This window comes from Natator depressus, chromosome 13 (genome assembly GCF_965152275.1).
Source record: "Natator depressus isolate rNatDep1 chromosome 13, rNatDep2.hap1, whole genome shotgun sequence".
Taxonomy (NCBI): domain Eukaryota; kingdom Metazoa; phylum Chordata; order Testudines; family Cheloniidae; genus Natator; species Natator depressus.
Window position 1 is genome coordinate 4,524,236 of NC_134246.1, and position 116,598 is coordinate 4,640,833.

At 44.9% G+C, this 116,598-nt stretch overlaps 3 protein-coding genes and 1 non-coding gene across 6 annotated transcripts; 3 read left to right on the forward strand and 1 right to left on the reverse strand.

The window, feature by feature from the left end:
* Positions 1-7,110: 7,110 nt before the first annotated feature.
* On the forward strand, positions 7,111-7,182 carry TRNAE-CUC (transfer RNA glutamic acid (anticodon CUC)). Its single transcript has one exon. It is a non-coding gene; the product is annotated as a tRNA-Glu (tRNA).
* Positions 7,183-7,869: 687 nt separating this feature from the next.
* Positions 7,870-70,704, forward strand: DNAJC5 (DnaJ heat shock protein family (Hsp40) member C5). 3 transcript variants are annotated; one of them, XM_074969295.1, is made up of 7 exons: positions 7,922-8,011; positions 20,451-20,497; positions 34,568-34,636; positions 57,890-58,007; positions 59,471-59,684; positions 62,008-62,179; positions 63,212-70,704. In XM_074969295.1, exons 4-7 carry the CDS (start codon positions 57,901-57,903, stop codon positions 63,313-63,315), a joined length of 597 nt encoding a protein of 198 aa, XP_074825396.1. In that variant the 5' UTR covers positions 7,922-8,011; positions 20,451-20,497; positions 34,568-34,636; positions 57,890-57,900; the 3' UTR covers positions 63,316-70,704. The 3 variants fall into 3 exon arrangements, with proteins under 3 accessions (XP_074825398.1, XP_074825396.1, XP_074825397.1); XM_074969296.1 differs by lacking the exon at positions 34,568-34,636 and having other exon boundaries at positions 7,925-8,011; XM_074969297.1 differs by lacking the exons at positions 20,451-20,497; positions 34,568-34,636 and having other exon boundaries at positions 7,870-8,011.
* Positions 70,705-72,633: 1,929 nt separating this feature from the next.
* LOC141997648 (tripartite motif-containing protein 54-like) lies at positions 72,634-86,593 on the forward strand. The gene is made up of 11 exons (XM_074970073.1): positions 72,634-72,786; positions 74,557-74,705; positions 75,883-76,054; positions 77,035-77,130; positions 78,410-78,643; positions 79,453-79,475; positions 79,571-79,695; positions 80,707-81,020; positions 81,655-81,987; positions 85,674-85,769; positions 86,465-86,593. The coding sequence occupies exons 1-10, from the start codon at positions 72,634-72,636 to the stop codon at positions 85,749-85,751; spliced, it is 1,677 nt and encodes a 558-aa protein (XP_074826174.1). The 3' UTR covers positions 85,752-85,769; positions 86,465-86,593.
* Positions 86,594-87,856: 1,263 nt separating this feature from the next.
* Positions 87,857-88,889, reverse strand: LOC141997423 (UI-like). Its single transcript, XM_074969789.1, has 2 exons — positions 88,818-88,889; positions 87,857-88,313 (listed from the first exon to the last, which is right to left on the reverse strand). The coding sequence occupies exon 2, from the start codon at positions 88,286-88,288 to the stop codon at positions 87,857-87,859; it is 432 nt and encodes a 143-aa protein (XP_074825890.1). The 5' UTR covers positions 88,289-88,313; positions 88,818-88,889.
* Positions 88,890-116,598: the final 27,709 nt, after the last annotated feature.

Genomic DNA, 116,598 nt, shown 5'->3' on the forward strand with positions numbered 1-116,598 from the left:
CAGGAAGAGAACTTGTCAGTCCCTGGCACATCTCCTTGCAGGCTGAGCAATAAGGGAAGAATGTTTGCTTTTCCACAGCTGTTAACTCAAGGATTACAGTTGAAGACATTTTATGGCAAGGCTGGACTGTCAGAGTGAGGGCAGGAGGCAGGTTCCAAGCAGAAAGTACAGACCCCCAGACAGCTGCTGTAGGTGCTAGCACTGATGGGAGAAGAGATTTGTGTTTGTAAATACCTCTATCAAAGGATCTTAAAGTGCTTTACAAACACTAATAAACTGTCTGATTACAGCTGTCATTAGGAAATTTGTCCTCCTTTTGCAGAAGAGGAAATGGGAATGAGGGCCACATCTTTAAAGGTGTTTAGGCACCTGACTCCCATTGATTTCAATATGAGTTATGCACCTTATTACCTTTTAAAACTCTGGCCCTGAACGGTTAAGTACAATACCCAAGACCACATACATATACCCTGTTACCATTACAGTGCTAGCTGCATCTTTGCCCCCTTTCTGGTCGGTGTGCACCCCCCAGTCAGTTGGCAGGCCTCAAATCTAAATGCCCTGGGGTGGAAATCTGCATTTCTCCTACTTTTAGACCAGGCCCTCGGCTACCATACCCTGTGTACTAACTTTGCTTTCCTAGTAGGTCTGACTGGGTGTGGTACCTGTAGTTCTTTCTTGTGCCAGTCTGTGACCAGTGGTATTCAGTGACAAAACAGTCGTCTTAAAGCCAAAATACTGTTTTAACAGTAGGAACAAAGCATTTAGAGAGAGGATTTTAGAACACAAACTACACACGTCTATCTTACATTATGGCATGTCACCCACTGATAGCAGCCAAGACGTCCTGCCCCCGCAAGGACCTGTCTGTCAGTCTGGTCTGACAACTCTCTGCTCTCTCCCTTTTAATCCAGCCAGAGCTCCTTTGTTCTTGTGACTTCCCGGGGGTTGGCCCCAGTCACCCAAACCAGTTCTGTAAATTAGCTGGAACTAGGCAGTAGAATCTTCAAATCTAATTCAGGCCTTTGTCTCTTATCAACCATCAACCATTTTCTGAGGAGTGGCTTATTTTGAGCCATTGTTCCCTTTTCCCTCCCTGACAACTCCTTTATTAATCTAAATCAATATATTCATACAGCAAACATCCCAATAATCAGGTCACCATACAGTATTCATAAACTATTACAGAGCATCATCACTTCTTTCAGAATCTCCTCATTCCCATTCCTTTTTTTTTTTTTTAAACCTGATTATTTTTCCTTGTTGCTCTGAATTTATAAGATCTGTATTCCCAGCACTGCTTGTCAGACTCTGGGGCTAATGTTACCAGGTTCGATGCCTTTTACTTAACATTGACATTTCCTCCTACACTGGTGCTGTTGACTGTGCAGCAGTTAGCCTGCATCTTGGACCCCCTTCCACTGCCGTTGGTAAATTTTTTTCATTGCATCACTTCACTGTTGCAAGGAAGATGTTGTTCATGATGCAAAACTCTGGGACCCAACCTAATGCGTAGTATTTCTGAAGCACCTACCATTGGGGCATTAATGCAGTGGTATCTATTTACTGTGTGCCCCTGGTCAGGAGTCATGATCTTGGGCCTCCATCAGTGCCGCTGTGAAGATCAACCACTCACATAACAAAGATGGATCAAAGATTCATCTCAACCAGGAGAAGTAGGTACTTCATAAAAATAATAATACAGTTGCAGTGTCTGAACGGAGCTTTCGTAGAGAAGTAACTCAGGAGAGCAAGGTTTGGCTTCTTCCCTGTGCCAGTATGAAAATTCATAATGTCAAAATGCAGATTCCTAGAACCAGGAATTACAACACGCATCCACCAAGGGCTGCAGAGATGGGAAACGGAAAAGTGAACAATCAAACTAGGGTATGGCGGGATTTCAATGGGGCTGATTTGTAACTTCAGGTTTTTATCCGTTTTCAATAAATCCATCCCACCCTGAAAGTATTTGTAGTAACTGAAACACAGGGACATTAGTAATTTATAAATAAACGCCACCAAATATTGCAACGGTCCCAATTAAGCAAAACGCAGATCAAGAGATCTGATTTTTTCTTTTAATTTTCAAGTGTGAAGTCTTCTGCAGTCATAAGAGATGATAAAAGGTATCTAGGCCCTTACTCTCAACGTGTGTTCAGTTTTGAAGGACCAGAGAGAGGCACAAAAAATGATTTGGAGACGTCAATGAGAAATGTCTATTAAAGGGTGGAAAATAAATAAATAACCCTTACTAGTCTGGCTAGGTGAGTAAAGGGGGATATGACTGTTGTATATAAAATAGTGAAGGTTACAAAGGCAGTGCTTCTCCTGTTTGTCTGATCCCAGGTGCTGAAATTAAAAGGCAACAAATTCCAAGCAGCTGAAAGGAACTACTTTTTACATACACAACATGCAATTAAGTTGTGGAATTTACTACTCCATGTTAGTGTTAAAGCAAATATTGTTTGAAAAAATAATTTGATATAAATAATAGCAACTCTATTTTAGACTAGGGAGAACAAAATTACAAAGGCTTCACTCTGAAAAATGAATCAACAATTGGGAGCAAGGATGAAATTAAAACTTTTAGAGCGTAAGCAATTTGGAGTAGGATCATATCTTTGTTTGTACAGGTTTTGTTTTCCCGAATGCACTGGGGACCTGATTCTGTCGGAGACTCTGGATGCTATAGGAACAGAAACGTTATTGAATAATAATGAAGTATCTTCCATTCAGGAGCAGGTCACAGTTGGAGACAGGATGGACCATGTATCTGTCCCAGCATGTGATCAATTCAAGGAATACTAATGAGTATGTATATGTCTTTCTTCACCTGTTTGGAGCACTATAAGGTGACAAAGTAGCTCAATTTTGCTTGGTGGCTCTTCAGTGCATACCAAGATAATGGGCATGTGCCCATTGATGTATTGAATGAATGGCACTACTGCAGTATAACAGGATTCAGCCTGATTATTCTGTTAGTAAATGCATTATAATTTATTCCTTTAAAAATGTGGGTCAGAGTAGTCAAATGGGAAAAGGCCTGTTAGAACTGTGAAAGGCCAGAAGCTGTGCTAATGCATATAATGTGGAGATGTCACAAGGCCCAGATATCAGAGAATCAAAGATATATAGAATTTGAAGGGACCTCAAGAGGTCACCTTGTCAAGACCCGTGCGCTGGGCAGGACCAAGTAAACCTAGACCATTCCTGACAGTTATTTGTCCAACGTGTTCTTAAAAATCACTGGTGGGGGGACGCCACGAGCTACCTGGAAGCCCATTCCAGAGCCTAACTATCCTTATAGTTAGAAAGTTTTCCCCTATTTCTAACTATGGCGCACAGAACTGGACACAGGACTCCAGCAGAGGCTTAATGTCTAGTAGAGTGGGACAGGTACCTGCCATGTCTTACATACAGCCCTCCTTTAAAACATGCCAGAATGATATTAGCCTTTTTAGCAACTGCATTACAGTGTTGGGCTCATGTTCAATTTGTGCTCTCCTACAGCCCCATCTCCTTTTCAGCAGTATGGCTGCCTAGCCAATTATTCCCCAGTTTGTGTTTGTGCATTTGATTTTTCCTTCCTAACTGTAGTATTTTGCACCTGTGCACTTGTCTTAATTGACCTCTTAAGGGGTAATAAAGGGCAAACTGGAACTGAATGTGAAAGGTGTTGGTGCAAGTGAAACCCTTTGATCCTTAGGTTTTGAAAGATTACTCAACTCTGCAGGGCTTTTGTTTGAGAGCTGGTGCTGTAACCCAGCTATACAGTGCTTAATGAAACATTGGAAAGGTTATCCAGGGCTCCCTGCTTAAACAATGGTGGACTCATGTCATAAATATAAAGGGAAGGGTAAACACCTTTAAAATCCCTCCTGGCCAGAGGAAAAACCCTTTCACCTGTAAAGGGTTAAGAAGCTAGGATAACCTCGCTGGCACCTGACCAAAATGATCAACGAGGAGACAAGATACTTTCAAAGCTGGAGGGGGGGGAGAAACAAAGGGTCTGTCTGTCTGTGTGATGCTTTTGCCAGGAACAGAAAAGAAATGGAGTCTTAGAACTTAGTAAGTAATCTAGCTAGATATGTGTTAGATTCTGTTTTAATTGGCTGATAAAATAAGGTTTCAGAGTAGCAGCCGTGTTAGTCTGTATTTGCAAAAAGAAAAGGAGTACTTGTGGCACCTTAGAGACTAACAAATTTATTTGAGCATAAGCTTTCGTCCGATGAAGTGAGCTGTAGCTCACGAAAGCTTCTGCTCAAATAAATTTGTTAGTCTTCGCTAAGATGCCACAAGTACTCCTTTTCTTTTTTTGATAAAATAAGCTGTGCTGAATGGAATGTATATTCCTATTTTTGTGTCTTTTTTGTAACGTAAGGGTTTGCCTAGAGGGCTTCTCTATGTTTTGAATCTGATTACCCTGTAAGGTATTTACCATCCTGATTTTACAGAGGTGATTTTTTTACTTCAATTAAAATTCTTCTTTTAAGAACCTGATAGCTTTTTCATTGTTCTTAAGATCCAAGGGTTTGGGTCTTTGTTCATCGATGCAAATTGGTGAGGATTTTTATCAAGCCTTCCCCAGGAAAGGGGGTGTAGGGTTTGGGAGGATTTTGGGGGGAAAGACGTTTCCAAGCAGGCTCTTTCCTTGTTAGACGCTTGGTGGTGGCAGCAATAAAGTCTAAGGGCAAAAGGTAAAATAGTTTGTACCTTGGGGAAGTTTTAACCTAAGCTGGTAAAAATAAGCTGAGGGGGTTTTCATGCAGGTTCCCACATCTGTACCCTAGAGATCAGTGGGGAAGGAACCTTGACAACTCATATTTCCAAATGCATAAGCTTGAAGGGAGTTCACAAGTTCAGCATACTACATGGACAATGATATCACCACCAGGAGAATAAACAGAAGAATCCTGGAAATTTAAGCTACTGGGAAAAACACCCAGACTTTGAGCCTCGGGGGGGGGGGGGGGGAGAGAGAGAGAGAGAGAGAGTGTGTGTGTGTGTGTGTGTGTGTGGGAAAAAAAATGAAAGTAATGCACTACTGTGCTATAGCTGCCATCTTTTCATCTTACCATTCCAGTAATTTTAAATAAAATACATACCACAAATTGACAGTCATGATTAAAGGTTGGTTACAGTAAAAAAAGATGCTTTTAAAGATACCTTAAAATATGGCTTAGAATTAGCTGCATTTATTTTTGTGCGCTAAATGCTCCCCAGCTCCCACCAGCATGTCCCTGCAGCTCCTAGGCCAGGGATGGGCAAACTATGGCCCGCGGCCCACATCTGGCCTGTCAGACCATTTAATCTGGCCCTCAGCTCCAGCGGGGAGCAGGGTCGGGAGCTTGCCCCACTCCATGTGGCTCCCAGGAAGAAGACAGCATGACCCCCCTTCCGGCTCCTACGTAGTACACGGAGGTGTGGCCAGTCAGCTCACTGCGCTGTCCTGTCCGCAGGCACTGCCCCTGCGGCTACCATTGGTCACGATTCCCAGCCAATGGGAGCTGCAGGGGTGGTGCCTGTGGACCAGGAAGGGCCGCAGAGCCACCTGGCTGTGCCTCGAAGCTGGAGCAGGGATATGCTTCCGGGAGCTGCCTGTGCTAAGCGCCGCCAGGAGCCTGCACCCCTGAGGCCCCCTCCCGCACCCCAATCCCCTCCTGCCCTCCAAACCCCTCGATCCCAGCCCAGAGCTCCCTCTTGTACCCCAAGCCCCTCATCCCCAGCCCACCACAGAGCCCGTACTCCCGCACCCCAACCCGGAGCCCCCTCCCGCACCCTGAACTCATTTTTGGCCCAACCCCAGAGCCCGCACCCCCAGCCAGAGCCCTCAACCCCTCCTGCATCCTTACCCCCAATTTCGTGAGCATTCATGGCTTCCATACCCCAATGTGGCCCTCAGGCCAAAAAGTTTTCCCACCCCTGTCCTAGGCAGAGGGGCCATGGGTCTCTATGCGCCTGCCTGTGCCTGCAGGCCCCACTCCCACAGCAGGGTGAGTGCAGAATGAGGGGGAGGGGATGTGATGCAGGGACAGAAGAGGCTGGAGTGGGGGACATGGGACAAAATGCAGGCAGAGGTTGAAAAAGGACAGGGCAGAATGGGGAACAAGGGAGACAGCTCCAAACTCCTGCTGCCCCATCAATCTCACCCTGGCCTGCCCACGCAGGGTGATGCCCCCTGGCTTTACCTCCCAGCAAATCCTACCCTCTTTCTGCCAGGCACTGACTCCCTTCTGTGCCTGGCTGTCCCAGCACCACAGCTGCTCCTGATTGCATCTTAGCCCCACTTGCTTCTGGGGAGGTGTCAGAGGAAAGGCTCCTGCCATCCCTCTCACCTTCTGTTTGGCTGGGGATGATGGCGTTGGTGACTTTTTCATTGCTGAGAAATGTCATGCATGGAACTGTGGAGACATAGATCAAATGACTACTATCAGTAACATGCTGGGCATTTTTAATATGTAAGTCTGAGGCTGGAGGATCCGACAATGGTTGAAAGAAAGGTGCTGCTCTTTGGAGCACTCAGTGTATCATAATACATTTCACTTATTTAAAAATACTGCATTGACATATTTCAGAGTAGCAGCCGTGTTAGTCTGTATTCGCAAAAAGAAGAGGAGGACTTGTGGCACCTTAGAGACTAACCAATTTATTTGAGCATAAGCTTTCGGGAGCTACAGCTCACTTCATCAGATGAATGCATCCGATGAAGTGAGCTGTAGCTCCCGAAAGCTTATGCTCAAATAAATTGGTTAGTCTCTAAGGTGCCACAAGTCCTCCTCTTCTTTTTGCATTGATATAGGAGATTAAATGCAGGCTAAGCATTCACTTTGCTATATTGTACTGCAGTTAGACCCAGTTATTACAGAGAGGAGGTGGGTGAGGTCATATCTTTTATTTGCCCAACTTCTGTTGGTGCAAGAGAGAAGCTTTGGGGCTTACACAGAGCCTTCCTTCAGGGCCTGCTCCAAAGCTTGTCTCTCTCACCAACAGACGCTGCACCAGTCAAAGATATGACCTCACCCACTTTCTCGCTAATGGTGTATTGACTATGAAAATGAAAGTGAAACACTGGTAGGAAGTTAAGGCTGTGTGAAGGGCCCTGCACAAGCCTCCCTGGTGGTCTAGTGGTTAGGATTCGGCGCTCTCACCGCCGCGGCCCGGGTTCGATTCCCGGTCAGGGAACGTGCCTTTTTTTTAAGGGTCCCCTCTATGCTTCCTCATTCAAAAAACCCCCATCGGCCGCGCTTTCAGGGGGCGCAGCGATGCGCTGATTTGCCTCCTTGCCCCACGCAGCTTTTCCCTGGCCGTTAGCTTCCGCGGCAGCGCTTCCCAGGGGCGGCTCCGGCCTTCCCTACCAGCCGGGCGGGACGCGGGCTCACGGGAGCGATTGGCAGGGACGGGACGGGCCAGAGGCGAAACCAGCTCCCCGGAGCCGCACGCCGCCGGGAGGAACCCCAGCCCCGCGCAAAGCGGCCCCGCGGGAAGAGCAGCCGCCCGCCCCCGCGCTGGTCCCGGTCCCGGGGTGTTTCCCCGCAGGGACACGCCGCCCCACAGAGCGGAGACCGCCCCTCGCGCGGCGTGGCAGCGCTCGTGCACGGCACGGCACGGCACGGCGCGGCGCCGGCGCCGGCGCCGGCGCCCGCGCCCGCGCCCCCGCCCCCGCCCCCAGGCGAACAACCGCCCCCTCGCCTTTTCTCTGGCCCGCTGGGACGTGGCGCGCTCGTCCCCGCGGAACTGGGAGGGCGCGCGCGTGTGTGTGAGCGCGCACGCAGCCTCCCTCTGCCCTGCTCCTCCCCCCCTCCCCCTTCGCGCCGTGTCGCCGGGTCCCGCTCGCTTGTGTCGCTTGGCGGCGGCTGGGGCTGCTGAGGAGACGCCGCCGGAGCCCGGGCCGGCCTGTGAGGAGGAGCCGCCGCCCCGCACCTGCGGGAGAGTCGAGAGTCGCCCCTCCCCCCGCCCGGCGACACCCCCTCCCTGGAGCTGCGCACCCACCGGCCCGCTGCGGAGGGCGCAGGTAAATGAGGGGGGAGCAGGGTCGGCGAAGGCGGGGGGGGCTGGTCCGTTCGCCCCGCCGCCCCCCCCCCCCCCAACCGGTCTGTGGCGCCTCAGAGCCTCGTACGCACCCAGGGCCGGCTGGGCGGCTGGAGGCCAAGATGGAGCTGATGCTGCTGAGGGGGAGGGTCTGACGCTGCAGCACATCGGGGGGCGGGGGGGGGCGTGAGGAGAGCGGCGGGGGGAGAGGGAATGGGGGGGCGGGGGAGATGGGCAGGGGGAGAGGGAATGGGGGGGCGGGGGGGAGAGGGAGAGGGAATGGGGGGGCGGGGGGGAGAGGGGCAGGGAATGGGGGAGAGGGAATGGCGGGGCGGGGGAGATAGAATAGGGGATCTCATCAGAAAGTGGAATATCCCTCATCCCACCCCCAATTGCCACCCCCTTTGCTTTCTGGTGGGTTTTGGATCATGAAACAGAGACTGTTAAACATTAGCTGTCTTTGTACTGGGGTGGGGGGGGATTAGCTGTTGAGGGGCAGTATGTGTGTATGGGGACAAGGGATTATCTCAATTTGTCATAAATGCCACATAGCTACAGAACCTGTTCATAATAAGGTATAAAAAATTATGAACATTGTGTTTTCCCTGGGAACCTCTTGCTGGGGGAGGGGGCGGGGGATGAAGAAAGCCCAGCTTCCCCTTCCCTCCTCCCACTCTTGCATACCTGGTACCAGGGGGACTTGCAGTGTTTTTGTGTGCTTGTGTCCTCTGTCTTTGGACTTCAAAATGACAATAAAAAGTCCTCAAAGATGATATAAATAATAACTTTGGATTTAGGGCTTGTGTTAACTGAGACTCCTAATGACAAATGACAGCTCGGGATTTCAGATGTTGTCTCCCCCTATGTTGCTGCTTGGGATTTTTATAATTAGTGGCTGCTCAGAGTATTACACACTTGAGTTTTGTTAAATGATGCGTTTAGAACCAATGGGAAACCTAGTTTTTGAAACAGGAATTTGGAGAGAAGGGAGAACTGATTTATTTTGTGCTGCTTTTTGTGCTGCTTTAATGAAGACAATTTGACTCCAATGGTATTCTGTCTGGATGTAACAATGTGGATGGGGTAGTCAGTTTACTAACATACTTCGGTTTTTTGCTTATGCTTTATCTAGATCTTGCAATTGTATGCATAGTAACACAAGGCAGTTGGTTTATTGCTGGCGTATAAAATAGAGACGGAGCCATTTCTCCCTCAGAGAGAAAGGTGAAAGCCATCCATGCATGATGCTGCTGCTGTGTGACACACAAGGAGATTTTCAGCTTTTGCTTGCATTTGATTCAGTGAAGCATCAGTCTGCAGAGTGTGCAGAAAGTCATTGCTATGGGTTTGTCTGTTTGTATTTAATGCTCTCTCTGAGGTTGTAATCTGTAATAAAATGTGTATGTAAGTGTGCATGACAAATTCAAAAGATCTTCTTGGAGAAATACAAAGATGAGCCTGAATTTATAGCATATATCTGTCTCTTCAGTCGATGGTGTTTTATTACGACAGTTTCTTTTGGGAAAAGAAAATGAAATTATAGTATATCTGACATTATTATAATCTGCTACCATTGAAGCAAAAACTTGTAGGTTGAAGCCAACTTAGTGGTTGGCTTTGGCAACATTTTAGCCATCTCACTGGGTATATTAAGCTATGATAAGTGTGCAAATCTAAAAAGAGCAAAGGGTTTTTTATTTCATGTGAAGTGCACTGAGGCAGGTCAAATGGCTGTCGGATATTGTCAGTTGTGCATAAGAAGCATTTGTTTTAGATTTGTTAAGCAACGGAGAAATTCAGTTAAACTGTAAGAACAAGCTCATGTTTTAATATCCACCATTCAAACTGCCCAGGGTCATTGTGTACATATATTTTGTTGTTAGAAGTGGCCTGGTCTTAGACAGAGTAGCTAGTGCTGGGGGATAGATACCGGTGATGCTGATGAGCGGGTTCTGTAAGAATTATAACTGTGCTGCTTTTCTTAATGCAAAGCTGGATCTGGGAAGAAATCATAACTAAGACACAGAAGGTAGAATTAACTTTAAGAAAGCAGTGTAGGCAAACTTGTGCTACCGATGTCCATCGTGTATTTGTTCTGTGGATAAGTCGGTCTTTGGGCTTCAGGATTGTTGATCTAGCTCCTTTTTATGAGCACTAAGTAAATAAATATCCTCCCCTTCCTTGCGTATTTCATCTTACTGTTAAAGGTAAGCACAATCTGAGCAAAAGACTGTTTATGGTCGTGGTGATGAAGAGAATAAAACTACATGTTGTAGATGAGTCACTTTAGTCTGACACCATTTATTTTCTGCTCCATGTTTTTGATACATCATATTGGCAAGTCCTAGGTAATAGTGTCTAAGTACCTTGATGCCCCACAAAGGGGTGACCTAAATGCATGGTGTATGTATGCTCTGTAGTTTAATATGTGTGTTTTATCAATGTGTGCTTGAAAGAAACAGCAAGAGACAAAACACACTTTACTAGGTCATTAACACATGCCTTGGCTGTGCAGGGGTCGGGAGGCCTTTCAAAAGAATATGACTAATCAGTGCATCTCCTGCGGTCTTTCATAGTCAAAATACCAAGAAACCTATATTTTGATAAGTTAATGCACTTGAGCTACAAAAATAAAGTACAGTAATTGGGGTAATTTCCCTGAGTTTGTAAATGAGATGGTGAGGCTGTCATACCAGAGCAGTCACTGAGGATTCATCACCCAAAGATGATTAGCAGCCAGTCAGATAGTTGCTCTGGACAACTGATAATCAGAGAGAGAATGAAATTACTTATTGAATGGGGCCCAGATTTTATTCCTGTATCTGTATTTAAAGCATTTATAAAGTCATCAGTGGGAGCTATCGAGTGCTTAGTACTTTGGAAAATTAGGGAGGTACCAAAAATATGATTTTGGGGATCCTAGCTTAAGGGTTCTAGTTTTGAAAATCTTGACCTAGTTGAATTATTGCAGTTTAACCTGTTCGGCAGATAGTATTTCTGATTATTGATGCTTGTGCCTTTGATCATCATACTTGCTTTCTTTGTAAACTTCAAATATAGGTAATAAAAATCGTAGCATCATAGAAACGTAGGGCCGGTCATGTAACGAGAGGTCATCTAATCCAGACCTGTGCGCTGAGGCAGGACCAAGTAAACCTAGACCATCCCTGACAGTTGTTTGTCCAACCTGTTCTTAAAACCCTCCAGTAACAGGGATTCCACAATCTCCCTTGCAAGTCTATTCCAGTGCATAACTGTCCTTATAGTTAGAAAGTTTTTCCTGATATCTAATTTAAATCTCCCTTGCTGTGGATTAAACCATTACTTCTTGTCCTGCATTCAGTGCACAAGGAGAACAGTTGATCCCCATTCTCTTTATAATATCCTTTAACATATTTGAAGACTCTAATCAGGTGCCCCCTCTGTCTTCTTTTATCAAGACGGAACCTGCCCAATTTTTTAAAAACTTTCCTCATTGGTCAGGTTTTCTAAACTTTTATCATTTTTATTTCTCTCCTCTGGACTTCCCAGTTTGTCCACATCTTTCCAAAAGTGTGGCACGCACAGTGGGACACAGTACTCCAGCTGAAGCCTCACCTATGCTAAACAGGGTGGGACAGTTATTTCCTGTGTCTTACGTACCACACCCTGGTTAATACATCCCAGAATGATATTAAACTTTTTTGCAACTGCGTGAACATTGACTCATATAATTTGTGATCCACTATAACCCCCTCATTTTGTTCAGCAGTATTACTGCCTAGCCAGTGATTCCCCATTTTGTATTTGTGCATTTGTTTTTTTCCTGTCTGAATGTTGTACTTTGCATGTGTCTTGATTGAATTTCATCTTGTTAATTTGAGACCAATTCCACAATTTGTTGAGGTTGTTTTGAATTCTAATCCTGTCATTCAAAGTGCTTGTGACCCCTCCTAACTTGGTGTCATTTTTCAGATTTTATAAGCATACTCTTCACTCCATCATCCAAGCCATTAATGAAAATATTCAATAGTACTGGACCCCTGCATGATCCCACTAGATATGTCCTCGGTTTGACAGCGAACCATCGATAACTGCTTTTTGAGTATGGTCTTTCAACCAGTTACACACCCACCATATAGTAATTTCATATAGACCACATTTCCCTAGTTTGCTTGTGAGACTGTCAAAAGCTGTATTAAATAAAAATATATCATGTTTACAGCCCCCCCCCCCCCCGGAGCAGTAACAGTAACAAAGAAGGATATTAGGTTGGTTTGGCATGATTTGTTCTTGACAAGTCCTGCTGGCTATTTCTCATAACGCTGTTATCCTCTAGGTCAGTGGTGCCCAAACTTGCCTGTCGTAGAATCTGATTCTATGCTTTCTTTCACATATAGTGCCACTCCCACACCAGCACAACCTGTTCTGTCCTTCCGATATATTCTGTACCCTGGTATTACTGTGTCCCATTGATTATCCTCATTCCACCAAGTTTCTGTGATGCCTATTATATTAATATCCTCATTTAATACAAAGCACTCTGGTTCGCCCATCTTATTATTTAGATGTCTAGCACTGATATGTAAGCACTTTAAAAACTTGTCACTTTTTAGCTGTCCGCCATTACATGATGTAATTGAATGGGACTCTTTCTTTTTCTTTTGACTGTTTCTCATCAGATCCTACCTGTATTTTATCATCTTCCATCCTCTGTCTCCTCCTTATTAGGATATAGGGAATCTCCATTTATAGATCCTCCCCTATGGGATGTCTGAACCTCCTCTGCACCTGTTGGCTTTCCTCCAGCCCTTAGTTTAAAAATGACGACGGGTGTTTTCTGAGTTCTGGGCAATTTATTAAATAATTTGTTCGTTTAATTGTGTGCATAATATTTTAAGTTTTATAGTAACGGTTTGTTAAGAACCCAAAGATTAGAATCATAATCTAAATCATAATTTAAATAATCATAATAAACTAAGGTTTCAGAGTAGTAGCCGTGTTAGTCTGTATCGGTAAAAAGAAAAGGAATACTTGTGGCACCTTAGAGACTAACAAATTTATTAGAGCATAAGCTTTCCTGAGCTATAGCTCACTTCATCGGATGCATACAGTGGAAAATATAGTGGGGAACACAGAGAACATGAAACAGTGGGTGTTACCATACAGACTGTAACAAGAGTGATCAGGAAAGGTGAGCTATTACCAGCAGGAGAGCGGGGGGAGGGGAACCTTTTTGTCGTGATAATCAAGGTGGGCCATTTCCAGCAGTTGACAAGAACAGTAGGAGGGGAAATAACAAGGGGAAATAGTTTTACTTTGTGTAATGACACATCCACTCCTAGTCTCTCTTCAAGCCTAAGTTAATTGTATCCAGTTTGCAAATTAATTCCAATTCAGCAGTCTCTTGTTGGAGTCTGGTTTTTAAGTTTTTTTGTTGAAGTATTGCAACTTTTAGGTCTGTAATCAAGTGACCAGAGAGATTGAAGTGTTCTCCAACTGGTTTTTGAATGTTATAATTCTTGACGTCTGATTTGTGTCCATTTATTCTTTTACGTAGAGACTGTCCAGTTTGACCAATGTACATGGCAGAGGGGCATTGCTGGCACATGATGGCATATATCACATTGGTAGATGTTCAGGTGAACGAGCCTCTGATATTGTGGCTGAAGTGATTAGGCCCTACGATGGTGTCCCCTGAATGGATATGTGGACACAGTTGGCAACGGGCTTTGTTGCAAGGATAGGTTCCTGGGTTAGTGGTTCTGTTGTGTGGTGTGTGGTTGCTGGTGAGTATATGCTTCAGGTTGGGGGGCTGTCTGTAAGCAAGGACTGGCCTGTCTCCCAAGATCTGTGAGAGTGATGGGTCATCCTTCAGAATAGGTTGTAGATCCTTGATGATGCGTTCGAGAGGTTTTAGTTGGGGGCTGAAGGTGGTGGGTAATGGCCTTATGTTATTTTCTTTGTTGGGCCTGTCCTGTAGTAGGTGACTTCTGGCTACTCTTCTGGCTCTGTCAATCTGTTTCTTCACTTCAGCATTTGGGTATTGTAATTTTAAGAATGCTTGATAGAGATCTTGTAGGTGTTTGTCTCTGTCTGAGGGGTTGGAGCAAATGCGGTTGTATCGTAGAGCTTGGCTGTAGACAATGGATCGTGTGGTGTCTCCTGGATGGAAGCTGGAGGCATGTAGGTAAGTATAGCGGTCAGTAGGTTTCCGGTATAGGGTGGTGTTTATGTGACCATCGTTCATTAGCACCGTAGCGTCCAGGAAATGGACCACTTGTGTGGCCTGGTCCAGGCTGAGGTTGATGGTGGGATGGAAATTGTTGAAATCATGGTGGAATTCCTCAAGGGCTTCTTTTCCTGCACATCTACCAATGTCATATATGCCATCATGTGCCAGCAATGCCCCTCTGCCATGTACATTGGCCAAACTGGACAGTCTCTACGTAAAAGAAAAAATGGACACAAATCAGACGTCAAGAATTATTCCCCTTGTTTATTTCCCCTCCTACTGTTCTTGTACAGTGCTGGAAATGGCCCATCTTGATTATCACTACAAAAGGTTCCCCACCGCTCCCCGGCTCTCCTGCTGGTAATAGCTCACCTTTCCTGATCACTCTTATTACAGTTTGTATGGTAACGCCCATTGTTTCATCTTCTCTGTGTATATAAAATCTCCCCACTATATTTTCCACTGTATGCATCCGATGAACTGAAGCTCAGGAAAGCTTATGCTCTAATAAATTTGTTAATCTCTAAGGTGCCACAAGTACTCCTTTTCTTTTCACAGAATAAACTAATTGGATTTAATCTGAAACTTGATTTGGGCCACAAGTGACTGTTCCTTTATGTTTTGCTTAACCATTAATATCTTTACAGGGTTGCACCATTATGTTTTTGGGGTCAGTATAAAGGCAGCTTCAGATAAGCCTAAAGGATTGTACTTCTATCCAGAAAATCGAAACACATGGACCTCTCCATATTAGTCAGTGTTCCTTTGGGAGCTGTCCAACACAGAATAATGAAGGGACAGCTGGGTTTTTTTCTCCTAGATTGTCACTAATTGTCTTCATCCTTTTCACTTTCACCTGTCTCCTCTTCAGCTGGCTGAACAGGTGAGTGAGTAGCACGAGGAAGGGGAATCTATTTGTAGGGGACAGCTGCTACTGTCTCCCTCCTGGATGCTCCAGCTTTGCTGGTCTGAGGAATGAAGGTTTCAAAAACTGGTTGGGTCTTCTGTTTGGCAAGGTGTTTTCACTGTTTGAACCCAAAGTTGTTAACTTTAACAGTAGGAAGGCACAGAGGACCAAGATTCACCAGTATTGATCTTGTATAGTCACAGGAGAGAGCTATGTATCCACCTACGCATAACACTAGACTGACTTGTCATGTTACTAATGCGTAGGGGATTGGATGAGAACCTGCTCGATTCTGATGAGGAAGGCAAAATGTTCCATTCTTGCCAACATGGTCTGGTGGAAAAACCCCTTTCTCACCCCAAATGTAGCAATGAGCTTAATTATGAACATGTTAAAAAGAATCACCATAATTAATATTGCTTATTTTTGAATTCTCCAGATTAAGTGTCTTGGTTGTATAGCCAATGTACAGTGGCTAATAGAGATCTCTTGTAAATAAACTGTCTGAGCATCTTGGTCTGGTGAGATGCAGAAAGTCTCTGAGTCTGCAAAACAAAACATTTTAAGAACAAAGCTGGCTGGGAGGATGTGGTGTATGAGAGGGTCTCTCCTGCATTAATTCATAGCATGGAGAAGGTTGGTGAACCTTTACGGTAAGGGATAGGATTTTAGGAATTTAATATGCACTTTGATATAGTACTAAAACTAGTAAGAATAGCAACGAATGATAGCTATAGGTAGCCAGTAAAATGAACACTAGACATATTTAACTTTTTTTAATTTTACCAAACTGCATTCTGGAATATATCAGAATAGATTACCAGCATATGGTATCAGATATTCACCAACATCACTTTTCTTTCCAATATAGTAATTCTTGCCAATTTATTCAATGTATTTTTCTGCTCATGTTTTTGCTATTGTTTTGTTAAAAAATATGAAAGTCAGACTTGATGGTGTGTGATTGACTAACCAGCATGTTTTCCTTTATCTTAAGTGGTGGCAAGAGGTTTGAGTCTGACTGTACTTTGAGATTGCTAGATTACTATGTTTAATTTAGGATTTCACTTTGATTTTTCAGATTTCTTTAAAAATATGTGGAGAGCTCTGATTAGAAAGGATACATCTTTCATTACCTTGTGAAATATTTTATACTTCATTTGCATGAAGGAAAACTAGATAAACTGCTGTATCCTGTGTGTAGCTACATCCCAAATAAATACTGCACCAAGGATTGATTGTGCGCTTTTAATGAAGAGATGATAGTAATTTCCATTATGTTTTTTGGTAGCTGTTTCTAGAACCTTTAAAAATGTAGTATAAGTTTTTGAGAGCTTGACCCATTTTTCTCACTTCAGTGTCTCTGAATTGGCTTTTGTCCTGGATTAGAGTACATGAGGCTGCTTGTGAATGTTGAAGTACACATAGTGGCACATCCTCCGTGTCAGTTACTGCTAATTGTACTTGCCAGAAATACATTTTACATTCAAACGAGCATTTCTGAAGTCCCTGCTGGTTTTTACAATAGTGCTGAAACATCTCTGATACCAGCATGGTGGACGGTCCAATACCTCATCACAGATCTGTTTTCTTCTAGGTTTAATGCTTGGAAGAAACAATTTTAAACATTATGTATACTGAATTAGTGTTAAGTGTGTGCTGGAAAGTGTGAACTTTCAGAATGCTGCACCCGAATAAAATAGGTTCTCCTTGCTATCAAAATGCCTGTATTGAGTTTCTTAAAGAAAATTTGCAGGGTAATTGGTACGCCACTGTTCCTTCAGTTGTTGGAATTAGGTCAAGACAGGGTGTGGAGAACCTCATAATTCAATGTTCCTTGGCTATGATCATGTATTTCAAAGAGTTTAGAAGTGCTGAAAGCTTTTTCTATTCATTAAGTATATGTAAGTAGTAAATTGTAATAAAGTTGCATTGATGAACCACTTGGATAACACATTGCAGATACTTTCACTTCCTGTTTACTGTGATCATGACAAACTAGCATTCAACCTGATTGTATCCCTGATCATTAATACCACTGCTACAAGAAGCAGTAAGACTAATTTTATTTCCCACAGTGTATGTCTTTCTCTTGATGCTGGTTTTAAGCCTTCATCTTAAAGGGTCCTTAGCAATTTGAAAACTAGTCATTTCAAAAGTTTACAGTAATTTCAGGTAATACCCCTGTGTGTGAGTCCCCCTGCTAACTTTTGTTACAATTACACTTCTCAGTTGTCCTAAAATACTCTTTTCTCACGTTTTTCTGGATAAAAATCCCACAAAAACAGGGGAAGTGATATAGGCTATATCAAGCAAAGAACTTAAGCATGTGCTTAACTTCAAGCAAGTGAGTAGTCACATTGAGGTCAGTTGGACGACTTGTGCACTTAAAGTTAACCACAAACCTACTTTACTGGATTGGAGTAATAGTGAAACATGATACGAAGTGATGTCCAGTGCACAAAGGAAACAAATTGTAAAAAAGTGTGGTTTTGCTCCTTTCATTTATAATATCCGTAACTAATTTGTGTAGCAATAACAGGTAATTTTCAGACTGAAGTTTGATTTTTAAGCAGTGTCCCTTTAAATATTTCTTGCTTTCAGCAAAGTTCCAATGTGGCACAGTTGCAGTACTTCAGAGTAGACACTCACTTGGGTGGTGGGAGGGATTCTCCCATCCGTGTAGTTAATCCAGCTCCCCAAGAGGCACTAGGTAGGTCGATGGAAGAATTCTTTTGTTGACCTTGTGCGTCTACATCAGGAGTTCGGTCGTCTTAACTATGTCGCTCAGGAGTGTGGATTTTTCACACTCCTGAGCAACGTAGCTGGGTCTAATTAATTTTTGAGCGTAGACCTGGCCTTATTGTTCCTATTTTAACAAGAAAGGAACAGATATCTGTAAATTTTGCTTGACTTACTTTTTACCTTGATGATGATCATCTATTGACACCTGTCTGTAACCCGTATTTCACGTGAGCTCTTGAGATTTAAAAGTCAGTTCCTGAGGGCTAATTGACATTTAAAACTTACATTGGCATAGCGGCCTTTCTCAGGGGCATGAAAAATACACATCTCTGAGAGACATAGCTATTCCAACCTAATCCTCGGTTTAGACAGTGCTAGGTGGGTGGAAGAATTCTTCCAGTGACCTAGCTAACGCTTTTTTGGGAGATGGATTACCTATAGTAATGGCAGAATCTCTCCCATCACTGTAGTGAGTGTCTGCACTGAAGTGCTACAGTGTTTTAAGTGCAGACCTACCTTGCGTCTGTATGCCTGGGTGGATCTCATGCAAAGACATGTCGTGTATAATTTCCTCAAATCAGATTAGGAAGGAATTTGTAGGAAAACTAGCTTGTACCCTTCCAGGTTTCTTGGTTTTCTGTTGCCCAAGCCTCACTTTGAGAAGTTAGGTGCCACTCCTTGTATAGGCCCATTATGTCAAATCTCCACTGGATGAGTGAGCTGCATAAATAATTTAGTTCTGCTCCTTCTTTTATTCTAAACAAGGTTATTGCATGTTTCAAAAACAACTTTGGTTTCCTTAGTTGCTTCAGAAATACTAAGCTGTACTGATTTATTTTTTTGTGTCTTACCAAAGGACACTGCAAGCACGAATCAGATAAGGATGGAATTGAAAGAAATTCTGTTATCAGAAGTAATCTATTACAAGAAAATACCCAAAAAACAGAATTCTAAATAAATTTTGTATTTGAAATGTGTCAGTAAAAATAAAATTTATGATGAAGTTCATATTATTCTCAAGATGTTTGGTTTTATTAATATAATCACTGACAAAAGCACAGTCTGTTTTATTTTTTAAAAGTTACCAGAAGTTCCAGGTAATGTTTAGTATCAGGTGACAAGACCACGTGACTCTGTAGTATCATAGCTTCCATGAGTCACTGGCAGTATGGAGCTTCTGCAGGAAAGCCAAACTTTTCACAGTCCATTGTTCTTATCGATGGGCCCTCCGCCATGTCTGGCTTTTCCATTGTTGTACCTGAAGTGTTAGCAGTGGGCGTCACCTAAAGTAGCATAGTTGAAATACAGATACATAGTGAATATTCCTAACTCCAGGTACAGAAATGATACAGGTGTACAAATAGGATAATCACATTCAGTAAATCATAACCTTTCCAATGATATCTCACATGCGCTGTCTTGCATGAAGTATATCTCAGTTATGTTATGTTCCTATCATAAGCATATTTTCATAAAGAATATGGAATGACACATCACATTTGCAACAAAATATTCCTTTACTCTCCATTTTTCATATTGTAACACGAAGCCAAATGCTATTTTCTGTCTTAAGCTTTTTTTTTTACTGTTCTTAATTGATATCTTGTAACAATATTTCTCTTGGCTTTGAAATATTAAACATTTGACCCCTACTCTATAATATATTTGAGCTTTTGCACAGATTGTTACACTCATCAAAAGATTTTTTGCTTTCAAATCAGTTGATAATGCCATAAGAAGAAACTAAGCTGTAGGTAAAAAGGAAAAGTTGGTGTTCATTTTTGCTTTTTAACCATTGAATCAGCTGTTTGCAGGAAAAAATGCTGACATACAAAAATTGCTAAGGGCAGTAAGTAGAGAGAGGAGTGTATGTAACTATCTAGAAATGTGTCAGGTACAGGAAATTCATACTGCTAGTACTTAATAGCCTCAAGTGCTTCCAGTGAGATGCTTTTATAAATAAAAATTACAGCTATCATAGCTAAAAGGGACCATTGTGATCATCTAGTCTCACCCCTTATATAAGGCAGGACACTGAACTTTCCCAAAATAATTCTTACATCTTTTTAAAAAAACACAGTATTTAAGGTACTATGAAGAGTTAAAGCAAATCTTTATAAGGGTAGGGGGGGGAAAGCATGTTGGAGGATTTTAGTCCTTTTCCTCCTCCATAGTCATGGATTCAGTGTAATTTTGCTTGGTTCTCAGTTCTGATAGAAACATGGGAGAAGTGCTGTCAGCAGACAAAGTGAACATGTAAGATCTTCCTCAAATATTGTATTGGAGAGTGGCAGTCTACTTCCTATGGGGAAGGCATGTGATGATCAAGAGATCTGAGGGGAAAACAAAAATAGCTAAATGTTCACGTGTCTGTGAAAGCCTGCAAGGAGCTGTTGTAGTCAATGTAAAATCACCATCCACATTGCCTTCCGGTATCCTAGCCCTTTGTAAACTGTAAGAAAATGTCCCCTCCCTAATTACTAACAAACTAGATTTCTCATTTCATTTCCTTATACCTGATCTACTATGCTTTATTCCTTCTGTCTTATCCCATAGAACTCCTGATTTCCATTCTCTTGTTGGGAAGAGTTCCTGTTATACTTGTAAGTACCATTTTGCTACAACACTTAGTTCATGATTTTAACTTGCAAACTCTGAGTAGGCAGGTGGATTTTTGTCAGCCATTGCTTGAAGAATAATATGTTTACAGTTGTACAACACATAAAGTGTAGTTGCATTAGGGATTCTGGTAACAATATAAACTGAGAGCAAAGTTAACTTGTTTTGTTCCTGTCACCGTATCTCTGAGAGAATTGTAACATTAATTTGTGTACATTTGAAATGATAAAAATCCAACTTCTCTCCTTCCCTTAATCTCTTGCTGTCATCTCATGTGCACCTCCCCACCCTAGCCTCCTGTGTCCTTTCTTATTTTAAACCACGTTCCTTTCCTTACGTTGTGTTCTTGGCACCCTTTACTATAGTACCTTAGCTGTCCCCCTTGAGTGTTTTTTTTAAACAAATCCTGCAAAAGAGATTTCACTCTTCCTTCCTTGCTGTCATGCGGCAGGGTTTGTTAAAAATAAATAAATAAATAAAATGTCAGGGTGTGTAAAGATACTGTTGGAAGAGGAGTAGTGGGGGAAAGTGGGTTGTGAATTGTATTTTTCCCTCAATATGTTTGATCTATATCATTTTCCCTCCTTCCCTAGTTTGACCGTTTGAATTCAATAATACTTCTGTGGCACCTTTCATTTGGGGATCTCAAAACATTGTATAAACAATAAATTGACGGAGATTCTCTGGAGGTACTACTCTTCTCAGGGGGATTAGCAGTAGGTTAATATATTGGGGTGATGCTTGCATTCTGTGGAAAGCGTTATGGCATGAGGAATAATAGGATGCTTTTTATGTTCTAGTGTTGGTCAACACCAGAAAAGTAGATCCAAAATTTTGCTCTCACTCAAACTAGTCTCAGACCAGTCATCATTTTGGCAGTGTGATCTCTTATTTTCTTTAGGGAAATAAAAGTTTACATTTAATAACTTGATACCTTACAGTACTAAAACCAATATACATTGAGAATGGGAGTGACTTGTAATGATGCAGTAGAGTAATATAAGTGCTTGTATTATAAACCCCTGAAGATTATTTTAAGTGTGGTTCTGCTCTGGAAACTGTGTTTATAAAAGTGGAATTTAAGGTTTCTCCATCTTACTGTCCCAATGATTTCTATATCAGTTTTGCTCATTTCAGATGCAGAATATTTTTTCTAACTACCCAGCTTGCAGGCTGAAACTGGGATCTGAAATTCAAGCTGTGCTATTTCTTAATTATCACCAGTAATAAAGATTCTCAGCTACACCATTGTTTTTAATTTGTGCTCTTTGTTACACTGTGAAACGCAGTTGCCTTCATTTGGAGCTTTTTCTCCTAACGCAGTATCCCCCGGTCTCTGCACTTGTCAGGCGGGTCTTCCGTGACCTAGCCCTCCGGCCGAGTCACACTCTGTCCATGTGTGAAACAAACTAACTCCTTCCGGGGTATAGAGTCTAAAATGTCCTGCAGCCCTCCCTGGGCTCAGTCTTTAACCCATCACAGTACCCTCAGTTGGTCCAGCTAGGTTGCAAGGTTCCTCCTCTAGTACTGAACAGCATCCCTGGGGACTCCTTGTCTCTCCTTGGGGCCTCAGTGAGCCCGGCATTCCTGCTGAGCCACCCTGCTTGGACTCAGTTTGCTAACCACAGCTCCCCGCTAAGTCAGTCCCAGTAGTGTGGTTCCCTTCTGTGGAGTGCCACAGTTCTAATTCCCTTCCTTAGGGTGTAGCTACTTCTGCCCAGTGGTTGGTGGGAAGGGGGCCTGTCCCACCCATTGCTCCGGGTCCCAACACAGGGACCCTTTAAGTATAGCAGCCTCATACTGTGTCCCTTTAGTAATTGCTGCTCTGTTTCCCTGAGCTACTTTGCATGAGAAATTCAAGTCCGGTCTTTTCTGGAAGTCTCTCTAGTGCCTAGAGATATGGTGAAATTGTGACATTACAAAAGCTGGGAGAGTGAAAATTGAGAGGAGGATGGGTTTTTAGACATACTGCTCAAAACTTAGATTTTTGGTATTCGTTAACACTGGTTAAGTTGAGCAATTAAAATTTTGGAGAAAGAAACGCTTCAACATTCATACCCCTTCATATAAGGTGTGAGAATTAAATATACATCCTCTGAGACCTTGGGGAAGACCAGATTTGATTTACCAGGTATTTCTGAGGTAAAAGAAAGTGGGGGGAAACCCAAACAAAAACAAAAAACCAAACCCACACTTTTAATTCCCTCTATTAATCATGAAGAAGCAAAACTGAAAATAAGCCATATTTTAAAATAATCCTTTTGCAGACCATCTTTAAGATTGTTGAAAATGCAACTGTTCAGAAAAATTGACTTAGTTCTACCATCCAGGAATCATTTTTGACCGTTGCCTTTTTACAACACAAACGGTTTAATACTAGTTATGAAATAGGAAGTGTTCGTGTGGGAGAGGGAGGGCGGGGGCAAACTCATGGTCTGTGCATGAATAGTTGCAGTAGATTCCTGGTGACTTCTTAAAGACACTTAAGCTATTCTGTTTCTGGAGCTGGTTTCTATGGGACCAAGTTACCAGACAGAGAAGGGTTGGACGGTGAGTAGCTTTTCCTGAGTCCAAGGGTTGTCTCTCTCTTCGAACTTGATGTATCAAGGGAGGATCACTACAGCATATCATTTCATGAGGTGGGGAGACCTTTTCTAGGTCAGCATTAGGGGACGGGGATGTAATTGCTTGCATTGCTTATGCTTAAAATTGGCTCTGTTGCTCTGAACATAAGAACATCAGAATGGACATACTGGGTCAGACCAATGGTTCATCTAGCCCGGTACCCTGTCTTCTGACAGTGGCCGGTGTCAGATGCTTCAGAGCCAGTGAACAGAACAGGGCAATTTACTGAGTGATCCATCCCCTGTTGTCCAGTCCCAGCTTCTGGCAGTCAAATGTTTAGGGACTCCCAGAGCATAGGGTTGTGCCCCTGACCATCTTGGCTCATAGCCATTGATGGACCTATCCTCCTTGAATTTATTTTTGAACCCCATTATAGTTTTGGCCTTCAAATCATCCCCTGGCAATGAGTTCCACAGGTTGACTGTGCATTGTGTGAAGAAGTACTTTGTTTTAAACCTGCTGCCTGTTAATTTCATTAGGTGACCCCAGGTTCTTGTGTTCTGTGAAGGGGTAACAGCACTTCCTTATTCACTTTCTCCACACCATTCTTGATTTCATAGACCCCATCACATCCCCCCTCAGTTGTCTTTTCCAAGCTGAACATTCCCAGTCTTTCTAATATCTTCTCATGTGCAAGCTGTTCCACACCCACAATCATTTTTATTGTCCTTCTCTGTACTTTCTCCAATTCTAATACCTTTCTTGAGATGGGGTGACCAGAATTACATGCAGCATTCTTTGATAATGCATTGAACTGCTCAAGAAGGGACATCAGTATCCCAAAAGGTTCTGATGGATCTTTTTCTTGCTTTCTTGGATGTCAGAGTAGACTCATCATGAGTAAGGATGTGTGCTCACATGGCTGAAGGGAAGTGCAGAACTGAATGTTAGAGAAAAGAAACTGAACACAAACAAAGCTAATTCTTCACAAAGAGGCTTTCTTTTTTGAACAGTCATGGTCTTGACTAACCTCCTTACATCTATTACCAATAAGATCTTGGGTAGATACAGCTGAGAATTTGAATATTTGTATTTTTACTGTTTAGTATGATTTAATTTCTTCCTTTCCTCTCAGCTTGATCGATTAAAATAGTCTAGTCAGTTTTGCTTTCAGGTTCTCTTGTACTAGTTCTGCAATGCTCAGATTGAAATGGTGCAAGGCAATGTTTGTTGGGTGGAGAGGGGGAACTAAAAGCCTGTTTCAATTGGAATTAGTAACTAAATCATGGAAACATTTCTTTTGGGTTTAAGTTTTGTAAAGAGAAGCTTTTACATAAAAATCTAATTTTGGGGCCAAAAGTGAGTTGACAGGATCCCTTTGTTTATGTTTATAAAGGCCATTTAGCATTATTTGGGTTTTTTTTGTAAATCTACTTTTTCAGTCATTCTCTGTTAATTTATAGTATCTGCAATAATTATTTATGAATGCAACAATTATTTATGAAGACAGATAAAACATTTGTCTCCTTTTTCTGTTCTCCACTGTTATAGGAGGTAGATAGGGAGGGGAATTTCCAGTAAATCTGTGCCTTTCCTGGTGAAGTAATTGCTTTTACTTGGCAGACTAACATTAATTAAAGTATGTGTTAATATCCTGGACTATTATGATGACATTATTTTTTTTTAGTCCATTCTGGTGGTGGTGGTTTTTCTTTAGGTTTTCTCTACAACACTAATTTTAATTTGCTTATAACTTGTTTGCAATTATTTTTGATTACTCAAAACTGGTTCTGGGGAAAGAAGCTTGTTGGACTAACCTCTCTTCTTCCCAGATAACTCAGTTCATCTAGTATAGCCATAATTTGACACATGCAGTTTGTTAAATGGAAAGATCCAGATGCTTACACAGTCTTTGTTTTTCTTCTAGATTTTTATATGGCACCCTCCACTGAAGCATGTCCCAAAACATGCAATAGTCTGTCTCCTCCAGTCAATAGAGACTGGGCTTTTTGTTTGGTCTGATGTTGTTATTTTGGGAAGGCTAGGTTGGGATGGATTTTCTGTTTTGCTTTTTTGCATATTGGATGTTGCGTTCCATCTAACTCAGGGGTGGGCAAACTTTTTGGCCTGAGGGCCACATTGGCATTACGAAACTGTATGGAGGGCCAGGTAGGGAAGTCTGTGCCTCCCCAAACAGCCTGGCCCCTGCCCGCTATCCAACCTCCCCTGACAGCCCCCCCGGGACTCCCATGCCTATCCAACCCCCCCCGTCCCCTGACTGCCCACGGGACCTTGTGCCCCTTATCCAGCCCCCCAACCCCCTTCTCTGCCCCGTTACCATGCTGCTCAGAACAGCAGGAGCTCGCAGCCCAGCCAGAGCCAGCCACGCTGCGAGCAGCGGGCCAGAGCACTGGCGGCGGGCTGAGGTGAGTCTGCGGGGAAGGGAGGACAGCGGGGGCTAGCCTCCCTGACCAGGTGCGCCCCCAATCGATCGTCTTGCGCACCCCACTTTGGAGACCACTGCTGTAAACCATGGATCGTGTGGTGTGGTCTGGATGAAAGCTGGAGGCATGTAAGTAAGTATAGCGGTCAGTAGGTTTCCGGTATAGGGTGGTGTTTATGTGACCATCGCTTATTAGCACTGTAGTATCCAGGAAGTGGATCTCTTGTGTGGACTGGTCCAGGCTGAGGTTGATGGTGGGATGGAAGTTGTTAAAATCATGGTGGAATTTCTCAAGGGCTTCTTTTCCATGGGTCCAGATGATGTCATCTATATAGTGCAAGTAGAGTAGGGGCGTTAGGGGACGAGAGCTGAAGAAGCGTTGTTCTAAGTCAGCCATAAAAATGTTGGCATACAGTGGGGCCATGCGGGTACCAATAGCAGTGCCGCTGACTTGAAGGTATACATTGTCCCCAAATGTGAAATAGTTATGGGTGAGGACAAAGTCACAAAGTTCAGCCACCTGGTTTGCCGAGACATTATCGAGGATACTGTTCCTAACACCTTGTAGTCCATCTTTGTGTGGAATGTTGGTGTAGAAGGCTTCTACATTTGTAGTGGCCAGGATGATGTTTTCTGGAAGATCACCAATGCATTGTATAGATCACCAATGGATTGTACAAGGTCACAAGTCTTTATAACAAGTTGGTCAATCAGCCTTAAATGGCTAAATTTTAATCCGCTAAGCTTATTATGGAGATGGCATTTGTACTGCTGTAGTTAAGATTCAACATAGCCCCTGTTTTACGGGTTCATGTCTATAAAAATCAATCCAGACTTTAAATTTAATCAGAGGAGCTGTGTTTATCCTGGGCCTTGTTTTTAGTGTTGTGGTTTTTTATTTATTTATTTATTTAGTCGTTTGCATTGCAAACACTTTTGTAACTCATACTACTTCAGAGAAGTGGTTTAGTATTTAGAACAATAGTCTTTCACTGTTGGAGGCCTAGGTTCTATTCCAAGTGAAAAATGAGTTTGGTCTCATCATGGTCCCTCTATTTTCGTCACAAAATTTGACACAGTGAGACTGTGTTGAGAAGTTCATGACCAGAATAGTAAGGTTGTTGTAGATCAGGATTTAAGTGGAGGATTTCTGTTGCAGCCATGTCTGGCTCAGTCACTGGCATTTATTTTTCACTTTCTATAACACAAAAATAGTCTACACATTAATTTTTAAAACACAAACTTCAGTTCAAACTTACACTTAGGTCAGTTAGTGGCTTGAAGCACAATGCTTCAAATTACTAGTGTCCCTTTGGTTAAAAAGGAAAAATGGTTCTCTACCAGGTGGCTTGGAGGGCGGGTGGCCTAGTGGTTGGCATGCTTAGCTTTCTGCTCCCTGTTTGGTTGAGGATCCTAAGTCTTTTAGGCAGCAGTGGCTGGGGGAACCAGGCCCTCCCTCTCCACTGGGTCCCAGCCCAGGGCCCTGTGTGTGTCGACCCCTGAACCTTGTGGGGTCCTCCTAGTAGGGAGTCTAAATCCACTGCCTTGGGCTACTTCCTACCACTTTCTGTTCAGTTTGTGGTGTGGCCCCTCTAGTCCAATTTGCTGAGTGTCTTGTCTCCCATAGCACCCTTTCATGGATCTTGGGCAGTGCCCTGCCGTGGTCCCTGGCTCCTTTGGGCGGGGCAGCTGCAAGTTGGTCAGGCCAAACCCCACAATGTCTCTGGGCTTTTCTCACTTAGTTACCTTAGATGCCAGAGTCTCCTAGGTCTCCTTTGCAGTCTCCCTTGTCTGAGGAGACAGTAGTTACTTCCATATGGCTACCTTGGCTGGCAGGCTAGCATCTCTTCCCCTCAGGTAGGGAAGAGTAGCTCCTGCCTCTTCTCCACGCAGCCCCAAGGTGACCCAGGTTCTCTCCTTCTCTCCCCACTCCAGACCTGGTGTTGGCTGCAGTTATAGTGGGGTGGGGCTAGCTGGGCTCTCTTTAAGCCGTGCTGTGTTGGCTGGCAGTTTGTTTGCTTCATCAGTTTCCTCTTGTGTATATAGTTAAGATCTATCCTCTTTAACCCACAGGAACATAGTACTTAGAGCTGGAAGAACCTAATAGACATTGCATCCTCCTGCGAGGGCAGCATCTGTTCCTCGATAAAGGTCATATCAGATAGCAGACTGAACACTAGATCTTAGCCAAAAGACTTTGTATTGTGATTTGGAAAAGGACACTGCTATGGGAAGTTATAAGTAGGACTGCAGAAGAGCATGTGGAAGTACTGCACTTTGAAGTTGCAATGAACCAAGCCATCTTCTCCATCTGTTTATCAGTATACTTGCAGTTACTATTTTAAGACAGATAAAACAGTCTGTATCTAGAGTGTTTTAACAGTAAGCCTTCCTGTGCATGGTGGTTAGCTTTTAGCAATTTGTTTCATCTGTAGTCTATTTCATCTGACAATACTAATCCTTTTTACACTTCATTAGTCAACCTTTTTAATCTTTTCATCAAACTTTTGACATTTACAGATGTCACCTCAGAACAATATCTAGTTACAGTAATAGTTTTAGCTAATCAAATTTGTGAGCATATCATGCTTGCTGGTATAGACTGATCATCGGTGCAATGTTATATGAAAAGTTTTCCCCCCCAAATCCGTGTTTATGGTTTGGAGTTTCCCTGTATGACAACTCTTAGAATTATTTAAATAGTTAATACAGTCACCTTATTTGCACTGATTCTTTGAATCCTTGTGAATTTATCCATTTCTCATTGTGCTGATATATCACATCACAGGGTAAGATATTTTAATGATACATAAACAAAAAGTGAGGATCAGGGTTTGGACTCAGATGACAATATTTTATTGAAAGGAGAAATTACTTAAAAAACCCCTCTTCCTGTGTGTGGGAGGAGAGTGGCGCAAGTGTCAGAAATAGGCATACTTTTTCTTTCACAAGGAAGTGGAAATACTAAAGAGAATCAGAAACATGGCAGGAAAACTGATGGAGTTAGGAATCTGTAGAAAAACTGGGAACATATGGCTTGCTTGATTTTCTTCAAAGAAGAGATGCTGAAAAAACTAATTGGGGCAAAGCATAGAGGGGAAGCAGAGAAAATTATCTTTTAATATGCGATAGTTTGCATTGATTCAAAGAATTAGAGCAAATGAGGCAGGCAGAAATTTTTTGAATACATAATACACACAGTTAACAGGACAAGGATACTCCCCAACCAAAATTCATGTAGACTTTAAAAAACTTTTTACATTAATATTAGTATATTATTGAATTTTGCTTTGCTATTTTGTACTCTTGCTTTCAGTTGCAACCTGCTTGGCTCTGGCATTCTTTAATCTTTTTGTTTGATTTATATACCTGTTCATCTATCACATGCCTTTCAAGCACTTGTTTATCCTCACTGGCCTTTCTTGCTCCTCCTATGTCTTTAAATGGGACAGACAACCCTGGAGCATATCTAATTTTGTCTTTGAACATTTTCTGTTTCGTTTCGGGGTTCCTTCCTTCTGTTTCAGCCCCATTTGTTTTTATTCTGAACACAATGTAATAATGAGAGAAGGTATTTACAAGTGATTACAGGCTGGGTATTATGTAGATCTCTGGGTTAGTGGATCTGGCCTGTTGAATAATGAATAATTGGATTGTACATGTGGATCAAAACGTTCCTGAATCACTAAATTAGAGTTGCTAGTTGCAAGAGAAACCAAGCGAGTAAAATCCCAGAAATCTGTACTGCAGATGGCCCCTGAACTGAACAGTGAATGCTATGAATAAGTGAGAATGGATTGTTTGTGAGAATGCTGTGAATAAGTGAGACTGTACCCTGTGATATGATTTCTGGAAAGAGAAGATTGTAAGGAATATCCGGGACAGGGATTGTTCATATGTTTGTATTTTAACAGAATTAAGTTTTAGTAATTTACTATGTTGGTTTTGATAAGTAGTTTCCAGCTGCAAATTATTTTTTCTGCTGCTAAAGAATTTTTCTTGATGTAGATAGAATTGATGCTAGCAAACAAGCTCCATAGCTAATTCTTGAAGAAAAGAAAGACCATGAAAATCTTTTTTCTCTTTCACGCATTTTTTCTCTTTGTTTTTTCCCCAGCTAGCTTTTTTTTGTATGTTTTATTTCTGAAAAATGTTTCCTGTTGCCAGCATGTGGGCAGCTCTGTGCTGGTATCTTGTACTTGCCTTGCTTAGTACTCTTCTCCACTTGTCATTGACAGTCAAACACTGCATGCACTCTCGTATGTGGTGAAACTTTCGTCAAAGGCAGAAGAGTGAAAACAACCCTTATAGACATCAGTTTGACACATCTAGCTTGGCTTGTTCATAGATTTTTTTCAACTGTGTATTAGTGCTGTACTGCAGTTTTACCTGATCTCCTAAATTCACCAAACTTAAGTTTCAGGTTGAAACAGATTTACTAATTACAATACTTGTGGGAGCAGGGCTTGGAAAAACCTTAAGATACACCTAGCTAGAGGCTGGTACGATAGATTTGGGGTATACCATATACAAGGTCCAGGCCCAGAGGCCTAATGAGAAGCCCATCCCAGTTCCTAAAGATCCCGGGAACCCCAACCCTAATTGACAACATTATCAAGTTTCATTAATCTTTGCAAATTTCTGAATAGCAGCTGTGAAACATCCATCTTATCAATTCACTGTTTTGCTGGAGGAAACTGAACAGAGGCACTAGAACTGCTGGCAGGTTAAAGGAGACACTATGTCCACTTGTATTTGGAAGGTTATCTTTGGCCATGTCTGCACTACAGGTGCTACAATGGCACTGCTCTGGCACCATAGTTAAGCTGCTATAGTCTGTAGTGTAGATGCTTTCTACAGTAATGGAAGGGGTTTTTCTGTTGCTGTAGGTAATCCATCTCCCTGAGCGATGGTAGCCTGGTTGATAGAAGTGTGCTTCCTTTGACTTAATCACATCTACACCAGAGTTTAGGTCAGCATAGCTATGTTGCACAGGGGGTGTGTTTCACATCTTTGAGTGCTGTAGCTATGTCGACCTAACTTTTGAGTGTAAACCAGGGCTTTGCAACAATAAAGGCTAGAAACTCTTTCTAAAGGAAAGTTTTATTCTGCTGATAGTGGTGGCTTAAACTCCCCCATGTCCCAGAGAGAGTTTCCGACCCACAACTATCAGGTGAGCAAGGGGATTTATCAAGACCAGGATGGATGTTTACTAGGGTTCTTCGTTCTTCCCTTAGTATGGGGGTGCTACTGAGTTTAATTAGCATCAGTTTTCCTCATTAACCGTAGTCAGTGTTTGTGAAAGATTGACACCCATAGAGAAATTGTCTTCTGTTGTACAGTAGAATAGATGCTGCATGCCCATCAGTGATGTAAGCTTCTTTCTGTTGTTTGACTAATAAACTCCAAGTTTGAAGTAGAGAGCCCACCTCTAGGGCGAGTAGGTAGTTCACACTCAAGCTCTTTCAATTTTTGGTTTCTTGGTGTCTGTCAACAAGAATTTTTGGTTTTGAATAACTCAGATGTATACTCTTGCCTGTTGGAAATTGGACTGAGACCCCCACCTTTCAGTCATTTAACTAAAACTACTATACAGTTTTCGGACGGCAACAACTTTCAGTCACTATTGACTTGGACTAGATTTGCCCCTAGAAAAGGCCTCTTGTTCAAAAAAAAACTCTGTATCCTATTTTTATTTTCCTGAGTCATTGTCACATTATGTAGCACCCTGCAGCTTCTCACATCCATTCACTGTAGCTGGTGCTTGACTTTTCTCTTCTTTATCACTTATGTGTGACCAGTAACGAGCAGCAATCTTCGCACCTTTCTCCTAGAACACTGAGAGGGGAGCAGCTTATGTTGCTGACCCACATTTTTTCTTCTTGTATGCTAAAGCACGAGTTACTGAGAGCTTGTCTACACTTAGGGTGTGTCTACACTATGAAATCAGGTTGATTTTATAGAAGTGCTCCTGAGGTTGATCAGGGCGCGTGGACAGACATGGCTATCTTCCTCGTAGAGCACCGAATGGGAGTGACTCCAGGTCATTCTCTTCTTTAAGTTTCATCTCATGGAGATTCAGTCCTGCCTGGAATATCGTGCGAGCTGGAGGCTTCTGCCTCAGGCTGCTCTCCCAGCCGGCAACACCCTGCGGTTGCGCTTGCCCCAGCCTGCCCCTTGCTCCCATGGCTCATGAAGCCTGGAGAGTAGTAAGGAGCAGTTCAACTTGTGGAATGACAAATCGAGAACGAAGGATTGCACTGTATGGGCCACGTTAAGATTATTTCAGAGTCCTAGATAGCGTTTAGTCCCTATAAAAGGCTTTATGAAAAATTTTCCCCACCCCTAACAAAAATGTTAATTTATCAGAGCAGCTGAAAGGGTAAGGAACCCGGGATTGTAATTTAGAGAGAGCTTCCATATTATTTAACTCATAATTGATATAATTCAAAGTAAAATTTCACAGCGCGGTCTGTTTTAAGACTAAAAATGCAGGAGGGAAGTCAGAAAAAGGAACCTGTTTCGAACACCTTTTGCGTGTTAGGTGAAAGTGGAAACCACTACACTACGGAAACCCAACTTGAATGTATCCCTCGTGTGGTCCCTGTTATACTTTATGTAACATGTGGTTGTGTATTATGAATAGTTTGGTGTGTCACGGGGCTTCTTTTTTTTTTGCCACAGACTTTGCCGAATTCACAGGAATGTTTTCTCTAGCCACAGAAGCTATCTAATGCAATGTCTATATCTATGGCCTTCCTGCTCACAAAGTGGTCATGCCTCTGCCCAAGGCTGACACAGCGCGGAGTGCATGTGACACAGCGACCTGGCTCGGGCAGGATCGCTAGCAAGGCATGATACTTTTGCTGTTAAGCAAACACGGCAATTCTTTCCTGGCGTCTGCCACTGAATGCCTCCATCCATTAAGATGCGCTCTATCAGTGCGGGAGGACTGCATGAGCTCGGAAAACATGGCATCGCGAGTGCAGTTTTTTTCGCCTTCTAATCTGCGATAACCTCAGGGACGGAGATGATAGGGGGAGCGTAGAAACATTCTGTGGGGACTGCATGGTCACCTGTGCTGCTGAGTTTGCCACGCTGGCCAAACAGGAAATGAAATTCAAAAGTTCCCGGGACTTTCCCTGTGTACCTGGCTAGTGCATCTGAGTTCAAAGTGCTGTCCAGAGTGGTTACAATGGAGTACTCTGGGATAGCTCCCAGAGGCCAATACCGTCGAATTGCATCCACACTACCCCAAATTCGACCCGGCGATGAAAATTTCAGCGCTAATCCCCTCGTCAGGGAGGAGTACAGAAATCGATTTTAAAAGCCCGTTAAGTCGACAAAAATGGCTTCATTATGTGGATGGATGCAGGGTTAAATCGATCTAATGCTGCTAAATTTGACCTAAACTCGTAGTGTAGACCAGGGCTTAGAGTGCTGCAATGGTACAGCTGCAGCGCTTAGTGAAGATGCTACCTATGCCGAAGGGAGAGCTTCTCCTGTCACTGTAGGTATTCCACCTCCCCGAGAAGCAGTAGCTATGTCGATGAGAAAAGTCCCCCTGTTGACGTAGTGCTGTCTGCACTGGGGGTTAGGTTGGTATAACTACATGACTTGGGTGTAGAAAATTCTCACCCTGAGCGACCTACTTATACTGACATAAGTTTGTAGTGTGGACCAAGGCTGCGACTGGTTCACTTTTCGCTATATGTAATCTGCTCCAGGAATTATGTTAATAGAAGCCCTGTCTAAATGAAGGAAATTTGCACTGGCATAACTACATTGTGGTGGAGTCAGTGTGGTCTCCACGGCATGAAGCTACAAACTTCTTGTTACTAATGCCATGTAAAATGGCATTAAAATTGGCATATTGAAATTCAGTTACTCCATGCATTTGCATGAGTCCCTTTAATTTCAATCGGACAATGTTGTACATAAACTGCCAAAAAAGGGGTGATACCACAAGTAAAATATAGCTTTTACTATGGATGGAATTTAAAAATTAAAGTTCACTTATTTCTAACAGGTCATACCATATGTCATAAAATTTTGTTTTCATTTTTTAAAACAAATTTCTTTACCTTCTTTCTAAAAACATTTCAGACTATTAAAAAGGCATCATCAACTTAAAAATCATACTACTTGAAAGTTTTTAGCTACTGGTGTTACAAATAACACCTTAAATGATAATTATGGAAAGATTAGAAAATGTTTTCCTTTGTGCATTCCAAACATTTTGCGTCTAGTCAGTTTTATTGTGGTTTCCGTGTGTGTGTGTGCGTGCGCGCATGCAGGCCTTTTATGTAGCAACTGGCTAGAAAAAAACCTTTTTTTTTTTTTTTAAAGAAAAATGTAATTTTTTTTTTTAAACTACAGATATTGACAGGGGGCTGAGTTAAAGGTATTTGCAGATACCTCTCTCTGACTTTCTAAAAAGTTAAGTTTTTCTTTAAAATGTTTGGTTTTTTTTAATTTTTTTTTTTTCACCATTTGCTGCCATTAACTTGCGCTTCACTAAGCTTGGACAATGAAAATAAGTTAATCTGTTCACTTTTCTTTTTTTATGGCCTGCCACAGTGAGGTAGTGTTTAGATCAAAGCATAATGGGAATGTTTAAATGGAAACTAATTCATTTTAATAAACATGCAGATACAGTATCTTGGGTTTTGTAAACCATTTTTACGCAAAACCTAACATTTGTGTTTAAATGCTCTGATAATGTCCCTTTTAATCAGTCACTTATTTGCTACTGACTTTAAGTAGTTGTACGTCCAGTAAGCATATACCGAGATAGTGATTTCAATTGTTATCCTATTTAAACAGTCAGAAGAAAAATATTTCTTTTCAAAAGTGAAGTATAAAATCCTCTTTTGGCATTTCACTTAAATCTGTTGTCTCTAGTATAGCACAAAGGGTAACTGTAACAAGGTGACGGTGATATTTTTTATTAAAGGTTTCAGGGATTTAAAAAAAACCACAGGAACAAAACAGTATTGTAGCATCATGCTAATACACAAATGGTTTGCTTGTGTTCTTCCCTTAGGAGGATTCAGTTTAATTTATGTGGAAACGGGTATTAGACACCTAGGATCTAGTTTGACCATTTATTAAGGTAAGTAATGTCTTTTTGATTTCTTGCAGAGTTTGAACATCTCATTTAATTGGCAAATACTACAGAAGGAGCAGAAGGTTCACATTTCATGGGTAGAGAAATTTCCCAACATCTTGATGGGTGTGGAAGGAGAAACCAAAGTTTAGAACTCCTTCCAAACACTGTAAATCATGCTACAGTCTGGTACATGTGGGTTTTTTCTTTAGAAAATATACATGAATTTAGTTCCCTAGAAAGATGCCAGATCATGATAACTGCTCTTAATTAGCATGAAGCAGATGGACTGGATGTGGAGGCTAGTAGCTGTATTACACGTATGGTATGTATCAATATTTACTAATACGTGTGCTGATCGTTCGGGGTTTTATGCAGTCTTTTACCGGTAAATATCGGTTGAAACAGAACACTTAATTGAAAGTGTTAGTTTTCAACTACATAATCTGCTGCACTGGAAAACTTGAGATTTCACTTTCTTTTTCATTTGGAAAGTTTACTTTTTTTAATATGTAATTGACATTTAGATTTTACCAGGACAGAGGCAGTCAGCTGCCAGGATTCAGTTGTGGGATAAAAAACCCTCCCCAAAAATCTAGAGCATCACTAAATTATTTTGCAAAAAGCACCCACTTGAGGTACTGTTTGTAATAGCTGGTAAAATCCCAGCCCCAGATCAGTCTCCATGCTCATCTGCTAAAGCAGCCTTCCAGGACAGTGTATCTGGGATAGCTTCTTCATTTTCATGATGATCATTGTAAAGGATGGCAAGTAGATTTTTTTTTTTTTGTGAGGGCTGATACTTTCATGACAGTTTTACAAGCTGTGCTAAAAGTTCCCATAGGATAGCACTTTTTTATTTTACTCTCTGTTATTGGGATGATTTTCTACCATTTGCATCAGATCGTTTATCATAGTATCTGTTAATCTTGCCAATGGGATTCTTTTTCTTTAAGTGGAGGAAAAGATAAGAATTCTTGGACTCAGTTCTAGAAGATGGATAGTTGATATTGATGCTAAGATCCTTGACATATAAAAGGCTGAGGGTGCTTAATTTTCAACCCCTTCTCTGTTTTGAGTAGTTAAAACTCTCTCCTGGCCTTTCTTACACAATGAGTGTGCCCATCTCCAGACAAACCCAAGAAAGGCAAGAAGTGTACTCTCTTTAGCCTTGTCTTAAACTATGTCCTTTCTGCTAGCAGAGTTCAATAAATATTATCCAGAGTGGTTGTATTGCCATTTTTACAAGAACTACCTAGGTTCCTCTTTCATGGCTCAACTGCAAATCCACCTGAGCAGCAGCCTGGTGGTAAGATGCTCCCTTCAGCATCTGTGTCTGAACTCTCCTACTCCAGAAACTGATGATGACCTCAGCACCTGTAAATGACTTCTTTTCTCTTCTTCTCCGCTGGTGGTTTGATTGGTGTCTGGATCCTCTTCTTGTACTCTTGGAGGCAATTGAGTGGAGGTTCTTCACTGAGAAGGGAAGCTGTCATAGTTAAGTCCTTAGGGCTTCAGGGCTCCTCATTTGGCCTAACTGTCTTGCAGGGGGAAGAGCTGCTGTCTGACCCAGAAGAAGGAGAGGTATCCAGCCTATTGTTTTGATAGAGCTCTTCTTTATTCCTTTCCCCGCTTCTTCTTTCTATGAATCAGCTGCAGAGAGCATAGTCTTATAAAGGCTAGGATGAGAAGCTCTTTTAAAAAATAAAAAATTCTTCTAAATTCATTGACTGTTTTCCCCCTGAAGGTGAGAGAGAAGTTATTAAAGGACTCCCTCTTTCCACAGTAGTTTGAAGGATCTGCACAAGTCACTTACCTAGTACCATGAAAAACCTAGTAAGGACAGAATATGAATTCCTCTAATAAAGTCTGTCAGCAAGCAAGCAATGAGTTCTAGAGGATTTCTGAGAGAAATGTTTTTGCTTTTCAGCTTCATATGCTGGATATGTTGTTTATCCACGCTCACCAAGGAGATGTTTGCCTCCAAGAGACTTGTTTTTCTCAAAGAACCTTTCAGGTTTTTTGTAATTAGATTCTGTTGAGGTTGAAAGTAATTGAGCTGGTTAGGTGGAAGGGCCTTTAGTTCCAAAAGGCTTAGAGACTGAGTGAGATGCATGGATTCTGTCAATTTTTACTTCTGTCAATGATTCAGATGCTTCCATGGCATGCTAATCCTACAGTGTGGATCCGCTGAGGCACAAATTTTGAATTCCTAGTTTCTGGTATGTAAATATCCTTTACAGGATTATTTTTCATTTCTCACAACTCTTTGAAGCTTATGCAGTTCCAGATAACATAGGGCTTGGCTACACTTGCGAGTTAGAGTGCATTAAAGCAGCCCTGGGCGCCCTAGCTCACTACCCGTCCACATTGGCAAGGCATGTAGAGCGCTCTGACCTCACGGCTAGAGCACTGCTGGTACTCCACCTTGGCGAGAAGATTAACGCTTGGTGCGCCTAGGCTGAAACACCTGGGCGTCAATGTGAACAAGGTGTTGCATTACTGCGCTCTGATCAGCCTCTGGAAACGTCCCATAATCCCCGTAAGTCAAGTGGCCACTCTTGTCATTTTTTTAGAATCACTGCAGGAATGCAGATATGCCCTTTGAAAGCTCCGTTTCTGACAGCTGGCTGCTTATCTGCTCCGAGACAAAGCAACTGTTAGTATGGAATGCTGTGGGGGGGGGGGGAGGGAGAGGGAGAGGGGTCTGCTGCCGTCTGAACTTACCAGACGGCATGCTGACATGCTCTCAGCCCCCCAAAAACCCAGTCTCTCTCTCTCCCTCCACATACACACAAAATACTCCCCGTCACACTCCACCCCAGCCCCCCACCCCCATTTGAAAAGCACTTTGCAGTCTCTTGCATGCTGGGATAGCTGCCCATAATGCACCACTCCCAGTGCCGCTAATGTGGCCACGCCAGTGTGCTTGAAGTTGTCAGTGTGCACAGACTGCAGCGCTTTCCCTACTGCGCTCTCCGAAGGCTGGTTTAACTCAAAGTGCTCTACATCTGCAAGTGTAGCCATGCCCATAGAGTCCAATAGATCTACAACCCAGCATAAACTTTTTAGGCCTTAGAATAGTTTATTACATATCTTTAAAATACCTTATTGCATGGTGGTGGTAGACAACATTATGTCTGTAGCCTAGCTGAAAAAGCAGTGGCACTAGAAATATTCAAGTGTTTAAGGAAGACATGCAAAGGAAGTTGCTTGAAAATGTCATCTTGATCCAAACAATGTACATTAAATTAGTTCTTAATACCAAGGCAGGTTGGTTAAGCGGGACAGTCTTTGATTGTGGGGAAAAAGTCCCTTTATGCAGACTTAATTGTGAAGAACAGTTGTCTATCTTTGATAGACATTTTTGTGACCTAGATGTATAGGACATTGAACAACTAAATGCTTATTAGAGGTTTCTTCCTCATTGAAAGCTTATGCTAACTGCTCTTTTCCCTGTTGGACCCTTGATCTGAGTTATTTATGCAGAGCTGTGGGAGAGTTTAATTGCCCCACATAACATTGGTTGATAGGTAAGATGTGTTTCAGCCTCACGAGAGGAATTGGCTGTCTGCAGATATATGGCTTATCTTACATATTCATCCATATTCCACATCCCTTTTTGATTTGTTCAGTGATGTCAGTCCAGTGTTTGTGACATCATGGTTCTTCTTTGAAATGATTCTGAATTTCTTTACTCAACAAATCATGCAGGAGGAGCAGATTGATCAGAAAGGAGAGAGCTTCAATTTATATAAGTATCATAGTAATCACAATTGGCGATGTTAAGAAAAGATGTATAAGCCAAGTGTGGTGGTTCAGTGTTTCTGTTTAATTTGTATGCCTAGAAAATTACTCCTAAAATATCTTATCACTAACAATACACCACCATTTTTATTTGCAAAAACTGCACAGTGTGAGCTAAGCACAAAATTTTAAAATTTGGGAGGCAGAAGTTTTCAGAGGTGCTGAGCATCCTCAGTTCCATTTGACTCTCTTTGAATGTGCTATAAAGCAGTATCTCATCTGGGGAATTGGACTAAAGCAGTCATCCATTGGTTATTCTGCTCTGGACCCTTGCTAATTCAAATTAGTTTTGTATTTCTTTTCATCTTTAAAGTGTGTAAAGTAATATTAGAGGCAAGTTTGTGCTCTCCAGTTTGAAAATATTTCACTAATAAATATTTAATGTCTAAGTCTGGAAGCTAAAGGAAAAGCTACCGTTGTTAGAATGTGCATTCAAGTTTAATGGTCTAGTGACACATGGACTATGCTGTCCATTGAGTTAGCAATGAACTGATGCAGAGCTTCAAGGCTGTTTGTTTCTAGCCATGATCTGGCTCTCATGAGTCCTATATTGTTACATATATGTATTTTAAAATGCTGTGTAACTAGGATGAGACAGAAGAAAAAACAACAACCCTAAAACCACTGAAAGTGTGAGTTTCCAGCTGGCTGTCTGCTTCCGTTCTGAGGAGAGGATTTTTTATTCATTTTAGCTTAGGATGACAAGGTAGGTTTCAGCTGGGACTGAGAGCATTTGGATTCTATCAAAGAGCATAGCTAAACTGGTTGGAGCATATGTCAGCAGGCTCTTTATTTCAAGCAAAATGAGTGCTATTTGCATTACCCACACTATATTACATGTATAGTGTTCTTGCTGGTTTGTAATATTAATAATTTTGACAATAGCTCTTCCATAAATAAAATTAGGTCAGGCCTTTCTTTCCCAATAGGGACACCTATGGTAATACAAAGAATTATTTTGATTTGATTTTGTAGCAGTTCTAGTCTTTCAAAGTTTTTGAAATTGAAAATATTATTCGGAGCTTGTCCACAACTTGCATAGCCTCTTCCAGGTACAGCATCAGTTCTCAGGTCCTTGATTCTTACGGTCAGGTGTGAGTAATTCTTGAGGATAATGTTTCCAGCGCTTCCTTTGATAGAGCACACAATGTTTTGGAGATGGTTTAATTTAGTACTGTATGACTACTTCACAAAGCTGTCATTCTCTGTGGCCTTCAAAATGAGATCTGTCACTTGATACAGAACAGGATGGTGGCTTTGGTGTTTCCTGAGAAGCTAGAATGTTTGCTTTTGAAGTTCTGTTCACAAAATTTACAGAGACTATCTAAAATGAACCGCAAAAATCCTGGTTTTAACAAAAAATCAAGGTGCATGCGCACACAACTACTTTTAATCATTTATTATTTATTTGTATTACTGGAGTGCCTAGGGGTCCTAATCATGTACCAGGACCCCATTGTTCTGTGTTTGTATAGCACTTGGCAGAAAAACAGTCTTTGTCCCAAGGAGCTTACAATCTAAATGCATCTCTCTCTAGAAGATTGCAAACTTTTGTTTCTGGTGTGGATCTTACCACCATAATTCACATATTTGGGAATAGTAAACATATTTTTTGTAGAGGGAAACCATGCCTCACCAATCTACTGAAATTATTTGAGGGGGTCAACAAGCATGTGGACAAAGGGGATCCAGTGGATATAATGTACTTAGATTTTCAGAAAGCCTTGACAAGGTCCCTCACCAAAGGCTATTAAGCAAAGTAAGCAGTCATAGGATAAGAGGGAAGGTCCTCTCATGGATTGGTAACTGGTTAAAAGATAGGAAACAATAGGAATAAATGATCAGTTTTCAGAATGGAGAGAGGTAAATAGTGGTGTCCCCCAGGGGTCTGAAATGGGTCCAGTCCTATTCAACATATTCATAAATGATCTGGAAAAAGGGATAAACAGTGAGGTGGCAAAATTTGCAGATGATACAAAACTACTCAAGATAGTCCAGTCCCAGGCAGACTGCGGAGAGCTATAAAAGAATCTCTCAAAACTGGGTAACAAAATGGCAGATGAAATTCAATGTTGATAAATGCAAAGTAATACACACTGGAAAACATAATCCCAACTATACATATAAAATGATGGGGTCTAAATTAGCTGTTACCACTCAAGAAAGAGATCTTGGAGTCATTGTGGATAGTTCTCTGAAAACATCCACGCAATGTGCAGCGGCAGTCAAAAGAGAGAACAGAATGTTGGGAATCATTAAGAAAGGGATAGATAATAAGACAGAAAATATCATATTGCCTCTCTATAAATCTATGGTACACCCACATCTTGAATACTGCGTGCAGATATGGTCACCCTGTCTGAAAAAAGATATATTGGAAAAGGTTCAGAAAAGGGCAACAAAAATGGTTCGGGGCATGGAGCATCTACCATATGAGGAGAGATTAATAAGACTGGGACTTTTCAGCTTGGAAAAGAAACGGCTAAGGGAGGATATGATTGAGGTCTATAAAATCATGACCAGTGTGGAGAAAGTAAATAAGGAAGTGTTATTTACTCCTTCTCATAACACATGAACTAGGGGTCACCAAATGAAATTAATAGGTAGCAGGTTTAAAACAAACAAAAGGAAGTATTTTTTTCACACAACGCACCATCAATCTGTGGAACTCTTTGCCAGAGGATGTTGTGAAGGCCAAGACTATAACAGGATTCAAAAAAGAACTAGATAAATTCCTGGAGGATAGGTCCATCAATGGCTATTAGCCAGGCTGGGCAGGGATGGTGTCCCTAGCCCAGGGGTGGGCAAACTATGGGCCGGATCTGGCCTGCCAGCCGTATTAAGTCGGCCCTCCAGCTCCCCCTGGTGTTCAGGGTCTGTGGCTTGCCCCACTCCAACTGGGGAGCAGGGTCGGGGGCCGCTCTATGCTGCTTCTGGAAGCAGCGGCATGACCCTGCTCTGACTCCTATGTGAAGAGGCAGCCAGGGGGCTCCGCTCTGCGTGCTGCACCAAGCGCTGCCTCCATAGCTCCCATTGGCTGGGAACTGCAGCCAATGGGAGCTGCAGGGGAAGCACCTGTGGACGGGGCAGCGCAGAGAGCCGTCTGACCGCAGCTCTGTATAGGAGCCGGAGTGGGGACATGGCTGCTGCTTCCAGGAGCTGCTTGAAGTAAGCGCTGCCTGGAGCCTGCACACATGAGCCTCTCCCCGTGCCCCAACCCCCTGCCCTGATTCCCCTCCTGCCCTCCGAACCCCTCGGTCCCAGCCCGCAGCACCCTTCTGCACCCCAAATGCCTCATCTGCAGCCCCATCCCACAGCCTTTAATCCCAGCTAGAGCCCTCATCCCTTCCCACTGCACCTTACTCCCCCACCCCAGCCCGGAGCCCCCTCCGAAACCCTGAACTCCTAATTTTTGGCCCCACCCTGGAGCTCGCACCCCCAGCCAGAGTCCTCACCCCCTCCTGCACCCCAGCCCCAATTTTGTGAGCATTCATGGTCCTCTATATAATTTCTATTCCCGGATGTGGCCCTTGGGCGAAAAAGTTTGCCCACCCCTGCCCTAGCCTCTGTTTGCCAGAAGCTGGGAATGGGCTACAAATGATGGATCACTTGTTGATTAACTGTTTTGTTCATTCCCTCTGAGGCATCTGGAATTGGTCACTGTTGGAAGACAGGATACTGGGCTAGATGGACGTTGGGTCTGATCCAGTATGGCCGTTCTTATGTTTAACAAGACGTTCCCTGTCCCCTACAAGACAGCTTACCCAAGTCCTTTTCCCCAGTGTTTTCAATCAGTATGGCTGAAATCCCTTCTCATAAGAGCAAACCTGCTGGTGGCTTGTCCTCACAGATTGAAGAAATACCAGGGTATCTCTCTGCATACCCAGATATACCAGAACAAACCTTTGATGTTCACTTGTAAATAAGGCTCCCTCCACTTGTTTACCTCTTCCTGTTAATTTCCTTCTGAAGTCTCTGCCAGCTTTCATTAGCATTTGACTTAGTATGCTAGTAGACTACAGTTGTGTGACATACAATACACAATGGTCCACCACACCCTGTCTGGAGAAGTTTGTCTCAAGAGATGCTACCTTTGAGTGATTTGCTTTTAACCGCAGATCTAAGGAACACATTTTTAATATGTATATGTAACTCCTCATATATTTTCCGTACGTACATCTTGCAATGATTATGATGACCAGTGTGACGTAGGCTTTCAGAAGAGATTTTACATGACCCCTTTTGGTGAACCCATGGATTCTCTGTGTATCCCTGTCCTACCAGTTGTCATCAGGAGGTGCTTGGATCACAACCACCCTGTCCTCCCAAAAAAACCTCCTGTGATTTCTATCCCAAATTCCAAATGTCAGAATTAGAGTTAAACCTTAAAAAACCCTGACTTAAAAAACCGGTATTCAGTGATCAGTTGTCTGCCAACCATCATCTTATCTGGGCTTTTTGATTATATTGCATGGATGGCCAGGCAGCTCAAATTTTCAGTGTCCGGCTCTCAGTCTGCTAACAAATGAAAAGTCATCGATCAGGCATACAGATCACAGCATCTCGAACTTCGGCTACTTCCTTTGAGGAACCATTTGAATTCCCTTGGTGTTATATGTAAATATTACACAGGGAAGGGCATAGTATTGATTTTACATAATGACATGTTCCAAATTTTCCTTTCAATTCTGTATCCATTTTAAAATTTTGTTTGTTTTTCATTGCATATCTGAAACACAGTGTTACAGTATCTAGGAAGAAAAGGAGTACTTGTGGCACCTTAGAGACTAACCAATTTATTTGAACATAAGCTTTCGTGAGCTACAGCTCACTTCATCGGATGCATTCAGTGGAAAATACAGTAGGGAGATTTATATACATAGAGAACATGAAACAATGGGTGTTACCGTACCCACTGTAACAAGAGTGATCACTTAAGGTGAGCTATTACCAGCAGGAGAGTGGGCGGGTGCAATTTTGTAGTGATGATCAAGGTGGGCCATTTCCAGCAGTTGACAAGAACATCTGAGGAACAGTGGGGGGTGGAGGGGGGGAATAAACATGGGGAAATAGTTTTACTTTGTGTAATTATCCATCCACTCCCAGTCTCTATTCAAGCTTAAGTTAATTGTATCCAGTTTGCAAATTAATTCCAAATCAGCAGTCTCTCCCTGGAGTCTGTTTTTGAAGTTTTTTTGTTGAAGAATTGCCACTTTTAGTTCTGTAATCGAGTGACCAAAGAGATTGAAGTGTTCTCCGACTGGTTTTTGAATGTTATAATTCTTGACGTCTGATTTGTGTCCATTTATTCTTTTATGTAGAGACTGTCCAGTTTGCCAATGTACATGGCAGAGGGGCATTACTGGCACATGATGGCATATATCGCATTGGTAGATGTGCAGGTGAGCGAGCCTCTGATAGTGCGGCTGATGTGATTAGGCCCGAGGATGGTGTCCCCCGAATAGATATGTGGACACAGTTGGCAATGGGCTTTGTTGCAAGGATAGGTTCTTGGGTTAGTGGTTCTGTTGTGTGGTGTGTGGTTGCTGGTGATTATTTGCTTCAGGTTGGGGGGCTGTCTGTAAGCAAGGACTGGCCTGTCTCCCAAGATCTGTGAGAGTGATGGGTCGTCCTTCAGGATAGGTTGTAGATCCTTGATGATGCGCTGGATAGGTTTTAGTTGGGGGCTGAAGGTGATGGCTAGTGGCATTCTGTTATTTTCTTTGTTGGGCCTGTCCTGTAGTAAGTGACTTCTGGGTACTCTTCTGGCTCTGTCAATCTGTTTCTTCACTTCAGCATTTGGGTATTGTAGTTGTAAGAATGCTTGATAGAGATCTTGTAGGTGTTTGTCTCTGTCTGTGGGGTTGGAGCAAATGCGGTTGTATCGTAGAGCTTGGCTGTAGACAATGGATCGTGTGGTGTGGTCTGGATGAAAGCTGGAGGCATGTAGGTAGGAATAGCGGTCAGTAGGTTTCCGGTATAGGGTGGTGTTTATGTGACCATCGCTTATTAGCACCATAGTGTCCAGGAAGTGGACCACTTGTGGACTGGTCCAGGCTGAGGTTGATGGTGGGATGGAAATTGTTGAAATCATGGTGGAATTCCTCAAGGGCTTCTTTTCCATGGGCCCAGATGATGATGATGTCATCAGTGTAGCGCAAGGAGAGTAGGGGCATTAGGGGATGAGAGCTGAGGAAGTGTTCATTTGTTTGGGTGGCAACTAGGCTGTTCAGAAATACAGCTGAAATCTCAAGTTTAACTTTTGAGGTAAGGAGGGCTGTCATCTTGTAGGTATGGTTTCCCCTCTTTGACCTGAATGGCTAGTCAAAGTTTGGGGCCCTTGGGATTTTCCAGTCGCGAGTAGAAATTGTAACAATCAGGTATTTCTTTGATGCGGTTTTGCTTGGTTACAAATAGCTGCTTCTTTGAATTCAGGAGGAACCAAGAACAAAAGGAGCAGTTTCTTAGCTTACAGCTCCAAGCCTCGTCAGCCAACACCAAACCCAAAAGCTTGCACTCTCGCTTTTTCCAGGGTCGTGTGTGTGTGTATGTATGTATGAGAGAGGGGGGGAAAAAAAGACACAACACATATGCACCCACACACTCCTTACCCAAAACAGTGAAAGTACTCCGCTCATTCAGTCCAAACTCCTGGGCAGGTTCACAATCTCTTTTTGTCTTAGGTGAGGGCTTTTGATTAACTCATCCTGACAGTTATGTTAATTTGTGATTCAAGCAATCATCGGTACTTCCCAGCATAACAGTGTCGTCACTGTTTTGAACAATTCTATCCTGGCTACTTATGAATTCTGTGCTGTTTAATTCTGATTGCTTCAGCAACCTGTGAGAGTGAAATTGTAGTAGCAAGTGAATTTTTAGTTGGATTACATATGGTATATGAACTGGACATGAAAACAGATTTATGTTTCTGAAAGCCTGGCCAATGAGACATTATATGAAGAATCCAACGCATGGTACAAAGATTTGTAAGGTATTCAGCCTTTGTTTGACTGTCAGTTTCTGCAAAAGCAACCAAGACATCTTATCTTTTTGGAATCCTAGGTAGTGTTGGAGAACTTTTTTTGATTGTTTTTCATAAAGAATAAAAAATACAAAAAGGTAAATTACTTACAACCTGTATATATTTCTAGATATTGCATGCTTCACAGGATTGCCAATAGAATTATGAAATTACAACACGTCAAAACTGCAAAAACAATCATAAACCTGGAACCCTGATGCACATTCTAAGGGACTGTCCATCAGTCAGGCAGCTGTGGAAAGAGGTGGACATGAGAACTCTTTAAATTACTTCTGCTGTGTAACAGATTTACTGTGGTAATAACATGGCCAGGTTTTGGCACAGCACTAAAAGAATTCATACTAAGGACCACTTACATTAGAAACATAGAATCATGGAACTGGAAGGGACTTTGAGAGGTCATCTAATCCAGTCCCCTGCACTCATGGCAGGACTAAGTGGTATTTAGAGTCCATCCCTGACAGGTGTTTGTCTAACTTGCTCTTTAAAATCATCAATGATGAGATTCCACAACCTCCCTAGGCAGTTTATTCCAGTGCTTCACTACCCTTACAGGAAGTTTTTCCTAATGTCCAACTTAAACCACCTTTGCTTAAGCCGATTGCTTCTTGTCCTACCCTCAAAGGTTATCGAGAACATTTTTTCTCCCTCCTCCTTGTAACATCCTTTTATGTACTTGAAAACTGTTATCACGTCTCTTCCTCCCCCCCACCCCCTTTTTTCTCTTCTCCAGACTAAACAAACACAGTTTTTTCAGTCTTCCCTCATAGAAGATGGCTTGCTTACAACACTCCTGCTAATACATCTCAGAATGTTGTTCGCTTTTTTTGCAACAGTGTTACACTGTTGACTAATATTTAGCTTGTGATTCACTGTGGCCCCCAGATCCCTTTGTGCAGTACTCCTTCCTAGGCAGTCATTTCCCATTTTGTATGTGTGCAACTGATTGTTTCTCCATCAATGGAGTATTTTGCATTTTATCCTTATTGAATTTCATCCTGTTTACTTCAGACCATTTCTCCAGTTTGTCCAGATCATTTTGAATTTTAATCCTATTCTCCAAAATACTTGCAACTCACCCGGTTTGGTATTGTCCGCAAACCTGCTTAGTGTACTCTCTATGCCATTATCTAAATCATTGATGATTTAGGTAATCATTCTGCAGTAATCCAGAATCTGTGAAGGAAAGGTTTGATTTGCATTGGTATGGTAGTTGTTGAAGACGTTCATATATTCACAAATTTAATACATACTTGCTGTCTGAATCTGATTCACTTTTGGCTGAGCAACTTACTCTCATGCATGCTATAGGAGAGACTCTGATACAAATAAAGTATTGCCAGGTTACTGGACTTCAAAGATGGTGATCATAAATGATCTGGAGGATGGTGTGGATTGCACTCTCAGCAAATTTGCGGATGATACTAAACTGGGAGGAGTGGTAGATACGCTGGAGGGCAGAGATAGGATACAGAGGGACCTAGACAAATTGGAGGATTGGGCCAAAAGAAACCTGATGAGGTTCAATAAGGATAAGTGCAGGGTCCTGCACTTAGGACGGAAGAACCCAATGCACAGCTACAGACTAGGGACCGAATGGCTAGGCAGCAGTTCTGCGGAAAAGGACCTAGGGGTTACAGTGGACGAGAAGCTGGATATGAGTCAGCAGTGTGCCCTTGTTGCCAAGAAGGCCAATGGCATTTTGGGATGTATAAGTAGGGGCATAGCGAGCAGATCGAGGGACGTGATCGTTCCCCTCTATTCGACATTGGTGAGGCCTCATCTGGAGTACTGTGTCCAGTTTTGGGCCCCACACTACAAGAAGGACGTGGATAAATTGGAGAGAGTCCAGCGAAGGGCAACAAAAATGATTAGGGGTCTAGAGCACATGACTTATGAAGAGAGGCTGAGGGAGCTGGGATTGTTTAATCTGCAGAAGAGAAGAATGAGGGGGGATTTGATAGCTGCTTTCAACTACCTGAGAGGTGGTTCCAGAGAGGATGGTTCTAGACTATTCTCAGTGGTAGAAGAGGACAGGACAAGGAGTAATGGTCTCAAGTTGCAGTGGGGGAGGTTTAGGTTGGATATTAGGAAAAACTTTTTCACTAGGAGGGTGGTGAAACACTGGAATGCGTTACCTAGGGAGGTGGTAGAATCTCCTTCCTTGGAAGTTTTTAAGGTCAGGCTTGACAAAGCCTTGGCTGGGATGATTTGATTGGGGATTGGTCCTGCTTTGAGCAGGGGGTTGGACTAGATGACCTCCTGAGGTCCCTTCCAACCCTGATATTCTATGATTCTGTGATAAAGGTACCAAGATTTGGTATGCAAAGGGTAAAATTCAGTTTGATAGTGCAGACTCCAAGTCTAGAGTTGGATATATTAAAGGTATTGAGATGGATGATTAACTGTGTTAATGAGATTGTGCCTTTCAGGATTTGACTGTTGTGTAAACGTGTAACTGGCCTTTTGATTTATATGGGAATTGTAAAAGTAGAACTATTATAAGTGCAAAAATTTACCTTGCAGCAACAGTAGAGCTGTTCCTGGTAGTCTGGATTCTAAACCAGATGTACTAACTTTGTCAATTGCTTGGTTGGCACTTTAGGGAATTAATTCTAACAGCACTGATTTGTTAGTGCTTTAAATTTTTAAAATTTAAATACAGTGAGAAACTTGATTTGCTTAGTTTTCTCCTCAGTACCTGCTATATTGTGTGGGTCTTTTAGTGTGGGAATGGGCTTTCACAAAAAAGAACAGATGGTCTGCTGGCCATTTGCTTTAAAAAAGAATATTTGAGTCCCTGTAGGGATCTAACTAACCATCAAGGCATCAGTGAGGAATTGAAATGGCTTTTTATCTAAATTTATATCTGATATAAGACATTTAAAAATACCTAATTAACATAAAGAATTTTTAATGAACAAACCCCCAACCAAAATGTGTTTAGCACAGCAAAAAATACATAGGCACACTTTTCAGTAGAGGTGATTAATGGATGATAATGTTCTTGGTACTTGGTGTGCAGATGGTTAAAAGTGATGGTGTTTAATCCAGGGGATTACCTGTCTTCATAACCTTCTGAGCGAAACCTCTTCAGGGAATCCTGTCTGATTAGAATATGTAGCAGATGGCGGGTGAGTGTGTGGGTATGCCACACTTTTTTTAAAGGTACACAGCATCTCTTAATATTGTTAATCAGAATACTTGAAAGGGAAGATTCTGTAGAATAGACAATATCCTGGTGCATTCAGTTTTACAGTGTATTGTAACCTATACTTGGGTCTTCAGCCTTTAAAAAGTAAAACTCTTGCTGTGATGCCTGCAAAAGTCTTTGACCACCGTTAGGCTGCAAATAAAAAGTTCAAACTGCAGGAAACCACTTGACTTAACTTATTTTTATACTGATGTGTGTTGATTATGATTTCAGTTATACTTGTCTCTGTTTAATTGAAGTTTATAAAGTTTCTGTGTTTCACCAGTCTCATCTTCTTAATTAACTCTAAAGTAGCCATCTGAATAAAGAACCTGTTACTTGTAACTAGTAAGTAATTTTATAATTGCAGTAATCAGGTTACACTTTATTGCTGACTTTATTAATACCTCATTTATAGGCCTGCATGTTAATTGCATTTCAATTTTGAAAAATAAATTCAAATAGCAGTCATTCATTCCAGGCTCTGAACTTTGTTAATTTTCAGATGCTTTAATCATTTTCAACCCCAAACTTTTAAAGATGATAAATTATCATTCTACTTCTACACCAATATTTTTCTTTATTCTTGAGGCAAGGCTATAAATAAACACACATAGGCTGGATTCAGATTTGTTTCAACTTTATTAACTCTATCTCCTTGCCTGATGAGGGTCATAGTGGGTTTTTTTTTTGTTTTGTTTTGTTTTAAAGTGCCACATGTATTCATCATCTTTAGATTGTCAGTAAAGGCAAAAACCTACTTGATAGACAGTTCCTTCAAGAGCTAAACTAGTGTTTAAAATTTTAATAGGCCAAGCCTTCCTGAGACACTCAGATATAACTCCCACAGATCTCTGGGGGAAAGTTTGTAAAATAGGTATTGAAACAGTGAAAGGTGGTAAAGAAGTTTCACTTAAGGTGAAAGTGCTCACTGATGATTACACTACAGAAGTAACTAGACATAAGGGGAACTTGTAGGACAGGTGCAAGGAGAAGGTGTTTGTCCTTAGGTGAAAAGGGCAGGAGAATCCCTTACGGTCAGTGGGGTACTGGTCAGTATGATTAGCTAGCTACCAGATTGATAGATTCAGGAACAGCAGGCTGACCTTGGCAGTAGGACCATTCTTAGGATATGTCTACACTGCAGTTGGTGTGACTGCAGTTTGTGTAGGCATATCTGCGCTAGCTTTCACCTAGCGAATGTGGCTAAAAATAGCAAGAAGATGCAGCAGCATGAGTGAGGAACGTGAGCACATACCGGGGGGGTGGGGGTGGGGAGGGGCGTGTGTGTCAAGCGGGCTTATACAGCCTCTGCCATGGCTGCATCTTCACTGCTATTTTTAGCTTCACTAGCTAGGTTAAAGCTGACCTGGGCATACCTAAATGAGCTGCAATTATATCTCTGGTTGCAGTGTGCTGGGGGCTACAGCCAGGTTGGCTAGTGCCTACAGATGGGGAGCAGCTGCACCAAAGGTCTGTGGCGTGTCTGAGCATGCCATATAGCATACTCTTCCTGAAAATTTCTCCTATCTTTCACTCAGCTTAAGATAATGCCCAAATACACAAATCTGCTGTACTTTGTGTTCCAGCATTTAATAATTTTCCTCACACATTGAGACCTTTGATGGTTTACCACTACCCTTTTTCAGAAAATTAAGGGTTCTCTCCTTCCCTGCACCCACATTTCACTCTTTTGTGTGTTTATCTCTTGCATCCCAGTTTCTTAAACAAAATATTTTAGGAATGGATGTGTTTTACTCATTAAATATTGTCTATCAAGGAAACTAGAAATCAATACATTTTGTTAATTTCTTAAAGCTGCTAATAATTAGAGTAAAGGAAATTAAAAGTCAGGTTTGCTGGTTTAGCAGAGAGGATCAACACAGAGAAATTGCCCTGAAAATAGTTTAATGAGGTGTAGGGCAAGTCTGAAAGACCAAATGGACACGAGTAGTTAAACCTTGACACTGACATAACCAGGCAGGGTCTAAAACCACAAATGGCTTGTGGTCATTGACTGGCAGATTGGTTCAGGTTACGTATGTGCTTTAATTATGCTTGTGAATGGCATTTGAATTCTTACTGGAAAAGTAGTTAGATAAGGAAGGATGTAACTAATACTGGAATTGGATTAAATTTTCACATAAATCTTATCAGTTTGTAAATAATAAAAATCTATCAAACTGTCAACAAAATATATAGCATTGTTTGCTTTGTATATTTTTCATCTTTCAGAAAACTATAAGGGATGCTTATTGTAGAACAGCGAGATTCTTAACATGATCTGTGATTTTTTCCCATAATCTTTCCCTTTTGATTTTTCATAAAAATAGCATATGTAGATATCAAAGTGCAAAACTGTAACATATTTTTAACATCTAACTTTTTGTTTTCTCATGTGAAGCGTTTGTCTGAATAACACTTAAAAGAATTCCAATGTTATCTTCAGTTAATTCAAAGGGACTGCCAAAAAAGTACCCAGGAAATAATGAAGTAAATAACTTCTTTAAAACTTATTGGTGACTTACAACAAATAACATCTTGAAAACATTAAGTCTTTGATCCTGTTCTCAGGCTTCCTGTCGCAGTGATGTTGCGGGAGGTCTTTTCTTGAGAGGTCTCCTCAGTTGTGTAGAGAAATACTCATTCTTATTTCAGTTTCTCTGGACCCAGCATCTGTGGCAGGGGAACAGCTAAATTACCATAGTGAGAACCTAAAGGATATTTAAAGAATTAAGAAGAGAGGGAGAATGGCATTTATATCTATTTTTGGCAGAGTCCATGCTGCAGTCAGATAGCGTTGAAATTGCCTGTCAAGAAATCAGGGAGAGTTCTTCTGTCCCCGCCAGTCAGTCAATTATTCCCATGCTTCAGCATACCTATATATTTGTAGCAGTAGATCTAGTGTTTTGTGAGGCAAATTAGCAAGAGTTATTGCTAAGCGACACAAGACTGGCTGTATTTGTACTGCCTGATCAGTACAATGGCAGCTAGTATTTGGTGTCTGGTGAATCCCAAAAAGTGGCTTATTTACATTTCTAATATACACTTGTAAAGTAATAATATGACTTCGTCCTTCTGTCTTTGTTCAACAGTACTGAATTTCAGATTTGCTGTACACAACAGTTTATAGGAGGGACTCTAATGCAACTGTTTCAGATTTATGATTGGAGCTGTGCTGCCATTTCCCCATCGATACTCATGCATGACTCTTGTTAATCTCAATAGTAGTTATGTATGCAGCAAGGGGAGAACCCTAAATATTTTAGCACTTGCTGTGTGTGAGGCTTTTTTGTTTGCTGTGCCATGATATCTAGCCCAAGAAGGAAACAGACCATAATTTTTGGCTTCAAAGTACTTCTTTGGGGTTGCTGAGTTTGGAGAGGGAAAAATTTTTAAATTTTTGCCTGGGGAGGAAGTATTTCAAAATTAAAATGTCTGCTCTGTTCACGCCATTTTTAAAATTCTTTTATGTCTTCAGTCTCTTTCCAATGTGAAATGTCTAGATCAGGAGTAAATCTTTACTACCAGCATATCATGTACATTTTCCTACTAATGCATACAGGAGACACATTGAAAGTGGACATTTCTGTTTCTTCATCTGTAACTCATAATTGTAATCATGGAGCGGAAAAGAAGTTGTATTGAAGTAGACTAACAGAAATTTGTAAACTAGATTAGTGAGGCTGAAATAAGAACTCAATGAGTGTTCAGAAGCAACTTTTTAGAGACCTTTTGATCAAGACTAATTGCCTCAACAGTCTTTAAGAAACACATCTAAAACATTAATGACCACTGATACTAATTAAACCAGGGATGGGCAAACTACATCCCGCGGGCCGAATGCAGCCCATGAGCCATTTTAAGTCGGCCTGCAAGCTCCCACTGGGGAGCAGGGTCTGAGGCTTTTCCCTGCTCCGGCACTCCAGCTGGGTCAGGGGCCGCACCACACGGCTCCTGGAAGCCATGCCATGGCCCCGCTCCAGGGCACAGGGTCAGGGGCCGCACCATGCGGCTCCCGGAAGCTGCCGCATGGCCCCACTCCAGCGCTCTAGCAGGATCAGGGGCTGCTCCACGTGTAGGAGCCGGAAAAGGGATAGGCCACTGCTTCTGGGAGCTGCTTGAGGTAAGCGCTGCTCAGAGCCTGCACCTCTGAGTCTCTCACCACGCCCCAACCCCCTGCCCCATCTCTGATCCCCCTCCCGCTCTCCAAACTCCTCAATCCCAGCACAGAGCACTCTCTTGCACCCCAAACCTCTCATCCCCTGCCCCACCTCAGAGCCCGCACCCACCCCCCCGCACCCCAACCCCAATTTTGTAAGCATTCATGGCCCGCCATACAATTTCTATTCCCTGATGTGGCCCTCAAGCCAAAAAGTTTGCCCACCCCTGAATTAAACAGCGAAACTGAAATTTAATTGTGGTTATCTTAATTAGGTATTACAGTACCCTGCGTCTGTCCACCTGAGCTATCCCCCTGAAACTATCCACCTGAGCATTGGGCTCCTTTCTCACTGCTACTTAAAACCAGGATGATTGTTCATTGTCCATTATTTTTGTTCTCCTCATATCTTAACTTTTGATGGTTTGTATGCAGAAAAAGGAATTTGCAGAATTCTTGTGCTTTTGTTTTAATTCTGCTGTCTCAAGTGTTTGTGTTCTCTCTGTTGGACGCTTCAGCTGAGAGACACAATGCTCTGGAGTGGAATAGAACATGATTTGAGGGTACTAAGAGATCCTCTGCTGCGGTGGCAGGCTTGATGATTTTGCCTCTGGGACAGAAATCCATCCAGTCCTTTCTGTGGAATTGACCGTGAAAACCAAGTGATGAAAGCTGCAACCTTTCAAAGGGTATTTGTTTTAGATTGTCTTCTATGAGCTGAAATTACTCCTTTCACTGTAGAAGGTAAAGGGTTTAACTAGAAGAGGGTGTGAGGCTTTAAATACTCATTTCAAAGGCCTATTTAATCTGGTGTGGGTTAGTTGTAACTAGATAATCCAAAAATAAGTCTCCTTTCTATGCTCATCCTTGTTCCAGGGCTGCAGCTAAAAGATGGCAAATGCTCATCTCCTAATGTTAAGGTCATGACGTATTTGTCAATGGTGTGCCACAGGGTAGAATTCCATTGGGGTTTTTCATATTTGTATGTGGACTGAGAGGTTAATTCAAGTTCAAATATTTTTATTCAACTAGAATATATATTACATGGTTTGGCCCTTTAATGTAAACCCTTAAAGGGGAGACTGCCTCCTACCTAAATGGTCAGGCAGTCTCTCTTCTTTCTCTCCTCCCCACTCCTTTCCAAAATCCTTCAAAGGAAATAGTAAAAAAAACAAAAAAACTCAGCCGCAACTATATCATGGCCTGTTAATGTACATGAAGTATTCGGGGGCAAGGGGGTGTGAAGTGGGGGGAACCTCAGTTGGACTAATTTCTATTTCTTTACTTAAATGAGTCATCTGGTGGTTAGTGGTATCCTCTGGTTGCAGAGAGATTAGTCAGTTGGAACTGCAGGACCCCTGTTTGTCTCATTTCTGTATCAGCCTCTGATCATCTGAATTCTCCCATGCAACTTTCCCAATCTGAAATAGCATTAGCAATACCACTTGAGGAAGGGCAGTCTCTTTCCCAGTGAGTAGCTCCAGTGCCATTACTAAAAATTTACGAAGCGCGTGAAATAAGTGAATTTTAATTTTTTTCCAAGGGGGGTAAGAGATGGGAATACTGTAATATTTAAAACTAGCATTTGCATATTCAGTGTAATAATTGAAAGAAGATATTTACTGTTTATCCATTGCAGGTTTATATAAGTGTGACATGCATTGTAAGTACTAGCAAACAACTCCTTCTCTATTTTCTTAAGTGGATTGGCTGAGCAGATAGGATAGGACCAGGGCAGTGGCGTCTTCACCTGGAGGTCTTTGACTCAATAATCAGAGCCCTAGGTCACCTATCACTCAACCTCTTTGCTTCCATATTCAACATGAAGATTTCCCATTTCTTCTCTAGGTGAAGGGACCGCTAACCCCATAGCCACATATATGCGTTCTTGTCCATGGCCAGAAGGATTGCTGTATACTTTCCCCTGTTTGCAGTACTCTTCGAGGCAATTCAAAGGAGAAAGGAAAGGGCAGAGTAATTCTAGTGGCCTCTCATTGGTAAATAAGCCCCTCCCTGGTTTTCAGATGTAATTGAGATGGCATCTTACTATCTGCTACTTCTCCCACTCAGGAAGGATCTTCAGTTGCAGGCAGCTAAAACAAGGATAGTCCGAGGATCTCAGATGAGCATTTTAGCTTCCAGCAAAGGATTGAAAAATAGGACATATTTGAGGACTTGGTCTAGATTTAAGACCTGGTGTGAAGATTTCATGTAGAACTCACCAAGAAAAAAGGCAAATCATGTATTGGAATTTCTGCGGAGAGGTCTTGCATTGGGCTTAAACCTCAAACAAAAATTTCAATGGCTGTAATTTCCAGCATTTTACTGACAAATGCAAGATGGTGTCCCACCAGGACATTGGAAGGCTTTTTGGAGCAGACTCCTTGGCATCTAAATTTAGTGTTAAATACCCTAAATAAACCACTTGAACCTCTGTCCCAAATATCTGTTTCCACAAAAAATGTTTTTTCCAGTTGCCACTGCTTCAGCAAGAAGAGTTTCAGAACTAGAAGCTTTATCAGCTGAACCACAGTACTGCACTTTTCAGCAGGACAAAGTTGTTTTAAGAACTAATGCAGTTTTCATTCCCACAGTAAATTTGGTATTCCATAGGCGCAGGTCCTTTCATCTTTCTGTCAGCATCCAAGTCATCCTGTTAAAAATTATGGCATACACTGGTTGTCAGGAGACCACTGCAGATCTAAATTGAATGTACTAGCCTTTTCAGAATACTACTGTTGCTTTTTGTTTTATACTATTCATCAGTGAATTGATACCTTGGCTGCTTTCTTATATCCCCAGTGACTAAAATGGTGCATAGCAGAAGCTTACAAGGCCAGAAGCCTTCCTGCTCCTGCAAATGTCCATGCTTATTCTCTCAGTAATGGCTACTTCCGGGGCTGAAAGGTCATATGCATCCTACAAAGAGGGGAAGCAGTCACTTGGTTGTCAGTACCCCTCTTTACAAAGTTTTACAAGCTGGATGTGCAAGCCTTGTGTGGCTTTCGATCAAGTGGTTCTGCATGCCATGGTACCACAATGACCAGACGGGAGGGAGTCTTACTCAATTGCATATTTTTAATTATACTATACCATCCTTGGCTATTTGCTGATATTGGATGTACCACCTCTATGGGATCTGTAGGCCTCCCTTGTTCAGAAGAATAGGAAAATGTATTTTAACTTACTGAAAGTTTCTTTTGTTCTAGTGGGAAGTTCTGCAGACTTGTCTTGCCCGCACCAAGCATTTTTCATTTCCAGGAGACTAATTTCCTTTTGCTCTCAGTTGCCATGCGTTAGGCCAGAATTAATACTTGTTCTGCTGTAAGAAATCTTAATATTAAGTTTCTGGTGTTTCAATAAGCTGCTAATCCTTTGAGAATTTAATACATGAGCAACAGCTGTAAAAGCATCTTGAACTGATGGAGCCTGCAAGGGGATAGCCACTCCCATCTTGTCCTGATGGATCTGATTCTGCAATAGGAAACCACTCTAAGAGGTCTGTGGACTTCCCCATTAGAGGAAAGGAAAATTTTGGAGTTGTTCTATTTGCCAGTGAAGTAAGCAGTCATAAGTCAATACATGAATGGAGCAGATCTTTTGGATAGAAGGTACCCTATTTTACATAGTCACTTTTTTCTAATGGTAATTGTATATCTAAGCATTTGAAATTCCTAATCCAATAGTAAGCAGATTTGAAATGGTCGATGTCATAAAGTAGTTATGCTGCATTCAGATTTGAATAACGTAACTGTTTAAACAAAAGGTCTCTCTTGAACTTTGCACTCCAACTTGTTTTTTCCCAAAATCTGTTTCGGTATTTTGATTATGATTAATTAAACATCTGACTTTAGAATTTGGTTTTAAAAGTCAGAAGAAACCTTCAGTACAATACTTCTCAGTTAAATACTATGTTTGCGGTGAACTGGGTGGCTGAGAGAGCTGGTAATGAGGTACAGAACCTTTTGTTTCTAGATCACCTATTGAATACAGCCAGATTTGGTAGTGGTGGAAAATTACTATCTAATGGCTGTTTGCTAACCTGAGCAAAAGTGGTGTTGGTTTTTTGGCTAAACCACTATCACAACTGCAAGCCTTGTTGGTGATCTCGGTGGAGAGGCCAGGGATTTAGTGAGCAGGGAAGAGATTGAATTGCTCTCAGCCACATATATACTATAGTTAGTGAGAGAGAGAGAGTGTGTGTGTGTGTGTATAATCAGGGTGAGGATTGACATACGTTGTTGGAATGATGTGGTGAAGCTTACACTACACCGTGCATGCTGTGGGTGACCAGAGGAATTCCTCTGTTCAAGCTGTCAATCTGACACCTTTCCTGAGTCTTTAAAGTTCGTTTAACCAAGACAAGTAATTTATTATTTGTATTGTCAGCACCTAGGAACCCTAGTCGTGGACCATGACTCCATTATGCTAGGGACCGAACAAACCCAGAACAAAAAGATGGTCTCAGCACACAAGCAGCCTAATTGTTGTCAAGTTTTTTGTAGGCATTGTGGAAAAGGAGAGTGTTTAAGGAGAGATTTGGAGGAAGATAATGAGGTAGTTTTATGAACGTTTAATTTATGCACATCAGCTGTTTACCTCAACTCGTTTCATGGTTCTGTAGCAGCTGACTTGTTCCATTTCATTACCTGGATTATAAATGAATGTGTTTAAGTAGAGTCTGAGTCTATGTTCTATCATAATGTTTATGTTGAGCCCCAGCTTCTAATTTTTCCCAGTTCCAGAAATGTGTAGTGGTTTTGATTTGCCCAGATTTATCCTGATAGTTTGTTGTTTTTCCCCTGACAATGCAAAGCTGGAAGATGTAAGAAAGCAAGGTAAATAGCTTTGTTTGGAACTTTTAGCATCTCTTCAAAGGCCACTTGTAATTTTTTTGAAGAAAAGATAAAAGTTCATATAAAAACTCTAGTGGAGTTGGCGGTTGATCATTGAACGAAGTCAGAGGTCTGGACTTTGTTTGGTTATAAGTATCTTTGTTTTAGATGGGATTTTCAATAGCTTTGCTCTAATGCATGGGGGGTTTCTTCCACTCAGGTTAGTTCAACATGGCAGACCAGAGGCAACGTTCGCTGTCTACCTCCGGAGAATCATTGTACCATGTCCTAGGACTGGACAAGAATGCCACTTCCGATGATATAAAAAAGTCATACAGGTAAAGGTTCAAATGTCTGGTCCCTGACACTTCACAGAGCATGTTTACTAACCGTTTCAGATAGTCCGAATGTCACGTTCAGTGTGTTATGTAGTCTGTGCTTATATTTATCAATACTCCTCATATTACTTATTATATTACTAAGTATAATACTTATATTTACACAATACTTGTGTCAGCAATGTATTTCAGTATCTGTAAAAATCAGTTAACATTTTTTCACATTAAACTTTAAATACTAATTTTTTAAAATCCAGATTTGACTTTTAACCTTAAAAAACAAAAAAACCTGAAACTGCTTTGCATTGTCCAATTTTTTTAATCTTATTTTTTTGGGGAGAAAAAAAATCACAATACTGTTCTTGTGTTTAATTGCTACTCATAAATATTGTGCTACAGTTCAGTATGGTTATAGTTAACAAATGGCAGTGGTTTGAACATTACACTAGGGGTCAGTAGTAATCTTGGCTTGTGAATGCTCTTGAGAGAAAATAGTTTTCCCTTTATTTTTGTCCCTTTTTTCTCACGAAAGCTTATGCTCAAATAAATTTGTTAGTCTCTAAGGTGCCACAAGTCCTCCTTTTCTTTTTGAAGTATAGTTTGGTGGCATTACCCTAATTTTGTACCACAGAATTACAATGGCCCAAATAAAGTATGGACGATTGGTTTCTCTTTTCATATCTATTAATAGGTTATTTTACCAGTTTTTCTTCAGAGATTCTTTTTATTCTCTTCCGAGTGTCTGAACTTTCAAATTTAAACAGAACCCAAAGATCAAAAGAACCTTTTGTTCCTGAATTCAGTGACCTCAACAGGCTGTATACACTTCCAGATCCGTTGAAGCCACGTTGCTGAAAACTTAATGGAGTCTGTAATGATTTTCTGATATCTGGTAACTGTGAAAGTTAATTCCACCGCAAGCACATCTTGAATTGAACAATAGGCTGTTTCTGCACAGTGATTTGAGCACTGATCCCAAATAATTGTCAGTTCTATTTTTAGTTTGCTAGACGTTGCAGGTTAGGTGTGGCAGCATTCTCAGATGTGGCCTTCAGAACCCTGTCTTAGATTTGCTGCGCGTTCTATTCTGTTATGTATGCCCCCCTTCATTTGGAGCATTGCTACTGAGAACTTAACAGTACAAATTGCTAGATCAGATGAGCAGAAAAGAAAGCTTCCTCTGTCTTTGTACTGAAGTCTCAATCTGAAATTCATCCTGTGAGCTCCACTAGGCTAGTGGGATAGACCATGTAGAAAGATTACAATTTTGTTACCATCTAAAGGAGACTCAGTGGGGCAATGGAAAGGTAGAAGTGAAGTAAATCATAATTCTGTAAATACTCTTGCCTGAGACTGGAGAGCCTGTCAGATTTGATGGGAGGAAAGATGGACAGGTCAATCTACCTATTGTAGTAGGATGAATTGCAAAAAAGCACCTGAGAATTTTTTCCCCCACTCCACAGGAAACTTGCATTGAAATATCATCCTGATAAGAACCCAGATAATCCAGAGGCTGCAGATAAATTTAAAGAGATCAACAATGCACATGCAATATTGACTGATGCCACAAAACGAAACATATATGATAAGTATGGCTCCTTGGGCCTGTACGTAGCAGAGCAGTTTGGAGAGGAGAATGTGAACACATACTTCGTCCTATCCAGCTGGTGGGCAAAGGTAAGTGAAATAAAGATTTTTTTTGCATTTATTCTGAACAGATGCTTAGCCATTGAATGGGTACTGTACCAATATTGGTAATTGGATATTCGTGGTATTTTATTTCATTTATTTGATATATCTGGCACCTATCCAGAACTTTAGACAGATCCCAACATTTAAAACACCATTAGAAAATCTGTTTTTATGCAATACTTTTTATCCATCAATTTTCCAGTTACAAATTCCCAATTAATAGACTCCCACAAAGAACTGCACACCATAGCTAGTCATTTAATAGAATCACACCTCAGTCACCCTCCAGTTTCCTTTGCCTGTAAACCCTCAACCTCCCTAAGTGATTAAGAGAAAAGATAAAATTAGCAGTGTGCCCAGGAAGATTAACATATCTGAGCTCTCGTAGACCATGGAGAATGCCCTTCCATTTGTGTTGGGGTCTCTAGTTTAGGCATCTGCATTGATCTTAACTGTGACAACGTGGTCAAGGAAAGAGAGGGGGTCCTTTAAGCAACCAGGTTCCGAAACATTTTAAGGTTTAATAGACTAAAACAGGCACTTAGATAACTGCCCAGAAATGTATTGTTCATCAGTATCTGTCTGTGTATTGGTGGTGTGCACTTCCTGAGTGCTGCTCAACTGCTAGGCGACAGCATTCTGCACTATCTTGATCTTCCACAGCGTCTCAGTGTGCTACTGCAGGTAGGCCTATCACAGTAATCTGTCTTAAGTGACACAGGCACAAATAACAGTAGCCAGTTCTGCATCATAGTGAGATGCAGATGGAAGCGATGTTTGGTTGTGGGTGGTGGTTTTTTTTGTTTTTGTTTTTTTAAGCAACAGCTGCTACTAGATTTTACAGAAACATCCCTGGACCTAATAAATTCCAAGATTGCAAACTTGAGCCACAAATCCACTCCCTTAAACAGGCAAGCTCACTAAGTATTCCCATCTTCTCCCTCAACACCCACCATTTCTTCAGCCAGTTTGCTCTAATCCACTTTTCAGTTTCATAGACAATGGATTATTTATTTATTCTCCTGCACCCAGCCAGTTCTGAAGTGATGGAAACAGAGCTGAATATTGTTGTAGTCAGTAACATTGTAGCTCGTGTCCTCCTGAACTCTTAATAGTCTCATATGCACATTGAACAGGAGATGTAATAAATCTTATGTGGAGAATTTCTGGCAATAAACATTGCCAGTTCCCAAGAATCATTGTGTTTTACTTGATTCATGTTTATATTGCTGCACTCAGATGCGTGCAAACCCTGAAATGCAATTGTGAGATCTTTACCACTCAGGAATTTAGAGCATTTAAAAGAAAATATGAGATGTGAGTTATATATAATCTATAAATCATTCTCTTTTTTTGGAGGGCGGATGATAATGTTTGTCATATGCAAATATATCATGATTAATTATATTTCTTAGGAGCCACTTGATTCTTAGTAGGAAATCTGAACTCTTCTAGCTCACTGTGCTTTAGTACAGTGACATTACTTACCATTCTACGTGGTTGATTAAGATTGTTTTCCAGTCTTGATGATTCAGGCATTGGGTATGTTTTTCTGCGTAGTTGCCAGCACCTTCATCTCCTGACTCCTTTGGGGTGAGAAAATAGTTGTATCACTGATGGATTGGTGACTGGATAATTGGCTGAAATAAAAGAACCCTCCCGGGTAGCAATGCAAAAAGAGTTGCATTTTACCATCAGTGGGTGCCACTATGAACACCACAGGCACCTGGAGAGGGGCAAGACAAGACGAACTCCAATTAGTATTTCATGACTGGTTCTTAGCCTTATCTACACTTTAGGATGCAGCTGAAACAGTAGCTCAGTATACCCAGTTTCAGGAATTTTTTTTTCAGGATGCAGTATTCTGCTGTGAATAATGTATGAGTCTTATTTTTAAGTAGTGTTGCTTTGTCCCTTTGTATCCTGACCCTAGGCCCTCTTTGGGGAGGGGGTGGAGAGGAGAAGATTCCTTTAATTTGCTTTGCCTCTAGAGTGCTTCTCCTCAGGTTCCTCTTCCTGTGTATCCAGTCCTTCTCAGCAGCCCAGTGTTCACACTGGATTAGAATGTTAATGACTGTTTTCTTAATTAGGAAATAAAATACTGCATATTCGTATTTGTTTGTTTGATTCTGTTCCAGTGACGAGCCTTATGTCCAAAGCAGCTGGATCTCTGTTTATATAATTAACCCATTTAAACTGACCTCTTCTGTAGTTAGAGCTCTAGGTTAGGTAACAGGAGCTATCCACTTTGTTAGAAGATGCAGCTTATGTGTTGTGTACATTCTTTCTGTTCCTCTCCTTTCTGCAGGCCCTGTTTGTGTTCTGTGGGCTCATCACAGGCTGCTACTGCTGTTGCTGTCTGTGTTGCTGCTGTAACTGTTGCTGTGGAAAGTGTAAACCTAAACCTCCTGAAGGCAGCGAGCAGGAATACTATGTCTCTCCAGAGGACTTGGAGGCACAGTTACAGTCGGACGAAAGGGGTAAGTTTCATTAACAGCAGGTGAGGAATAGGTCATTGGAGATGGGGTAGCTGAAGTAATAAACCAGCCAGATTCTTGTGCTTATGTGTAGTGGCCCTTTACACGGAAAGCACATTAAGTTAAATGTCACAGCAGCTGTGCAAACCGCCTCAGGCATGTGGGAAGAAGGATTCTTCCCCATATAAGCATGTCCAATATGATCAATCAACACAGAATCTGAGCTTTCATTTTAAAATTGTTTATATCAGTGCAAACCTTGCGTTCTGTTCGTGTTTTTTTACTGATGCCTCAGCTGCTGGACTGTGTACCGCTCTCTTCTTGAATCATGGACAGAGTGAGCAAATGAAGGAGCAGCTTTAACATCCTCTGTTGAATTGCTGAGGCTCCTAGCTCCTCTAGACTCCAACTACCATGGAGCTATGGGGCGGATGATCTACTTCACTCCACCTTTTCTGCTGCTTTGCAGCCTCCTCTCCTCACTGGCCTTAGACTCTTCTCCTACCCAATTCCCACAGATATCAGCTCTAGGCCCAGAGAGGGGAACAGAAAGTACCTGGTTGCTTATCTTCCAGGGATGGGCCAGAGATCCTAGCAGCTGTTAACGAGTGAAAATATTATCTTTCAGTCTTTAGCTGATCAATGCATGGAGCTATGTAAACTTATTTCTTTGAGGCAAGAAAATGATTTTGAGTTAAAAGGAAACAGCCTGAGTTGGGTATTATGATTTAGTTCACTTAGTCTGGAATTAATGCTTTTAAGAGGGAAACCAGTAATGGCTGCTCTATGCATGCATGGCTCTTGATAGGTAAATTAAAACACCATTCCTTCAAATAAAGTACCTAGCATGCAGGTGTTCTCATTTGATTTGAACTCCAACTGAAAATAATGAATTAAGATAGTGCTTCAGAAGAGAGGGTGTGGAAGTGTATTGTTGATACTGTCGCTGAGAAGTGTGATTGCCTGCTGCCTGCCAAAAATTAATGGAAACTATTTTCCCCAGTGCAATAAAACATTGCTTTCACTTCTTTTCAGAGGCCACAGACACACCTATTGTGATACAACCAGCATCAGCTTCAGAGACGACCCAGCTCACAACCGACTCTCACCCCAGCTACCACACTGATGGATTTAACTAAGTTAAGGAAACACTGATTTAGAATGGATAAATAAATACATGGCCAACTCAACACTAGAATCATGAACATTAGAAATAGTGAATGGGGGGGGAAAAAAATTTTGCCACAGTAAGAAGGCAGCCTCCAACCTGCTGAGAATATTTTGTAATCCCTTCAGCCTTTTGTCACCTTCAGTGTCGTATCTTGATGATACATGAAGTGCTGTAGCATGCAGTATTTAAAGCAGTTTAGCTATGGTCTTATTTGTTTGTTTTTTCCTTTTTTATAGCATGTATGGAGTTATGTTAAATGTCTGTTTGTGTTATGTATTGAGGAGTTTTCACAATAAGAGTATGATGGAGACATTCTGCATTTTAAGCAGTGATACCAGCCTAAAACAAGATCTTTTTAAAAGTGAGTAAAATCAGTCACACACAAGCTGCTCTGCTTCCATACAGTTGAACTGTGAAGACCATAGAGCTCATCATTTTTATGATTGCCACAAAGATCTTAAGATCTTTGTTTTTAGCCCTTCCTGTCTCTCCTTGCACCTCTATCTAAGCAAGTTTACAATGCAAAGAACTGAAAAAACACCAACGTGATAGGGCAGGAATTCTTTAATGCCGGTTTACTCTTCAGACGTTAAATTGATGGACAGCTCCTTATGCATAATGGGAATTCTCTGATAGTATAGGCCCAAAATGTAGGTTGTGACAAAAACCAAATGTTAGAATTATTTTTAGGGACTTTTTTATTTCAAGCAGAAGCTGTTTGTCTGAGTTTAAGCATTCCCCTGCAGTATTTATTGCAGCCTCTTGTTAGTGCATGAGACTCTTAAAGTGAAACTGATTAGTCCGTTTTCATTATTCAAGTGAAGGAAACACAAAGTAAACAAATAGCAGCAATGGTGGAAAGCAAATTAGATTTTTAAAATGCTCTTTTAATAATCTAAAATGCTATTAGTAAGACCGTTAGGAACACTTTTTTTAAAAAAATGCTTTTCACCTGACCACGTCCCTTTAACTTTGTCATGAACAACTTTTTGGAATATGTAAATGGCTATTTAGGAACAAAACACCTCACTTTGTGTTTATCTCAAATAATAGTTTGCACACAGTGTTCTGTTTAGATTTGTTTGTTTACACGTTTTATTTTTCTTCACATAAATTATTGTGGAAACTATTAAAGTTTCCTGTGCTATCTTGAAATCAAATCATGTCTGAATAATGTTTAAAACTGTAGTTTAATTTGTGAATTTTAGGTTTGCTCAGCTGTCACAGAAGCATTTACTTTGCAGCTGATATATTTTGCTTTTAACAGATTTCTCTTTAGAAAATGTTGAGTAAGGATTTAGGGGAACAACTAGTAAACTTATACACAGGGAGCTTTTGGTAGTTAGTTATGCCTCTTCTGCTTTGATCTTTTATGTCTATATCACTTCTCCTCTCTTCCCTTTGCATCTGTTTCTTCACATCACATGCCCCCACCACACACTTTTTCAGGCCCTACAAAGTGACTGACATCCTTCCAGCCAACATTCCCTTTGGGACTCTTCCATTCTGCTCTTTCACAAGGCAGAGGGGTCACTTTGGAGAAAGTGCTTAGCACTGCTCAAGTCTCCCTGCCAGCCTAAAGAAGAAGAAGCCCGGGAACTGAACTAAGGTGTCTTGCCATAGCAGGGCAAAGCACTACAATTGGGCTAACCTTGCATAGTTTCTTTGTTATTGAAGGCTGTAGCTTGTGCCTTGTCAAGATGTGCAGAAATGTCCATGTGAATATCCTTCACTATAACCTTGCACATAGTGAAAGGTTAATTAAAACCTCTGGCTTGAAATCCTGCCAAACATATTAGGCAAAAAAGATTTCAACTCTCCATGCTGAATCAGGTTGTTCTAAAAGCAGACTTTTCCCCCCTAATAACTGCTGGTGCATGAACACAATTGCATGCATGTAAGTCTGATGCAGGCAAAAGTGTGCTTTTGACTATGTTGGATCCTGGTGTGGTATCAAAAGGGAATCTGTCATACTACTTAGCTAAACAGATTTTAGATACCATAGACATTTATGAGCCATTTCCCCCTGTAGCATTTGAGTAAAGTTGATAATCCTACAAACTTGAAGTTACTTGAACACTATTACCAGCATATCTTGGGCTACCAGTGATTTACTGCTCTGCTCTTTGTTTTAGTACTTAGCATCAGGAAAAGGCCTGTGTTGCCGTCTCAAGAGATCAGTCACAATCTGATCTTAGATCCTTGCTTGGATGGGGAATAAATTAAGTTTCCAGCTCAAAACTAGGGTCACAGTGGCCTTGTATAGACTCTACCTAAACCCATACTTAGTGTTATGTTCTACTCTGGAGTACATTAGGATATATATGCAAACTTAATTCCCTAGAAGCTTACTGGCCAAAGCTGCTTTTGTGGTCTGAACATCTCAGTGAATGCTACTGGGTAAAAGTTAACTGCACATTTATCTGCATAGCTGACAAAAGGGGCTGGTAAAATGAGGGAAAGACTCTTTCCGCATATATTAATTACACTCCAGAATATTCTTCCTTCCTCTGGTCTAGAACAACTGATGCAAAACATCAGTTCATTTGAATTGTCACTTTAATGTGAAGAAGTTGTGACTCCTTGTATCAGGGATCCAAGTTAGTTTTGATCTTTAGTTAGTTTTGAAATTGCAGATGCTATTTCTTAGTTTCCGTAGCACTTCATTTGCATCAGTAAAGTCATCAGGATGTTTCTGTGTGCAATGTGAGAATTAAATGCAGGACAAGGCTTCTTAACTCTAGCTTCAAACTCCACTGAAGTCACTTGCTGCATTCTTTGTAAACAATGTCACAGTGTAGAAGCCCTGTGTACTTTTAAATACTAACTGATCTTAAAACTGAAATTGAGGAAGATCAGAAAATCGAAGTTAAAGATGACACCTCAGTTCATGTTCTGCACTGTTTGGAAAAAAAGCCATGAAAGGGTACATTTAAAAGTGCACCACAATGGTGTTAGGGGAGGAAAAAAACCCAAGATTCAGCCTAGTAACACATTTATATATACTTGATTATCGACTACATAAGTCCATAATTTCCTCCTTTTTAATTACCTAGCAAGACCATAATTCAGAAAGTGGTAGTTTCCTTTCAACAGTTGATGTGTCCACATCCATCTACAGTAAATTAGCAGACCATGCATCATTGTATGTGGTTATGTTGTTAGGGAAACACCAGAACTCTGATCTCAGGACATAGTGCACTCCCTCCCTTACTTTTTAACATCTTAAATCTTTTCAACGTAAGATTTGTTGCAGGAGTGTCATCCCTTTTTTTCCTGACTGCTCAGTTTTTATATGAAACACGTGGTTATTTTAAATGTAGTTTGTTATTTCAGAAAAGGATGTTAAACTGCATTATGTATCCAGAAGACTTGAAAGTTATCCATTCTCCTTTTCATCTTTGTTTTTTATTTAAAAAGGGCCCTGCCAATAAATAACTTGCCACATTTATTTTTAATTGACATATACATTATACATAAACACCACAAGTTCTAAAACTACTACTTGCACTTTTATAATTGCAAAATGGCCAAACTTTGTGACACACCCAGTGAGTACAAAATGTAAATAGTGGTTCCTTAGCAAAAATCTTACATGCCAAGCAGCAGCAAGCATTTCCAAACTTTATGGGATGCTTGCATTATACTTACCAGAATTGGAATCGCAGCTTCTCTTGAAGGCTAGAACAGGCACCAAAGCCTGGGAAATAAAAAGGGAAGTCAACTTAAAGGCCATTGTTACTGGCTTAGATGCAGAATGTTTCTTACCAAAACACTTAACCTAAGCAGCTTTATTCTGTGTTAAGTGTATTGCCAGAGTTAAACTTAAACTTAAGGTTTTTTTAAAAGTTACACTATAAGAGAAATTTTCTCTGTTTCCTGAGGTCTTTGTTTAGGTTATTTAGTCGTTCCCATCCAGCTCATAAAATCTATTCAGAGCACTAGCTCCCTTAGTAGATAGAAACATAACCGCTTGGTATCTAGGAGGTGGGATTTTTGAGACAGCCCAGTCTGGGGAGTACCCAAATGAGTGATATTAAGGACCACGGACTTTACTTCCAAGTTTTGTTGTGAATCCTAGAGAGGATATGTAAACAAAGCAGCTCTTCAGTATCAGCGAATACTTAAGTACCATCAGTTTTTCATAACGGCAGAACTGCCATTGAAGTAGCTGGTGATGGATTTATTGTACCCCATTCTTTCTCTGGATGTGGAAATCCCCAAACTTCATCTAGAGCAACAAATGACGAGTCAAAATCTTCACTTTAAGTGAATGAAGGGCCACTGTGCCTGTTAAATGCCAGGTTAATTTCATTGGTAATGTATGTAGGAAGTTAACTATTTATCTGTATTTAAATTTGTTTATGTAAACGTCTTAATGGCATTTGATATGTAGATTTCTGCTAATTCCATGCAGTGACATTTTAGAGCCATATCTTCAGTCTTATTTTTAGATTTGTAACATTTTTAAACTGCTTTAGATATTAGTGCTCAGTGTTTAAAATATATGATGCTCTTTGAGATTTATATGTGCAGAACCTGTTCAGAAAGAAGGTGTTAATGTGGTACTAGAACAAGGTACTAAGTCTTTCAACAATGTTGTGGTAGAGGGACAACAATTTTTAAAGCCCATTCTGTCAGAGCCAGTTTACACTACAGATATAACTAAGTTAGGGAGCTGATTGAAGTTTGTTCCTGATCCATTTTTTTTACTAGGGTCATTTTATGTCGTGTGGTGGGACCTGTGTGTGCTTTTACAGGGCTAGACTTTGAGTATCGATAGTGTACACCGGCCCTGAAAGAGGTGCCCTGTTCCCTTAACTAGTCTGTGCCCTTAAAATCTGTCTGATCCCCTTCGGTGTTCTCGACGTTTCCAAATAATTTAGGAAATGTGTTTGTGCTGCAGTTTTCCCTGCCTAGTGCAACTGGATATTGGCTCGGCTTTTACACAGGATCCTGGCTAGGTAGATTGATAGGCTTCTGCCGCTTTGCAGTTCCTCCATCTTACTGACCCCTCTGGGTGCTGTTCAGCCTGCATTAATCCTTGGACTGGAGCACTGAAACCCAGCTCCTGTACAGATGTTTATAGTATGAGGTTAGTATGAATTGAACATGCATAACCATTTGAACGCCACTGCTCCCTTCTATAGAGGGGGCCTTCTAGTTTGTAGTGTACCACTGAACTGCTTATACACCTTAAAAGAAATACCACTGATAGCTTGGAAAGTTTAATTTTGTTGGCTATATTGGGAAGGGAAAAGGCAGGAAATCTTGTCAGTGTTCAAGTCCTATGAGAACTGATAGTCTGTTTCACATACTGCATTTGGAGACTTCACTGTTATCTAAATGAGAGACTACAAGCCTGAAGTCCCTGTTTCATTCCAGGAAGGTGCTTTCTTCAAAGGCTAAGCTACATCAGGGCAACTGTTTGTCTCTTGCTCGCCATGCCAAACTCCATAATTCGGGAAGACACATTTTCATTTGGAAGAAAAATGCCAATATTCCATGCACCATTCTGTTTATTCCTCGAGGGAAATGCTGGGTATTGGTAGGTTACATTCAGCTGTAACCCGAATAGATTGCTCCAGAATTAATGGCTGTCTTCTTCCCTACTACATTTTCACAACCAACAAAGAATGTTTCCTTGTTGTTGTTTGTGGATGGTTGCTGATTATATTTTGTGTGCAGCAGTGGTTTCCAAAAGACTTGAAGGCTTATTTGAACCCTGTCAACTGCCCTTTGATCCTGTCCCATGAGACTGTGTGACTGGAGGTGTAACAAAAAACATCGATAGTTCCTGATTCCTGTGCTGGTTTTAGATACACTGTACCCTGTGCAGTGGGGGATTCAATGTAGTTTGCAAATCAAGGAGGTCCAAACCGTGTGCTGTAAGTATGGGATTGCAATATTGTGTGTGTGTGTATGTATGTATATATGCACATATGTATATATTTATACAACATATGTGCACCTGGTACTGCTGCTGGCTGTCTTTGGTGGTAAAACACGAAATTTGCTTCCCAGCACTACTCTTATGAACTCTCAGCCAGACAAGTGAAGAAGTTAGTTTTGTGTGCCCAGAATCAGAACTTCTCCTTTCAGCTGCAGGAAAAAGAAGTAGATCTGTGAGTGAATGACAGGTGAAGGAAAAAAATGAACAGATCCTGTTGTATAAATAGAACTAGGTAAAGTATTTGAGTAAGAATGTCATGCCATATGTAAGGGGGGTAAAAATCCTCTCAGCTTCTGTGTGTCCACAAAGTCTTCTCTCCTTGCTAGAATGACTGTATCTTGAATAATAAGATGCCTTTGCACTGTCTGGTTCAGTAACCCCATTTTTTGTTGCTTACAGACAGACTGACTTCAAAAGGGTGGCATGGAATTCATTATGAATTGTAAAGTAAAACTAGTGGTGACTTGAAAGCCACACAGATTGTGGCCAGTGTTCGTATTACTACCACCAAATTACTTCTAGTCATCTTGGTTAGAGAATGCCAGGTGGTCCTTCTTGGGCCCCATGTCCCTGAACGTGTTGCTTAACATGAAGACAAAGTACATGCACAAATCACATTTGGTTTTTCTATTTGCTAATGGCAATCAGCACAAATGTGAAATCCTATGGGGATCAAGGAGGGGTTCCTTTTGCTACTTAAATGTTTGAACTGACATTTGTGTCTGTCACAATAGATGAACCTTGACATTTGCCCAGTTCAGAAAACTTTTGCTGTTGAGGTTTCCTTTTTTGGTGCATGTGTGCCACTTAAGCCAATTGCTGTCATTCCATTCATTCTGCCACGTCCCCTCCTTCTTCTCCTTTTTGAGGTAGGAGAGGAGAGGCTACTGGTTTGCCTGGTCACTGACATCCAACAAGGTTTATATTTGTTTTGCATGTGAGCAAGGCCCTGAGATAAGCAATTCACTATGGGTTTGTCATGTCAGCCTCTTATGAAGCCTGTGGGAGCTGAAGATGTAATGAGAGAATGCATTTCACATTTGCACTGTTTTTCAGCTCTGGTGGGGTGAGGGAAAAGCCCTTGTTTAAAAAATGTTAGCAGTTGTAAAAACAAAGGATTAAAGCATCTGAAAAGCAATTATATATGTATAGACATATATATATTTTGTTATGTAACTAAAGGACCATACTTTGAATTGTATGTAAGTAAATGTGGCTGTCTGAACTTTGTGGATTGTAACACTCAATACTACTGAGCTCCTGTACATACATACATACGGTTAAAGCAGAAGGAATTATTTTATGTTTTAGCATGGTAATTTGTGTAATGTATGTCTCAGTATAAACTAAAATAAAGATTGCTAAATTATCTGAAACCACTGTTGTAAAATAAATGTTTTCAATGCAGAAACATTTGTTTGGGTTTTTTCTTTCCATCTTTAATGCAGCCTTCTTTGGCTACCAAGAGCATCACTTTGCGACGTCAACCACAGCACAGAGGGTGTTACCTAGCACCTTTGAACACTTGTCCACATCATGAACCTCACCACACACTTTGTGGTTGCTACTCAGAAGAGACTGGAATAGGAGGGGTGTTTAGGTTGGATTTCAGGTGAAGGTGGAGTTTTGCTTGAACTTGATTTCACTAAAGGTTTTCCCGTTACTGAATGTGCACAGACCTGTTGGCTCTTGACTCGTGAATATTTAAATCTCCTCCTTGAAATAACCTGGTTTAGGATTCCCTTACACTGGTGTTTCTCAATTTTCCTCACCTTTGGCCCCCAAATCACCCATTTTTTTTCTCCCGTAACTCTACATTCCAGCATCTATTGTGCTGTTTTGGTTCAAAAGGCTTTTGTGATATGTAATGCAACATTAAATTTTAGTTCCTTGTGTCATACATGCAAAAAGTAGGCAAATTTAAATATTGAACATGTAAAATACGTGAAGACAACTTAAATTTTCAAAAGGAAAAAAAAAATGCAAAACCTCTCATAAATGGCCAAAATTGTTGCATATACTTACCTTTACCAATAAATAGTTGGTTTTCCCAGAATTACATATGAAAATAAACCCCTTGACACACATTTATTCTCATGTTTGTTTGCTTTTATGAATTTTTTGTACATGTGCTCAGATTGGCATTCTATTAATCTTAAAAAAAATTTATGAAGGATTACTCCATTAATCATATAACAGGAGACCATTTGAATAAGATGGGAACTAGCATACATCATGTGAAGCTTGTCCGCTAGCACATCATATCTTTGCCTTGATAGAACTAAGAATTCATAGGGCGTGGAAAACTGTTAAGTTTGCCTGTCAAGAACACATTGAAAAGGAGAGGTTTCTTCTGTCTCAGGTAAATACGTGGTCGCCGACTCCATACTATCTGAGCACCTCACAATCTTTTAATGTATTTATCCTCACAACACCCTGTGAGGTAGGGCAGTGCGATTGTCCCCCTTGTACAGATGGGGAAACTGAGGCAGAGAGGCTAAGTGACTTTCCAAGGTTATTCAGGAGGGTTGTGGCAGGGACTTGAGCCCAGCTCTCCCAAGTTGTAGGCTAGTACTCTAACCACTGGATCATCCTTCCTCACTTTGCAACCTCTTATGTAAGTCCCAGTAATGGGTGCTGTGCAAGATCCAGATTTATCCTCTAGTTAGTCGACTGCTGCTGTGGTCGGGAGTAGCCATTATGCAACCCTCTCTCCATCCCATAATCAAACAGCTGAGCTTTTCTCCTGACTATTCTTTTAACTGCTCTCAATCTCACATTTGTTTATATTTCAGCAGCACCCAAAGGTCGCCAGTCAGATATTCCTTGCACTAGGGAAACCCCCGTGCCAAAGAGCTTATGCGTACTGGGTGCCTGGATGTGTGCACCCTGGCTCTGTGTGAACTAATTTAAATGTGCTTGAGTCCTTTTTAGCTTCACCACCTATAGTGGATGTCTCTGTTGGGTAATCTGCTGACACTGGGCTATGAATTCAGACTGAATGAGCCTTCTTTCCCTCCAGAGATGAGCAAGAACCTTAATAGTAACATGAGAGGGGAGTAGCCTCAGCCATCAAATTCCAGGAGTCCTAAAGTGGAGCTGAAGCAGAGCCCCAGAGACCTACTAGGCCAACAGCTGCATCCAGCACTTAATCTGTGTGGCAGGCTGCTTTCCCCTTCCATATCTTCCTGTGCTCTTCCTCGGCACCACAGTCCGGAGCCAAACAGGCCGAGCCACGCAGTGCTTCCTTGTTCTGTTGCTTGAGTGCTGCTGGGAGTTGGGGGAGCAGGGAGAGTCGAGGGCTGCATTGGCTTTCTTGTCATGTCTATCCAAATGGAATACAACTCCTATCGGCGGGATCACCCCATCGACAGCCTGGAGAGGCAGCTCATATGCCCTATTTGCTTGGAGGTGTTCACCAAACCTGTGGTAATCCTGCCTTGTCAGCACAACCTGTGCCGGAAATGCGCAAATGACATATTTCAGGTGAGTAATCTGAGTTGCAGGCTTCTGCTCGTGGGGAGAGTTTATTTATTTAATCCAATTGATACTGCAGGGTCCTGTGTCTGTGTTTCTAAGTAGGCAGGAAGAGATCATGCTATTGAAATATGGATTGGTCAATTGGGTAGGAAAGGAGAATGCCCCCAAATCGTCCTAGTCGTCAACCTTTCCAGCTTCTGCTAAATTTTCTCACACACAATCCTCTCAGGAAAGGAAAGTGATCCACTGAATTCCTTTCCTGCTGGTTCAAGTGTCAGGGCCGACCGCTCGCTCTGTCAAGGGACCTGGGAGCCTTAGAAACATTCGCGATTTTAACAGCCTAGCCTCTGTGAGGTAGGAGTGAACTATCCCCTGTTCACAGGTGGGACGCAGAGGCACAGAGAGGTGAAATGAGTTGGCCAAGGTCACACGGGGAGCCTGTGTGCAGAGCCAGGACTAGAATGCCGATCATCTGAGTTTCAGTCAAGTGCCCTGACCATGAGACCATCCTTTAACATCTGTCCCATGTTTTCCCATCCCGCACCCCCAACAAGGAATAGCCTCTATTTGTAACGTCAATGTACAGAAAGCTTGAGCAGAAAGTTGGGAGGGACCCAGCTCATGCTGTCACTCATGCATCTGATTCCCCTGTTACAGGGCCAGTGTCCTTCTTAAATGTATGAAAATGCTAAGTGCTCCATTTCTGGGGCAAGAGAACACAAAGAGGTGATCTAGTAGTAGCTCTGATGGTTGCCTTCTCCAGGCTGTTATAACACACACCTAGCAGTGTTGTAGAGAAGTTTGTGCTTCACTGACCTCTAACAAAATGACTCAAGTTTCCCAGAAAGTCAAGCAACGTCTTTATGCACAGCAAGAGTGAGAAATGTTAGCCTAAATGTGGAGGAGCTGTCAACAGGGGCCACTCATGCCAAACCTGTTAGGAGAAACTATTCTAGTGTGTTCATAAGGAATGGGCTGGCATACTGGCAGCTCAGTAATGCATCATTTTCTTTTATGGCAATCTGGGCATTCATAGCAACATATGGCATTTCATTAAGGAGCACCACCACACCTGAGACAGGTCTGTTAGTCTTCCTGTCTCCATTTTACAGATGGGAAGATTGAGTCACTGACGGGTGAAGTGTCATGCCCAAGGCTGTGCTGGGAGCCTGTCTGAGCCATGATCACAATATAGGTGCTCTTAATCCTGTGCTTGGGCCATTGGATCAGGATCTCCCTCAGCATGAAGTGTTCATGTTCTCACATCACAGCATGCAGGAATGTTGGGTATGGTGATGATACACTCTGAAGTTTTAATAGCTTTTAACTCCTTCATGGCTCTTTGCTGCTGACCACCGCTGACTTTGAAGGGCTAATTCCTTATTTGATTGAAATTAACTGAGAAGAACTGAGGGCACTAACTTAACGTTTCAAGAGAAGGTTTTTTTTCCGGTAGCAGTACCAGATTTATCTTCTTGAGTCATGTGCAGATGGCTCAGCATAGCTGAGGGATTCTGCATGTTCTCATTCCAATCCTTCTGTTGTCCTGGGGGATTTTCATCACCTGCCTTTGGGCTATTAAATATCTTGTGTTTACACTTCGCTGCTGCACCGCAATCCCGCTCTTTAACAGTGCACCCTCTTCTCATTTTGCTTCCTATGTGACAGGTTTGCAGTGTGCACTTAGGGTCCTGTGATTCCTATCAAACCAGTCTGTGGCCAGCTGAGTAACCCCCCTGTAGCGGCATCTAATGAAGATCCTTGTTTGTGTTTCAGTCTCGTGGGACAACCCTGGGCTCTGCAGGCCGCTTTCGCTGCCCATCCTGTCGCCATGAAGTGGTCCTGGACAGGCATGGTGTCTATGGCCTGCAGAGGAATCTACTGGTGGAGAACATCATTGATATTTACAAACAGGAGTCGGCAAGGTGTCCCAACCCGTTCATTTCTTGTGTGTGTGTGTGTGTGTGTGTGTGAGAGAGAGAGAGAATCCATCAGTACAGCCTGCAGACTCTGTAATGTGTCTTCTTGCAAAATATTATTCTGCCATTAGAGGTCTCTGTGTACTGTGTAGCGTTCCAGACAGGCTCCGGTCCCCTGGTAAAGAAAGACGTCAAAGCTAAAAATCAACCTGTGCGGAAGCCTGGTTGTCTCTATAGTTGTCGTTGTTTTCTTTAATCAATGTCTCCTGCATACGAGCTTTGATTCCATAGATTACGACAGACGCGACTCTGCCTCTGTGTAAATGAGAGGGCAACTCCAGATCAAACGTACTTGCTTTGTAAGTCAAAGAGTTTTTCTAACTGTTAACTCACTGTGGGATCTGAGAGAAAAACTGGGGGTCTTTCCTTTTCATGCATCATCACTTTGAACTAACGGTCTTACAGGCCAAACTGTGCTTTCTGTAGCACCCTTGCCTCCAGGGCGTTTGCACATCTGCAGGTAGAACTTAGCAAACAATTCTGCTGTTGACCCACGAGCGGGAATAGAACCCTGGTCCCCCCCACTCTCAGCTGGGTTGGCTCTGCAGGGCTAACAGAAGTAAAAAAAAAAGTGGGGGAAGCTTCCCTACTAACATCAGCAGAGCTGGGCTGCTGACGGGATAGATTGGTGGAGTAAGAAGTTGTCATTTGTGCAAGTGCCCCGCAGGTGTACGTACACAGTGTGAGAGACAGGCCCTGCCCCAAAGAGCTTACAGCGCAAGTAGACGAGACAGACCAAGGGTGAGAGGGGCACAGAGCTGAAAGTGACTGGCCCTCAGTTGGGGGCTGGGAGAGAACCCAGATGTCCTGACCTCCTCCTGTCCACTGGATGCTGCCTCCCCTTGTTCATTTCCTGTTCCTGCTGGTTTTGGTAGGAAGGAAATGAGGTGAGCCCCTCTGGTGCTAACACCAGTGCAGAGCTCCTAGCAGATGGCACTGCTCACCTGAGCTTGCAGCTGGTTGGTTTCCATTGCCCCAGAGCCTGGGTCTCAGTACTGACTTCTCAGCACGTAGCATCTGCCCTGTTGGGCTTCAGGTCTTGGCACTGGTAGGGGGAAGAAAAATCAAAACCCCATCTTGACTTTCCACCTCCCTCTCTCACATGTCCTCTCCCCCCATGTAGCTCCAGGCCTCTGTTAAAGACAGAACATCCAAGTTGCGAAGAGCATGAGGAAGAAAAGATCAATATCTACTGCATGACGTGTGGGGTGCCCACCTGCTCCCTCTGCAAGGTCTTTGGGGAGCACAAGGAGTGTGAAGTAGCTCCCCTGTCGGACATCTACATGAAACAGAAGGTTGGCTTCTCCCTGGCATTTGCTCATGGGGTGCCCGGTACCTGGATCATTGCTACCAGGGTGGAGGGGAGAAAGTTGGGCATCTCGTTCTTACAGAGCGCAGCCTTTTATCCACTCCAGGCTCTGCTACGAGGGTCCAAGACAAAACAAAGATTTAAAGTGATGCAGGCATACCAGCAGCTCTCCCATTGCATCAGTGTAGGTCCTGTCCACTAGAGAAGACCATTCAGAAGCTTCAGGTGCTGAGTTCAGTGTTACTGTTCATTCACACCACTAGTACATAGGGACTATACAGAACATGCAACAAGATAGACCCGAGGTTCATTGGGGCGGGGTGGAGGTAGGGAGATGGTGCACACAGTATGCCTGCACTGTCCACCTAAGGATCTCAAAGACTTTGATGCTCATTAATTAAGTCTCACAACACCCCTGTCAGGCACATGTTATCTCCTCCTAACAGATGGAGAAGCTGAGGCATGGAGGTAAGCCCATGACATCCTCAAGGTCACACTGGGATCAGGATGCTGTGGATCTCCTGATTCCCATCCTACACTCTAACTTGTACTTGGTGAGATAAATTTAAAGCCAGACTGTATGTTTTTTGCTGGGACAGTTCTGTCAGCAGATGGACAGAGACTTAGATGGGTCTTGGGGTGGGGTGGGAAGACACTGATGTCTTATTTATCCAGCACCCCCCCGGAAGAGGTGCTTGGGAACACTACACAAATGGTGACAGCATGAAGCCATTCCCTCTTGTCTCTGAAAATGTGAAGCTTGCCTTCCACCACAGCAGGCACCTGTGCTGAGAACCAGGGTGGTAGAGAATGAGGGAATGGTCTGTCACAGCGGCAGGCTCTTTGGAGCCTGGACCATCTTAATCTTCTCCTGGTGTCTTGTGCGTTGCTGGCCATGTTCTTGGTGCTGAATGGTAAATTATCTGAGCTCTCTCTTTCTCTTTCTCCCTCCCACGCCCCCCACAGTCTGCTCTGACAGATGGGATTGGAGCCCTTGTGGCCACCAATGACAGAATCCAGGCCTTCATCGATAACTTGCAAGGCACTTGCAGGAACATCGAGGTACTGCATGCAGGTTCTCAGGATCCTTTTTGGGGAGGAGGAGGGGGAGCCCCATAAAACAGTTCTGAGCTCAGAGAGGGGCAGCTCTTTGGGCCCAGATAGTTTGGAAGCTCCTGCTGTTGGCACAGATGCATTTTCCTTTGGTTTCCCAGGTTGTCTTCAAATGCAGCCAACTAAAGTCCCTGTCTGCCCTGCATGGACACTCCAGGGCAGAAGTTTGCTGGGATGTCCTAATAGGTTTTTTCTTTGCACTGGGATACAATGAGTGCTGGCTGGCTGGCTGGCTGCTCTGGGGCTGCATTTCAGTGACCAAGTGCCCATATCATTCTAAGGTACCTTCCACCTGAGGCTGCCAAAGGGCTCTACTGGCAATAATGAACTAAGCCTCCTGTGACGTAGAGAAGTTCATTCACTCCTTAGACAGTTGGGGAAGCTGGGAAGCAGCGGGGATGTGTCTTGAGCACACAGTGGCAGAACTGGGACTAGAACCATGGAGTCCTGACTCCCACAGGTAGAGCTGCTCCGGAATTTTTTGTCAAAATGACCTGTAGTTTCAGCAAAGTCAAAGGTCTTTGCTGATTTTTGTTTTTGATCAATTTTTAAAATTTTCCCTTGAGATAAACAGTATAAAATACTTCATTTTACTTCCAGTCAATCCAGCTTGAAATATTTTGGTTTGGTGAGCTGACCTGAAACATTTCATTTTGAATCAGTCCAACATTAGACTGTATTTGCCTATAGAACTGTGGAGTCTCATGGGAGATGTAGTTTGGGTGTTTTGTGCTCCCATTCTCTCATATGGGGCAGGCTCCTTGTCTGGACTGTATCTCCCATGATGCATGTTGATCTCAACGGACTGAGCAGCATCGTGCGTTCTGGGAGTCACTTGACTGTGGTACAGGAAATGAACTCCAGAAATGATGATTCCAAACTGACATTTTTTGGAATGTTTCATTTGGTGAAATTTTTTGAGATTTCAACTTCATCCCAACTAAAACAAATGTCAAAATATCAGAATTTCCCATGGGATGGAAATTCCAATTTTCACTCCAATCTACCCAGATCTTTGTTTAATTATGAAATCATGCTGCCTCCTATATAGCTTTGAGGGGCATTGGAATCCTCTTGTTTTGAAATGCTCAATACAAATGTCAGATGATCCAATATTACTGATGAAAAAGTATATTCAGGCCCTGCCCCTCACTTCATGAATCAGCTGTCCAAACCTATGTCTAAGCCAGTTGAGCTAGTGAATGTGCTCTTTGCATCCTTCGAGCAGGACAACAGCAAGGCCCAGAAGCAGGCTCTGTGTGAGAAGTTTGACCGCATGTATGCCATCTTGGAGGAGAGGAGGAAGATCATGCTGCAAAGGATCACCTATGAACAGGAGGAGAAGACCCAGCATCTGAAGTCCCTCACCAGGTTGTACAGTGAACACATTGATTCATCCTCCAAGCTGGTGGATGCAGCGCTGCAGTCCATGGAGGAGCTGCAGATGACAGTCTTTGTGCAGGTAACATGGCAGGAGGCTGAGTGGCCATTGTCATCTTGTTCAACCTTGGGTCTCCTGTTGCCAACCAGTATGCTTTGTTTCCCAGAGCCAAGAGATGAACAGGGTAGGGGGAAGCCATGAGTAGGACAAGACTGGCTTTAAAATACAAGCAGCCATTGCTTTTCAAGGCAGACTTGTAACTCAGTGCCATGGGAATGGAGTCTCATCTTCCTTTCCCACCAACACCTTGATAGCTTGAAGGATCTCAAGCAAGTGGGAGACTCCAAGTCCAGGAAGGTGTGGCTCTGGAATAAGGAGTTGTCACCACTTTTAAGGCAGAGGAAACTAGGTTCTTGGGCAGACAGCTTCTGTAGGGAAAACCCTAAGGGCAGCCAGGCTTGAGGAGAGCACTTGGGCTGGGCTTTGTGCTTGTTTGTTGTTGTTTGGGTTCACAATTCAGCAAAACCCCAAAGGTGGTGTATTGGGTTTATATACAGTGTGTATCCTTTATAAGGAGCAGGTTGGGCAGGGATGATGTCCCTAGCCTCTGTTTGTCTGAAGCTGGAAATAGGTGACAGGGGATGGATCACTTGATGATTATCTGGTCTGTTCATTCCCTAGGGGGCACCTGGCATTGGCTACTGTCGGAAGACAGGATACTGGGCCAGATAGACCTTTGGTCTGACCCAGTATGGCCATTCTTATGTGGGAACTCCACCTCTCTCACTCACTCACTCACTCACTCACACGCCACATGTTTTTATCTTGATTTTTTTTGTTCTATTCCCATAATCTCACCTTTCTTCTCTTCTCCTTTTCTGGCTACTCAGAATGCCAAAGTTCTCATACAGAAGTAAGTAGAACTCCCTATTTTTACATTCACATTCTGACCCCAATTTATCTGAGGGACTGGATAATGTGGGATCGTATCTTCCTTCCCTTTCCCAGAATTTCCGAGGTGACCCAGAGCTGTGAAGTGGAGGCACTGGAGTCTGGATATGACAATATGGAGCACTACGCTGTGGATTTCAATGCCGAGGAGCGGGTGCTTTATCAGTTGGACTTCATTAAAGGTGAGAGGAAATGGTCTGGGCTGGTCAGAAATGGGGGCCTTGGAGAGGAGGGTTTGCTGGTCTGTCTGCAGGCTCACAATATTCCGTTCACTGTGGTATCGGGGGCTACTTCAACCAGCATAAAAACCTTCTTCCTTTTCTTGATTCTAACGTCACTTGTGTCCCAGTTCTGCCACCTTGTCCATTTCACTGGTCGCTGATTTCAGTGGGACAATGTGTATTCCTGAATGTGAGCACAGGTGTCAGAATCCAGCCGTCATCCTGTCTTTATGTCGGGGAGGAGCCGAGAGCCTTTCTCCTTGCATTGGACGTTTATCCCTGTTACATCTACCAGAGGCCTGTGGCTGCTCCTCTGGAAGCCGCCTCCTTGGGGTTCTCCACTCTGTGTCCTGGGATGGAAGCACTGGAGGTGCAGTGCTGTGTTCACTGGGTGCATTTCTCATGAATGAGTGAAGGAAAGAGACAGGGAGGGAGGGAGACAGCTGGTGAGCAAAGAGAAGAACGAAACATACGGTGTAGGATGCCACAAAACCAGCACCTCATGGTACCTTTGTGCTTTGTTCAGTTGGGGAACCTTTTCCTCCTAAGGGTTGAATCCAAAGCCCACTGAAGTCAGTGGAGAGGTTCCTATTCACCCCAATGGGCTTTGGATCAGGGTTCCAGTTTCTATTCCATTCTGGGTACGGAAATCCAGCTCAGCTTACTCTGACCCCAAAGTTCCTTTGAGAGGGAAACAGTAATCCAGCTCAGCTCCTTCCCCTTCAGCAGAATCCCCATTCGAGTTGTTCTTCCCCAGAGTCCATTCACACTGGGGAGGGACTGCCATGTATTTTCAGTAATTTTCCTATTTCCCTGATATTGATAGACTGAGGGGTTCACCTGCTCTGAGACTTCCTCAGCTGACAGTTCTGCTGACGTCAGCGTCTATGAAATCTAGGTGTCTGTGCCCATCTGGACTAGGTGCTGTCTGCATCCCTTTCACATTGCCAGGGCTATTTATTATCCTTGTAGTTGATGAGTCTGAAGAAGGGGCAGAGGAAGGAGAGGAAGATGCTGTGTGGGGAGATGCTGAAGGTGCATCAGCAGAGTCTGTGGCAGATGAGCAAGTGGCCAGCAGTGAGGGCAGAGAGGAGACCCTGAACGTCCCTGCAGATGGAAAGGAAGAGGAGGCAGAAGGAAAAGCCCTGATGTTAAAGGAGGCTGAGAGTGAGACTGCTGGGGAAGCTGATGTCAAGGCTAAACTACCAGGTTCAGCTCAAGCTGCGGAGTTGGATGTCCCAGCTGGCAAAGAGGGATCTGAGAGAGAGCCGGGCACTGCCCAGCAGGTAATGGCATCAGGACTCTCCTGATCTCTACAGCAGTGATGCAGAAGGACCCGGGACCCACACTTGCTGTGGTAGGATTGTCCTCTCAAAAGCCAAAGATACATACTCATGCATGACATACAAGTGAGGCGTGTACGACATGTCAGTGTGGACATGTGTAATATAATCCCCGTTAGGGTGGTCTAGGCCAATGGCCCCCATCTTCTCCAGACCAGAACCCCCCACCCCCTTTAGCCACATGGTGGTTGTGACTCTCCTGAGACCTATTTGCACCCTCCAACTTGACCCCCCCCCCGCCCCATCCTATGCTATCATGAAAGTGCTTCACAGAGGAGTTGCAGAGCTGAGGGGGTGGAGAAGCTCAGGATTAATGAAATCCTGCCCCCAGCCCACGCTTGGTCGAGCGATCGATGGTGTCATTACACAAATTGGACCCTACAGAGACAGTGTCAGAGGCGTTTGAGAAGGGACAAACCTAGTCCGGTCATTCGGCCCATCTCCCCCAGGAAGGGCTCCGTTTGGACAGGGTTTCTAGAAGGCATCTGGTATAAATTCCTTCCACACCCGAGCATTTCCCTTACAGGTGTTCTCACTGCCTCCCCTTCGCCCCTCCCTGGTGTTTGCTTTTTCGAAGGATGCAGCTGTTCCGGGTGGGGCTGCTTCAGACTCTCAGGGGTCCGGGGCCGAAGCTGCCGAGTCTAGCAACGCCTGGCAAATGACCGCCCCAAATCTTGCCCTGCAAAATAATCCCAAGGAAAATGCCCCGGAAACCCCAGCTGACTCCGCAGCCCAGGGCAGGGGAACTATCGAGGCAGAAGAAGCCACTTGCTTTGTCCCAGCCGAGACATTCAGCACCTCGGACAGCTCAGCCGGGAGCAAGAAGGGTGTTGACCCAAGCCAGGGCGGTGCCAGTCCGGCCAAAGGCAGCGCGGAGGGGGGCCTCGCTGTGGCGTCTGCCTCCGGCCAGGTCAGTGAGACCCCGCGGCTGGTTAGGAGCCCTCGGGCTGGGCAGGGTCCACTTATGGCCCAGGAGGTGTGGGTGCCGCGTGTTGCCGTTGGGAAGTAATCCCTGAAGCCTTCCAGCCGGGGAGCGACTTCCAGGGTTTGTTACACCCGGAGAGGGAGCTGGAGGCAAGGTTTCATCCACATTTTTCTTTCTTGGTGGGGGTGGGGGTGGGGGAATGCAGATTTGGCAACAAGGAAACATGTTGCCAAGTTGTGTCGGTTTCACCTCAATTGTGGCGGCTGGAATGTCCCCCCCCGTCCCCCCGAAAATAATCCGAACATTTGATCTGGGCAGTTTCAAATGGAAATGTTCCCATGGTTTGGGGCTGAAATGACCAGAAAAGGTTTTTAATCATAGAATATCAGAGTTGGAAAGGACCTCAGGAGGTCATCTGGTCTAACCCCCTGCTCAAAGCAGGACCAATCCCCAATTTTTGCCCTAGCTCCCTAAATGGCCCCCTCAAGGATTGAACTCACAACCCTGGGTTTAGCAGGCCAATACTCAAACCACTGAGCTATCCTTCCCCCATGTTCCTAAAAAAACAATACAGAAAGGTTCTGAAAGAAGCCTGACATGGAAATGAAACATTTCGTTTTGGGTTGAAGGAAAACATTTAGTTTGACCTGATATGATCTTTTTATGGACTTTTTGATTCACTAAAAATTTTGGAAATTTTTTTCCCTCTAGTCTGACCCCGCCCCCCAATTTTTTGGCATTACCGGTGAACTGAAAACCCTGTTAGTCTCACGGCTCTCAATGTAAGTGCCAGGGGGGTGGGGGTTCCTTTATTATTCAGGAAATGTTCTGGAATCTTTAATTTGTGGATAGTCAACACGGATGGGTGGGTGGGATCTTGATTCAATGCCTTCCCCATGGAAGGCTCTGCAACCAGTTCAGCACCGCCCTACCGCTGCACTGCAGCAGCTGTGGTGGGGCTGACTCCAAAAGCTGGTGTAACTTGCATCCTTTAGATCTAGAGGAGACAATGCTGCTGGCCAAGCTGCAGCAATAAATCCCTGCAGAAGGGGGAAGGGAACAGAATGCCCGCTGGTGCCCGGGAATCGCCCCCCATCGCTGGTCACCTTTCATATATTAGACTTCCCTGTTTTCACACTTGGCACTTCTGCAGGCAGAGTTCTCCAAATGCCAGAAACAATCCTCTGACTGTTAGAATAATAGAGTTATGGAAAAGTAGGGCTTGAAGGGACCTCAAGAAGTCATCAAGTCCAGCCCCCTGCACTGAGACAGGATCGAGTTATCCCTGACAAGTCTCTGTCCAACCTGGGTCTTAAAAACCTCCAGAGATGGGGTCCCTTGGAAGCCTATTCCGGAGCTTAACTATCCTTATAGTTAGGTTTCAGAGTAACAGCCATGTTAGTCTGTATTCGCAAAAAGAAAAGGAGTACTTGTGGCACCTTAGAGACTAACCAATTTATTTGAGCATACGCTTTCGTGAGCTACTGCTCACTTCATCGGATGCAACTACATCTGATGAAGTGAGCTGTAGCTCACGAAAGCGTATGCTCAAATAAATTGGTTAGTCTCTAAGGTGCCACAAGTACTCCTTTTCTTATAGTTAGGTAAACTTCCTAATTTTCCCTTGCTGCAGATTAAGTCCATTCCTTCTTGTCCTACCATCAATGGACACTGAGAACAATTGATCACTGTTTTCTTTCTAACAGCCCTGAACGTATTTGAAGACTATCAGATCTCCCCTCAGCTTTCCTTTCTCAAGATGAAACATCCCCAGATTTGTTAACCTTTCCTTATAGGTCAGCTTCTCTATCATTTTATAGCTCTCCTCTGGACTCTTTCCAATTTGTCCATATCTTTCTTAAAGAGTGGCACCCAGATCTGAATACAGTACTCCAGGACCTACGCTTTCCTTCATCTTTCTCTTGCTCTTAATGTATTTGAAGAACCTCTGTTCACTTCGGTATGGTTATTACACTTCAGGTCTTTCTGAAGATCAGCCTGTTCAAAGAGAACCCCACCCAGGACCAGGGAAGCAGCCACTGGCTCCCTTTTCATCCCTCTCTCAACTGAGAGATACTGGGCCAGAGTCTATGTAACTATTCACCTACATCTGTTAAGAACTTGAGGTGCACTCATGTGAAGGGTTAATATCACCAGCAACTTCTTTGCCAGCACAGACTGTGCATAAATGGCCCTGTTTTAACCATGAAACCATTCTTCCCGTCCCCAGTGGAAATAGCAGGGTTTAGGTATTTCCTACATTGTATTTTACAGATGGGGAAAAATGTACTTTTAAAAAAATACCCCAGAATAATCCACGTGCATTAGCCCTGCAAAGCGAGCTGCTGCTTCGGCCATGATCAAACTTTTTCCCTTCTAGGCTGGGGAACCTGAACTGCTCTTGCCTGCTCCAACTAAATGTATTTTTAGAGACTCTGTTCCCGTCCTCCTCTTTCTGAAGGATTGTTGTGATCTAATGATGCTCTGCACTTGTGCAGTGCCTTTCATCTCAAAGGCTCTTGCAGAGATGGGTGCGAGTTTCCCCTTCTGTAATGGAGATAATGAGGCACTGAGAGGACAGATTTTCAGACAGGGGCCTGTGCATGCACCAGGTAATTGCTCATGCAAATCACTATTTGGATGGATTTGCACCAAGTTACTGCACTTGCACTCACAGATTAAGCCCCCAACCCGTCTGAAAGTCCATTCCACCATGAACTGTCAGCCTGGGGTTGTTTAGATCCCAGCTGAGCGGAGGGGGCGATATGGATACAGTTGAGAACCAGTGCTCAGGGTCCTCTCAGTGCCCTATTCTCTATAGCTGGTTCTCTAAGAACAGAGGGTCAGAGGGAAGCACTCCATCTTTCAGCCAGCTGAGGCCAGAGGGGGGTAGGACACAATGTGGCACAGACACACAATGAAGGTCTCCATCAGAATGATTCCTGCAGAAAACTGAAAAAGGGGTGAGATTTCTAAAGGCCTCTTTAACGCTGCTGTAAGCAATTTTCAGCAGTCAATGAGAGGGGTCTTCACATCTCTACGAGACTTAGCGGGCTTTGGTGTTGGAATGAGAGAGCTGTCTCACAATGAAGGGCAGTTCAGAGGCCTGGGGAATATGGCATATTATGATTGATTGATTGTATTACCCCAGCGCTTAGGAGCCCTACTTATAGACCACAACCTCATTGTGCTAGGTGCTGTACAAACATAGAACAAAGAGCCCCAAGGAGCTTACAGAATTGACAGGAGCCTATGGACTAGTACCTGCCTTGCCGGCTTCTATGTTTCATACACAGAGGACACCACTTTCTGTTTGTTGTACATCCCCATTCCTTTGCCTGCATTCCCATCTGATCACAGCATTTTGTGTGTGTGTGTGTGTGTGTGAGTGAGAGATTCTCCACCAGGCTGTAGCTTTTTCCCTTTCAGTGCTGGCCTGGGTGATCATCCTGACATGCCTTTGGAAGTCAGTGGCCATGTGCCTGCTCTGGGGATGGGAGTGTGGCATTTCAAGCCAGGTATAATACCCTGAACCACAGATGGTTACTGAGCTTCCTCCTTCCCTCTCCCTCTGTTAGAGAGCAGGTTAGAGAGTTACAAGGGATGAAATGAGGAGCTTGCCCCTGCTCTCTGGAGCGGCACTGAATATATGCTCCTTCCTGCTTTTCCAGGACCCCTCTGTGGTGGATGGGAAGAGTGAAGAAAGCAGTGAAGCTCCATTTGGGAGTAACTTCAGTCCTGCTCTGTGATGTCAAGATGAAGACAAGGTGGGTGCAGGGCTCCTTCTGCTTCCTGGGGTGGGCAATTCCCCATTGTCCCCAATCCCTTGCCCTCCTTTTTCATTTTCATGGGTAGAGCCACCCTTGGCTGAGACTGGGCAGAGAGACACTGGATAACTTGCGCTGGTTTCTTACCTCAATAATAGTAACTGATACATTAGCATCCTGATATTCAGAGGCACCGAACACCTACAAATCCGGCGCAAGTTGTAGGTGCTCAGCACAGCTGAAAGTCCGGCCTTTTGTTTCTAATTTGTATTGAAGTTCTCGGCCTGTAGTGCAGGAGATCAGACTAGCCAATCAGAAGGGTCCCTTCTGACCTCAAACATCTGACATGTGTGCTCTCCATCAAGAAGACTTTGGAGGGAAATGTGCAAAAATGTAAAATCCTCATTAAATATGTCCTGGGAAAGCCATGTACAATCCTTAGATATTTAGTGTGTCTGCCTCTGCCATGCACAGTCTTCCTCCCTGCATTTCAGAGCCCTGGTGTAGCAGGAGTGTCTGGAAGACTAAAAGGGTGTTAGACACCCAGTACTGGTGTGTGGTTTTTTTTAGCATTAAACTCCAGTTCAGTGAAATGTACTCTATGGACACTGATGTTACTGCGTGAATGTCTTTCATTCAGACACTAGAGAAACCAGGTCAGACATCTAACATGATTGTAATGGTTTTTCTCCCAGGTCCACCTTCCAAGCTCAACAGCTGAAAACCACCAGAGTTATAGTTTCTTGTTTTCCTGGTGAAATTTTCTGATCTGAAACCCCCCGTCCACCCATCTGGATTTTTGTTTGGAAGAAGATAAGGCAGCTAGACTGAATCATGGGAGCAAGTGGAAAGGTGGCATGGGACTACTAGGAGCAGGGCTGTCTACATTTAGAATAGCAAAGGCCAGGATGGTCACTTACCGGGAGCCCCAGGGCTGCATAGAATGTGCAAAGAAATGTACCTGTAAATAAATAAAACCCAAAGCGTCCTCACGCTCACGTAGTGTCTGCTTGTATCTGTGCCCGGGGCGGTGAATAGGGATTGCTGCAGCTGTCTTGATTCCGCACAGCGAGGGAACAGAAAGTGAAAGGCTCCAGGCGTCTGCTGGTTGCATTTCCTCCTGCACTTTGGACACCCCGGCGTTGGAGAAATTGGCATGGAGGGAAGGGAAGATATGTTGCCACTGTAGGGTGGCTTTGCTGGCAGCCCCTGGGTTTCAGCAAGGCATGAGCCTCTGGCATCACCTCCAGGATTTTACCTGAAAGCTCAGGGGGATCAGATGGAATAAGATGCTGACTGAAGAGCCCTTTGAGTCCCAGCTTGCCAACGGGACCCCAGGGGGATCTGTGCCCCGGCCAGCGCTGCCTGCTTGGGGCGCATTCCGGGACACGTCTCACTCTGGTTCTGAACAAGTATCGTGTGGAGCCAATGGAACACCGGAGTCAAGCCGGGTCCGAAATGCCAACAAACTAGTTTCTGTGTAAATCCAGCCCCTGTAGCAGGTTCGAACCTGTCCCTCTCGGAAAAGGCCTCCCTCGGTCTTTGACCTCCTTGGAGGGGGGGCGGGGGCAGCCCTGGGGCGCCCCCCCTCCGTGCGTCCCCAGCCCATCAGGGCGCCGCTGTGAGAACCCGGCCATCCCCCTGGCATCGTGCCTGCAGCAGGCCGGGTAGCGCCAGCCCGAAGGCTCCAGCCGGGGCCAGGAAGGGGCCGGCGGGCGTTAAGAGAAGCAGGCTTGTTAAAATAGAGTTTATTGCGAGCTCGGGCATTGCCATGCTTTACTCCACGGCACACACAGAACACAGGCAACAGCGGCGCGGGATGGAGCGCTAAGCGGAGCGAGAACACACCTGGCCCCGTGGGACGCACACCTGGCAGTGCCCCCCGTGCCGTCCCCTTCCCCTGGCCCGAAGAGCGGGGTGTTTATCTCCCTTCCTGCCCCCGCGCTCCGGGTCCGCTTCGCGCCCCAGCGATTCAGGGGCGCCGGGCCGATCCCCCCATTGACACTTGTTACAAGAATATATTTAAATGTTCAACCTAAAAACGCTCCCACCCTCCCCCAGCCCCTCTCTCCTCCCCCAGCCCGCCCTCACTTCCCGATGTTCTGCAGCAGCATCTGATTGCTCAGGGCTTTCTGGGCCAGTCTCTCCTCCCGGGACATCTCCAGGAACTCCCGCAGGAGGTGGAAGGTCAGGTCGAGGGAGTTGGGTCTGCCGTCTTTCCGCCGCGAGGAGTAGGGAGACCTCTCCTTCCTTCGCAGCTCCGGGGTGCTCTCCGCGCCCCCGGCCTCGCAGGGACCGAGCAGTCTGTGGAGAGAGGGGGGCCCCGCTTCTGCGCCTGCTGAAGGCAGCGGGGGCTTGGCCCCCAGCCCCGGTCTCCTCGGCCACAGTTCCCAGGTTGGAGCGGGGACCAGAGCGAACTGCGGGGCAGCTCCCCGGGGCAGCTCCAGCGGGGAGCCGTTCTCCGACGGGAGAAACAGCAGGACGAGGACGAAGGCAGCCGACATCATCCGGATCCTCATAGCCTCTGCTTCTGGGGCTGGGCGCCTGCGAAGAGAGCCCGGGAGGGGTTACCCAAAGCCAGCGGGGCGCTGCAAGCCTCCGCCACGGGCAGCCCCGACCCAGGCACCTTCCCGGGACGAGCAGCATCGAGCCCCCCCCAACCCCGCCGGATCCATCCCTGGGGCGGTTACCAGGAGCCAGCCCTGTCCCCTGAACACAAGGCAGGGAGGCGATAGAAACTCCCCCCGTTCTCCGCCCTCCAAGCCAGGCTCCTAAGGCTCGCCCCAGCCAGGGCAAAGGAGCTGTCCCCGCCCGATCCCCAGCCCTGCCCCGGGGGGGGGGGAGCCACCCCAGAGCTTCAGTTACATCTACCGGAGAGCAGTGCCGCTTGGCTTTCAAGTTTGCTGAGCGGCAGCCGCTGGACTAGGGGCCCCGGGAGCGGAGCGGAAGCCAAGGAGCGCCCCGCATCGCCCTTGGAGAGGCCGGACGGCTGCAGCCCAGCCAAGGACCCTCGCCCCGGGCGCAGCGCTGGGGCGGAGGGGGACTCACAGTTGCGGTTCTCTGGAGAATTCAGCCGCTGGTCCCAAGCGCAGCAGGTGGCAGGAGCCCCTCACACACGAACTCCATGGCGAGCCATACAGGCAGGGCTATATATACCCCCGGCAGCCTGCCAGGCACCCCACCACGTGACGGGCTGCTCCGCTCCTCAGGCGTGTGCTGGGGGGGGCACAGATCAGCGCCCCGGATCGGGGCGCTGCTGGAATCGTGACGGGCTAGAGACCAGCCGGGGAGGGGGAGCGGGGCTCCCCGCGGAGCGGGGCTGGATCGCTGGGCTGCATACAGGGGACCCGGGGACCGGGGTGGGGGGGCATTAATTAGCGCACCCATCCCTGCGGGCGCAGCCAGGCTGGCGCTGGCCTCGGGCGCTGGAGCTGCCCAAGGTGCTGAAACGCCGCGGGGCTTGCTCCCAGGAGGAGCCTGGTCCGGGCGTTCCCACGGCAGGGACGGGCGGGGGCGCGGGGCCGGGGGCGCCTGGGGGCGCGCGGAACCCGAGCAAACCGGCGGTAGCCGAAAAGACGGGACTTGGCCCTTTGTTTCTGTTGTCTCGGCCGGTATGGCTGGGGGGGGGGCAGGCTCCCTCTGTCTGACATGCCCAGCCGCCGGCTGTGTAGCCCTCTTTCCTTCGCAAATACACGGGCACCCGCGGCCCTCCCCCCCCCGCCCCCGATTTTCAAAATTCAGAGCCTGAGGTCAGGCCCCGAATTCCCCACACAGGCCCCCGACAGTGGCCCGGGTTCCCGCCCCGCAGTGGACACGGCTGGGTCTGCAGAGCTTTTGCAAAGGAGCCACTTAGTGCGAAGGAGCCCGGCTAAGGATGCGGGGGCTCAATTTTAGGCATTCTTTAAAAACCCGGTACCTATATCGGTCCACACACACACACACACACACACACACACGCTGATATATGCCAATCCATGTGTGGCGTATGCCTGGGGTGGGGGGGTGGGTGCTGTGCGATAGGACAAAAGATCAATATTATTTCTATTTCTCTCTCCGCCTATGTGCCCGGTGGACGTTGGCGACTGGCCACCAATGTGGCCTGCATTGGAGGGAGCCAGTGGTTCTCACCCCGCTTACCCTTGCGGGCCCCGTATGCAGCTCTCTCTGTGTTACACGGGCCCTATTCACACAGTAGCTACACTACCTGGATGGCCCTGAGCACGTCACATGGGCCTGCAGCTGGGCGCTGACCGAGCTGCAAGGGGCCCCCCGGTGGGTCCAGAACCACTGGCCTGAGCAATGAAGCGTTGTAGGTTTATATGAGTGAGAAATGTGAGCTGAAGTGTCTCTTTCATAAGTTGGGAAGAGAAGTGATTTACCTGACTAGCCTGTCTGCAATTCTCCTCTTAGAGTGATTCATTTTATGAGCTCATGGAGATTAAAACTTCACTTACGCTCTTGAAAGCAATTTTACTCCTTTGGCTAAGTACAGAGGTAAATACATTTCTTTGCCTAATCACCCACCAAGGTATATGCCTCTTACTGCAAATTGTGGCTTGCGGGGTGGTTCTCCTCCCTCCCTCCCTCCCCCCCCCCCAACTGGTGCTTACATCATTCAGCTTTTGGAGTGAAATGCTCAGTTATTATGGTGATCTTGCAGAATTAAGATTCTGCTCAACAAACAGCTCAAGGGTAAAGAGATTTCTGCCAGGCCAGAGCTTGGCTGCGTGGAAAGAAGCACCATCCTTAGTTTAGGTGACCCTATGTGCAGGCTCGTTCTGAAGACAAAAGGGAGGCTGCTTTCTTGCTATTCATTCAAAATATTCCAAGCAGAGTTTGCCTGCCAGCCAGCCCAAACATTGCTGCCTGAAACCCATTCAAATGAAAATTGATTTAAAGCAACAGCAAAAAGTATAATTGGCCAGGGACTGAGACTGCAATGTACGTTTCATCTTCCCCACTTTCCCTATGCTGGAGTTCTTTGGTATCTGCTCCTTTGTTGGTTTCAGTTATTACCCAGGGCTGTAATTTCTGGTGCTCAGCTTGAGACTGATATTCAGAAAGTGCTGGATGGCCCCTTTCCCCCAGAATCAGGCCCCACCTTTAAGGTGTCTCAAGTCTGGTACCCAAAATTACCAGTCACATTTGAAAATCTTGGCCTTGCACAATGATGAGGCCAAAGGCAGCTCTGGTTGCTGGTCCAAAGAGGGCGGCCTTATAAGGGCCACGGGCAGTCAGATGTACCATGGATTGTCATGTTTTTTCCTAGTGTGGACCACGTGCCAGAAGATGGGAGCCTCCCTTCTCATTTGTGGCCATCTCCCCTCTCACTGGCAACTGAATAACATCCCTCTGGCAACTACAACAGTTGCTCACATGGCACAGTCACTTCAGGAAAATATTTAGGGAGAGATTTTCAAAGACACACAGAAGAGCGAGGCGCTCAACTCCCGGGCGAGTGGGTGTGGAACTGCCCTTCCTGCCATTGAAAAATCTCCTCCTTAATGTCTTTTCAGCTTCTTTTTGGCATTTCACAGCTAGAAACAAGGACCGTATCACCAGCCATCTCTCCATGGACCACAATCCAGGTGATCAAATGGTGGCTTCTGATCTGGAGGTATATAGGGATAGTATACAGAGTCCTTAGTTCTGGAAGGGATATTAAACCTTGTGCTTCAGGGATTAAGACAACCTCTAATTTAAGGGGACCAGAATGAGACCTAATGTAGCCAGCAGATTATCTCACAACTGCTACTGTGAGATTCTTAGGTATTCCTCTGAAGCATCTGGTGCTGGCCAGAGACAGGATACTGGGCTAGACTGTAGGTCTGATACAGCCTGTCAGTTCCCTATCCATTTTCCTGTCAAGCAATATTAGGATCTGATGTAAGTTTAGTAAAAAAATGTGAATGTCTCCCTTTTCTGTTTGAACGTGAGGCTCAGAGCTCTAGAAATGGTGTGTGTGTGGGGGGGGGTGAGAGAGAGAGAGAGGCTGAGTCCCATTTGGGTTGTGATCAGGATTGTAAACTCAAGTGAAAGCTTTGATGGATCTTCTGAACATGGAAAGTGTTAACAAGAGAACACATTTTACCTGGTTATGAGTAGCACCATGTCTCACTCAGATAATAAAGGCCAATCTACAGTGATTACACCTTATAAAATGCAATTCTCCCTAGGTAGACGTGATGACAAGTAACAGACACAGATAACAACTGCTACTGTGTGAAGGCATCATCTATAGTAACTCCTAGTATAATGGAACGGAGCAATCGTTCATAATGGCTTCTTGCAGCTATCATTACCTAAAGAAAAGGAAGATCTGGTGATAGAAGCTTTTAATCTTCATTTTCCCTCCTGGTTCAAATGCAAGTCGCTGTTCAGTACAGATTGCCCATGTCTTTCATAATGTTTTGCCTTTTTCTTTTCGTGACATCTGATTCTGTGAATTGTACAGAGGAGGTCCGAAAGTTAAATAATTGATATGGATGGTTATTCCTGAGGGCGAATATACCCATGACAGATTTATGACATTTAACAAGTTCTTAGTGTCATAAAAGAATGAAGATGTCCATAGACAAGAGTCACTTGCAGTCAGACAGGGGTTGATTCTGCACACACACACGTGAGTAACTTTACTCAAATGAACAGTCCCAATTAAATTAATGGCACTACCTGCTTGTGTAAAGTTACTCAGATGCATAAACGTTGGCAGACTCAGGGCCCTAGTTTGTATGATGTAGTTACATTTGCCAAGGGGTGGTACATAGTGACACTTGAAGTCCAAGTTTATTTTCTAGGTTTTATTTTATGTATATGCTCAAAAACTGTGAAGAAACAAGTATTATGATGATTAAACCATCTATTATCCTGAGAAAGAAGTGTCAGAATATCTTCTAATTCTATAATTGTGGGTCACTGGGTTGTTTTTTTTCTTTTTTGCCATTCAAATTCCTTTTGTGGGGAAGAAATTGCTGTCCAGATGAGAACATTTTATAACTGAGTCTAAAATGAAACCATCATATTTTTTCCTCCTTTTTGAGAGGAATGAGCTAGCCTAAGGGCCCAGCAATGAGTACCGGACAGGCCGACCCCCTGTAGCTGCATAGAAGATGATGGGCAGCAGTGGACCTCTGTGCAGGATCAGGTCCTAAATTAGTTCCCTAACAGTTGGTCCTGCTGAAACCATAAGTGTGAGATGGAGGACTAAAGTTTTGGAGCATTTCCCTATTTGATGTGATTATCTCTCCCTCTCTCCCCACTTTATGTGAGCACTGCACATGGAATTAAAACCAGCAGGGAACTGACTGTTGGGACAGTGGGCTCTGGGTCCTCCTCTGAGTGTGACAGCAGTTCTCAGCCCTGCTCTAGCTTGCACCTCAGGATGTTCTGGCTCTTTGGGGAACAGCTCTGGCAAGGAGGGGTGTGAAGGCAATCACCAAACTGCAGGCCTGGTGTTTCATTCATATGTTTGTTTATGAGAAGCAGTGTAGCTCCTGCTGAGTGAGTAGTGGGGAAGTTGAAGAATTTTTTTTCTTTTAAATGGTGGTTCTGGAGGTGGATGAATTTTCCTGGGTGTCAGGTTGCAGCATCGCTCCAGATTCAAAAGGGAGCCAGCTGGCTGGTGCTGCTTTGTGAATAGATGCAGCCAAATCTGTCTAGAACCTAGATTTGGCCGGAGACACTGGTGGCATGTGGAGCAGTTAATCAGCTTAGACGTAGCCCTGCTTGAGTGCTAAAGTGTAGAGAGAGCACAGATTCCTTTTGGATCCGGTGTGCAGGCTGTGGGGAAGTGCAAAGCTTGTTAATTTAGTGTCAGATTTGCAAGGAGTGTTCGGCCAGGTCTACACTAGAAAGCTTTGCCAGCATAGCTCTACCAGCAAACCCAGCGAGGGTAAAAACAGCTTATTCCAGACTCAAGTGCTTTTGGCAGCGCAGCTTATACTGATTCAGTGAGTGGAATAAGATCTACCAGCAAAAGCACTTTTAGGCTTGTGTAGCTGCATCCACACGAGGGCTTTCAGCAGTATAGCAACGGCATTACAAATCACACCCCTAAGTGCTATGCTGGCAAAAGCCCTGAGGTAGATGAAGCTTCCCCAGCTTTTGCTGGCCTAGCTTATGTCACTTGGGGAACCTGTCTAGGCTCTGCTGTCTAAAGGGCTAACTATGCTGGAAACCCTTTTCCTGCAGACCTGGTCTAAGGGGCTGTGGGGGCAAACTGCTATTGGATTTCAATGGGATTTGGGCACTAAATCTTTTACGCCCCTTGATTTACATTTCCTGTTACCTCTGCTTTAGCTAACTCATGCAGACACTTCAGCCTGGGCCTGGCAGCATTACATGTCTCAGCAATTCAAAGCCTCTGGTTTATGTCCTTTTACTGGGGCTGTGGGGTCAATGCTAACCACTCTGGAGTACAAGCTTCTCTGCCTGCCCATACTGGTGGAGTAAACAGCACCAGCTGCTGAAGGGCAGGAAGTGAGCTACAGCCTGAGGTTGGCTGATTTGTTTTTTCCCCCCACTCTGAAGACCCCGGATCTCTTACAGGGTAAGCAAATGGCTCAGGTTGTCTCTTGTTAAAGTGTCTGAATGTGTTCGTTTGATCAGCTTAGCCTAAGCCACATTGCACCGGAAGGTATTTACATGAAATAGCTTGTCCGCCTCCAGCATCCTCTCTTGTCCCCTCCAGAATTCATTTGTGACCGTAGCTCGTCACACCTGCATTGCTCTGTTATATACTCGCTGTAAAGCTCTCTCTAGTCTCATCTATTGGAGTCACTAAGGTTTCCAAAGGCACGTTGTGGAATTCTTTACTTTGGCATTGCACTTAGAACAGCTCTGCACTTCCAGAGAGCTCACCATTTGAGGATCTACCCCCATAAGACCTTTATATCGCGGGCCCAAAGTTTCAGACCTGTCCTTTTTTCAGGGCCTGGTTTTAGAAACATGCCAGGGGCCTGATTTTCAGCATGCTCATCACCTGCAGCGCCGAACGACTTTCAGTGGAATTGTGGGTCCTGCAGCTCTGAAAATCAGCACCGGGTCTGTCCCCAGTCTGGTCGAGAAGGGGAAACTGAGCCACAGTAATTCAGAGACTTGTCTAAAGTCTCCCAGGAGTCTGTGGCAGGACAGAGAACAGAACCTAGTCTTGGTCCTGTGCCTTAGCTGCAAGATCAAACACCCCTAGCTCACTGTCACACAGCAACTGAGCTGCTAAGACCCTTCGTCCCTGCCCTTCTCTGTGTGATGGTGTGAGTGGTTTCAGCTCAATTTGAAAGTCAGATCCTAACTCGATGAGTAGAGATTGTTTTGCAGATTACATTTATCAGGCAGAGCTGCCTCAGGATTGTAAAGCTAGTTTTGTCCCTAGGTATCTCTGTTTCCCTTATGGCAAATCCTGCGTGATAGTGCTTTGGAATATTTTTCTTTTGCCCCTGGTGTTTTAGGATTAGTCATTTAATCATAGGAGAGACATTTAAAACTTTACCAACAGCTGAGTCTAATAAGTGGTGTGCATAGTATTTAGAGATCTCGTCTCAGGATTTTTTAAACATTTTTGTTCTGTCACAGAATCAATGACACATTCATAGCTGAAAAGCACATGCAGACAGGCAGCCTGGGGATTAATTATTGCTTTATTGTTAAGGATGCCATTTTGTTTTCCTCTAGTAAAAACAGAAGGCAGCTAAGTGTTCATGAAGCTTTCAGTGATGTCAAGCTCATCAGTCAGCTCCATTCATTGGATCATCCAAGCGGTCCCATGGCTCTTGGGACTCAAAGAGCCTTCCAATTAGGGATGACTTGTCATGGGAGCTTTCCCTCTCTTGAAAAGCTAGATGTGGATGTGGCAGTTCTGAACTAGGGAACATGACAAGTTCAGCTCCAGCAAAGCATGGATAATTTTCACTTCTTTCTCCTGGCAAACTGGTGTTTCCTAGCAGCACTGAAAACTTTTCTCCACTAGGAATTCCTTTCCTTAGTCCTTACTAACATCTCGAGGCTGGAGGCTCAGAGTGGTTTTGATTCTTCCTACACATGATGTGGCCGGGCTGGGACCTGATCCATACAGCCAAATGAGAGACAATACTTTTGTGATGCCCTCCCCCGCCCCCCGGGTGCCACCTGGGACTGGGGTACCACTGAGCTTGCCTAACTCACCAGCCTGTTTTCCCTTTCCACTGTACTGCTATGCAGCCTGTCAAGCCCTTCCTGAGGCTTCAGACGCACTTAACCAGCATGCACACAGGTAGGGACACACCCAGCTGCAGCTATACACACAGAAGCTGAGATCAGCTCTGCATGAGAAGGCTCAGCTAAGGAATTGCCCACTACTGAAGTGCACCCCCCCCCAGAGGGTAAACCCAAAATTGTACCATCTTGTGCTGCACAGAGATTTGTACAGTGTAAGCTCATGAAATTCGCCCCCTCTCTCAATGTGGAGAGGGATACACACAGCTTTCTGCTCCCAGTTATGGTTTCCACACACACTGGTTTTAGACAAAACAAACGAAAATTTATTCACTATAAAAGATAGATTTTAAGTGATTATAAGGGCTAACAAAGAGATCAAAGCAGATTACCTAGCAAATGAAACAAACACACAAACTAAGCTAATATACTAAAGAAACTGGTTATAAGTAGCAAATTCTCACCCTAAACATTTTAGGCAGATTGCAGAGATTCTTGAAGGCAAACTGCACCTGCTTGCAGCTTAAAACTCCAGATATATCTTTCAAAGGCCAGACACCTTCCCAGTCTGGGCTCAGCCCTTCTCCCCTAGTCCAGTCTTTTTGTTCTTAGGTGTTTCCAGCAATCCTCTTTCTCGGGCAGGGAGTCACTGAAGAATGAATCACAATGATGTCACTCCCCTGCTATAAATAGTCTTTGCATATGGCGGGAATCCTTTGTCTCCCAGTTTGATTCCCACCCCCGGTCAGTGGAAAAACACTAGTATTATCATGAAATCCAGTACCAGGTGACTTGGTCATATGTCCCTGCAATCATAGCTCAGGGGCTGCTTTCACTGTCCCCAGGAAGGCTTCCTGGTGGGAGATTGGCATCTTCAAAGATGTATTATTTTCCCTAATGTCCCTTCCCAGCGAGCCAACCAGATTGATTCATTTTCTGTCTAGTGGGTGTTCCTCAGGTGTAAACACATTTGTAATAGATGCATAGACAATATTCCCAACTTCAGCTACAAAAATGTTACATGCATACAACTAGGATACTCATCTTCAGTAAATCAGAACCTTTCCAATGACACCTCACATGTTTTATCTTGCATAAAATACATAATAGTTATGCCATAATCATACCATAACAACATCTCGATGAAGAATATGGGGGAATAGTGTCGCAACTTTGTCTTGCAGAAAGGTCTCGCAGAAAGTTTTAATAAACTAGCTGTGTAATGTTCAGAGCAATGAGAACATCTGGAAACAGAGGCTCAGGAATTTGTAGCACTCATTCCCCAGCAGACTCATTGGCTTATGTCATGTAGGTTCGCCTCTGTCCTGGAGGCAGGCGTTCGCCCCATTGTGCAAGGGCATGGGTTGGTCAATGGGTTGCGTGTGGGGCAGTCTGGGTGCTCTCAGAGAGGGGAATGTTCTCTGTGGGCATGAGGGGAGGCAGGACAGGGCACAGCTGTGATTGGTCTCATTAAACCTGCAGCAGGGTCCGAACCCATTTCTATGTCTGGTCTCTCCCAGATCTGCATGGCTGCAGTGAGCCGAAAGGAGAGGCTGAGCCAGCTCTACTTCACTGGGCGTTGGGTGACCAGCATGGAACACTCCAGGGCACTTGTCCTTGGGCAGCAAGGTTTGCTTTCAGAGAAGGGCACGGGAGGTTTTGGTCAGTTAGTGGGGAGAAAGAAATGAGAGACCTCTCCCTGCTCCCCAGAACAGCAACCCCACTCACCTCTTTGAGATTAAAAACTAGGCCAAAGGGTGGAGCTAGGTGGAGCTGGCATTGACCGCGTTTCTCCCGTCTCCCAGCTGAAGCCTGCTGAGAAGAGCTGGTAAGGTGCCACCCTGGCTTGGCGCAAACCCTGGCATGTATGGCTGGACAGAAAGCAGTACAGTAAAGCTCTGCAATGGGCAGGGATGAGCCAGGTAGGATCAGCACTGACTGCATCCGAGCCCTGGGGGAGATGCGGTCGGTGCTGATAACATTGGTGAGTGCTGAAGGGTGGCCAGATATAATGGAAGAGCTGAGTCAATGCCCTTATCTCTGCTCTCAGCCTGTGGGGAGAGACTGAAATGAACTTGCACTTGTGGAAACTCTGCCACTGAGACGCAGACATGCATGCACTGTAACTGGAAGAGTCTCCTGCACTTACACAGCACCTTCCATTGGGGCTTTGCTGATGGTAAGCCTCACAGCAGCCCAGGGACAGAGATGGTCTCATCCCCATTTTACTGTGGGGAAACAGAGAGGTGAAATGACTTATCCAAGGTCAGATGCCAAACTAGTGGCAGTGTTGTTGCGACCCCCGCAACGAGATGAATGTGGGTCTTTAGCCCCATCTAGTGGATGGTTAACCAAGAAGGCTTCCAACTCTTATTGCTTAATGCTTATGGACTCGGGCCACGCGTTTCAGAAGGGACAGCTACGTTTAGGTGCCCCTGTTTTTGGGTGTCCGACTCGAGGCACGTCAAAGGGTTTGATGTTCAGGAATTGCTGGGAAGCCACCCTCTGAAGCATCAAGTCCTTTCAGGCGCCTCAAGTTGGGCAGCTAAACCGGAAGCACCCAAGATGACGGGTCACGTTTGCAGATCTAGGCCTTAGCCCTTTAGCTTGGGCGTGACAGGTTCATATTTTTCGTGCTGAACATCTTGGCTCCAATGCCCTCTGTTGGGCTGGTTACCCTGGGGTTAGAATTCATGCGTTCCCACGCTTGGGGCACCTCTATGAGTGCCTGCGCGTCAATTCACCCGCCTGGACATGGAACAGGCATAGTTTCATTTATTTATTTTTCCGTTTTTTAAAAAAAATTCCCCCTCTGAGTGCCAGCCAGTGCTCTAGGTGCCCAGCCCACACATTAGAAAGCCCAGCCCTCCCCACACCCAGGGATGGCCCATCCAGCTCTCCATCTCGGCCCACACCCTCATCAGCGGCCTTAGCAATGAGGGGCAAGAGATGGAGCTTGCAGTGTGCAGGGGAAGATTACACACCTGGGCCAAGGTGTGCGGGGGCGGGGGAGTGAGTCCCCAACTCAGTACCCCCTCCCGGAGAACACCCTGCCAGCAGTGCCCTCTGGTTTATATTAAGGGAGTCGGTGCTGGTCTCGCTGTGGTGTAGGCCATAGGCAGAGGGGTTCCCTCAGGGAACCAGGCCTCAGGGCTTTATAGGGTAACACCAGCGCCTTGACCGTCACCCATAACATTTCTGTGGTTCACCTGGAAGGCCGCATGGGGCTGCTTTGTGCCCCGTTCTGAGAGGGACAGGGTGACCCCACACAAACCGCATGGAAATATCTTATCCCTGGGATGGGTCCAGCCGCCAGCCCGACGTGCAGGTTTTGTGCTGCCTCTCCAGCTCTAGAGAAGGCGTCTCATGGGCTGACGAACCTGAGATTGACCTTCATGTTTCACCATTCTCAGGTTAGACAGTCCTCGAAACACCCCTCACTTGGGCAGCGGCCAGGCTCCTCCTGTGGGACGTCTTCCCCCGCCTGTCCCCTGCAGTAGAGATGAGAGAGAGAAGCGTTATACCTCCCCCTCCCTCTTTACGTACCGGCAACAACGTCTACACACCGTGTCTGCTCACTGTGTCGGAGCTCTTCATGGGCGAGAGTGAATTAGAGCTCTCACCCCCAATGCCACCTGCAGCTACTGTGCCGTATTAATAACCATTCAGGGGGCTAGTTATCGAAACAGCAGCCAGCTGACGGCATGAGTTAATGGTAGCAAATTGTGTAGCTGTCTACCATGGTCTAGGCCAGAAGCGGCTGCTGTGAGAGCCATTCAGTCGTATACCTGCTCTGGAAAGTTTCCCCCTTGTAAGTGCCGGAGGGGCTCCCTTACTTACCTCTCCCCACTGCAGCGGGGGGCCTGTGTGGATGTATTGTATTGATCTTAGGCCTTCCCTGCACTCAGTGGCAACTTGTTGCTGTCACGGCAGACGATGGTTGAAATATCACAAGACTGGTCTCCTGTATTTGGGGGGGGATCAAGGATTCAGAACCCAAGGTCCATATGCAAACGAGAACGTGCAGAGGGTTACCCTGAGAGCACGTGCAACTCCCGTGCCTGCCCATGGCTACAGCGCGTGCAGTCATGGGAACTGCATGCGCACTGACAGAGGGTTGCAATTGTGCTTGCGTTCTTGCACGCGGTGAGTTTGGGGTGGAAGAGCTGAGGAAACATTTCGTGAACCATTCCTTTGATACACGTTCCTAGTTACAATCCCTCTATTCCCAGCCAGGCATTTCAGCTTCTTCACCTCCACACCAGCCTGAGCGTGCAGTAAAATATCACCTTCCCAAAGCCCTCACAGGACTGGTCAGGGGCTGGCTTCCGGGAGTGGGTTTCTGGGCCAGGCAAGGCCTAGGCAGATAGATGGGAGGGTACCATCTGGCAAAGCAAAAATACACCTTAGGATGCTGGGATTCTCCTGCTGCTGGCATCCTTGTACTTGTGCCTGGCCCGTGCCTCACGACACTGTGTTTGGCCTAGTGGTGAATGTAGCGATTACAGAGACCCTGCCCCCCCCAGGGAAGGCCCATTTGGTAACACTAGCATTGCTCGCTCGTTGGACAGGCACCTGCATTATGACCATACAAGGGCAAATATCACTTTGAGGCTGGGGCAGCCGATGATCGCCATCAAATGGGCCTGCAGAGCAGCTTGATTGGGCCTGGGGTAGCTTAGAATCATAGAATCTCAGGGTTGGAAGGGACCTCAGGACCAACCCCCTGCTCAAAGCAGGACCAATCCCCAGTTTTTGCCCCAGCTCCCTAAATGGCCCCCTCAAGGATTGAACTCACAACCCTGGGTTTAGCAGGCCAATGCTCAAACCACTGAGCTATCCCTCTCTCCCTCCCTTTCCTGTGTCAGCTTTTCCATGTGCTGTCACTGCTGTGAGAGACAGAGCTGACTGTGTCGAGAGCAGTGACACTTCCTTCTCCTCCGTTGGGATGGCGACCGTTGGCTCCGTGATGCCCCCAGCCTGGGCAGCAAGCGCTTGTCTAATGCCTAACTCCAGTCTAGCAAGTGGCCATGCTTCCGCGTGCTTCCCTGATAGGACTGTGCACTGCTCACGTGCTGTATTAGTACCCAGGCGTTACGGGCTGTGACCACAGGTTCCTTTCCTCCCTGTCTTAACGTGGGGGGGCGGAGAGGGTCAGCCCCTGGGCTGGGGAATGCACATCAGCACTGCCTACCTCCCCTTCAGCGGGGCTCACTTCAACCCAGCACAGAATGTAAAACGCTGTGGAGTCCAGGGATTGCAGGAGAGGCTTGGCAGCTCCCGGCGTGGGCGTCCAAGGCAGAGCACTGAACGGGCATGTGGCAGATTGGCGTGCGCTCCAGCAAGGTGTTTGTGTGATTGCCATTGCAGGCCTTCCAGCACTTTACCCGCCTGTGCATTGGGGATTTTGGCAAACGTGGCCGGCTGGGGCCCTCACTCGTAGGTGCAAGGGCCCCCACGCCTGCGCTGTGCAGATTCAAACAGGGGAACACTGTAACTGGTTAACTTCACACGCTTTTGAAACTGATTTAGTTAGGCCAGTGCAAACCCCTGTATAGACACTCTTATTCCAGTTTAAAAGCAACTTATTTTGGTCGAGCCTGTTCCCAACTGACTAAAGCTAAACCAAAGAAAGCCGCTTTTAAACCAAACTCAGTGTCCACAAAGAGCTGTGCACGGTTTTAAATTCTGACCTGAAGTTAAACCGGATGCAGCTTTGCAATACGGGCAGTCCCATAGACTTTGCACCCGTCCTTGCACCTGTAAGAAATTTGCAAAGCACATGGGCTTGTGTCTGCAAAGCTAAGGTGCAGACAGGTAGGTCACACCCGCACATGTAGGCTGGGGAGAGGAAGGCTTTGTGTCGTCTGTTAATAGCTATTGAGGCGGGGACGTGCTGTTAATGGACATTTGCGTTGGAAGGGCAAGAGTTACTCTGTGACCCCCGTGCTCTAGCAACGTGTGACAATATACATTTCTAAATGTTGTAAATATGCCTTACAGATTTCCAGGACAAGGTGCCAAGTTAGAAGCTAGACACCAGCCGAGGTTCAGGGTGGAAGTCAGCCCAGGGCGTTAGGGTGCAATGGCATGGTTAGCATGAGGTTCTACAAGCCAGGCCACAGAGAGGGCAAGCCAGAGCTTCCCACCATGTGCGAGCAGACAGTGGAATGGTAGGCTGGCATTTTTAATCCAAATGGAGGCCAGCGAGGGCTCCGTCCCACGCAGGATGGACTTGGAGGGCCAGATATTTCTAGGTAAGGCGAGCAGGGCTGGAGGGTAATCTGGTGCTATTTTAAGTCAATGGGAGGTTTGCCAACACCTTCAGGGGAGCACTGCAGAACCCAGTTCCCACTGTGGTAGTGGTGTGTGCCCGACTCTTTGAAATTCTGGCCCACGATGTCTCCCGTGTGGTTTTTACTGCATATTAACTACGTGCTCTGTCATGTGTTATGGCTTACATAAAGGTGTGTGCATTATGGCTTACACAGAGATGTACTCTCCCTCTGTGTGTGTGACATAGATATACATGGATTGCACTAATGGTTATCTGGGCTAGACAGAAGTAGACTTTTCTTCCTATTTCTGTGCCTATATATGAATGCACACCATAAAACCAGCATGCTAATTTCTGCAGAGGCTGGGTGTCAGGCAGTGCTTAAGAACAATTTAGAGCAGCAGCCTAAGATCTCCTTGTATAGAGATGGAGCTCTCCAGCCAACTAGTGTGCGCACTGAGATCAAACCAGACTATTTATACTCTCATGCTTAAAGTTAAGCAAGGTCTTTGCTGGATAAGGGCCAGAGGGCCCACCAACCACCTTGTGGGGCTGAGCCATTAATTGCAAACTTTGGTGCAAGCTTGTGCAGCATCGAGCGCGGATAAAGGAGCAAAATTTGGGGGTTTCCTGATCACATATTTAACAGCACAGTAGTGGTCCAAAGCACCACAGTAGCACTCCTGTAAGCCATGGGCATTTGGGTTGCTGCTGCCGAGTGCTGCAGTGTATTTCTAGAAGGGTTCCTTGGAGTTTGAAATTCAGCCGCACAAGAGCTCCTGCATATTTAAGAGGTCACCCATCCATTCACCAGCACACTTCCCAAAAGGCTCCTTTTCACTTTCTTAGCTCTGTGCAACGCTGAGTTATACCTGGGCCAGCACACAGACATGCTCTCTTTGATCTGTTCATTTTACAGTCTAATCATAAGGCACTTTGTCACAAGCGGGGGAACTGCTTAGTTAAGTTTTGCAGACTTAAAAAGTGAATTATTTGAAACACCTCAGAAGAGAGATTTTTTTTCTTTCGTATGGTGACAATACTTCATGAAAAACCCCAATAGGTCCAGTAACTCATTCAAAAAATGCATAAAGTAACCTGCTGTCTGTCCTCAATTCCTTGACTGGTTTTACCGGTTAGTTTCCCTGGTTGGATTATTTTCACACTCTCTACTGTGCATTGAACCAAATTCGCCTCCCAGCTCCCCCAGTGTGAACTTGACGGATTTCAGCGGAGTTACTCAGGGTTCACACCAACGCCAAGGAAAGCAACAGCTGGCTCCCGGGGGTGACGAGAATCGCCAAGTTGTGCCGTGCGCTTATCCTGAAGGGTGCCAGATCTCTGAGCAACAAGTTTTTTAAACGCACGAAGCTCTATGGGCTGATTTAGCTCCCATGCCCTGGTTTGTTAAGGCCAAAAGGCAAGGGTACATTTAATCAATTAGAATACGCCCTGTGCCCTTCTCCCCCATATCCTTTGCAGCAGCAGTGTGAAGCTTTAATATGTTTATAAAGCGTTGATGAAACAGTTGCAAATTCCTGAGCAAATTCCTGAGCAACGAGCCATTGCATAAAAATGGTTTGACATTTAAATACATTGCAGGACGCCAAAGGATACTTAGAAATTACCTCTGCAAAGGGGGTGGGGGGGGGAGAAGGTGGAGAGCAGTGTTTGTCTTACCTGTAAAACTGTGGCTTCTTCTGGGAGGAGAGCTGATGGTTTCTGGTCTCTCTTCTTTGGCTTCCCCAGCCCCAGACTCAGGTCCCCGCCTCTCACATTCACTCCTCCACTGCCTCCCCCACGCCTGCTTTTATGGCCCTCCTCGGCACTAGGCTGAGTTGAGCCAGCTAGTAGCAAATTGCCACACATTCTGCGGGCTTCCTGTTTGTTCATCGCTTACGTCTGTGGTAAAATTTCCATTACACCACTGGACAGACGAGGCGGCAAAATCGCTCAGAGAAGAAGAAGAACAAAAAAGGCTTACAATGAAGAGGTTCTTTAAGATTACTCGAAATTAAGGAAGGGAACATTTCTGAGCCACTCAGCTTTTAAAATAGACTTAAAAGAGGGTTTCCTTAGTGATAAGACCAGAGGTCTGGTGCCCCCAGGAACAGGGAAAATCTGTGTTCGCTTCATGGATCCCTGGGTTTAATTTCTACACGATACTGGGTCACTGGGGCATTTGTTAGAATGGAAACTTTCACAGGTAGAAGAGACTCTGTGCAAATGTTACCAGGAGGTTCTCTGTACGTCCCCACTCAAGGAACCTAGGTACAATGTGCTCCGTTTACAAGAAGAAACATGCATTTTTCTAGCTGCCAACTCTGCAAACTCAGCCTGGGTCTGACAGTCAAGGTAGCGCCTGCATCTGCACCAGGAACCTCTGACCCAGCTGAGGTTTGGCTCCAGTATCCAGCTCGCTGGCTTTCAAGGTACCACGGATCTGCAAATGGGATTTTAGCTAATAACCCTTCTGACAATGCATGATCCAGATTAGAACCTAGCTCCCTCTCCCAGGGCTGTATTGACTCTGCAGGGCAGAGAAGAGCACCACGACACACAAGTGTATTTTCCTTACGAAGGGCAGTAGAGCTGGCATGGCCATGCCCAAAGAATGGGCTGTGCAGTGAGAAGTGATTTTTACATCATCGCTTTCTAAGCCTAGAAGAGCCTCTGTTGTTTGAAAGAAGCAGAGAAAACACATTTTGCTGCAGAAATGTGGGCCTTTAAAAAGCAAATGAGGGCAGAGGTGAAAAACGGGGTGCAATAAAAGACACTGCTTTTACAGAGCACTTTGCATCAGCAGATTTGAAAGTACTTTACAAAGGAGAGGTTTCAGAGTAGCAGCCGTGTTAGTCTGTATTCGCACAAAGACAAGGAGTACTAGTGGCACCTTAGAGACTAACCAATTTATTTGACCATAAGCTTTCGTGAGCTACAGCATCCGATGAAGTGAGCTGTAGCTCACGAAAGCTTATGCTCAAATAAATTGGTTAGTCTCTAAGGTGCCACAAGTACTCCTTGTCTTTTTACAAAGGAGATTGACTAGCATTATCCCATTGAGAAGACGGGGACGCTGTGGTACGGAGAAGATCCGTGATGAGCCCATGGTCCGAGAGATGGCTTGACTTAGCCCGTAGCAGAGTCAGGAGTAGAACCAAGCTTGTCCCGGACACATTAGATCACTTTGCTTCCTGGAGCACATTGGTTTCCAGACCAAGACGCTGGCTGCTCCTTGCCTAATTTGTGTCTCCACGCCTGGGCCATGTTCCGGCTGGTGATGTGCATAGCAGTGAGCGGGCACACATGGGGCAAGGGGTGGAGGGGAATGTTACCTGCCTTTTTCTGGCTCCTGTGAAACCGCATGGAAATGCTGCTTTTGCAAACTCTCTGCGGTAGAAGCTAGAGAAGGGCACAGTGTGGCCGAGGCGTTGAGATGTGAGGGCCACGTGTTACTGGGGAAGAGAAGTGCTCTTGTGGTTAAAGAACTGCTCGGTCACCGCTGTTCTATTCCTGACTCTATGCCCAACACCTTGGATAAGTCACCGCTTCCTGCCTCAATTTCCCCTTCTTTAGAATGGGGGTAGGACCCACCAGACAGGGAGAAAGGTGCTGGGAGCCTTAGCCCCTGTCTGCACTGGCGCTATCACTACGTCAGGACACACCTTTCAAACTGGAACAGGCCGCACCACCGCAAGGCCCAGGCAGCACCAGGGCGGGGGCCTCTGCGCTGAGGGTGTGCAAATGTCCCCGGTATTGACAGACCCTATTTGAGAGAACTGTTTGCAAAGTGCTTTGAGATCCTTGGATGCAAGGCACTCGAGCTGGGGGTTTGCAACATTCGTCCTTCGGAGCCCCCCTCTCTCCCCCCCCGCCCTCCCCCTGCTATACAAACTCCATGGCCTGCCTGTGCCACGGCAATTGTTATTCTGCATATAAGAGCCAGAGCCAGTGTTAGGGGGTCGCAAGCCGGGCAATTACCTCAGTTGCTTAGGGTTCAGGCCCCAGGCCTCCGCATCACACAGCAGGGCTTAGGCTTTCTGCCCCGGCCCCCAGGCAGTCTAACGCCAGCTCTGGCTGGCCGACCCTCTGAAACCTGCTTGTGGGCCCCCCGGGTTGAGACGTGCAGAGTGTGATCCATGGTCAATGCCCCACAGTCCGGGGGGAGCTACCCCGCACACCAGCTCAGAGCGGCTATTCTTGGTACTAGTGGGGAGCAGCTGTCAAAGGGGGGGGGCTCCTCACAGTGGGGATGTGGGTGCACGTTGCCACTCATTTTGTAGTGTATATTTAGAGGAGGTGATTACATCCCCCCCCCCCCCCCCAAAAATGTGCCAGAATCTGGCCCAGAATATTCAGTATAGTCCCAGTTTCTAGCGTGCATCCTGCAAGCTCTTTATCTGCTTGGTACATTCTCACCAGGAGCTCTTGAAAGCCATTCCTTTGGCTGGGGTGGACACGGTGGTTTAACCTCTTTGGGCGAAGTGCCTTGCAAGCGTTAAATTATTATGAAAAAAACCTTGAACCATGCGGCTGCATCCCCATGCGAGAGGACGGTCGGTTTCACTGCAAACGTCCAGGGTCTGCATTAGACAGTGTACCATTGTAAAAGCAGTTGTATGTATTTGCTTGTCCATTAGTGACACTAACACTGCCTGGCTTCAAAGGGCTTCTTGGTAATGGTGGGTGTTCAAAGTTTACACCTTACATTACATTGCACACTAAATTCACTGTTTGCAGCAGTAATTACAGAGGGAAGGAGATGAAGAAAGGGCTGGGGAATAATACGTGTATATTTTGGATGCCTTTTCTCCTTCAAAGACAGAAAAATATGGTAAAATAATATTTAGTATTTTAGCTTTCTCCTTCCAGTTTGAACTCACCCTATTTTGCCTCTAGATCCGGCTTTGCATACAGTATATAAGGTTCTGAGGCCCTTTCAGAGAACTATTATTCCTCTCTCAAAGCCATTGTGATCCTAACCTTAGCATGAGACACTCCCATAATAGACAGATCATGGACACAACACGCCATAAAGACCCATATCATTGTCACGGTCGAGCAAACCTGGGTACGCTCAGCGTGTGTCTTACACGGCAATGGGAGATGTAATTGCAGCATGGGAAGACATACCTGAGCTAGCTTTAATCTAGCTTTATGATCCAAACTTTAATCTAGTTAGCTCACGGATCGATAGTGAAGATACGGCAGCATGGACTTCAGCTTGGGGTGTTTGAACCTGCCTGCAACCCTGGCTAATTATGTGGGTGGGTACATATATAATAAAATCAGCCAAATTATTTCTTATTTTGCGTGTATGTGTGTGTGTAATTCTAGTGCTACCTTTATGGACTAAGGCTCAGCAAAATGGGACTATTAAAATAATTTTATATTGCAAGTTTTTTTTATTTAAAAATCCTAACTAGAATTTGAAAACTGTTTTTATTCGCCAGATAACTTCTTTTTTTAAAGACCCCCCCCCCCCCCCGGGGCGGGGGGAAAGTGGTAAAATCTCAATCTAGATCAAAATGTTATGAGTTAATGAGCTGTACAAACCACTAAAAAATAATGTCTAGAAAGGCACTTGGATGCACTTGAGCTGGCTATATGGCTATACTGTTAGCAAATATATTAAATGTATGGATAATGTATCTAATTGCTTTAACTAAATTCCTGCACCTCCCACAATGTAATTAATATATATGTCTCACTCACCCATCTCCCCCCCCCACCCCGTGGAAGAGCAGTGGCTTTTTAAAATTAAATAATCCCAGCATAAAATTGGAATTATGTGGGTTGATGGTCAAATGTGATCTTCCCCTGCAGAAAGAATTCATTAACATTTGGACAATTCAAGGTTTTTTTTCATCCAGCCCAAGTATTGAGATGATTGTCTTATAGCCTGAAAGATCCCAAAGCGACGGTTTTACAAAGTGACAGCCTGAAACACTTCACTGAATTGTAGCCATCTCTGGGGTGACACAGGACAATTGTTGACTCTTTTGATTATTTTATTGAATTCTTTTACCGGCTTTTTATTCTTCTCATAGTAAATGTCTTTTATCCACATTAATTCTCCTGGTATAATGCCATTGAGAGCTGGAGAGAACAAACTCTTTCCACTTTCTTTGGCTTATGTAAATGGCTGCCAGGTAAGTGATCCCAATCTGGGAAATATACGAAATGACAGACAATATGAATTTAATTTTCGGTATCGGTGAATCATAGTTTCCACTAATTCAGTATCTTGCATCTTATCTAACCTTGTTGTGTATGTAAACATGTCACACACTGATTGCTGCACTATACCCCTCCCCTTAGACATTTTAAAAATATCCCCACATTTTCCACTACAATTTTATATCAACTTCTAGTTAAAGACTGTCGCTGCTAGGTGACCATTTTTACTGCCGACCTTTTCGGTGGCTGCTTCAGACACGTTTCACTGTGTGCAGTAAGCAGAAGTGAGGCAGTCATTTTAATTGGCTGCGTTTGCATCCCGTGAAATTACGGGCCAGCGGATTCCCGGGACAGGACGACTTTGCCACGTCGCTCTATTTCAGATCCATGCGTCCAAGGGGAAAAATCCAGGGCTTTGGTCTGTTTCCTCAGAATCGTGCAATTTTGGTGTAAATTGCCCAAGTTCTCAGATGAATACAGTATAGCACCTTCATGTTTCAGGCTAAAAGCTGTGGGTCTCTCTCTCTGAAAAAGTAGAAAACACATGGTTTGAAAGGTCAAAAGGAAAATGAATTTACTGTTCTGAGCTGAGCGTTTATAAAAAAGTCTCCGTACCCCTCCGAGCTTCCGTCCACACACCAGCGGCTACAAGCAGTGCATTGGAGATGTCCCAGTTTGGTGCTTACAGTAGGCTAATAAGATAGTACTGCACATCTTTAAGAGGGCCCTGTCTCCTGCTCTGTAGCATGAGAAACTACCATTGGAAAGTACTACCATTTCCAGAGTACACTGCTTGAAATGTGTGAGCGACTTTGTCTTTCATATTCAAGCAGACATTTAATTTTTACTGCTCTTGTCTATTTTTAGTTGCGAGGGGCCCAGGTTCAAGTCCTTAGGTTGCTGGTCAGGCTACTTGTGGTTTGGTTAGCTCCTGGTGTTGGGCAGGAAGTCAGACAAGAAGTTCCTGGGCTTCGGTTGAGTTTGCAGAAGCTACTGGGGTGGGAGGGGGTCTCCTGCTTAGGGACAGAGAGCGGGGAGACAGCAGGAGCAGTCATCCTGAACCCTGCCTGATGGGGTTTTTGATAGTAGGGGATGGGAATAAATCAAGTGCTTTGAAGCTGCTTTGGACTAATTTAATCAATGGGTAGAAGGTGGCAAGGGGGATGGGAGACATGGAAGCAATAGTGTAACATTTCCTTAGTGTGTAAGTAGGGCAGTAGCTTCGGTTTGGTAAATGCTTTTCTCATTACCAGGAGCATCCCCGTTTTTTCAGGGGATTATTTTTTGCAACCCCTTTATTTAATATAGTAAGGGGCGGGGATGTCTTGGCCTACAGTAATCACAGGGCAGGCAGTTGCTGGCCCGCTGGAGACTACTGCCTGACAGCCTTTTACTTTGTAATACTGTATTTTCTTGCAGTGTGTTGTTCAGCCACTGGATGTCTCTGTGTGCTTTTTCAGTCCCAGATAAGTAGGGTGCAGTCCCTGGTAAACAAGGAAGACAAAGCTGGAACAGGAGCTGTGTGGAAGCCTGTGTGTCGCTACAACTGTTTTCTTTAATTCACACCTCAGGTTTAGGAGGACCACTGATTCAACATATCCTGACACATCTCATCGCCATTCCAGGCACTGCCCACTGCTCCAAAAGATGCCAGTGCTAGCTTTTCAAATATCCCTCCCTCCATCTCACAATGACAACTTTCACCCTGCATCCCGGGGACAGGGCAGCCCTCCCCTCTCAGAAATAAGGACAGATTTCACTGTAAAGTCTTTGGTGCAGGGGCTTCGTCTTTCAGCTTGGCTGCAGCGTACCCAGCACGCTTTGCAGCACTGTAGTTATAATACTGTTAATGCACAGTCGTGTCGTATGCAATACTGAAGATCGAGGGGTAGGGGGAAGGTGATATAAAGCTTGTTCCTTGGCAGCGTGCATCGTGCATTAAACAGGGGATCCCCAGTCTCAACTGGCTGCCACTTCCATGAGATGAGGGAGGGTGACATTTACTCTCTTGCGACTGTTGTCTCTAAACAGATACGTACCCAGAGTGTGGCTCTGAGTGACCAAGGCTCTCTAGGGGCGCACTGGGAAGTGGGCAAACCTGACCTAGGAGACCAGGCTTCAGGTCAGAAAAGGGCATTTCCCCCCAGTCTCTTAGGGTTGTTGGAACAATCTTACTATGCAGGGCAATCTGGGGCTGGCAGGCACAGGTGATTTCTCCTCCGGGGAGCCCATTCAAATCTTTAAAGACGAAACGAATGGCCTGGGACCAGCCCCACCTGCCTTGTCATGCGCCCCCCTGCTGTTAAAGCCTGTTCATTTGACACAGCTCTTTCTGCAAGGCTAGTTAAGGAAGCAGGGGGTCTGTGGGGCTCTGTAAGATTGGTATCTCAGCACAGCCGAGTTGTTGTTTTTGCTGCCGTAGCCTGTCAGTGTCTCAGCCTTTCTGGTCACTGCTGGGTGGGCGTGTGCGCGCTGCCGTCTGGCCAGCGAGCAGAGACAGAGGGTTAACACGGCCTCCCACGCACTTTTTCCGATGTGGTGGCTTTGCCGCCAGAAGTTTGCTGTAAACAATAGAAAGTTGCTCTTGAAGGGCTGAAGAAGGAAGGGCGGGGACGTGCACAATGAGAGGCCTCCTGGCAGCAATGGTTTCAGGGCGGTAGCTCCGCCCTGCCCTCGCTGTGCCAGCAAAGGAACTGAGCCGCATGGCATGCTGGCAGCAGGCGTTGTGCATGGAGCTGCCAGTGTCTGAGCAGTGGGCGTGCTGCTCTGGGCAGCAAGAGGAGAACATGGTGAGCCCAGGTTCCCTGGAGGTCTCTGCCTGGGACAAGCTATGTGCTGGCCCGCTGGAAGGAAGGGGCCAGCGCTCTCTGGCTGATTGCGGCGGGCCTCACATAAGTGGCACACATGAGCCCGGCCTGGGGCTGGGGCTAGCCCTGGGGGAAAAGGGGATTATTTGCAGACTGTCCACTTGCTCTCAGTTTCCTGAGGGTTACAGGCCACTCTGTGTTGTGACTTCGCAGGGCGCTCCTCGGGGGGCCCCCTTCAGAGCCCAGCATGGCATTCCTAGCTGGGGTGCACTGGCTCAGCACACGCCTAGTTTGACTCATGGGCCTGCTTGTGGAAGAGGACCGAGAGGTGTGAGAGTTCAGTGGGGAGCTGGGGGCAAGTCCAACGTCCCCCTGGTCCTGATACAAAGCGTGGGCGTCTCCTCGCACCTCTCCTAGCTGACACCAAAGCAACTTGGGGAACGCTCCCTTGGCTGCTTTCATGATTGAGCAGGGCCCCCCCATGGGAGCAAAGCCTGGTAGGTGAGTTTCCTAGCTACGTTTTTTAAGAAAAGGCAAAGGCCAGGAATTTCCAAGGAGCGTAGTTAGGTGCCTATATCCAGCAGGAGCTGGGCACCTGCCTCCCTGCATCGCTTTTGAAAACTGCAGCAGAAGCCTCAGCAAGCCATCTCCTTTGCTTCCTTATGAAACACCCCAGCCCTGCTAAGCTGTACCTGCCTCTCCTGGCACCGCTGCTGCCCCAGCTCCCACCTGTTCAGGGAGCTGTTCACCTGGGTGAGGCCAGGAGGAAGGGAGGGTATGTCTACACTGCACGGTAAGGCCAGGGTTACTGGGACTCGCGTCAGCTGACCCATGTTAGGGAACCCTGGGCTTGAGCATCTACATTGTAGTTTAACCCTGTGGTCAGAATTTTCTAACCTGGGCTTGAACCTGCAGTGCTCAGACCCGAGTAAAATTAAGAGTCCCAGAGTCCCTAGTGCCACCCAGCCCGAAATGCGGCCACTGTAGACCTAGGACCGTGATGCACTGTGGGAAAACTTTACTGCCGTCCCTGTATGGTACCAGGAAGCAGCTCGCTTTGCAAAAGGCTTGATAGATTCGCTCTCTGTTGCAAACCGAGGAGGCTCTCTGATCAGCAATCAGAAGAGAATGGATTTATGCTAAACTGAACTGCTGCCATTTGAAAAGGGGGTGGCTGGCTTCCTTTTTCAACAGAATGGATTTTGCATATTGTTGGGACAGAGAGGACTAAGGAATTGTCCTGTGGAATTGTGGGATAGTTCTGGCTAACTCCCAGGACCCGAGTCAAGCGGGGCTGTCTACACACTGCAAAGCAATGGGGCTGGGACCCTGGGTCCCAGTTTAACTGGAGTTCGGACCCTCCAGCCCTGTGGGGTCCTGAGACCCTAGCTCCAACCCATGGGTTAGCACAGTTCCAGCGTAGACAAAAAGAGGGGTTAGGCTTGAGCTTAGGCCTCAAGCACAGGGTTACATTGCAGTGTAGATATACCCAGAGAGAGCAAGTCTCACACAGTTGCAGAAATGAGAAGGAAACTGGTTCCATCGCTGAGGCCTCGTCATTTACCCTATAAAGGAAGCCAAGTTAAATGGCGTCCCTGTCTAACACCTAGAGGGTGTCCAGTGATGCTGGTAGCTCCCTCTTTGTCCCTTGGAGATAGGTGTGTGCACACTCTTGCACGCCTCACTGAGGGCTTGTCTACACTGGAACGTGATACAGCTTTAACCTAAAGTGGTAGGACCTGCCTCGTGGGCTTGCAGTTACAGCGGCGTGAAGGTGCTTTACATTAGCAGAGCCTTTCCTCTACAGCCAAACAGCAGCGTAACCCACATGCAGCTAGCTCCCGCTGTGGGCACACGAGGAGCGGTTCCCGTGCATGAGTTAGGACTGTAAAACTTTTTAAGTGCAGAGCAGACCTAAGAGTTGGTTTATAGACTAGTGTCAGCCCTCTAACAGAAGGCAGCGCTCCAAATGTAGGCCAAACCACTGGTCCCCTCAGTAACCAAATATAGGACACCCTATACACTTTGGAAGAAGGAGAGGGAAGGGGTAGAATGATCAAAGGGGCAAAGGTAGTCACAAAACCTACACCCAGACCCATGGGACCAGCTCGTTAATGGTAGTTAGGTGCCTGGTTCTCACGGCTTTCGATGCATGCTAGGAACCTAAATACCTTTGAGGCTCTGGGTGCTGAAGTTTTGGAGATGACTTTCCCAGCTTGCCCGGGGAAATCTTCACTGCTCCTGGGCCAAACGCAGGAGAAGGAGACAATTCCAGGACTCCAAAAGGCTGCCTATCAGGTGAAAGTTTCTGGCCTCTTTCCACCTTGGCAGGGGCAGCGCTGCTCACCTGGCTAACCCTGTGCTATGTAGCAGCCTTTCAACTGTCATTCCCCTGCCTGAGCTCACCTGGCTTGGTGGCTGTTCCCGCAGGGCTGTCTATTTAAAAGCAAGCCCTGCTCTGCCAGGATGAGTTAGAGAGGCCTGGTCAATGGTGACGTTGACAGTTCTGCTAGGGCAGGTCCCTATGTACCGTACAATCAGCAACAAGCTGGGGACAGGAATATTGTGATGAAAAATGACAGGCCCCCCCCCCCCCATGAATTTTGGGATGCATTCCCACTGGCCAGGCCCTCAGGAGCCTGCAGTGCTTGGTCTTTCCCAAATCTCCACACTGTTTCAAAGCGCATTTCAAGCCACTTATACAAGTAGCTCTGGAAAACACATGCTAAATTCATAGGCCATAAAAGCTTGCACCAGATTCGTCACCCAATCCGTGCCCAGACGAACCACCACGTGATGTGTTTGATCAATCATAACTCCCCAACCCAGCTGAGTTTAGTTTGTGTGACCTTGCGCAAGCCGTCTAAACACATTGTGCCTCAGTTTACCCATGTAAAGCAGGGACAATGCCTGCCCCCGCATGAGAAGTGCAGAGAGCTGCATTTGCCATGTACAGCAACAACTTTATTGATCATACTAACTCATGGGCCACGCTATGTATTCTTGCATGCCAGCAGATGGTGCTCTTTGTATTAACTAACGCGCTAGGGGCTGCGCTTCTTACAGCGCACTCGCATAACTGACAGCATGTTGCGATCTAGACCTGAGAGCCCGCTATGGCAGTGCTAAGTGCTGCCTTGCTCTTCCACCAGCTGTGACGCCCACCCTTTGCTGTGCTTAGCCCCCATTCAGCAGCAGGGCGAGGTGCAGCTTGGGGGTCGCTGTGACTCCGAATTGCACAATGGTGCAGCTGCTGCAGGCCAGCAAAGCTCTTGCAGCTGAAGGCTGGGCCTCCAGCCCCTTTTATTTCAAATGAACAATTTGCCAGTGAGCAGTTGGGGTCTCGCAGCTGCCAGCTGGGCAGAGCTGCTGGTCACCAAATGGGGTAATGGCTCCCCTGCAGCCGGAGTGCTGGGGGTGTCTGTAAGCGAACCAGCGCCAAACTGGGAGAGCCCTTGGGCTGAGGGCTAGATGAGGGCTACATCTATTATTAAGGAGGGGCAAGGTTGTCCAACGTGCCTCAGTGACTTAGCAGCCTAAATCCCATTTCCAAATGCGCCACTGCAAAGAAAAACCCATGGCACTGAGTCTCAGCGCCCAAGGCAATTGATTCAGGCTTGCACTGCTGGGCTAAAAATAGGCGTATAGAAGTTCCCGCTTGGGTGGGAGCCTGGGCTCTCACATCCTCACTGGCCTTCAGAGCCCAGGCTCCAGCCCAGCTGGAAACATCTATGTTGCTATCTTTAGCCCCTCAAGCCTGAGTCAACTGTTCATCACTGGAGTTAAGCCACCGCTCCACAAGGCAGGGGCTAGGTTGATGGAAGCGTTCTTCCGGCGACCTAGCAGTGTCTACACTGGGGCTTACGGCAGCTTAACAACCTCTCTCTAGGGGGTTAACTCCCTCCCAGTGATGTAGCTAGCATAGGTGCCGATGCCATGCGTGCGCCGCAGCTGGAGCACCCACAGAAAAAAGGTAGTGGGTGCTCAGCACCCACCGGAGCCCCGCAGATTAGCTCCTCCCCAGCATCTCCCACCAGCTGCAATCAGCTGTTCAGCAGCATGCAGGAGGTGCTGGGGGTGGGGAGGAGTGGGGTGGGACAGGAAGAGGCGGAGCGGGGGTTTAGGGGAAGGGGTTGCGTGGGGCATGTCTTGGGGCAGAGCGGAGGTCAAGCCACCCCCTCCACTGCCTGAACTCAGTGCCTCTACTAGGTTGACCTACATTTTAGGTATAGAGCAGGCCTTGGAGGGGAAGGCCTGGTCCAACGGGACTAGCCCTCGCATCTGTCCGCTAGGTCTGGGTTCGGGTCACACCCACGGCGGCTCGCTTTGCTGCTCCCCCTTTGGCACTGCAGCTAGTGCTGTGGGTCACTTTCTCAGCCACGGAAACTCACGCTCTCTCATTGCATTTGTGCTCATGAGCTTTCGGGCCACCTACGCTTGGAGGTATTTTTAGTGCTAGCTCATCAGGTAGCAGCCCTGCCCCCCAGAACAGCTTTCAAGTGTCGAGATCCTGCGCTCGCCACGTGTGGGGCTGAGTCTGTTTTGATTAGTTGAGGATTTGCGCAAGAATTTGCACTCACTAGTGCAGCTATTTTGAGCCCAAACCCCTCACTGATTTCCACCCTGCTGCCCCCACGCCACCCTCGCTGCTTCCTGCCCACACAACCTTTGCTAAGCCCTTCCAATAAGTACATTCCAGCCTCAGCTGTCAGCTCAAGGGGTGTGCCCCTGTACCAGGGGAGCTGGGCCCTTTCCCTGCAGAGCAGCAGGGCTGGGCTGATGGCAGCAGGAGAGATTCAAGCAGCTCTGGTGTTACTCGGAACCTGGCCGTGAGGAGGGGAAAATACTGGAGGCTGCTCTGAAATCCTGCAGGAAACTGGCACCGGCTGTTCAGCTGGGCAGGTTTTCTGGCATAATCCATTTATTTTGGCAGGGAGCCCTTCCCGGGAGGGTTACAAAACTCGAGCAGCTTCCTGCAGACAGTCCCCGACCCCCCTGCTGTGTCACCACTCTGATTCAGTGAGGACAAGCCCGAGGAGGGGACACAGAGAGCAGGCCCGGTCCAGGGAGATCAAGAACCATGGGAGCCAGCGTGTCTGCACTCGGCTGCTCTCAGCCGGGCTGCAATGCGTACCGCGTTCTCCTTCCGGCGTTGGGCTCCCTGCTCCCACAGCGAGGTGGTGCCTTTAGCCCTCCTGCTAGCGTCTGTACTGATAGGAACAGGCAGCCCCTGGAGTTGGAGCCAGCCAGGCAGGCAGGCATTGCTCCTGACCGCTGGCCAGAGCGGCGAGTACCGAGTGAAGCTGCAGCAAGGGCTGGTGCTACAAACATCAGTCCCCACAGACGCGGCTGTTTGCTGTGGAGTGACAGGAAGACA

Coding starts and splice junctions, on each gene's coding strand:
- DNAJC5 (XM_074969297.1), top strand. CDS start 57,901: ATGGCAGACCAGAGGCAACGTTCGCTGTCTACCTCCGGAGAATCATTG. Junction 58,008..59,470: donor GATATAAAAAAGTCATACAG/GTAAAGGTTCAA, acceptor CCCACTCCACAG/GAAACTTGCATTGAAATATC. Junction 59,685..62,007: donor TATCCAGCTGGTGGGCAAAG/GTAAGTGAAATA, acceptor TCCTTTCTGCAG/GCCCTGTTTGTGTTCTGTGG.
- LOC141997648 (XM_074970073.1), top strand. CDS start 72,634: ATGGAATACAACTCCTATCGGCGGGATCACCCCATCGACAGCCTGGAG. Junction 77,131..78,409: donor GCACTTGCAGGAACATCGAG/GTACTGCATGCA, acceptor TCCTTCGAGCAG/GACAACAGCAAGGCCCAGAA. Junction 79,696..80,706: donor TCAGTTGGACTTCATTAAAG/GTGAGAGGAAAT, acceptor TTATCCTTGTAG/TTGATGAGTCTGAAGAAGGG.
- LOC141997423 (XM_074969789.1), bottom strand. CDS start 88,288: ATGAGGATCCGGATGATGTCGGCTGCCTTCGTCCTCGTCCTGCTGTTT.